General features: G+C 35.3%; 1 protein-coding gene across 8 annotated transcripts; it reads right to left on the reverse strand.

Annotated features, from left to right (window-relative positions):
* Positions 1–15,012: 15,012 nt before the first annotated feature.
* LOC145683963 (venom allergen 5-like) lies at positions 15,013–120,989 on the reverse strand. 8 transcript variants are annotated; one of them, XM_081755685.1, is made up of 10 exons: positions 120,799–120,989; positions 116,045–116,181; positions 86,337–86,540; positions 81,660–81,750; positions 75,750–75,909; positions 64,057–64,328; positions 57,428–57,502; positions 43,228–43,290; positions 31,455–31,517; positions 15,013–15,320 (listed from the first exon to the last, which is right to left on the reverse strand). In XM_081755685.1, the coding sequence occupies exons 2-10, from the start codon at positions 116,114–116,116 to the stop codon at positions 15,247–15,249; spliced, it is 1,074 nt and encodes a 357-aa protein (XP_081611811.1). In that variant the 5' UTR covers positions 116,117–116,181; positions 120,799–120,989; the 3' UTR covers positions 15,013–15,246. The 8 variants fall into 8 exon arrangements, with proteins under 8 accessions (XP_081611811.1, XP_081611814.1, XP_081611815.1 ...); XM_081755681.1 differs by having other exon boundaries at positions 15,014–15,320; positions 120,829–120,989; XM_081755688.1 differs by lacking the exon at positions 43,228–43,290 and having other exon boundaries at positions 57,415–57,502; positions 120,829–120,988.
* Positions 120,990–129,358: the final 8,369 nt, after the last annotated feature.

A 129,358-nucleotide genomic window follows, 5' to 3' on the forward strand; every position in this document is an offset into this window, starting at 1 on the left:
TATACTTTAGTTTCTTTTTATGTTATTAAAACAGACACCTCATTTTATTCTACATGCTTTACGACTATTCAAGACGTTTGCTTGCAATTTAGCAATATATGATTGAAAAGTTGTTTAAACCAATAAACATTTCAAATTCAATTATTTTTCTCATTATTACTTTTAAGTATGACCAACTGCAAGTGATACAATACTTTATCCTGTTATATTCTACATAATTTAGAGTTTGAACGATAAAGGTTTTGTTAGTAGTACAGGAGATGCTTTCATAACAAAGACTACGCTAAGTCTCTAACCGCCATATTGGATGACCGTCATTTAGGAAGGTCCCATTAGTAAGAACACGTTAAAAGTATTGTGAAGACCACAATGCGAGGTTGAGTGTTTTCGCTGCCGTACTGAAGAAATGGAAGTGACAGTGTTTCAATACTGCAACTACGGGGTTCAATCGGGTAAGTCTTTAGATAGCAGATCCTTATACACCTCTTTTGAGGTGATCCTTCAGAAAAACTACATTGGGTTCATATTGGGAGACCTTGAATCCAGCAACTGGAGACATCATCATTCAACAAGTCCTGTACAGAGTTACGGTCGTGAGAGGGTCCACCATCATGTTGCCAAATAAAGTTCTCTGGTTCATCTTGCATTTGGCAAAAGAGCAACATATCCAAGTAAACATCTTCTGTTGCTCTTGCTTTATCTAAAAAGAACGACCTGTTAGCCTACCGTCGGAATATTCCACAGATAAAATTAAAATTTGGGATCCTCGTTCGCATTGTACTAAGAACTCATGAGGGTTTTCCGACCACCAGATAGGGTTAATATGTGTGTTAACAATGAAATGTTAGCTATTGAAATTTAAATTATTTTATTGTTAGTGTGTGATTGTCGCTTAGTAGACAAGACGAGAGAGAAATGAGGATTTCTCGTTTCATTTCGATTCTCGAACAATTCTTTCTCGTCGACTCGATTCTTCAACAATTCTTTCTCGTCGACTCGATTCTCGAACAATTCTTTGTTGTCGACTCGATTCTCGAACAATTTTTTCTCGTTGAGTCAATTCTCGAACAATTCTTTCTCATCGACTCGATTCTTAAACAATTCTTTCTCTTCGGCTCAATTCTCGAACAATTTTCTCCATTCGACTCGATTCTCGAACAATTCTTTCTCGTCGACTCGATTCTTCAACAATTCTTTCTCGTCGATTCGATTCTTGAACAATTCTTTCTCGTCGACTCAATTCTCGAACAGTTCTTTCTCGTCGACTCGATTCTTGAACAATCCTGTCTCATTGACTTGATTCTTGAACAATTCTTTTGTCGTCTCGTTTTCTCAATAGATGTACAAAATTTGAAGTCATTTTCCTTAATTTCATTTAGAAATTATCCGTCTTTCCGCGTCACGAGAGATACATGGAGGGTGTTATAAGACAACATTGAAACCATATTTGAATCGATATTTGTTAAAACAACAACCAATCATTATTTTAACGCTTATCATTTTCACTGCTTTTAATAAATCTATATGGATAGGGTTATCAGTTACTGATAAAACAATGCTTTTCTTATTGATAAATGTTGTCTTTCAATGTTGTTTTAACTTTAAGTAATAGTCATATCCACACAAATTCCAGAAAGCAGAAAAGTTAAAGACTTTGAGGTATTGACTAATGTTGTTTTAACAAATACCAATTTATTTATGACTGGAGCACTTTTGGGTTCTCTCATCAAGAAATCGTACCCCAAAATCAGATGCACCAACACACACATGAGTTAGCCACTAGACCAGCTTGCAATGTGTGAAGAGCATGAGATAGGTGGGAGGTGCTTTCAATACCCATCTCACCCTCTCCCCACAGGAATGTACGACATATGCAAATGATATATAAATGTTGTAAATAATTAATAAAATTTAGATTAGCCAAATATAAAAAAATAAAAAAATTAATTTAGTGTCGGTAGAGCCAAATTACAAATAAAGTTAGAATTTACATTCCTGTAAACATGAGTTCTATATTAACGTCCCATTGCCCCGTTAGGGACAGTAATGCTGCTTGAAGCTCTGACTTAGGTCAGATATTATCTTAATATTAAGAAAATGTGAATTTATCATCAAATTGCATTAGTTAAATCTGGCAGACACAACATATCCTGAAATGCCTGAAAAGTAAAAAAAAAATAATAAATTACAAGTTATTTTGTACTCACCCTGCGGCTAAGTATTCAATTAAAAACTCCACACACTTTCTAGAAAATGCACACATATTTATTTTTAATTTCACTACTGAACACACAACACCACACGCAATATATAGATATATACACACGAGATATTCAATAGATATATTTTTTTTATCAACTTGATAACTGCTTAAATGAGTTTCTTTGTAAAAAAAATAATAGTAGAGATCTCTCTCTCAATTCAAATGTTCACTGTCACTATACCGTTTTAACAAGATATTTCCTTTCTCGTCACTGTAATCACACTTCACTACAGATGATTCTCCTGGAGAGGTCCTATTATCCTTCTTCTTAGGGAGTCACTGTCTTTAGATCTTGTCTTCTATTGAGAATAAAGTTTCAGTTTCAGAGAAACTGCTGATAAAACATACTGGCATCTTTAACACAGTCTTATTCCTTGTTTAATAAAATAACAATTCACTGATGTCAATTTGAAGTTCAGCTATGAACACATACTGTTTTCACTTTTGGTATGCTAAACTAATATTTGTTTACTGGTCAGACATTTTCAGATGTAATTTTACGTCAAAGATGATTCACTTTTGCATCAAATACAATGTAGTTCTTCAGAATAATTATCTTTATATAACAGATATCCAAATAACAATTAGCTATATTATTACTGCTGAAGTTAAGTATGTATGAAGATATGAGTTCAACTCTCAGTTTCTTACAAAAAAATAATTGTCTGACCTTGGTGACAGTCGATCTTCAACTAACTCTATGTTTTACTCTCATTTCCTTTTGTTATACCACAAACGCTATCTTTTACCAAAACTCGCCTCCTTCGCGGGGCTGCAAAAGTTTTTTTTTTCTTTCTTCATTGTCAGAGGATAGCGGGACTTTCTTTCACAAAGGGTTGCTTGCGAGAGGCCTAACAGGTGTATCCCTCTAGCGGTTACTGTTTCATTTTCGAATGTAAACAACCTCTCTCAGTGACCGATATCCTTTTCTGTTTACATTTATAATTAATGATATTACTGATTAACGAATTACAATTGACATGTAACAAAAGTTGAAAACCAATATTTAAATATCCTATTTTACATTTATACACTTGGGTGGAGTTGTCATTGTCAAAAAGCAGAAAAAATACCAAATAACTTGTTGGTGGTAGACAATTGTCTTCTGCTACCTTCCATCACACTCCAAGGCATGCCGGGAGTGCCAGAATCAACATACTGAGTTAAAAATTAAGCAAAGAATAGCAAACTGCCAAAATAGCTATTCTATAAAGAAAATACGGTAAGGATCGCGATTCTATATACTAATATAACTATATCGGATCTGTCCAAGAATTGTTAGAGGTTGGAATTTATATTCAAAAATATATTTCATATATCAGTACCTTCTGGTAACCCTGGAACAATATGAAAATTGAATTGATGAAGGTTCGCTGACTAGGCACCCAGAACTGTTGAACCACCCCCACCGGAGAGGTAGCGGTTCCATTAAAAGTGTGAAAATCGCGGTCAGTGAAACAATTTCTCACGTATTGTATTCGAAAATTCGTATCTAGGTGTGTACAGTTTAACAAAAGATTGCTCAGCGACTTTCTGTCGCCAATTTTGTTTTGTCCATCCTTAGAATTTCTTCCCTTTTTTTATAATATATTTCTATAATAGTTATAACACATTGAAAGAATCTTGTTTATAGTATTTCTTAGATACTATAGGTTGGCAATATTTGGTACTCTAAAGGTCACTAACCTCTATCTCCCTGAAGTTTCAAAATTCATACAGAACTTGCCACAAATATAAAAAAAGAAGTTTTCTGTTCTGCCACTAAACTTAATGAAATTTTAAATAAAATAAAATAATATCAGAATGATTGCTTGAAATATAATGTATAAAGAATAACGAAACTAATTAAATGTATATATTAAATCTGAATATAAATTATAGATTGCATATGCAAATTTTATGAATAATAAACATAAAATAAATAAAAATATTTTTGATAAGCTTGCTCATAACAAATCCCCCTTTTGAGAAGGTTGGGATATACTTGTGAAAAGATATCACAACGTTCTCACTTATGCTAATTAAACATAAATAGAGTTACCTAGAGTGAATACTATATATGACACTTTGATTAGAATTAATAAAAATACAACTATCCTAGCAAATTTATGCGTATTTGTCTACCTATTTATCAATAGACTTGTATGAAAACTATATTACTAACAATACTGTATATATAGAAATATGCTTTAACCTAATGTGATTATATGTGTGAATATAATAATATAAATACTAATTAATTAATATCTATCTATCCCATGATACGTTGGAGTTCCCATCTTGAGAATTTATGTTTCTGCATTCTCCTTTCCAGGTGTATTTTCTCGTATGTTATATTTTTTTAATAGAAAAGCATTTCTCTTAATTATCTCCTTGCCTGTTTTGAGGTCTGCAAGTGTATAGACATTGGTGTCTGTCTTGTGGACTACTTTCCAGGGGCCACTATATAAAACCATTAACTTTTTGGACACCCCTGCCAAGGCATCTGATTTTGGAAAGAGACGAACGAGTACAAGGTCTCCAATATTATACTCTACAAGCCGATGATGCTTGTCGAAGTATGCTTTTCTTGCTTCCGCCTTTTTCTTCAAGTTTTTCTGCGCAATTTCCACGTAATACTTGGTTTCAGCAGATCTGTCCACTTCTGGTACCTCAAACAGACGAGCTATATCACTTGTTTGTGAGATGTTTAGATGTAGCTCATAGGGAGAAAATCCCGTACTTAAATGTTTTGCTGTATTTAAGCACCTTTCCACTTTAGTAAGTAATCGTGGCCACTCTTTTTGGTTATGAGAGCAATATTTACGTAACATACGGACTGTAGACTTTACAGCTGTTTCCGCAATTTCTCCCTGAGGAAAGTAAGCACTACTCATAACATGCTTAATTCTTAATTCTTTCATTGCATTTTTCCACTGTGTGGACTGGAACTGGGTCCCTCTATCCGTGATTAGCATTTCTGCATTTGGGCATAGTTTGAGAAAATCTCTCAATTTTTGTAATGCAATGGATGTAGTTGCTCTCTCACAAGCATATAGACCTACTAATTTTGAAAACACATCTAAAAATACTAATATGTATTGATAACCACCATATCCCTTAGTGATTGGACCGCAGAAGTCAGCACTCAGAAAGACGCCTGGCTTCTCTGCTATAACTGAATGCATAGGACCTCTATAATAACAAGTAGGAGGGTTTGCCTTCTGGCATATGGAGCATGAGCCACAATATTTCCTAATTACAGTGCGCATCTTTGGCCAAAAGAAACTCTCTGTCAACTGAGGCACAAGTTTGCTAGCTGAAAGATGTCCACTTTGTTCGTGATAATAATTTAATAAAGGTTTGACTAAGACTTCCGGGATACATATGCGTATGCCCATGTTATCTCTCTTACATAGCCTACCATTCAATATTTCATACCGGTGGCTTTTCCCACAAACTGTACCATTCTTTTCTCCATTTTCTACTTGTCTTTTAATGGGACCTAGAAATGAATCTGAAGTTTGTAGTTCAGGTAACATGCTAATTAAACTTCTCATTTCACATGGAATCTCTTCTAAGATACCCATTAATGATTCTTTCAAAACTGGTTTGGCTTCAATGTCAAACTCAACATTACTATGTGGTGGATATCTTGAATGATAATCAGCCATATTATCTTGGGACCTTACATGCTGAAAACTGAAGTCTAAATTCGCTAATGAGAGTGCCCATCTTAAAATTCTCTGATTGGTGAGTCTACATAGTAAAATAAACCTTAAGGCCTCGTGGTCTGAACGTATTATGAATTTATTTCCTATCAAATAGTGTTTAAATTTTGCTACCCCATCAACCAGTGCCAAAAGTTCCTTCTCCGTCGTCGTATAGTGTTTCTGAGGGCCAGAAAATATTCTCGAGGACATTCCTATCACTCTTTTCTCTCCATCATCATCTATTTGATACAACAAATTGGAACTCGCTCGATCAGATGCATCTACTTCTAAAATAAATTCTTTGTTAGGTAGTGGCTTTTTAAGCACTACTTTCTCTTGAAATATTTCTTTTATTTTATTTAGGGCTTCCTGATGCTGTGAACTCCATTTAAACTTAACATTTTTCTTTAGCAACTCGTACAGAGGATACAAGACATCCGAATATTTCGCACTGAAACATCTGTAAAATCCTAAATAACCTAACAGCTTACGTAACTCTTTTACATTCTTAGGTGGTCTAAAATCAATTACTTTCTTAATTTTATTCTCATCCTTGCCAATTCCTTCTTGAGACAATTCAAAACCAAGTATCTTAATTTTTGGTTGCGCGAACTCACATTTTTTTTAGCCGGAGTGTAACTCCTCCTTCTTTCAATAAGGTCAACACCTGGTCCAAATGAGACAGGTGCTCTTCGAAGCTAGTAGATGCTATAATTGTATCATCAACATAAGTATTACAGAATGATTTGACATCATTTCCAAGAATTTGATCAAGTGCTCTGATGCACGATGACAGACTGGTTTTTGTTCCAAATGGTAGTTTCATGAAACAATACGATATACCTTCATATACGAAACCTAAAAATTGTTGGTCTTTTTCCCTGACTTTCACGTTTACAAAGAATTCAACTATATCGAGTTTACTGAAATAATTCTTATTACTAAGTGATTGTAAGATGTCAAGAGGGACCAATGGTTTGTCGGTCTGTCCTTTTATAACTTGCGAAAGCCTCCTCCCATCCACACATAGACGAATCTGCCCATTTGGTTTCTCTACAACAACAAGTGGATGACTATAGCTACTAGGTGATTTTTTAATTATCTTCCACGCGAGCCATCTGTGAATTTCATTCCGAATTTGATTCTGAAATTTCATGGGAAAATTGTACATTTTTGACCTAATGGGTGTGGGATCAATTATTTCAATACAATGTTCATACCCTTTGATTGTTTCAGGTCTCTCGTCAAATATATCACGATGTTTAATTAACAAAGAAGCTAACATGGCCTTTTGATCATTATTAAGTTCTACATAAGCGTTTACATGTTCGTGGATTTCTTCTACAGTGGTTTTCGTATCCACCTGTAACCATTCTGATACTACAATGGCATAACCGTGACAATACTCTTTCTTGCAGTTCCTTGATTGTTGGAAACTTTCTAAGCTTCAACTGTGGCTTGGGGTCAGTCTCATTTAGCTGCTCCCTTGAATTGCCATAAACCATTTGCTGCAATTCATCATGCCTCTCTAATTCACTAAAATTCTCTACCGTGATTGCATTATCAGCATCACAATTAATTGTCTCCTCTATATATCTCAATACTAAATCTTGGTTATCTACTTCCACGTCTCGAAAATTTATTTCTACAGTGTGTGGCTTATGTAATACTAATAATCCTCTAGAATAATCTAACACAGCATGTGCTTCTACAAAGAACTGAGATCCAAGGATTAAATCACGATTAAGGTTTTTCACTATGATGCCTACTGTGTGAAATAGTTTCCCATTAATGTACAATGCTAATAGAGTTTGCCCCAATATGACAGCTACCTTTCTACCAAACGCAGAAGTAACTTTCATATTGTTACTTTTCAAAAAAGGAGGTGCGGGATTACTGTCCTTAACTGTGTTCCAAAGATTTTCACTCAATGCTGAGATGGATGACCCACTGTCTAGCAATGCATTGATTGACTGCGCATAAATCATTACATTAATTTCCGGTAAATGTATAATATTGTTTCGAGTCACAGGCTCGTCTCGAATATTAAGCAATTCATCAAATATTCCGTTTGCTTGTTCAAATACGGGTTTACTAATTAACACACTTTTACCATCTTTTAATACTAACTTAACTGAGTTATTTTCTGTCACTACTTTGATCAAAATATTTCTTTTCTATTATCTTTGCACAAGTGACACAATTTTCTTTTTCTTCTAATGACCTATATTCTAAAATCTTCAATGAAGTTTCTTTTTCATTGTGTATCATACTACCATTATTACTGTTTTGACTGTCATCGAGCACGCACTGGGGTTGGACCACTAGTTGGATACTGGGTTCGTTATTTCGGATGTCAAGTATCAACTCTTCCTCAGTGCATGCTGGAAATTCTCATTGTTCATTGCGATTGTTTCCCCTTGCACTGGTTGTATTTCCTTGTGCTGTGTAAGTGTTGGAAGTTTGTCTGCTGTCATATGTTTCTAATACTTGAATTTGTTCTGTGTCATCATATGTGTTCCTGTTATTATTATTATTACTACTACGGCTGTAAAAATTCCTTGTATTTACACCCCGTGTACCTCTCTGTGGTCTCGTGTTTTGATGAGATGCGTTTTGGGAATTGTGTCTGTTATTTCTGGATGATTGATTTTCAGTATTTCGGCCACGCCCTCTTGAGGTCTCTTCATTTGCATTGGAATTTCTTTCAGTCCTTTCTACGCGACCTCTTGCATTTCTAGAGTAAGGACCACGGTTTTGTCTGTGAACACGATTGTTCCTTTGTGGCTGTGTGGTCTCGTGTTGTTCACGTGTGACCTCTAGCATATTAATGCTCCTCCTCTGAGGGACATTAATCCTATCCTGGTATGAATACTGAACTTCCGTCACAAGCGTGAGTAATTCTGAAATAGTTTCTGGTTTTGCGGCTATTATAATCCTGAAAAGAGAAGGCGAAAGTTGGCGCGGAAGAACCTTTAACAGGATTTTCTCTTCAAGGGGAGGGTCTAAGACCGCATTTAAGTGTAGCAAGTGGAGCAAGTACTCCGATGCGCTTTTGTGTACTTTTGGATTGAATTGACTTGTCAATATGTTTGCTCTTAAAGCAGCTAATCTTTCTTGGTTCAAATATGTGGCTTTAAATGCTGTTATAAAGTCTGAATATGTAACAATCTTGCTTCTCATGACTTTAAACCATTGCAAGGCACTACCTTTTAATGTGCGAGAGATGAAGGACAGACGTGCTTCAGTGTTGACACCAGTTAGTTCAAAATAATTATCTAGGTCAACAAGGAAGCTATAAGTCTGGGCCTCATCTTCTAATCCTTGAAAACACGGTAACTTTAAATCTCTATGTAAAAAGGAATTCATAGCCGTTGCCAAGGCAACCTGACTATCCATCTGAGTTACTGACTGTGCAGGTGGTGAGCTTATTGGTTGGAACGTATTATCACCTACTGCCCTTGAACATGATGGTAATTCCTGTTCTAATTGAAAGGTTACACTGTCTGACCTATTACCATTGCCTGTATTTTCATTATTGACATGCATTCCCCTACATTCTTCGCCTTGTGTCCTATCTTGTAGCCTACTTATTGAATTACATAATTCTTGAACTTTCTGGTTGGTAACATTATCTAATGCAATAAGCTTTCCTTCTAAATTTTGTACTTTTTCTATTACATCTTGTTTGAACTCAGTATTGGCCTCACTAATTTTTTTCTCTATGTCTTCTTGCAAACTGACCTGTCCTGCGATTACATTTTCTAACTTATCTTCAAATTCTGATCTAGTGTGAACTATTTCATTTTGAATAGTGTCATTTTTCTCTTCTAATGTGACTAGTTTTGAACCTATTTCTGTCCTAACACTTACAATTGAATTTTCAGTGGCCTCAATCCTATCGTTTACCTTTCCTAATGCACCATCTACTTGATTTACTGTTTTCTCAAGATCATTATGTAACTGTTGCTTTGTATTTTCGAGAGCTTTAGATAATCTTTCTTCTAAATCCTTGTGAGCATTTTCAAAATCCCTACGCGCATTTCTAATTTCTGTATTTGTATTCTCTAATTTTTCTTCAACCTGCAAAAGTTTACTTTCTATTTCTTTTTGGCAAGCGTTCGTTTGATCTAACTTACGATTTGTACAATCTATTTTCCTTTCAGTATTATCAATTTTCTGTTCTATTTCCTTCTGTGAAGCAACTATCGTTAATTTTATAAATTCCATTAGATTTCTCATTTCCTCACTATTTACTCCTAATGGTGGTACTACAGGATTACTTGGCCTAGCTTTCTCTTTATCTCCTGTCTCTTCTTGACTACGTTCCACTTTATCACCTTGTGATTGCCTAACTTCTAATATTTCTCTCCTATCACCTGTTGCTACTTCACTTATTTCTTGGACATTTATTATGTCTTCCTCTGAAGGACTCAACCTTTGTGCATAATCTAAGAATACCAGATTTTCATCCATCTTTCTCTTTTGTGACCGAGTCAATACCATTAACTTTCTCTTAAAAAATCTCAAAAATTATCTCTAAAACTCGATTTTTAAAATTCTAAAAATTATCTCCCCCTTTATTGTTTACATCTAAAACATAACTTTTGTATTAATGAGCTTCATACTTAATTATGTAACAATTCTTGGACCAGATATGGGAAAATATATTCGCGAACAGTTAATTTTGACTTGTGATGATAAATTCTCATTTGCAATGACAGATGCAGCATTTAGTCTAGCAACACGCTGGAGCGATTTTATGTAACACAATGACCAGCGTGATCAAGCTTACACGCATGGGCGCCAAATTATTGTGAAGAGCATGAGATAGGTGGGAGGTGCTTTCAATACCCATCTCACCCTCTCCCCACAGGAATGTACGACATATGCAAATGATATATAAATGTTGTAAATAATTAATAAAATTTAGATTAGCCAAATATAAAAAAATAAAAAAATTAATTTAGTGTCGGTAGAGCCAAATTACAAATAAAGTTAGAATTTACATTCCTGTAAACATGAGTTCTATATTAACGTCCCATTGCCCCGTTAGGGACAGTAATGCTGCTTGAAGCTCTGACTTAGGTCAGATATTATCTTAATATTAAGAAAATGTGAATTTATCATCAAATTGCATTAGTTAAATCTGGCAGACACAACATATCCTGAAATGCCTGAAAAGTAAAAAAAAAAAATAATAAATTACAAGTTATTTTGTACTCACCCTGCGGCTAAGTATTCAATTAAAAACTCCACACACTTTCTAGAAAATGCACACATATTTATTTTTAATTTCACTACTGAACACACAACACCACACGCAATATATAGATATATACACACGAGATATTCAATAGATATATTTTTTTTTATCAACTTGATAACTGCTTAAATGAGTTTCTTTGTAAAAAAAATAATAGTAGAGATCTCTCTCTCAATTCAAATGTTCACTGTCACTATACCGTTTTAACAAGATATTTCCTTTCTCGTCACTGTAATCACACTTCACTACAGATGATTCTCCTGGAGAGGTCCTATTATCCTTCTTCTTAGGGAGTCACTGTCTTTAGATCTTGTCTTCTATTGAGAATAAAGTTTCAGTTTCAGAGAAACTGCTGATAAAACATACTGGCATCTTTAACACAGTCTTATTCCTTGTTTAATAAAATAACAATTCACTGATGTCAATTTGAAGTTCAGCTATGAACACATACTGTTTTCACTTTTGGTATGCTAAACTAATATTTGTTTACTGGTCAGACATTTTCAGATGTAATTTTACGTCAAAGATGATTCACTTTTGCATCAAATACAATGTAGTTCTTCAGAATAATTATCTTTATATAACAGATATCCAAATAACAATTAGCTATATTATTACTGCTGAAGTTAGGTATGTATGAAGATATGAGTTCAACTCTCAGTTTCTTACAAAAAAATAATTGTCTGACCTTGGTGACAGTCGATCTTCAACTAACTCTATGTTTTACTCTCATTTCCTTTTGTTATACCACAAACGCTATCTTTTACCAAAACTCGCCTCCTTCGCGGGGCTGCAAAAGTTTTTTTTTCTTTCTTCATTGTCAGAGGATAGCGGGACTTTCTTTCACAAAGGGTTGCTTGCGAGAGGCCTAACAGGTGTATCCCTCTAGCGGTTACTGTTTCATTTTCGAATGTAAACAACCTCTCTCAGTGACCGATATCCTTTTCTGTTTACATTTATAATTAATGATATTACTGATTAACGAATTACAATTGACATGTAACAAAAGTTGAAAACCAAAGTTGAAAAGTTGAAAAGTTGAAAAGCAGAAAAAATACCAAATAACTTGTTGGTGGTAGACAATTGTCTTCTGCTACCTTCCATCACACTCCAAGGCATGCCGGGAGTGCCAGAATCAACATACTGAGTTAAAAATTAAGCAAAGAATAGCAAACTGCCAAAATAGCTATTCTATAAAGAAAATACGGTAAGGATCGCGATTCTATATACTAATATAACTATATCGGATCTGTCCAAGAATTGTTAGAGGTTGGAATTTATATTCAAAAATATATTTCATATATCAGTACCTTCTGGTAACCCTGGAACAATATGAAAATTGAATTGATGAAGGTTCGCTGACTAGGCACCCAGAACTGTTGAACCACCCCCACTGGAGAGGTAGCGGTTCCATTAAAAGTGTGAAAATCGCGGTCAGTGAAACAATTTCTCACGTATTGTATTCGAAAATTCGTATCTAGGTGTGTACAGTTTAACAAAAGATTGCTCAGCGACTTTCTGTCGCCAATTTTGTTTTGTCCATCCTTAGAATTTCTTCCCTTTTTTAATAATATATTTCTATAATAGTTATAACACATTGAAAGAATCTTGTTTATAGTATTTCTTAGATACTATAGGTTGGCAATATTTGGTACTCTAAAGGTCACTAACCTCTATCTCCCTGAAGTTTCAAAATTCATACAGAACTTGCCACAAATATAAAAAAAAGAAGTTTTCTGTTCTGCCACTAAACTTAATGAAATTTTAAATAAAATAAAATAATATCAGAATGATTGCTTGAAATATAATGTATAAAGAATAACGAAACTAATTAAATGTATATATTAAATCTGAATATAAATTATAGATTGCATATGCAAATTTTATGAATAATAAACATAAAATAAATAAAAATATTTTTGATAAGCTTGCTCATAACAAATGGTACAAGTTTCAGTTTCAATAATTTTACATAAAGAGTAAAAATGTTACGAGATAACAAGAAGCAGATTTTTGCAGTCGATTTACCGTTCTATGAGTGCGCAACATCTTTTCTAGCCTGCTATTCAAACTGAAAGTAGCATAAATCAATTACTTAATGTTGATAGTTATTGAATAAAATCTATAATAGATTGGGAGAAGCAAACTTCTGTAATTAATTAAGAGTCTCAAGAATATATTCAATGTTCACTCTAATCTATTTAAACTGGAAGTAGTAAAAATCTACTACCACTTATTACGAAGGAGGATAAGAAACTAAGGTTACAAAGCCGATATTTCTGGAGTTTCGTCTGTTATACAGTAATGAGTGGTGTTAGGTAGTTTTAATACATGCAGTTGGCAACTCTGCAGAGTTTCAGTCATCCACTACCTACGGCGCTAGTTGTAGCGCAACATAAATGGCGACTCATTTGGAAAACTAGTCTCGCGAAGTCCGCTCAGTTATTGGATTTCTGTGGGCGAAACATGTAGCCGCGGTTGAAATTCACCGGCGGCTGGTAGAGGTTTACGGAGAGACTGTAACGTCTCGTCAGCATGTGGCAGAAACATGTAGAAAATTTGGGGCTGGTAGAGAAAACGGCATGAGTGGCCGACCCAACACCGCATCATCATCATCGACCATTCTCCTTACAACCAGGACCTCACTCCTAGCGATTTTAATCTGTTCCCGCACTTGGAATCTGTCACTTCACTTCAGATGAGGAGGTGAAACACTTTCTGTCAATGTGACTGAACACGCAAGGACAGGATTTTTTACCAGGAGAGAATCTTCAAACTCATCACACGATTCGATAAGTGATTCAAACGATATGAAAACTATGTCGAAAAATAATCTAATGTATGTACTATCTGTTGGCTGTATTGGTTGTATGATATAATATATACACGTTTCATTGCAGGCTTTGTAACCTGACACCACTCGTATCATGCCCTAAAAACTAAGGACCTTATGCAGAGTCGTTTTGAGGCGCGATTAGGGCTATACTAAAAAGTTCGACTAACATAAGTCTCCTGCAGTAGTCAGTAGTTTAGCATGACGCTAATCATACGTCGAAACGACTCTGCATAAGGCGGTAAACTTCTTCATGTGCTGTTAGATTTAAGTGATTACCCTAACAACGTAAACGGTAGATACAACACCGACAAACGGTAGAGTGGCGGATTGGCAATGTTGGTCCTTCGTTTTAATTGGTCCCTTTGCTAAGCATTTGCGAACAATTCCAATTACCAACGGAACTACTACGAAAGAAGTAAAATTGAGACAGGGGCGGATCCAGGACCGACTTCTGGGAGGGGGACGTGAATTGTCATAGTGCTACTTTTAAGGGCTTCAAACTTTGGGATAAGTTTTATTTATACATATAAAATAAGAAAGTTTCCTTTCTGGGGTGGGGGGCGATCGCCTCCCTTGATCCGCCCCTGAATTGAGATTGAGAATGCGAGGTCGAAACTGTTGGATCAAATATTGCAAACTTTTAGTTTTCCATTATGCATTTTAAGCTAATGGTTGGGTCAATGTAGTTTTCAGCTCTATTTAAACTATTACCTATTTCAAACCATGCTGACGATTCTTGTACGTAGGTCGTATGAAGTCTGTTGGTGGAATTAAAAGTTAAGACACTTTTTTTTTGTTTGTTTGTTTGTAACTTGCATAACTTGACGTGTGACCTGAACGAAAAATATTTGCAGGATCTGGGACCACATTTCTTACTAACTAACATAAATGTGTATTTTCTCTAATCTTACAGAGAAAATAAACTATGCTACCACCGTAAATAAAATCTTTGTTGACAAAGTGTAAACCTTTAATTTATTGATTAGAGAAATACAAAAATTGACATAGCATTAAGAAGTAAATCATAACACTTGATGACTGACACTTTTAGAAAAAAAAAACTACGATTTTTTGCATTAAGATGAACACATTTATGAATAAAAATCTGCCAAGCACACTAAACAAATTTTGTTGAAAAGTTTTCTTTCACCTGTCTTTTTCAACTGTGATTCTCTCTTTACTTAATTTCCTAATATATTCGAGCCAGTGCATTGATGAAACAAATCAGTAACACATTTCCATTGACATGATGTTTGTCTTCTCCTGTTTTAAAACAAAACATTGAAGTAAATTTTCTTGAAGTTTACAGGTATCGGAAATAATACGTAATTTCAAGTAGTTATTTTTTTAGGTAACCTAATATTTTCAAACATCAACACTTAGTGAAATTAAAATCCAAATTACGTAGGGTATAAATAAGTAGTTGAAACATTGTTGAGAGAGATGTTTACGCATGTTTGTACGTGGAAGGAATCTGGAAAATGGTAATTTGAAATATTGTTCAGATGAACAGTATCAAAAGCTTTCGGGAAAGTGAATAGTTGTGGGGTTTTCATGGTTGAAGTGGTCAGTGTTGTGTGGAGAGCCTTAAAACATGTTAACGAAATTTAACGTTTTTGGATACAAATACGAGTAGTCTGTGGCCAAGCTGTACATCAATGTTGTTTGAGGATGCAAGGGGGTGGGGGAGTAATAAAACCTTGCTCTACCGTATCGAAAGGTTGCATGATGAATAAATGCATTTCGTTTAGGTCGGGACAAGACTGCAGATTTGACTTCTAGCAGTTGTCTTTTGTTTTGGGGAGCAGATGTAATTAGTTCGAGGTTTCCTTGAAATTGATCATCACTGGACTGTCAGAGAGGTAGGTATCTGTAGAAGATGAGCTTGGTCGTGAAACTGTATGGATTATCTCGAAGGAGAAACTGCAACAGTCGCTGTTCCCTGACAGGTACAGCGATCTAATTGTTGGCCAAATACCTCTGATCGGTCTTTAAACATCCGCCATACTCGTCAGACGGGAGTCCATTCGATTTTGACCTATTTCCACAATTGACACAAGCCTTCCAAGGGATCAGGTTTCCAGAAATTCTGTCTTTGCTACGTTCTCTGTAGTCCATCGCTGAAATCAACGTAAATAGTTTCACGAATGGCGCAGCATGACTACAAAGGGATTTGAAACTGTGCAAGGGAACACAAGAGATTATATCTAAGGGCTGTAATATGATTCTTAATGTCCATTCAACAGAGTAATGTGTGTACTAATTATGTTTCAGTATTTTATTTACAACACACGTAATACGAAGTTAAAATTATTTGAATACACACATTTTTTAACATGGTTCACTGAAAGATAAACTACATCATTAGTTTACAAATAGTTGCATTTATTTTCTTTACAAATGTTTAAGTTTTATCATCCACACCCCATTCATTCATTATATAAGTGACTACCGTCCCTAAGAAATCAATCAAATGTAAAATATAAATGTTAACTAAATAACAGAGATATATATACCATCCATAAGCATCAGTTGTGTGATATTTACATTTCCACTTAAGGACTCATAGAATGGAAATACTAAGAATTACATCCTACAGACAAACGCATCAAAAGTTTATGTATTTTCTGAATTCAAAGTTGTGTAGTTGTGAATATTCTCACTCTAGTAACAGCTCTGCACAAGGCTGCTTCTTCATATGAGGTTGTTAATTGAAGATTGATTGACCTTTGATTTATGATCTTTCGTAGACACGAAGGTTATGGAAGGAAGAACCATTGTGCGTGGGTTTCAACTAAGCTGCACTTTAATCTCTTTCATTTGGCAACTAAAGACGGAGGTACAGTGGTAGAATGCACAGCTCTAGTGCAACAGGTCCCTGGTTCAATGTCAGACCATGCGAGTTGGAAGAAAAACCAGTTTCCGCTGTAGTCAAATGGTATTTGTGGAATTCCGACAATGTTCTAGGGACCCTGTCCCTTCCAGTTACACCTGTGTATGTGCCCATATGGTAGTCTAAGAAAAAAGGTTACGTACAAAGACATTAGACATGCACTGCAAATCATGCAGTACAACGTGATTACATGTTGCGGGTGAGGTTATCGATATGTGGCTTTGCCATTTTTGAGTCAGTGCTTCCTTGAGCTTGGGAATGAATTTTGGGGCCATGTGATGGCATGCAATTCGCCTACCAAACATATCTGACGCATGTTCAATGGACTCAAGTCTGATTCGACAGGCCAATTGAATAATTTAACGTTTTGAGTCTCTAGGTACTCATTCACCATATTAGCTCGATAGGGTTGAGCATTACCTTTCATTAGAATGAATTAGGTCCACTGCACGCTTAATATTTAGGTCCAGGGTATTATCAGGGTGTCGTACACTTGTGATGGTGCCTCGTAGGAAAACATGCAAGAGTGTGCGAGATATCAGGATGGTGCCATCCCACCCCACATTTCCTCCATCCGTGCAACAATGCAGTTCAGTAATGTTAGGGCCTTACGTGTTACAAGTTCTCTTCAGATGAATATGCGTCAAGAACGACAAATGAGACTAAACCTGGATACCATGTGAACGGTTCTGGTCCTGGATGCATTATAACGCTCTTTACATCAATCCAAACTAGTTCTTCTTTGCAATAGGGCCACTGGAAACACCTTGATGGACGTCTAGAAGACAGGTGTTCCTCGGCTAAGCGTCTGTACACTGCAAACTTTGAAACAATAGTCCCTGTAGCAGCTGCAAGATCTGTACCGAGATTTGAGATGGTGTTGCGTTCATTTCGCCTGGCTGCTAGTAGTAATACACTGTCCACTTTGGAAGTGGCATCCCTGGGACAGCCTCCGCCAATTTTCATGAGACGATTTAACCTGTTTTAACCATTGTCAGTCCCTTCAGATGACACTCTGTGGGACATCAAGTTAACGTGACATTTCCAACTTGTTTTCACATGTCTCCTGTAGCCACAAGATTGTTCCACGTATGACATTATGAATTCGATTTCATTGTGTCATTCTCCTACACGTGCAAAAGCTATAGGATCAACAACGTGGCTGTGTATGATCTGTATATGACATATCGAACACAACCGCTGCTGTATTGAAACGGCACTCACCACATACTCAACGTTGATGAATGTATAGAGCGTCGCGAAGTGGTAAAATTGGAAATCGCGTGTAGGAGACAGTCAAGTACTCTCCTCGAATAAATTCAATGTATTTAGGATAGTCTCGATCAACAGTTTGTGAGAATAAAGCTATGTCGCGTTATTTTTATGGTCTTCATATTAGTGTACTTGGCGTTCACGCTTTTGGTGCTGGATACTCGAATTTGGATTCTACGTTAAAATGTAGATCCACGTTTCACATAGTCCTTGTGCTGAAAATAACCGTTTAACACCAAACCAAACAATCAAATGTAGGCTACTATTTAATTGTATATTTTCTAAAAGTAATTCTTATATTTTATACACATAAAACTCCAATAGCATTGTTAATTACTGAAAACACTGTCCGCATTTACTTTCCTGGTTTGTGGATTTTTATATCTTGGAATTAGCCGGTTTATGTCAATACAAATTTCAGATTCGTTACAGCAGCTGACTTTCAGTACAAGGAATACAAAAGGTAGCAATATAAAGATGTTGGTGGTCCACTTTAGGCATGATCGTGATGTGCTTTGACGAGGATATATTTTTTTCCCCAGAAGAATACCTACTTCAGCAAAAGAAAAATTGGGACACGCGGAAATACATAGGAACAAACCATGGTTCGACCAGGAATGCATTAAACTAGCAGAGAAGAGAAAACAAACAAAATTACGTTGGCTACAAAATCCAAATGAAATAACTACACAAAATTTCGTAGACATCAGGCGGGAAAATTGCAAAACTTTTAGAACAAAGAAGCGCGATTTTTTTAAAGCTAAAATCAAGGTACTTCAAGATAATAGTAAAAATAAAAACATTCGAGATATGTATATGAGGATCAGCGAATTTAAGAAAGGCTATCAACCTCGTGCTTATATATTAAAGAAAGCAGACGGAATAGTTCTCACTGATGCGGATAGCATCTTAAATAGATGGAAAGATTTCTTTGACGATTTGCTGAACAAGCAGCCAAAAACTAATGTGCGTGGTGGAAAGGAGATACACACCGCAGAACCGTATATTCCAGAACCTAACCGAATAGAAATAGAAACCGCTCTAAAGAAATTAAAGAAACACAAATCTCCGGGTGTAGACGAAATTCCGGCTGAGTTAATTTTAGCTGGAGGCGAAAAATTGTGGAACAAGATACACAAACTCATTCTCCTTATCTGGAAGAAGGAAGAATTGCCACAAGAGTGGAAAGAATTAATCATTGTTCCAATTCACAAGAAAGACGACAAAACTGACTGTAATAATTATCGAGGCATTTCTCTTCTGTCAACAACCTGTAAAATCCTTTCAAATATTCTATTAGCAAGATTGACCCCATACGCAAATGAAATTATTGGAGATTATCAGTGCGGATTTAGACGAAATCGATCAACTATCGACCAAATATTTACCATTCGCCAAATACTCGAAAAGAAGTGGGAATACAATCCCCCGGTACATTAACTATTTATTGATTTTAGAAAATGTTACGACTCGGTTAGGAGAGAAACATTATACAACGTTCTTACAGAACTTGGAATACCGAGAAAGCTAATTAGATTAATTAAGATATGTTTAAATGAATCAAAAAGTAAAGTCCGGGTAGGAATATTTTTGTCCACGAGCTTTCACGTCGAAAATGGTCTGAAATAAGGAGATGCGTTGTCGCCATTATTATTCAACTTTGTCCTGGAATACACTATAAGGAAAATCAAAGATAACAACCAGGATAAAATTTTCCACTATATTTTTCCGGAAAATTTCCCGTTCAAAAACATTTCAGTAATCAAGTAACAATTTCTCAGTAATCATACAATTGATTTAATTCATGTATAGAAATGTTAAAAAGTGAAAGATCGTTTAAAGAATCTGAAAATTTTCATGACTCAGACAATTTTCTGTACTGTGTAGGAACAAGTTAAACAATTTTTCATGAATCGAAATACTTTCTGTCTTCTAAGGAAAAATTGAAGAACTTTTTATGAGTCGAAAATTTTCATCATTTTGAAACAGAAAGTAAAACTACTTTTTGTGAATCGAAAAATTTCATTGCTCTGTAGAAACAAGTGAAAGGAATTTTCATAGATCAGAAAATTTTCATTACGATGTAGGAACAAGTGAAAAAAACTTTTCATAAGCCGGGCAATTTTGGATATTATATATAGTGATGTTAGGTGGAAAATTTTCCACTATATTTAACTGAACATTGCGCTACAAAATTTAATTTCTTTTGAGAAAAGTTAGTCAGCAACAAATTATAATTTTCCAATTAGCCTTCGGGAAACAGAAAATTTTCTAATATTTCAAGTTGGGAAGTAAAAATTTACATAGTGTTTCTCTCTCTCTCTCTCTCCCTCTACGAGCTCCTTCGTTACTAAACGGTCAGCATACTGCCCTTTGGCATGGGAGACCTGGTTTCCATTCCCTATGGGAAGCTTTTGTAGTTCGGATTCCATGTTAATCAGTTGGTCCCGTCTCATATAGCCTCTCTGCTGAAATGGACGTTAAACTCAAAATCAACTCAATTCAACTCTCTGTCTCTCTGTGAGTGTGTGTGTGTGTGTGTGTGTGTGTGTGTGTGTGTGTGTGTGTGTGTGTGTGTGTGTGTGTGTGTGTGTGTGTGTGTGTGTGTGTGTGTGTACGTGTGCATGTAACGTGCAGAGAACATATGTCGAGTTCGTAGAGTACAAATATCCCATTCTATTATTTAAAATTTAAGTTTATTAAAAGTGATGAATATTTTCCGATTCATAAAAACACACCACTTATTCCTACATCGTTGTTTAGTCGTAACATTTATTGGTAATAAATATTGTCTTGAAAAGTTTCATGAAGTGAAAATCTGACGATTCTTTTTTTTCTTCAAAAATGTTTCAAAAACTTCAATGCGTTCTTTCCTCAAGATCCACCTTTGATCTCACAAAATTATATTTCGTCAGTTTAATACACGTAAGACGGAGTTTTCACATAGGTTTACTACTTTTCTAGATTTACATGCTGAAACATTTATGAACAAGTAGAAATAATATTAAATGTCTACTGTAAACTATTGACTACCCAAAATTCGAGTTTAACTAACTCATGAAAGAAAATACTGACCATTTTCTGGAAATAAACATTTATTAATTCATATATTCATTCAGAAGAGAAAGTGAAATATACCTAATAAGGAAGTTGATTTGTTTACTTGTTCTTCCAATAAGATAATAAAAGAAACGTAAGAAACCGCACTATTAGCCCTGCGTTCTAAAAGCAACAAGTAATTTCATTTTAATTTACAAAACAAAGAACATATTTCTTTTTGTATATATATACAGTGGCGGATCCAAGGGAGACTATAGGGCCTATAGCCCCACCCCTTGACGCTCAGGTTTACACTGGATAAAACGGTAAAACTATGATTTAGCCCCTCCCTTGATCATATCCCGGATCCGCCACTATATATATATATATCGTCGCATGAGAACCAGAGGAAAATAACTCCAAAAATGGGGTTTTCGTTTTCTTCATCTTTGGACATAATTTTGAAAGCCCCACTTGGTGTGAATGGAACGTAACGCCATCTGTTCTATTTGTCGGTCATCTGTTGAAATGAAGCTCAATTACCATTTTATTAAAAACACATCTTTCTAAGAAAATAATATTTTTGTCCTCTCGCCTGTAAACCTACGAAAATGGAGTTACGTTCTTTTGGTTCTCATGCGACGATATGTAGAAGGAGTTGTCATTATTTCTAATACATTTTTATACATAATAATTGGGTGCGGCACGTAAAACCGGCCCGTCGTAATATTCTGGTATATTGTGTTTTAAATTATGAATTAAAGATGCAGATGGAGGAGATAATGACAAGAAGTCCTCGAAAGTCAACCAGGAGATTGAGTCAACAGGTTCATGCGAGTGAGATAAGTTGCAGACGTGTTTTAAGGGGACTGAAGTTAAAACCGTACCGGATAAGTGTTGTGCAAGAACTGAAGGAGCCTGACCTGCAGAAGAGGGTGCATTTCTGTTCATGGCTGTTGAGCAATGTTGCCAGTGGTTTCTTGGATCCACTAATGCTCATCATGAGTGACGAGGCGTGGTTCCACCTGTCTGGGTACGTAAATTCCCAAACCTACCGGTATTGGTCGACAGAAAATCCACACGCAATCCACCAGGTACCCTTGCATGATGAAAAGATTGGTGTCTGGTGTGCCATTTCCGCCACACGCGTTATTGGGCCCATATTCTTTGAGACGACAGTGAACAGTGATGTGTATATGGGAATTCTGGAAGAGTTTTATACACACTTGACCGAAGAGGAGCGTCAGTTATGTTACTTTCAGCAGGACGGTGCAACATGCCACACATCAGCTGCATCATTGTCCCTTGTGCATGAGATGTTTACACCAGAGAGGAAAATCAGCAAAGGCTTGTGGCCTCCTCGGTCACCAGACTTGTCCACGTGTGACTTTTACTTATGGGGACTGTTAAAGGGAAGAGTATACGAAACAAATCCACACACAATTGAAGAACTCAAGACCAGGATCCAGGATGTCACCAATAGCATTACAACACAAGAACTGACAATGGTATATATGAATCTCCTCAATCGTGCTCACATGTGTGTTGAAGTGGGCGGAGGACACTTTCAGCACCTGCTGTGAAGGCTGCTGTGAAGGTGAGTAGACATATTCAATACATTACCTTTCATTTATATGTTGTAGTTAATCATATTCAATACATTACATTTCATTTTATGTGTTCACTTTACGGGTCGGTTTTACGTGCCGCACCCTGTAGTTTTACAATACAAATATCTGCTCTAAGATGTTGATTATACAAAATTCCAATATTGAAATTATGATTTACGTGTGTTAACAAGAATTTTAGGAATGATCAAAAAATGGATCAAAAGATAGCGATCTTGGCCAATAACTAGTTTTGGATCAGGGGCCCCAAAAGTTTGGAACTTCCACTAAATCGAGTTTTCGTTTATTTTTTTCCGGAATAAGCACATCATACTGAGTTAAGTGATAGGGTTTGTCTTCACTATATGTAGTTCTCCAGATATAAGGCCTAAAGAAAATGTTTGATTAAATGAAATACATTGAATTGTTTGAGTCAGGAGCCACAAATGTTTGAACGGCCCCTAAATCGACTTTTCATTTTTTTTTTTTTTTTTTTTACGAAATAAGCACATTACTGAGTAAATTGTTAGTTTTGGTTCGGCTACACTATATGTAGTTCACACAATATGGGATGTACAAATAAATGTATGATTGAATAAAATATATTGAATTTGTAGATCAAGTGTCACAAAATTTTTGAACGGTCCTTAAATCGAGTTTTCGTTTTTTTTTACGGAATAAACACATCATACTGAGTAAATTGTTAGTTTCGGCTTGCCTATAGTATATATAGTTCTCAAAATATGGGGCGTACAAAAAATGTTTGAATGAAATATATTGAATTTTTTGAATCTCGGGAGACAACACTTTTGAACGGCACCTAAACCGAGTTTTCGCATTTATTTATTATTTATTTATTTATTTATTTATTTATTTTACGGAATAAGCACATCATACTGAGTTAATTAAGTGATAGTTCCAGTTTGTCTACGCTATATGTAGTTCTCGAGATATTATGCGTACAAGAAAATTTTTGATTGAATGAAATATATTGGATTTTTTTGATCAGTGGTCACAAAATTTTTAAACGGATCCTATATCGCCTTTTCATATTTTTTTACGAAATAAGCGCATCATACTGAGTAAATTGTTAGTTTTGGTTTGGCTACAGTATATGTAGCTCTCCAAATATGGGGCGTACAAGAAATTGTTTGATTGAATGAAGTATATTGATTTCTTTGGATCAGGAGCCACACATTTCTTAAACTTTTTCTAAATCGAGTTTTCATTTTTTTCTTTTTTACGGAATAAGCACATCACACTGAGTAAAATGTTAGTTTTGGTTTGGCTACCCTCAAAATATGGGGCGTACAAGAAAATGTTTGATTGAATGATATATATATATTTATTTCTTTGGATCAGGGGCCACAAATTTTTTGAACTGTTTCTAAATCGAGTTTTCATATTTTTTTTACGGAATAAGCACACCATATTGAGTAAAATGTTAGTTTTGGTTTGGCTGAACTATATGTAGTGCTCAAAATATGGGGCGTACAAGAAAATTTTTGATTGAATGAAATATATTGAATTTTGTGCATCAGAGATCACACAATTTTTGAACTGCCCCTAAATCGACTTTCATATTTTTTACGGAATATGCACATCATACTGAGTAAATTGTTAGTTTTGATGTGCCTACACTATATGTAGTTCTTGAGATATAAGGCCTACAAGAAAATTTTTGCCTGAAATATATTGGATCTTTTGATCCAAACACAAGAAAATCAAAGCTTTTCTTCTTATTTTCTGTTACACAATTAATCTTCTTAAGGAACTTTTATGTAGTTATTTCATTACATAGGCAGGCCTATATGTGAAAAAATAATCGAATTTTCTTTTTTTGAAATAATTGATAAATTGACAAAGGTTTCCTCTCGATTTCTTGATGCATTTTAAATATTGGAATGGGATATTTGTTCTCTACGAACTCGATGTATGTTCTCTGCACTTTACACACACACACACACACACACACACACACACAGATAGATAGAGAGAGAGAGAGAGCGAGAGAGAGAGAAACACTGTGTAAATTTTTACTTCCCAGCTTGAAATATTAGAAAATTTTCTGGTTCCCGAAACCTAATTGAAAAATTATAATTTGTTGCTGTCTACTTGAGTTTTACAGGAACTGAATTTTATAGCTCAATGTGTAGTTAAATATAGTGGAAAATTTTCCATCTAATATCACTATACATAATATCCAAAATTGTCCGGCTTATGAAAAGTTTTTTTTTTCACTTGTTTCTACATCGTAATGAAAATTTTCCGATCTATGAAAATTAATTTCAATTGTTTCTACAGAGCAACAAAACTTTCCGATTCACAAAAAGTTGTTTTATTTTCTGCTTCAAAATGATGAAAGTTTTCCGACTCATAAAAAGTTTTTCAGTTTTTCCATACAGGACAGAAAATATTTCGATTCATGAAAAATTGTTTCACTTGTTCCTACATAGTACAGAAAATTGTCTGTGTCATGAAAATTTTCAGATTCTTTAAACGATTTTTCACTTTTTAACGTTTCTTTACATGAATTCAATTAATTTTATGATTACTGAGGAATTGTTACTTGATCACTGATATTTGTTTAGAACGTGAAATTTTCCGGGAAAATATAGAAAAAAATTTTCCATCTCATATCACGGCTAAACAACGATGTAGGAATAAGTGGAGTATGTTTTTATGGATCGGAAAATTTTGCTTAAAATTTTCATCAGTGCCTAGCTGCAGTTGGACATTTAATTTTCATTGTGAAGAACAACTTATGATTTTTTGAGAACAATTTGTAAACAGTGGTTATTTCTGGTAATGGGTATTCTATTAACTAACTAACTAAATCTATGGCATATGGAACCCGGAGGTTCAATGCCGCGTTCACAAAAGCTCTCCACTGACTTCTATCCTTAGCTAACTGGACCCAGTTTCTACTTTGTATTCCTATTTATGCGAGATTCATCTTAATATTATCCTCCCATCTGCACCTAGGTCTTCCTAATGGTCACTTTCCGATTGGTCTTTCAGTCAAGACTTTGAAAGCGTTCCTACTTTCTTCCATCCTAGCTACATGACCTGCCCACCTAAGCCTCCTGGACTTGATGACTCTAACAATGGTTGGTAAACCGTATAAATTATGTAGTTCCTCGTTATGAAGTTTCCGCCATTCCCCATTCCCGTTCCTCTTGGGTACGAATATTCGTCTCAGGATCCTGTTCTCAAACACTTTCAGTCTATGTTCTTCTTTCAGAGAAAGCTACCATGTTTCGCAACCATATACAGAACAACAGGCATGATTATTGTTTTATATATTTTAAGCTTCAAATTCCTCGATAGAATTCGCGACGGCAAGAGATTTTGAACTGAATAATAACATGAATTCCCTGCTTTTAATCGACATTTAATTTCTTCGTGAAAATGATTTTCGTCTGTTAATATTGATCCTAGATATTTAAAAGCATCCACTTCATCAAAACTATTGTTTAATATTTTAACGCATCTATAATTTGCTGTATTACGGTCCCGACACATTTACATGTATTTAGTTTTCTCTGCATTTACTTCTAAAAGTATGTCCCTGCAAGAGTTTAATAAGATCTCTGCATTTCTTTCTGTTGTTCTCCTGTCATCCCCTATTAAATTTACATTATCAGCATATGCCATAACCTGGTGAATATCGTTCAACTCTAGGCCCTGGTTGTTATCTTCCACCTCGCATCACTACATATAGGAGATAATATTTGCTAATTTAATAACCAAGATGTTTTTATTTGAGTGACTTTTTATAATCATATTTAGTTGACCTGTTTGTAATAGCATTCTTGTCCACGGTTGTGCAGTATATACTGTATGCGTACTTTCTGTCCTAAAACAAATCGCTCGTACATCGTATGCATGTACTTTATTGAGGTTCTCTCGTTTCCTCCCATTTTCTTCATACCATCATTTCATTCATTACCGTCTTTTTAGCCAAGATGGCATCATCGAGAGACGGAAAACTGAAAAATATACAAACCAACGGACGTAATAATCTTTCACACGTTCATTCTAGCATTTCTTTCAGGCATAGTTTGGCCTCTTTCCGAAGTTGTAAAACCACTACAATCCCCCAGGCCTGAGTATGATCGATTACATATCACTCCTATGCACTGCATGTCATGTAATAAATAATGTCCCAGTGCAGGCTCATTACATTTTGATTCTGTTCCCATGCAATAATATTTGGTACACTCCGCACCAAAAAAAAATTGCGACACCTAATTCCTTGCAGCTAGGCTGCACAATAGACACCTTCTTATCCCATAATCGTGTCTGGTAAAGAGACCCCACTCTCTCCCCTCTTTTCTTCTCTCCCATACTAAAATTAGCAAACAACATGAACGCAATTGTAATTTCAAACTACACATGTATTAGTATCGATAAAATGAAATAACAAAACCGAGACGAAACCAGATTCATAATTTAATTTAAGGAGAAACTGAAACACAACAATGAAAAATTGAAACCAAAGGATGTCTATTACACAGAGGTTCAGAAATGAGGCAGAGAGAGAGAGGGAGAAGAAAAAGAAAAGGTAGAACAGATAAAAATGTGGAATTTTAAACCTAGTAAGAAAAGAACCTAGTAAGAAAGAACATTATAAAATTCCGTTACCAGAAATCCAACAGTAATATAGAAATAACGTTTGTTTTTATATATTTTTTCAGGACTATTCGAATATATAGAGGATGTTTGAAACATTTCAATTTCCAGTAGAACTGTAGATCTCACAGACACATCTAAGATAATGTCAACAGTTTAACACATGCTTTCTTTCCGCGTGGTTCGGTTGTAAATTCGGTAGTGTTCATTGGACGTACTGATGCAAACTACATTCTAATAAACCCATTAAGTAGCGTATGTCATATCTTCTATTCCACACTACCATGGGCGGCGATTAGGGGGGCAAAGGGGGGCAGTTGCCCCCCCACTTTTTTGAAATGACCAATTAATGTATATAGTTTCATTTGGAAATATTAAGTTTTTATATGTATTAGTTGTTCAAAGAATAACAATTGTGCCATAAAATGTTTGTCGTCTCGTGAGTACGTATTGGTTGTCTTCCGGTTCAGTTAAGAAAGCTAAAGGAATTGCGCTTTAATTACCACGAAAAATGGCCCCAAAATTAACCTATTGGAGCGCCATAATTCGAGTGTATTTTAATTCTTCTTACAAGGGCTCAATATGTTAGTCAGCCGTTTTGGTACAAATTGAGATAACATTTCGTACAAAAAAGAAGTCCTTCACAACTTGTGAATCACAAGTTATTCTTTAATTGCACAAAAGTCGAAAATTCCTAAAATGTCTTTTCATATTTCTAATACTAAGGAATATTTTGATTTGATTTGATTTTTTTTTTTTTTTGAGTTTAACATCCCGTTCAGCAGTGAGGCTATATGAGACGAGGACCTACTGATTAACGTGGAATACGAACCACATGAGCTCCCGCCAGGAATCGAACCCGGGTTTCCCACGTCAAAGGCAATGTTTGCAGTGTAATATACGAGTTTAGGGGTGTACATATATAATTTTGTATATACGATTAAATTTAGTGAATTCAACATAATTCTATGTTTTAGGATTATTTTGTATAACTGGAGTGATTCTAAGTATTGTTGAGTTTTGATGTACGTATTCCAAGAAAGTGAAAATTGTACAGGCAACAAACTTGCTTCGGGAAGCTGCAAAAGTACTTCTTTAAATGTCGCAGCATATGTTTGTAGTATTTACTATCTTTCTAAGAGTAATAACATACATTTAATAGCATGTGTGGAATTAAAAATATAAGTTGTTCATTAATACCCGGTTTCAATGTAACTTTTGCAAAACAAGCCTCATTTTTCATTACTATTCGATTAATATTATTTTTTCTGTTTATTTGTTTTGCAAATTTGTTATTAAATAGGTCCCTAATCTGATCACACAATTTTCCAGACAGTTCTTGAGCAAGGAATCAAATCTCTTCTTACACCTTCGTTATTTAAGAGTAAAAAGGGCTAGTATTTACTTGCGTTGCTCTTGCCAATTTACTTTAAAAAATATAAAACATGATATATGGTATTTTAACTGGAAAAGAGAGTATCCTAATAGTTATACAATCTTTCTTCAAACAAAATGTTAGAAGAAACCAGGAAAACTAACATTGATATACAAATATTGAGATCATGTCTTGCCCCCCCACTTTTAACGTCCAACCGCCGCCACTGCACACTACTAATGCAAAGTGAGCAAAAAAGAAAGAAAGATAAAATTAAATGAGTGCTATTTTACTGTTAAACTTTTATCAGAAATATCCTATATTAAAAGTCCAAACCGTATCATAATGAAAAGTTACAAATGTTCAAATGGAAAATTGGATGTTCCTTATAGATATAGCAGACCTTGCATGTTTGAAATTTCAACGTGAATAAATCACATTGTATTATAAGATGGAAAGAAATTTGTGTCGAACTAGTTTAAATAAAATTTTGTTTATTTAAACAAAATTTTGTTTATAATGTTGTAATTTGCACAGATAGAATGAACACGCTAGAGCTCAAACGGATCATAGAATCAGTCGGATGATATGGACCAGAATTGAGTCCATATGTAATGATACGTATGATGTACACTGTAATGATAAGTATGTTTCATATTTATATTCGTCCCTCCCTCTCCTTCTTTCTTGATGTTTCCCTATCCCGTCGTTGCATCTTTCCCTTCTCCCCCTCTCTCTCACACACACGCACTTCATGTGCGTGTGCATGTTCCAAAGTTGAAACGGAGCAAGAGACCGATTCGAGTTTTTCGTGCTCTGGGGATAGCATCTCCAGTCCTGGTCATCTCTGAAAGAAATACTGTTTAAACGCATGGGAATAAGCAAAATACCTTCTTTATCATCTGGGTTATCGAGTCTCAGTCGAATTACCGGGTCACTATGGGTTTGAATCCTCGACCCAATTGCGGTCCATAAGCTAACCAACATCATCCGACTGATACTATAACCTGTTTGAGCTCTAGCATGTTCATTCTATCTGTGCAAATTACAACATTATATTCGCAAGAGATGAAAGTGATGCTGGATGCTCGGAACAGATAAATCTTTGGAAAAACTAGAAAATGGAAACCTCTTTGGTTATTTGGAAACAAAATTTTATTTAAACTAGTTCGACACAAATTTCTTTCCATCTTATAATTCAATGTGATTTATTCACGTTGAAATTTCTAACATGCAAAGTCTGCTATATCTATAAGGAACATCCAATTTTCCATTTGAACATTTGTAACTTTTCATTATGATAAGGTTTAGACTTTTAATATAGGATATTTCTGATAAAAATTTAGCAGTAAAATAGCACTCATTCAATTTTATCTTTCCTTCTTTCTTTCTTTCCTTTTCTTTTCGTTTCTTTCTTCTTTTTTTTTTTGGTTCACTTTGCATTAGTATTGTGGAATGGAAGATATGATCTACGCTACCTACTGGGTTTATTAGAATGTAGTTTGCATCAGTACGTCCAATGAACACTACCGAATTTACAACCGAACCACGCGGAAAGAAAGCATGTGTTAAACTGTTGACATTATCTTAGATGTATCTGTGAGATCTACAGTTCTACTGGAAATTGAAATGTTTCAAGCATCCTCTATATATTTGAATAGTTCCGAAAAAATATATAAAAACAAACGTTATTTCTATATTACTGTTGGATTTCTGGTAACGGAACTTTATAATGTTAGGCTCTTTTCTTACTAAGTTTAAAATTCCACATTTTCATCTGTTCTTCCCTTTTCTCTCTCTCAGCCTCAGTTTTGGACCTCTGTGTAATAGACATCCATTTATTTCAATTTTTCATTGTGTGTGTTTCAGTTTCTCCTTAAATTAAATTATGAATCTGGTTTCGTTTCGGTTTTGTTATTTCATTTTATCGATACTAATTCATGTGTAGTTTGAAATTACAATTGCGTTCATGTTGTTAGCTAATTTTAGTATGGGAGAGAAGAAAGGAGGAGAGATATTTGGGTCTCTTTACCAGACACGATTATGGGATAAGAAGGTGTATATTGGGTGGCCAAGCTGCACGGCATCAGATGTCCCAATTTTTTGATGCGGAGTGTACATTCTATCAAGTTAGTTTATTCTGAACGATTTTGAAGATATAACACACTTGTTACAAAATAGCATTAAGATTGTTTTGGTAAGCTAAAAAGAAAATAAAATTTAGCGCTAACAGCGTAAATAAAACATTTGTTTACAAAGTCTGTACCTGTATCTTCTTTATTACAGAATTACGAGGGCTATTAAAACGTAAGCATCCTTGGAAAGTAAATAACAATAGGGCATAATATTGTTGGAAAGTATGTAACAATAGGGCATAGTTGATAACCACTACTTCTGAATGAGATAGGTAATTTTCAATATTGCAGTAAATATGTTTATACACAGATAAGTTGCAAACACTGTACATAGAAGTTGTACGTGTCATATGCTACGCTTTTCTGCCTACTTAACTTAATAATTAATTTGAGTAATTACGTTAACAAACCAAATCTGCAACGAATTCCACTGGTTTTTACCTGAAAATGATTTCTTCCGAGTGTCATGAAATTCGTTGCTCTCATTCATCGCGTCTTCTTTGGCTTTAAAAGAAAACATTGAAATGAATTAACTTGTTTGTATATAAAACAAAGTTGCAGACATCAAGAAATATACTCTTAATGAGTTTTATTACCCAATGTAATAAATTCCAGCAAACACATGGTTATTACTAGTGCTGAATAACATTTTTCTTTATTGATTTTTAAGCGAATTTTTATTAAAATTATTTTATAAAAAATTACAGCTCCAAATAAATAGAGAAACAAAAACATGCATACGAAACTAATTTACAAGCTTTTACTGCAGATACCATTCTAAAATTTCAAAATTTCAAAATTTTATAGCCGATAAATCGGGAAAGAAAAGCTTGCACTTGGTAATATACCACATGTTTCTAACGCAGGTCAAAGTGTACCGGAATCCTAAATTTCATGTAGATCGAGTGAATTTTAGTGACGATTCTTTGTTTATGAAGAACAAAAATAACAGAACAGCCGATCCAGGAAAACTGGGAATTTCACGAAAATTGTAGATATAAACTCTGAAAAATAATGCTATCTACACTGGAATTGATCATCCTTATATTGTGTAAAAACAACTTATTTGTGCATTTATTGTACCTCTTTGTTATATATTTGTATCACTAAATGAAACTGTTTGCGGATTGTGAAAGTTTCGTTTAAACATGGTGAATTTGAATAACTTGTATCAATTTAGTGAACGAAGTAAAGTAACATATTTTTAGGAGGAACGAAAGAAGCACATTTGTAGTTTTCAAGAAAGCAATAAGTATTGTCAAGGCAGGTACTATTTTAAACTTATGCAGGTTTCGATGAGTAACAACACGATATAACCTCCGTTACAAAAATATTAATAAATTCATATAAAATGGAACCTAGGTTTTTTATTTGCACCAAACCTGCGGAGAGTAATAATGAAGATATAACTAGTGTCTCATCTACAATAACTGAATTCTAAGTATTTCCATTTTAAATTTTGTAACGGAGGTTACATGTCTTGTATTGACATGATGTAACCTCCGTTACACAAAAGAATGATGTAAATTCATGTACAATGAAACAAATTTTTTAGTTACATAAAACCTTCAGAACGTAATAATAAAGCTACGCAAATTAATTCTGCACAATAATTTTATGAACATGCTGTCAATTTGTCTAAAACTTAATGTGCTTTTTGTATCTCAAGCTGATGTTGAAGAAACGGTTCGCCTCCTCCTGAACAAACGTTAGATGTTAGCTACTGATATCATTGGAATACGAAACTCCCATCACTTCGAAAAAATATGTGAAAATATTTGAGTTGGGCTTACCACAACGTCCAACTTAAAATACAAATTTCTTCGAGGTCAACGCAGCAATCAGATATACAAACATTATCTCAAAAGAGTTTAAAGTATAGTGAAGGTTACACGATGACGATGATGATTGTCTAGCATATTGCCTAGGACATTGTCTAGCCTACAAACGAGTTATTCTGACGTTCCTAGCCCATCAGGTGAAAAACCTCTATCGAAATTCGAATTCTGAGAACATATTATTAAGCCAGGAACTTATGTTCTGATTGATTTCAACTGGCGCTACAAGTAAAGTTGCCTATAAGTATGCAGACATCTGTCAGACTGGATATGAAGTTGAAAAGTTAGGGTGGTATTTCTAAAATTGGGTGGCAGTAACGGTACATTGTTTCAATATGATGTAACCTCCATTACAAACCATGTGTATCCTCTGTTACACAACAAACATATCAGAAATAAATTAAATGTTACTTTTTCTCCTCATAACTTTTCTTTCAGTTCATACTTTTATCTTTTAATAAACAGAAAAATCAGACAGCAATAGCTTCGGAGATACAATTAACCAGAGTTCTGATTGGAAAACTACGAAGCTCCCAAAAAATGTAACCTCCGCTACGCAACAAATAACGATTTTTCTCCACAACGATATGATATTTCCACATGTATCTTTATAGTATAAATGATGGTATGGGTATGTATTGTTTGATCTATAACAACACGAACAGCACACGTTTTATTAGCATAATATATCATTTTGCAATAGTAAAAGTGTAACCTTCCTTACAAATGGACTGGCTGAGAAAAACTTCAAGAAAATGAAACTTACTTGTTTAATAAGATGTAGAACACCAAGTTAATCGTCCAAAACAGTTCTGGTTTGTTGTACAATAGAAAATGGAATGACATTTTTTAATTTTACGTCCCACGCCTAGGCTAAAGAAGACGGTGATGATGAAAAATGAATGAAGTGGTAGAATTTAGAAAATGCGAGGAAACGGTAGAACCCCGAGAAATCCATGCATACGGTGTTTGTCCACCACAAAGTTCACTTGGCGCAAGCTGGGATCGAAGGAAGGATCCTCTCCATCAAAGGTGAACGCTCTATCACTGAACCACCGCGACCCCTCGTTGTAGAATAGAGACATATAAGTCATGAATGATTTCCAGACGCGTATTTTACATCGTTTCCCTCAGCGGCGATGGACGACATTGTTCTGCAGTTTGAATTTCATAAACTATCACAAATATTTATTCATTAATATTGAGATCTGGGGCTCAAGGGGACCAAAAGCGGTCTCGTTCTTTATGCCCACGTTATTGAAACCATGTCCAAAGAGCTTCAACAGTGAAAATTGGCACATTGTTATCTTCGAAAACTGCATCATTGCCCGGAAACATCTAAACGAGAGATTCCAAAATGTCCACACGAGTGATGGCAATAATGTCCTTTGAGCATACTCATAGAAGACATAGATTACCAGGAAATCACAATGCTGATGCTATGTTGCACAATAGTTCGTAGCACAAGATTCTTTAGTCGTATATGAAACACAGTCTGTTGTTGAAAATAAAGTGAAAGAGGACCGATCGACAACGTTATACGTCTCAAATCAGCTGGCCACTTTGCATGTTTTGGCATATTTTTCGCAAAAGAATTGTGGGTAATCAGCATTTTGGAAATTATAGACTTTGGTTGTTTAGGTTATGCAACTTACGTTTGACTTTGATTATCGCAATAGGTTGTTTCATGTGGTGATTAAGTTCAGCGGTTATATTCGCTACATTCTCTTCAAGGCCCTTGGTGACAATCTTCTTCAATGTTTGGTGATGCCTGTCCTTGATGCTTCTTCTTCGGGCAAGTTATTATTTGCAAAGGCTTTTCCGAATGAATTCTGTAGGGCATCATCATCTGGGAACACTGTTACTAGTGACATAAATAACTGTTACTAGCGACCCAACTTAAACACCATTTAGTCCCTAGAAATGTTGGTGTGGTCTTAGACGCCATACCAAAAATTCGATCTCTGAAATTCAGACGGGTCTTCCAGTTTACATCATCACAATTTGACTATTTCAACACATCTGTTCGCTCTACCTTCTGACTGTGAGAAACAATAGATAGGCACCTAACATAACATCAATAACGGCCAGAAACTTCACAGTTCGTCCACGTCTTCAATTACCAACTTTCCCCTTTTTAGGAATTGTAATTTCTTTTGTTAGAAAGTTAACAGTTCTCAGTAAACTAGCCTAAGTTTTCCAGATGGTTTTCATTGTGCACTATTCATTTTTCAATCACTGAAAGATAGACTACCTATTATAACAGTTGAGCATTATATAGGCTTAGGATGGTCGTAACAAAGATCCAATCATCAACACATTGAAACACGATTTCGAAAGCTTCCGGATGTATTTTTGTAACGTGATTCATAGTAGTTCAGTCAAATTCAAGAGATGAATGTTGAAGCTTAGTTAAAAAGAAATTAAGTTAATAACCAGAGTAATACGTGACTTTTTTTTAGTAAAACGAGTTAATTAATGTGAAAAATCTTTAATGTTAATTCGCAGTAAAATCTATGAATTATTAAATCCTATTAATTAGGAGCGCAAGAAAAACAAATAAAAATGAGTTTTAGTTCAAATTATGAAATTGTATTCACTTCCTAAATATAAGAATCCAATATTGAAACCGAAAGCATTAGTCGATACATAATTGTATAACTTTATGTGTGATCTGACTGAAACATTTGGAGGATCTGAGACCACATTTTTTACTAAATAATATAAATGTGTGTATTTTCTCTAATGTTCCAGAGGAAACACTTGGATAAGCCACTGTATAAATATACATAAAGAAATGTTTTTTTTTTTTTTTTTTTTTTTTGTAAATTAAAATGAAATTACTTTTTGCTTTTAGAACGCAGCGCTAATACTGCAGTTCCTTACGTTTTTTTATTATCTTATTGGAAGAACAAGTAAACAAATTAACTTCCTTATTAGGTATATTTCACTTTCTCTTCTGAATGAATATATGAATAAATAAATGTTTATTTCCAGAAAAACCTAATCGTGAAGAGTACAAAATTCCCACATCGCGACGTTCATAAATACACTTGGACATCACCAGACGGAAAAACACATAGTCAAATTGATCACGTTTTAGTTGATAGAAGAAGACAATCTAGCATAATTGACGTCCGGTCGTTTAGAGGGGCTGATTGTGACACTGATCACTACCTGGTAGCAGCGATAATACGGGAGAGATTATCGTTGAATAAAGGTAATACTCAATGTCCGAAAACGGAGAGATTTAATTTAAAGAAATTAGAAGAGAGCCAGGTAAGAGAGGAATACCAGATTGAAGTTTCGAATAGATTCTCGGTTTTAGAAGATTCGGAGTGCACTAGTGTTGAGGATACTTGGATTGAAATTAGAGATAGCATTAAAAGTTCAGCAATAGAAAAATTGGGACACGCGGAAATACGTAGGAACAAACCATGGTTCGACCAAGAATGCATTAAACTAGCAGAGAAGAGAAAACAGGCAAAATTACGCTGGCTACAAAATCCAAATGAAATAACTACACAAAATTTCGCAGATATCAGGCGGGAAACTTCCAAAACTTTTAGAACAAAGAAACGGGATTTTTTTGAAAGCTAAAATTAAGGAACTTGAAGATAATAGTAAAAATAAAAATATTCGGGACATGTATAAGGGGATCAGCGAATTTAAGAAAGGCTATCAACCTCGTGCTTATATTTTAAAGAAATCTGACGGAACAGTTCTCACTGATACGGATAGCCTCTTAAATAGATGGAAAGATTTCTTTGAAGATTTGCTGAACAAGCAGCCAAAAACTAATGTGCGTGGAGAAAAGGAGATACACACCGCAGAACCGTATATTCCAGAACCCAATCGAATAGAAGTGGAAGCCGCTATAAAGAAATTAAAGAAACACAAATCTCCGGGTGTAGACGAAATTCCGGCTGAGTTAATTTTAGCTGGAGGCGAAAAATTGTGGAACAAGATACACAAACTCATTCTCCTTATCTGGAACAAGGAAGAATTGCCACAAGAGTGGAAAGAGTCAATCATTGTTCCAATTCACAAGAAAGGCGACAAAACTGACTGTAATAATTATCGAGGCATTTCTCTTCTGTCAACATCCTATAAAATCCTTTCAAATATTTTGTTAGCAAGATTGACCCCATACGCAGATGAAATTATTGGAGATTATCAGTGCGGATTTAGACGGAATCGATCAACTATCGACCAAATATTTACCATTCGCCAAATACTCGAAAATAAGTGGGAATACAATACCCCGGTACATCAACTATTTATTGATTTTAGAAAGGCTTACGACTCGGTTAGGAGAGAAACATTATACAACGTTCTTACAGAACTTGGAATACCGAGAAAGCTAATTAGATTAATTAAGTTATGTTTAAGTGAATCCCAAAGTAAAGTCCGGGTAGGAAAATTTTTGTCCACGAGCTTCCACGTCGAAAATGGCCTGAAACAAGGAGATGCGTTGTCGCCATTATTATTTAACTTTGTGCTGGAATACGCCATAAGGAAAATCAAAGATAGCAAGCAGGGCCTAGAGTTGAATGGCATTCACCAGGTTATGGCATATGCTGCTGATGTAAATTTAATAGGGGATGATAGGAGAACAGTAGAAATAAATGCAGAGATCTTATTAAACGCTTGCAGGGACATGGGTTTAGAAGTAAATGCAGAGAAAACTAAATACATGGAAGTGTGTCGGGACCGTAATACGGCAATTTGTGGAGGCGTTAAAATATTAAATAATACTTTTGATAAAGTGGATACTTTCAAGTATTTAGGATCAATATTAACAGACGAAAATCATATTCACGAAGAAATTAAATGTCGACTAAAAGTAGGGAATTCGTGTTACTATTCGGTTCAAAATCTCTTGTCGTCGCGAATTCTGTCGAGGAATTTGAAGCTTAAAATATATAAAACGATAATCATGCCTGTTGTTCTGTATGGTTGCGAAACATGGTCGCTTACTCTGAGGGAAGAACATAGACTGAAAGTATTTGAGAACAGGATCCTGAGAAGAATATTCGGACCCAAGAGGAACGAGAATGGGGAATGGCGGAAGCTTCATAACGAGGAACTACATAGTTTATACGGTTTACCCAACATTGTTAGGGTTGTCAAGTCTAGGAGGCTTAGGTGGGCAGGTCATGTAGCTAGAATGGAAGAAAGTAGAAACGCTTTCAAAGTCTTGACTGGTAGACCCATAGGAAAACGACCATTAGGAAGACCTAGGCGCAGATGGGAGGATAATATTAAGATGGATCTCACAGAGATAGGAATACAAAGTAGAAACTGGATGGAATTAGCTAAGGATAGAAGTCAGTGGAGAGCTTTTGTGAACGCGGCACTGAACTTCCGGGTTCCATAGGCCATAGAGTTAGTTAGTTAGTTAGTTAATTTCCAGAAAATGGTCAGTATTTTCTTTCATGAGTTACTTGAACTCGAATTTGGGTAGTCAAAATTTTACAGTAAAGGTTTTATAAGGAGTGTATCGAAAAGTAGTTAGCAACATTGCATATGTCAGGAAAGTCAGAAGAAAAGATAAAAAGTGAAGCAAACCCACATTTTTATTAACAGAGAACCTCTATGTATCTACATGACAAAGAAAATACAACTTACATGTCCCGTCGTACTTATGAACGTAGTTTCTGTTTAATTCCAGCCATTAACCGTTGCACAGTCTCGACGGTGCATTTCCTCGATGCTGCAGCCCAGTTTCTCTTGAAGTCCGCCATGTTGCGCACTGGTTTATCATTCTTTCGGAAGTTGCGTTTGACAATTGCCCAATATCTTTCGATTGGACGGAGTTGTGGGCAGTTTGGTGGATTTATGTGTTTCCCTACAAACTCGATGTTCTGTTCATTGAGCCACCTTAATGTCGTCTTAGCATAGTGTGCTGTTGCTAAGTCAGGCCAAAACAAGGAAGGATTGCATGCCTTTTAAACAATGACAGCAGTCTTTTTTGTAGACATTCCTTTCGGTACACTTCTGCGTTTATGGTGGATTCTGCATAAAAAATACCGGAGCGCAAACCACAGGAGCAGATTGCCTGCCATACTAGTGCTTTTTTCCCAAAATTTTCCACGTCAACGTACCTCTGTGCAGCACATACATCCCCAGCATTGCGTGCAGTATAATATTGGGGTCCCAAAAGTGTTTTTGAGTCCTCTTTTACGTACGTTTCATCGTCCATCAACACACATCGCTCTGGTGACTTTACGATGTTGTCATACAGCTTGCGGGCTCTTGTTTGTGCCGTTTGTCTCTGCTTTGGTGTTTGTTTTGCACGTTTTTGCTTCTTATATGTCTTCAAATTATGTCTGGCCTTGATACGCTGAATCATTCCTATGGACGTTCTCGCTTTGGTAGCCAAATCCCGCACAGACATTGATGGATTTTGGTGTATCAACTGCACAACTTCAAGGTCGAATCCAGGGTTTCTGGGACCCTTTTTTCGCCCGGATATCGGCATATTTTCAAAGCTGTAATGTTCACCGAATTTCTCAATGACCGATTTCACAGTTGTATGATGAACCCCACACTTTTTTCCTATCTGTATGTTATGCCTTTGACGGTGCACCAATTGTGCAGGATTTCCCACTTCACTACCCGTTTCACACGCGACATTTCCCATTCAACTCGGAACAGAGCAACAAGCACGCAGCTATCCGTTTACAAGACTTCAACTGACCAGGTGCTTCCAGGTTTTGCCGTTTATGCAACCTCGCAAGTGCACACCGACACCCCTAATGTTGCTAAATACTTTTCGATACACTCCTTATTATTACTATTTATTCATAAATGTTTCAGCATGTAAATCTAGAAAAGTAGTAAACCTATGAGAAAATTTCGTCTTACATGTTTTAAACTGACGAAATATAATTTTGTGAGATCAAAGGTGGATTCTGAGGAAAGAACGCATTGAAGTTTTTGAAACATTTTTGAAGAAATGAAGAATCGTTAGATTTTCACTTCATGAAACTTTTCTAGACAATAATTATTACCGATAAATTTTCCGACCAAACAACGATGTAGGAATAAGTGGAGTATGTTTTTATGAATCGGAAAATATTCATCACTTTTAATAAACTTAAATTTTAAATAATAGAATGGGATATTTGTACTCTACGAACTCGACGTATGTTCTCTGCACATTACACACACACACACACACACACACATAAAGAGAGAGAGAGAGAGAAAGAGAGAGAGAGAGAGAGAGAGAGAGAGAGAGTTGAATTGAGTTGACTTTGAGTTTAACGTCCGTTTCAGCAGAGAGGCTATATGAGACGGGACCAACTCATTAACAAGGAATCCGAACTACAAGAGCTCCCGAAGGGAATCGAAGCCAGGTCTGCCATGCCAAAGGCGAGTATGCTAAGCGCTTAGCAACGAAGCAGCTCGCAGAGAGAGAGAGAGAGAGAGAGAGAGAGAGAGAGAGAGACACTATCTAAATTTTTACTTCCCAACTTGAAATATTAGAAAATTTTCTGGTTCCCGAAGGCTAATTGGAAAATTATAATTTGTTGCTGAATAACTTTTCTCAACAGAAATTAAATTTTGTAGCTCAATGATCAGTTAAATATAATAGAAAATTTTCCACCTAACATCACAATACATAATATCCAAAATTGTTTGGCTTATGAAAAGTTTATTTCACTTGTTTCTACATCGTAATGAAAATTTTCCGATCTATGAGAATTCCTTTCACTTGTTTCTACAGAGCAATAAAACTTTCCAATTCACAAAAATTGTTTTACTTTATGTTTCAAAATGTTGAAAATTTTCGACCCATAAAAAGTTTTTCAATTTTTCCATAGAAGACAGAAAATATTTCGATTCATGAAAAATTGTTTCAATTTTTCCTACATAGTACAGAAAATTGTCTGAGCCATGAAAAATTTCAGATTCTTTAAACGATCTTTCGCTTTTTAATATTTCTATGCAATATTGAATTCAATCAATTGTATGATTACTGAGGAATTGTTACTTGATTAGTGGAATTTATTTGAACGGAAAATCTTCCGGAAAAATATAGAAGAAAATTTTCCGAAATGGAAAATTTTTCGCGGAAAATTTTCCACCTCGCATCCCTACATATAGGAGATAATATTTGCTAATTTAATAACCAAGATATTTTTATTTCAGTGACTTTTTATAATCATGTTTAGTTGACCTGTTTGTAATAGCATTCTTGTCCACGGTTGTGCAGTATGTATTGTAAGCGTGCTTTCTGTCCTAAAACAAATCGCTCGTACATCGTATGGGTGTACGTTATCGGGGTTCTCTCGTATTTTCTTCATTCCATCATTTCATTCATTACCGTTTTTTTTAGCCGAGATGGCATAATCGTGAGACGGAAAACTGAAAAATATACAAACCAACGGATAATAAGTCTTTCCCACGTTCATTCTAGTATTTCTTTCACGCATACGGGGTTTGTCCGGGAAGTAATAGGACTGATTTTTTTCCGCCATGACTGTACTTCGTAGCGTGCGCGCATCGACTGGATCCGGTGGAGGCGTTCCTAGCTAACGAACGAGCGAGTGGTCAGTTGTCTCCGAGCACACGGAGTCAGGAGAGACTTTTTCGCGTGACGTGTTTCTGAGAGTGGTGCAAGCCGAAAATGCAGCGTTCGTTAGAGCAGAGGTACGCGATTAAATTCTGTGTTAAACTCGGTAAATCTGCAACAGAGACGTTTGATATGATCAAGCAGACTTACCCAAATGATGCTTTAGCAAGAAGTGGTGTGTTTCGTTGGCACAATGCCTTTTCAGAGGGCCGGGAAGGGGTTCGCCGATGAAGACCGTGCTGGAAGACCTTCAACTTCGACAAACACGACTCGTGTGCGCGAAGTTTTGAACTCAGACCGTCGACTAACTATTCGTTTAATTGCCCAGATGTTAAATTTACCAAAAACTGTGATTCAAGAAATTGTGACGGAGCATTTGGACATGCGCAAGTTGTGCGCGAAGATTGTCCCAAAAGTGCTCACTGACGACCAGAAATTGCGGCGAGTGGACTTGTGCCAAGAAAATTTGAACATGTGTGAAAGTGACCCCCAATTTTTGAATAACGTAATCACAGGTGACGAATCAGGGATCTTTGAGTATGATCCCGAGACAAAGAGGCAATCTTCCAGGTTGCACACGCCGGCGTCTCCTCGTCCAAAAAAGGGAAGAATGAGCAAATCCAAAGTGAAAACGATGCTCATTGTCTTTTTTGGCATCAAAGGCATCGACAATCACGAATTTGTTCCTCATGGACAAACCGTCAACGCCAAGTTTTACGTGGAAGTGCTCAGGAGACTCAAACGAAGGGTTAATCGGCTCCGACCAGACATCAGAGCCGACTGGAAGCTGCACCACGACAACGCCCCGGCTCACACCGCCTTTCTTGTGAACAGCTACCTGACCAAGGCCGGCATCCCAACGCTTCCGCAGCCGCCCTACAGCCCAGATGTGGCCCCAGACTTCTTTTTGTTTCCTCGCCTGAAACGCCCGATGAAAGGCAAGCATTTTGAGACGACAGAGGGGATCCACGCACCTTGAACCGCGGCTCTCAAAACTATTCCGGAGAATGACTTCCGTGACGCCTTCAATGCTTGGAAATCGCGCTGGCAGCGCTGCATCGACGCAGAAGGAATCTATTTTGAAAGTTTTTAAAGAATTGTAACGATTGGCTCAATAATTTTTTTTAAATCGACTCAGTCCTATTACTTTCCGGACAAACCCTGTACTTCGGCCTTTTCCCGAAGTTGTAAAACCACTACAATCCCCCAGGCCTGAGTATGATCGATTACATATGACTGCTATGCATTGCATGTCATATAATAAATAATGTCCCAGTGCAGGCTGAATATATTTTGTTTCTGTTCCCATGCACTAAATTTTCTAAAAGAAAGCCTGGTACATTCTGTCAAGTTAATTTATTCTGAACGATTTTGAAGATATAACACACTTGCTACAAAATATCATTAAGATTGTTTTGATAAGCTAAAAGGGAAATAAAATTTAGCGCTAACAGCGTAAATAAAACATTTGCTTACAAAGTCTGTACCTGTATCTTCTTTATTACAGAATTAGGAAGGCTATTAAAACGTAAGCATCCTTGGAAAGTAAATAACAATAGGGCATAGTATTGTTGGAAAGTATGTAACAATAGGGCATAGTTGATAACCACTACTTCTGAATGAGATAGGTAATTTTCAATATTGCAGTAAATATGTTTATACACAGATAAGTTGCAAACACTGTACATAGAAGTTGTACGTGTCATACGCTATGCTTTTCTGCCTACTTAATAATTAATTTGAGTAATTACGTCCACAAACCAAATGTGCAACGAATTCCACTGGTTTTTACCTGAAAATGATTTCTTCCAAGTGTCATGGAAGTCGTTGCTCTCATTCATCGCGTCTTCTTTGGCTTTAAAAGAAAACATTGAAATGAATTATCTTGTTTGTATATGAAATAAAGACGCAGACATAAAGAATTAGGCTCTTAATGAGTTTTTTACCCAATGTAATAAATTCCCTCAAACATATGGTTATCACTAGTGCTGAATAACATTTTTCTTTATTGATTTTTAAGAGAATTTTTATTAAAACTATTTTATGAAAAATTACAACTCCAAATAAATAGAGAAACAAAAACATGCATACGAAACTAATTTACAAGCTTTTACTGCAGATATCATGCTAAAATTTCAAAATTTCAAAATTTCATAGCCCATAAATCGGGAAACAAAAGCTTGCACTTGGTAATATATCACATGTTTCTAACGCAGGTCAAAGTGTACCGGAATCTTAAATTTCATCTAGATCGAGTGAATTTTGGTGACAATTCTTTGTTTATGAAGAACAAAAATAACAGAACAGCCGATCCACGAAAAGTGGGAATTTCACGAAAAATGTAGATATAAAATCTAAAGAATAATGCTATCTACACTGGAATTGATCATCTTTATATTGTGTAAAAACAACTTATTTGTGCATTTATTGTACCTCTTTGTTATATATTTGTATCACTAAATGAAACTGTTTGCGTATTGTGAAAGTTTCATTTAAACATGGTGAATTTGAATAACTTGTATCAATTTAGTGGACGAACTAAAGTAACATATTTTTAGGAGAAACGAAAGAAGCACACTTGTAGTTTTCAAGAAAGCAATAAGTATTGTCAAGGCAGGTACTGTTTTATACTTATGCAGGTTTCGATGAGTAACTTGCACGATTACTCATGAAAAATCTTTAATGTTAATTCGCAGTAAAATCTATGAATTATTAAACCCTATTAATTAGGAGCGCAAGAAAAAACCAACAAAAATGAGTTTTAGTTCAAATCATGAAATTGGGTTCACTTCCTAAATATAAGGTTCCAATATTGAAACCGAAAGCATTAGTCAATCCATAATTGTATAACTTTATGTGTGATCTGAATGAAGCATCTCAAGGATCTGGGACCACATTTTTTACTAAATAATATAAATGTGTGTATTTTGTCTAATGTTCCAGAGGAAACAAACTAAGCTACCCCCATAAATAAAACCCTTGTTTACAAAGTATAAACCTTTAATTTATTGTTTACGGAAGTATTTAGTGGAACACCATTAAAACGTAAATAATAACATTTGATAACTAAAACTTTTGGAAGAAAAATATGATATATTAAAATATGATTTTCCATATTAAAATGAATTGTGAATTTTAATGATTTCCATGGAAAACCTACCAAGCATACTACTTTTTTTTAGTTTTCTTTTTTGCGCTTTTCACCTATGCTTTTTCCTTTACTTAATTTTATAATATATTTGAGGCAGTGCATTGAGGAAACAAATAACTAAAACATTACCATTGATATGACGTTTGTCTTCTCCTGTTTTAAAACAGAAATTGAAGTAAATGTTTTGTTCGTAAGATAAGTTTACAGGTATCGAAAATAACAATTTTAAATGGTTATTTTGTTTAGCCTACTTAATACTTTCATATATCAAAACTTCGTGAAATAAAAAAAAAGTAGAGTCTAAACAAAGTAGTACTTGAAACTGGCAAGAGAGACGTTCACACATGTTCGTACCAGGGAAGTCCGGAAAATGGTAATTCGAAATATTGTTCGAACAGTATCACAAGCTATCTGGAAAGCAACTAGTTGTGCTTTATGCGTGGTTGAAGTGATCAGTGTTATTTGAAGCGCCCTAAAGCATGTTAACGAAACTTAAACAAAGATCTTGTATACAAATGCAAGTGGTCCATGACCAAAGTGTACGTCAAAGTTACAGGAAGAGTGCAGGGAGAGTGTACCAACGATGCGCTACCATATCGAAAGGCGAATGATGTGTCAATAAATTTCGTTTAGGTGGGGAGAAATCAGCAGATTCTACTCTAGCAGCCATTCTTTTGTCTTTGGGAGCAGGTGGAGTTAGTTCGAGGTTTCCTTGAATTTGATCATCACTCGACTGTCAGAGACGAAGATATCTGTGGAAGATGGGTTTAGTCATCAAACTCTGGATTATGCTGAAGAAGAAACTGCAACAGTTGCTGTCTAGTGGCAGGTATAGCGATCTAATTGTTGACCAGAAAGCCTTGGTCGTCTTGCAACATCCGTCATATTCGTCAGACGTGAATTCATACGATTTTGACCCATTTCCACGGTTGAAGTAACCTCTCCTGTAGATCAGATGTCCTTTCTACGTGCTCTATGGTTCATCGCCGGGATCATCGCAGAACATCCATTCAATTGGATATGTGTACTAACTATGGTTCCAGTATTTTATTTACAACCAACGTAATACGAAATTAAAAATATTTAAATAGGCCCATTTTTAATATGTTGATTCACTGAAAGATAAACTACTTCATGATTTTATTTGCTTTTCATTTCTTTACAAATGTTTACGATTTTGACATTCATACCCCATTTGTTATATAAGCGACAACCTTCCTTAGGAAACTTATCGAACATAAAATATCAATGTTAACAAGATAACGAAGATATATACCAAAAACATTATTTGCATGATATTCATGTTTCCACTTAGGGACTCACAGAATGGACATACCAAGAATCACCTCGCGGAGCGGCATATCTAAAGTTTGAATATTTGTTGAATTCAGAGTTGTGTGGTTGTGAGTATTCTCACCTTCGTAACAGCTTGAGCCACGGCTGCTTCTTTATATGAGGTTGTTAATTGTTGATTCTTTGACCTTTGTCTTATGCAGTGGTGCTGTTCAGCCTGATCACACCTGTTCGCTAGAACTGGTTGTTAAAATATTTTGAGTTCGCGGAACCGTTTGTTATACTCAGACATAACAGTAAATTTTTCCTAGTTATACCCAGGAACAAGAAAATTTTATTTTAAGCATATTTGTTTATAGAAATTCTTACAGCTACAGGATTAAACATATGACCTCTCAGAACAAAGTATAGATAAGCGTTTATTTCTTAATCTCAAACGCTTAGATATCAAGAATGAGAATGGGGATCATATGAGTGTAGTGGTGAGGTTGTTTATATTTGAAACGCATACATACCATTATCAACAATTGTCGACTCATTGCTGGATTAAGATCTTTCCTATACTTCTTGACAACCATCGATTTTGGAAAATTAGTTTCCAAGATATTCGCAGTGACACCACTTATTTCGTAACACCACCTTGCATTAGGAGGCTGTATAGATCGCTATACTTGTTCTTGTGGTATCCAGTAAAAATTTGCTTTTGTCTATCTTGTATGATTTGTTTTCTAGGAGAGTTATATCTATTTACTATCTCTCTCTCTCTCTCTCTCTCTCTCTCTCTCTATATATATATATATATATATATATATATATATATATATATATATATATATATATATATATATATATATATATATATATATATATATATATATATATATATATATATCGGGTGTTTCAAAAAACACCGACAAAACTATGGGACCTACACTGAGAAAAAAATTGTAGGTGGCGTACTTAAAAAGATAGGTTACATGCGTAATTCCTGCAGTTTATGGACTTAACGTACAGCAGACATATAGCTCACGAAGGTATGCCTGTGATATACGGAAAACTGTTAGATGTCAGACATCCTGCAACGGCATGATGTAACACCTAAGGGCAGTGCCTATGTAGCATCCTTCGTACCTTTGCATGTTCCGTACTGATTTCTATAGTAAGCAAGAGGATACCGTATATTTATACAATATACCGCTGTCCGGAGAACGGATTTTTCTCTGTGTACCATAGTCGGGTCAAGGCTTCACTTAGGAACTAGTATGTGCCCTATCCAAATATCCATGTTTCAGAATCGTGTGGTACTTCCGCAGCAAATTTTTATAGAAGCAGTTGGAGAGTACTTCAAATTATATGACCGTAGCCCAAAGTCCATCTATAAAAATTGCTTCGTGAGTACCTTAGGATTATAAACATGTATTTTTGGATAGGACACATATTAGTTCCTAAATGAAGTCGTGACCGGACTACAGTAGATCCTGTACTTTTGTAGTTATGGACCTTTAAAATTCATTTTTTCATGTTTTCGGCAGCCTATAACTCCGAAAGGAAGCATTTGTGCACCCAGGTTGGTGTATACTTTTCGTCTTATCTTGGTGTCACGAATCACCTCTCAAGCTTTGTCGGTGTTGGTTTGAAACTCTCTTTCTCTCTCTCTCTCTCTCTCTCTCTCTCTGTGTGTGTGTGTGTGTGTGTGTGTGTACAGAACCGGTTGTTAAAAAATTAGAATAACACCACTGGATTTATGTCTTACGTAACACGAAGGTTGTGAAGAAAAGTACCAAATTTCACATAAGTAAATCCCCACGCTAAGCGGGTTTGCATATCCAGGCTCCTAACTATGAAAATATTTACGATCACTCCAACCCCAATCATTTCACAGATTCAACCTGTTGTATATAAGTTATTAGGACATAAAATTGAATGTAATTTATACGAAAAACCCTTTTATGCATTGCAAGACCTGTAACGTCCAAATATTCACCACAAACTTATAGTTGTATCGACATAAACAAACAAACAAAATAAAAAAAAGTGTGGAGCAGGAAACCACTTTACACAAAAGTCAAAAGAGGTCATTGAAGGCATACGAACTGGTCGAGCGGTTTGGGTGACTAGTCTGTCAATCAGAAGTTTATGTGTTCAAACCCTGTAGAAAATATTCGTTTTGTTTTTTTCTTAAACGTGTGTTCCTATTTTCATCAGAGGACTGAGAACATTTCTTTGAATAAATCTTTGGAAACTACTTTTCTCTCAAATTCGATTAGAAGCGAACATTATATGAATTGCAAATCTAACATCCACAGCTGAGAACAAAATATTAAGTATGTTCAATATGTCATTATTATCCTTTGATTTGTAGTGAAAAACTAATTATAAGCATTGACAATTTCAGAAGATTCTCCCCCGGTAATGGTCAAGATATGAATGAGAAAAAACTGATAAAACATTATTAGTCCATTTGAGCATGATCGAAGATAACTTATGGCCACGAAGGGGAAATTTATGTCGACAGGATCTCAAATTCTCCGACAGGTCATGCCCTGAAATCTTCACTGTTTGAAAGGTATCCTTAACAAATAGAATATTATATTTATTTCTCCTTCTACGTTTTGAAATGGAAAAATCATAATTTTAAATAGAATTATAATACGATAAGCTAAAAGATTTATACAACTAATGAAGTAAATATCCTTGTGTAAGTTATCGATTTCTATTCGGATTAAAACTCGAATATTCGTTTGCATCACATTTTAAAGTAAATCCTCTCTATATATAGTTCCTACTGGAAAGCATGTTTAACTCCAATTACTTAATCAATATTTTTAATAATATATTTTTATTGTAATACTCTTACTATTCAATGTTGTATGCACTTAATTTCCCAAAGCAAAACCTCACAAATGTATAATTGACTAGTAAATATTATCAAATAAATTATCATTTAGTTTACGTAAACATTGCATCGCCTGATTTGAAACTTCGTATTTTAAATAATAATAATAATAATAATAATAATAATAATAATAATAATAATAATAATAATAATAATAATAGTAGTAGTAGTAGTATTAAAATCATAGCCATATCTTTATCAGAATTTCAGGCTTAGTCAATAAATGAATTCAACATAGTCTCTATTCGAAGCTCTATTTAATCGAATCAGATAGAAATACGAAGAGGAACTTCGAGAACAGGTAAAAGAAAAATGTTACTTTGGTGGGTTTGAAAGTAACTTTTAAGAGGTTTTTTTTTTTTTTTTTTTTTTACAATTACAGACAAATGCCTTGGACACTATTTTCTTTTCTTTAAGTTAACTGATTCACCGAACGTATCTGACATATGAGTAACTTGTCTCTATTTTCTACTCGGTTATACACGTTTTACAATCTTTTCCATTAACCTTGAATGACAAGAACTCGAACACCAAAACATCCACGTAGGTATGACAGTTAAAATTCCTAACTTCCCCCACGGGGAATCGAACCCGGAATCACATACACCTGAGGCACACGTGCTAGCCACTAGACCAGCGGGAAGAACAAATAAAATGTATTTTGTAGTGTCTGAAGTTTATAGCTATTTCACCCTGTTGTAGTATGTCGATTGATTTTTTAATGTTTACCGTATTCGTTACTTTGAGGAATGATATATATTATTGATATAGGTTTTATTACATATTCGGCCATAAATATTATATAAATTATCAGAATTATTCATGATCTTCCATGGAAATTCACTGGTGCATGCGCAGTAGAAACAGAAGAACACAATTTTCTGATGTTGGTCAGAACGCAAATTTCTAACAGGCTGTCTGAATTCCTTGGTGGAAAGCAGTAGTTCCCAACCTAGGGACCTGCAGCTTCCTCCTGTGTAAGCATGAAGAGCGAGTAAGGTGGCGAAAGCTACTGGCATAAAAGAATTGTGCAATAAGTAAATAAAGCACTACTTATTATGACTTTCAAATTCAGCTTGACAATTTTATAATTGCCGTTTTACAAAAACATCATATTGCACTAGGAGGGTATGCAAAAGTTTTGCTGGAAATAAATATAAATTCCTGGGATGATGATGATGATGATGATGATTATTATTATTATTATTATTATTATTATTATTATTATTATTATTATTATTATTATTATTATTATTATTATTATTATTATTATTATTGGTCTCCTACTTCTTGGCCAAGATGTGAAATATTCACTACCTTCTTCATACCGCTAAATCAATTTCTTCACTGTTTTCTCGTCACAGCTCATACCCCTAGCTATCTGAATGGCAATTTGTCTAATTGTTGCTCGACCTATGATTTTCCCTCGCATAGTAACAGATAGTTTTCTACAGCTTTTAGAGCGAGGTATTTTGACAACCTGTAGAAATTTGCATTGTGATTCGTATTAGCAATGACAGTAAAGTGGATATTTCTGTTCCTACTGTGCATCATCAGTATCATTATATCAGAAGTATTCCGCCATTACCAGCGGGTCACTTACCGCAGCTGAGAAGCTGCCATGCTCCACGATCTTCTGTTAACCTCTCCATCTTCACATACGATTTTTCTGTTTTGATATCGCCAATAGCCTAATTCTGTTTCTATATAGTCTAATTCGTCCTCTCCCTCTCTTCCCTGCCACCATACCCTCTAGCACATCCCTCATGATACAGTTCCTTCTTAAGAGTTTCTACAGTTTCGTCCATGTTTATGTCCTATAAATACAGTAAAATACAGTAAACGAAGCATTTTATGAGTATTTTTCTTTACAACTCTATTCGTGGTCCCCTCAAAATACTATTTCCTCCATCCTAAAGGCTCTTTTCGCCATTTCTATCCTTGCTTTTATTTCACGTTCGCATGTCAAATCATCACTAGTAATAGTACTCAGATATCGAAAACTAATCACTTGTTGTTTTTTCCCGCTCCTACTTCTATATTTCACACCGATCGCTTCGTTTCAATCACCATGGATTTTGTCTTTCTAACATTTATTTTCATCCCATATTCTTCACAAGCCTTTCTCAAGTTTTCTACATCTTATTAATTTTCTTTTTAGATTCTACAACAACAACCATATCAACCCCAAACCGTATACACCTCACCATTCTATCTTCTACGGAAATTCCATCATCATTATGTAGACTCGTTTTCGTTATCTCTTCTAAATAGTTATTAAATAAAATATAATCGGCGGAATATAGCCCTATAATCTCTGTTGAACTCACCTTCCAATTACACTGTCTGTCTACTGCGCATGCACCAGTGAATTTCCATGGAAGATCATGAATAATTCTGATAATTTATATAATATTTATGGCCGAATATGTAATAAAACCTATATCAATAATATATATCATTCCTCAAAGTAACGAATACGGTAAACATTAAAAAATCAATAAACATACTACAACAGGGTGAAATAGCTATAAACTTCAGACACTACAAAATACATTTTATTTGCTCTTCCCGCTGGTCTAGTGGCTAGCACGTGTGCCTCAGGTGTATGTGGTCCCGGGTTCGATTCCCCGTGGGGGAGGTTAGGAATTTGAACTGTCATACCTATGTGGATGTTTTTGTGTTCGTGTTCTTGTCGTTCAAGGTTAATGGAAAAGATTGTAAAACGTGTATAACCGAGTAGAATACAGAGACAAGTTACTCATATGTCAGATACGTTCGGTGAATCAGTTAACTTAAAGAAAAGAAAAAAGTGTCCAAGGCATTTGTCTGTAATTTGCAAAAAAAAAAAAAAAAAAAAAAACTAACTCTTAAAATTTACATCCAAACCCACCAAAGTAACATTTTTCTTTTATCTGTTCTCGAAGTTCCTCTTCGTATTTCTATCTGATTCGATTAAATAGAGCTTCGAATAGAGACTATGTTGAATTCATTTATTGACTAAGCCTGAAATTCTGATAAAGATATGGCTATGATTTTATTACTACTACTACTACTACTATTATTATTATTATTATTATTATTATTATTATTACTATTATTATTATTATTATTATTATTATTATTATTATTATTATTATTATTATTATTATTATTATTATTATTATTATTATTATTATTATTATTATTATTTAAAATACGAAGTTTCAAATCAGGCGATGCAATGTTTACGTAAACTAAATGATAATTTATTTGATAATATTTACTAGTCAATTATACATTTGTGAGGTTTTGCTTTGGGAAATTAAGTGCATACAACATTGAATAGTAAGAGTATTACAATAAAAATATATTATTAAAAATATTGATTAAGTAATTGGAGTTAAACATGCTTTCCAGTAGGAACTATATATAGAGAGGATTTACTTTAAAGTGTGATGCAAACGAATATTCGAGTTTTAATCCGAATAGAAATCGATAACTTACACAAGGATATTTACTTCATTAGTTGTATAAATCTTTTAGCTTATCGTATTATAATTCTATTTAAAATTATGATTTTTCCATTTCAAAACGTAGAAGGAGAAATAAATATAATATTCTATTTGTTAAGGAAACCTTTCAAACAATGATAATTTCAGGTCATGACCCGTCGGAGAATTTGAGACCCTGTCGACATAAATTTCCCCTTCGTGGCTATAAGTTATTTTCGATCATGCTCAAAGTAGACTAATAATGTTTTATCAGTTTTTTTCTCATTCATATCTTGACCATTACCGGGGAGAATCTTCTGAAATCGTCAATGCTTATAATTACTTTTTAATTACAAATCAAATGATAATAATGACATATTGAACATACTTAATATTTTGTTCTCAGCTGTGGATTTTAGATTAGCAATTCATATAATGTTCGCTTCTAATCGAATTTGAGAGAAAAGTAGTTTCCAAAGATTTATTCAAAGAAATGTTCTCAGTCCTCTGATGAAAATAGGAACACACGTTTAAGAAAAAAACAAAACGAATATTTTCTACAGGGTTTGAACACATAAACTTCTGATTGACAGACTAGTCACCCAAACCGCTCGACCAGTTCGCATGTCTTCAGTGACCTCTTTTGACTTTTGTGTTGTAAAGTGGTTTCCTGCTCCACACACTCTTGTTTTGTTTATGTCGATACAACTATAAGTTTGTGGTGAATATTTGGACGTTACAGATCTTGCAATGCATAAAAGGGTTTTTCGTATAAATTACATTCAATTTTATGTCCTAATAACTTTTATACAACAGGTTGAATCTGTGAAATGATTGGGGTTGGAGTGATCGTAAATATTTTCATAGTTAGGAGCCTGGATATGCAAACCCGCTCAGCGTGGGGATTTACTTCTGTGAAATTTGGTACCATTTGGCGTGTGCTTTCAACTAAGCTGGACTTGAATTTATTGGAATTGGCAGGTATAGAGGGAGATACGGTAGCACAGTGATAAAGTGCTCAGTTCGAGTGTGAGGGGTTCCTCGTTCCATCTCAGGCCAGGTAGGCGTTTGAAGTGAACAACATCCCTTTCATGGTTTTTTGAGGTTCTCCCGTTTTCTTCTGCATTCTCATTCCATCAATTCTTTCATAAGATTCATTTTCATTTACCATTCGTCTTATTTATGAAAAAAAAAAGTTACTCACGTGGGACTTCAAACAAGGTATTTCATTTAGTTTTATTTAGTAGGTCCATAGTCAGTTCTGTAAAATGAACTCATCTTGGAATAAACATCATAGTCTTTCTGATCTGAACAAAGATACATTAAAATGAGTTTTCACAATTGTGAAGCGCTGATGATGTTTCAGGCGTCACCGCCAAACACCAAACTAAAAAAAAAGTGCAACACTCAGCCATGCAAATCTGAAATCTAAGAAAGCTAAATACCTATATAGTGAAACCTCGTCAGTCGGATCCAGGTAAGTATGACATTGGTAAGTCTGGACAACAAAAAATAAAAAAAAAAGACAGAAGGCAAGGTTTTAAATATGGCTATAAGCCAACAATTGTATTCGTTACATTGCTCCGTGATGGGTAAGAATACTGTATTATATTTTTTCATTGTTTATTGGCAAATATAGTACGTGTATACAGTTGACAGCATACTGCAGTATAGTTGAGTTGATTTTGAGTTTAACGACCCGTTCTGCAGCGAGGCTATATGAGACGTGGACCTACTGATTAACGTGGAATCCAAACCACATGAGCTCCCGCCGGGAATCGAACCCGGGTCTCCCACGCCAAAGGCGCGTACGCTAACCGCTTAGCCACGAAGGAGCTCTACTACAGTATAGTAGCGCAGTAGGCCTAGTATATGTGTTTAGGTGCAACCATCTTCTTTAGATAGACTATAAAATAATTGTTATATTGCTCTAAACAAAGTTTTAATGCTCTTTCTGTTGTTCTTTCAGATTATTTCAGTTAATCTGGATTTCCGTTAGTCCAGTCAACATATTCCCTAATTAGTCCTGTTATCGTTTTCAAAAGTATAGGGATGCGGCAGAAAGGAACTCTCCTATTTAGGAAGCTAATACAGTAAACTCAGAACAAAAGGAGATACAACGATTATTATTATTATTATCTGGAAAGTACACAAAATACCATTTTAAATCAATGTGTTTTGAATAGAAGATTGTTCAAATGGTAGCCTCCATTATTGATACAATCAGTGGCGTATTTAGGGGGGTGGCTTCCGGGCTTAAGCCCCCCCCCCAGAAATCTTACATAGTATAGTAAAGTAAATGAAATATCTTGCAGAATTTTCACATTTCCAGGCAAAGCCCCCACCCCCCCGAAAGTTAGCAAAGCCCCCCGAAACAAAATCGTAAATACGCCACTGGATACAAGAGACGTTCAATAAGTTTTCCAGTTTTTATTTTTCTCCGGAAGAATATTCATTACCTGAAATAACCGCTGTTTACAAACTGTTCTCACGAAACATAAAACTTTCTCTTTTCTCACGCTGAAAATTAAATGTCCAACTAAAAGTTAACATATGGATTCAAATATTTGCTAATTTAATAACAAAGATGTTTTAATTTCAGAGATTTTTTAAAATCATGTTAAGTTTACCTGCTTTTAACAGCATTCTTCTCTACACTTGTGTAGCGTGTATTGTAAGCATGATTTCTGTCCTGAAACAAATCGTTTACACATCGTGTGCGTGAATTTTTTTTCGGGATTCTCCCGTTTCTTCCCACTTTCTTCATTTCATCATTTCATTTATTCTTATTATTACGGTCTTCTTTAACCAAGACTATAAATAAATGTATAACGTTTAACTGCCGTTTTCTGAGAAACTATTACCATAGAAATGATATAATTTTCCTCTAAATGCAAATTGAGTTGCACTTTAACCAGAAAACGATGGAATCTCTAAAGTAGAGATAAGTTTTACATCAGATTGTAACTACGCTTATAAAACACCATTTTTTAGCGTACTTAGAGTCTGTTTTGTCCAAAAGATGAAATTTATGTAATGATTTTGTATTAGTATACGCCCCCAGGCCCCCGCGTTTGCCCGGCCTACGGCCTCCATTTCTTAGGTATCAGCCTTTGCACGAAGAGTGAATTTTGTGCATTTGCTCTTGAATCACATTTCCTGAATTTGGCACAGCTGGGGACTTCGCCCCCTAGATTCTCACGTTTACTCGGCCTACGGCCTCGCGCCTCTTAAATCCAGAATTCTACCAAATTTCAAGTTTTTTTTTCCTATCTCAACTATCTAAAAAATAAGATTTTTTATCCTAAGAAAACGCCCATTTAAATAACATGGGAATTTCTTCATCCCCTTCTTTAGACCCCTTAAAAAACTAAAAATATTCACTTTTGGTAATTTTCCTGTACGTTAGTCCCGGAAGGCTACACTCTTACGAAATTTCATCATTCTAGTCCTGCCGGAAGTCTAAACATTTTGGGATGTAGAAGATGTTCCATATAAATAACATGGGGAAGATTTTTCAGTTTCCCATAAACCCACTCCACATTTGGAAATTTTTATTTTTAGCAAATTACTTAGTTAACGCTAACGAAAACGTATAAGCATACCGAATTTTAAGTTTTTATTTCAATTCCAAGTACCTAAAAGATGAGATTATAGGTCCAAAAAAAGGCCCATTTAAATAACATGGGGAATTCCTTCACCTCTCCTTTAGATCCACTAAAAATTAAAAATATTCAATTTGGCAATTTATCTGTCGGTTAGTCCCGAAAAGCTACAATCATGTCAAATTTGAGCATTGTAACCCTACAGGAAGTGCCCAATAATTTGGGGGTGTAAAAGGTGTTGCGGCCATTTTGAAAACGGTGCCCCAAATCGAAAATTGTTTCCTACAAAAGTTGTTTCGTATTTCAAGGACTATTGAATGAGGTATGATTCAATACATGTTCCCATTTGAAAATTTGAAGTTAGCCAATGGGCCCCCTTGAAGGAGGGCCCTGTGGGTCACCACGACAACACCATGTTATGCGCCCTATGACATTTTCCTATCTCAGTTTTTGTTTCATCTTTTTATTCTCAGCCATTTCGGATTTATAAGCACTGGACGTTTTATCTGATATAGGACCCACTTTTTGCGGCCATTTAAAAACGGTGGCCCAAATCGAAAATGGTTTCCTACAAAAGTTGTTTCATTTTTCAAGTGCTATTGAATGAAGTATGATTCAATACGTGTTCCCATTTGAAAATTTGAAGTTGGCCCCTGGGCCCCCTTGAAGGAGGGCCCTGGGGGTCTCCACAACAACACCATGTGATGTGTCCTATGACATTTTCCTATCTCAGTTTTTGTTTCATCTTTTTATTCTCAGCCATTTCGGATTTATAAGCACTGGACGTTTTATCTGATATAGAACCCACTTTTTGCGGCCATTGAAAAACGTGGCCCAACTCGAAAATTGTTTCCTACAAAAGTTGCTTCGTTTTTCAAGTACTATTGAATGAGGTATGAATCAATACATGTTCCTATTTGAAAATTTGAAGTTGGCCCCTGGGCCCCCTTGAAGGAGGGCCCTGGGGGTCACCACAACAACACCATGTGATGCGCCATATGACATTTTCCTATCTCAGTTTTTGTTTCATCTTTTTATTCTCAGCCGTTTCGGATTTATAAGCACTGGACGTTTTATCTGAAACACCCTGTATATATATATATATATATATATATATATATATATATATATATATATATATATATATATATATATATATATATATATATATATATATATAAAACAACAGACTAATAAATCTCTTGCATGTTCATTCTAGTACTTCTTTCAGATATACTTACGGAAAGCTTTGCCCCCTCCCAAAGTTGGGTAAGGGCCACAATTTTCCTGGGCATGAAACAAACTAAATTTCGATTACATGTCACTCTTATGCAGGGCATGTCGTTGTAACTCATAATGTCCCAGTGCATACCCATTACATTTTGTTTTTGCCCCCACGCACAAAATTTTCTGAAAGAAAGCCTGGTACAATCTGTTCAATAACAGATTTTGAAAATATCAAATCAGATTTGTTACAAAAACAGCAATAATCATTTTAAGTAAACTGGAAAGAAACTAAATTGAGTAATAACATTAACAAACCAAGTGTGCAACAAATTACCATTGACTTTTACCTGAAAACGATATCTCCCAGATGTCATCGGAGTCGATTGCGTCCTGAAATATCACATAGGCATCTTCTTCTTCGGCTTTAAAAGAAAATATTAAAAGAAATTAGGCCTATCATGTTCGAATATAAAATAACGAATTATCATCCACTCAATTATCATCCACTCATCCACATGTACATTATGATAATTGAAGATGCCTTCTCGTGTGCCACATCTGTAATACTATTGCGGATGGGAAAATGAGACTAACGGCACACTGTTGCAGGTATCACTGGCAAAAGAGTACTCACGGCAGATAGTCGGCTGCTGACAACGATTGGAGTTGCTGCAGGTAATATGGATACATGCTCGTAGTTTATCCTTCAGAAAGACATTCATAACAAAATTATTTTTCTACCTTAATTAGGAGCTGAGCTATTGAGGTTTAAATTGCGTCACATTGAGGGGCGTCCTGAATGTGAATATTTCACACCGTCAGGCGGCTCAGTGGCAGTAACTCTGTAACATAACGATGCATTAGTTCTAACTCAGTCTAAAGTCATTGGTGGAAAGTTATTCTCGATGTAATCTGCTAACTGATCACTTTAAAACTATTATCCAAATGTTCTCTAAATGTTTCTGTAAAGTTTTGTTCAATTTTTCAGTTTAAATTTTAGTTTCATCTAGTATTATAGGCAGGACTCTGAGTTTATGTCTAGGTCTAAGGTCATTGAAGTAAAGTTATTTTTGGTACAATTCTGAAGAGCTAATGATTTTCAAATCTTTGTTTAAGGTTTTTGAAAAGTTTTATGCAAAAAAAAAAAATGTTAGTTTGAAAATTTTTGAACCTTAAGTAAAGACTCATAGTCCAAGGTTATTGGTGGAAAAAATTAGAACCTGCAACCAATTGTGTAATTACTGAAACCGATTAATATATAACAATAATATCACACTTTGAACGTCAATGAAAATTCAGAGTCTAAGTCATTAGTTGAAAACTATTCTTGGTGTAATCTGATTGGCTGATCACTTTAAAATTTTAAATTTAAAATTTTCAAATGATAGAATACGTTTGCTGACAATTACTTTGATCAGAATTAAGCTTTAGTTTGAAAATTTGTTGAATCTCAGGATTGTAGTTATGACTCGTAGTCTACGGTCAGTGCTGGGGAAAATTATCACTTGAAACCTAACAGGTAAATAATACCACCTTTTCATATGTAACAACAAGAATGTCATATTTTTAACTTTAGTCGCAACTCACAGCTTAATGTCTTTAGTGGAAAGCCATTCTTGGTGAAATTTTATTAGTTGAGCATTTCAAGCGCATTTGAAATTTTGTTTAAAAATTTTTGATAACTGTTTCAATATCTTTATTTCAACATATTTTTGAACATATTTGAACATATTTGAAAATTAAGAGATCAAAAAATCCTTCATTAAAATTTTCTGAACATATTTGATTAAATTTTCTATTTGAAAATATTTTGCATTCATTTATAAGTTTTTAATTATAATTTTCAGATTTAAATTTTAGAAGTTTTAAGGTTTCTGAAAAAAATATTAAAAATATTTTGCACTATTTTTTAATTTTGTTTCAACATCTTTGTTTAAAGTTTTTAAGTCTGAAAATTTTAATTCAGTTTAAAAATTCATAAAATATTTTAATTTGAAAATTGTTTGCACTTGCTGAAACTGTTAAAAAGCTTAAGTTTATTTTTATTTTTTTTATTACCTGAAAATTTGTAACCGTGAAAAAAATTACATATCGAAATATAAAATCTCTTCTAAAGAGTCAGAGCTGCTTAGAACCGATACTTCTGGCAACACTTTGCACAAGAATTACATCGTCATGTGTGCATATCAGAACAAGTTTGCGGAAAGTCAGTAGAATTGCATCACATTCGTTTATAATTGCTTTGGTAGCTTTGTGTTATACTTGAAACAAAAAAAAATATCTAAAACTATAATTTTATTTTAACTTTTTTATAATCAAAGTATATATATTCCTGTTGAACATAATATTTGAATATCGTCAATAAAGTTAATTTTACACTTCTTGCACAAGATTTCTTTTCAGTAATTTTAATTTGATCTGAAATCTTTTCGAGTCTATGGAATTATCTATTGGTGGAAAATAAATGTCCATATTGTCCATTTCTACAAGTGTGTATCTATGGTCGGTGTCTACAGGCTTCACGTAGTCTATACAAATGTTGTACAGTATTTTTTACATTTACATTTTTTTTCCAACACAATGCGATGCATTTGTAAATTTGTTCCATTCATATTGTGACAAATCTACAATATTGCTAGTCACATGCAATGTGCTTTGTAGAAGCACCATTTCCTCACCTAGTATTGTACTTTATGCTGACGTTGTAAGATTTATCAAAGTACCAATCCACAGAAGCAGATCCACTAAGCAGTACTTTCAACTTTAGCATGTAGTGGTATTTCAGATTTTTGGATACTAAATCTGAATTGGCGGTATCTTCCAATAAGTCTTCTGTAATATAAGTACGGTACTGGTATTTAGAAAAACTTAATAATTCCTCTTGTTTTTTAACTTTCATAGGTAGGTATCTTGGAAATAAAAAAAACAATTATATCACCTAAAACCACAAGTATTCTGGATCCATACTTTGTAGAATAACTTGAGTAGATAAAATTTTATAAGCTTTATTCTAATGTAAAGTAGAAATCTTAGTAAATGATATCACCACATCATGAGTGTTTATAAATTATAAACAAGCAGCCATGATGACGTTATGCCGAATACTATTTTCTACGACAATTATATACGAGAAAAATGATGTACACGTCATAAACGCATGTGTTGCAAATCTAATGACTTCGGGTAAATTTGTTCTGACGTACCATTGCATCATATGAAATTTTTGTGTACTCTGATTAAACTTTTTGTTCTAAACAGTTCCGATTCTTTAGAAATGATTATATTTTTCGATAAGTAGAATGTTTTACCGAGCTACAAATTTTCAGATAGTGATTTTTTTTTAAATATATAAACTAGAGTTTTAAAAAATGTCAACAAGTTTAAGCAATTTCCAACTAAAACGTCATTAATTTTTGAAGAACGTTTCAATGAGTAAACATTTTCAACCTTGAAAAATTTTAAACAAAGTTGTTGACAAATTTTAAATAGTGCTCAAACATTTTTTAAAAAAACTTTCAAAACCTAAAAAATTAAAATTAACTTTGATAGCAACAATTAAAACATGTAAATAAGGACTAGAATATTTCAAATTATAAAATTCAACCATTTTTTCCAAACTGTTTAACGAGGGCATAAATTTTTGAACAAAAATGTTCAATAAGATTTGAAATAGTGATCAAAAATTTAAAATTTCGAATCTTCGATCACTCAAATTGCACCAAGGATAACTTTCTACTAATGACCTCAGACTATGGGTTGCGACTGAAGTTCAAAATGTGAAATTGTTGTTACATACCAAAAGGTATTAATACTTAACTATTCGGTATTAAGTGATAATGTTTCCCACCACTAACCCTAGGTTAAGAGTTGTAACTACAATCTTAAGATTCAACAAGAGTATTCAATCATTTGAAAAGTTTAAAATTAAAATTTTAAAGTGATCAGTTCCAACCAGATTGCACAAAGAATAGATTTCCAATAATGGCTTTGGCTATTAGTTGTGACTAAAGTTCAAAGTTTGAAATTATTATTGTGATATATTAATCAGTTTCAGCAATTACGTATTTGGATTTCAAGTGCTAAAATTTTTCCACCAATGATATTAGATTATGAATCGTAGGTACAATCTGAGATACAAAAATTTTCAAATTTTAAAAGAGTGATCGAACAAATTTAGCAAAAAAGTTTGAAACGTTCAAGAAATGTTGAAGAAAGATTTCGAAGTCATTAGCCAATTACAGTTCATCAAGAATAACTTGCCACAAATGACTTAGATTATAAGAAGTAACTACAATACTAAGGTTCAAAAATTTTTAAAATAAGAATTTTACACAAAATTAAAAAAAATAAATGAAAATTTGAAAAGCATTAGCCAATCAGAGTATACCAAAAATAATTTTAAATCAATGAACTTACACCACAAGTCGTAATTATAATACTAGATTTTAAAAATTCAAACTAAAATTCAAAAATCAACATTGCTTGAAAAGAAAATTCATATTACAAAAATTGAGCAAAACATAAAACATTTGGAAAATGTAAACAGTGTTTTGAAAGTGATTAGTTAAGCAGATTACATCAAGAATAATTTTTCACCAATGACTTTAGACTAAATTCCAACTAAAGTTTGAAGTATGAAAATGTTATTGTTTCATAACAATCGTTTTCAATAATTACCTATCAGCTTCCAAGTTTTAAATTTATACACCAATGACCTTAGACTATGAATTGTTTACGTTACAAATTGTGAAGATGATACGAGGTCAATAAACTCAAATTTGAATTTTGGCAACTTCTTACTCATGAAAAGAAATAAGTTGGATCATATAAATTTACACGAGTTCTAGAGGACAATTACGAATAAATTCTAGACAATTTCAAAATTTACGTCCAATGAAAGACAATATAATATTGTATTTATCCTTGTGATTGTATGTTACAATTTATCTTAGTGAACATTCAGCACAACATTCAAGATTCGGGCGTCATGCTAACTCAATTTGCCAACCAAAATTTGAAATTCCGTCACTGTTACTTTTGGCAATATATTACTCACAATTTTATACCCATTAAAATGGATAAGCAGTACCAACAAAATTTAGAATATATGCACACAATGCCTAAATTTAAGACCAATGTACCCCCTCCCAAATTTTAAAACGAGAGCATCAATGCACCAATATATAAAAGAAAATATTCCCTTGTACTTAACCATTCAAGAACCAACCACGTGGCGAACACATGGCCATACTAATATTCGACAACTTTCACACCCATGGAAGGGGATAAGCAGGAGATAACAGCAATTTTCTGTTGCCCAGAATTATTTCAAGATCCACATTCGTTATCCTTTACTTAAATCTCCAGCTATCGCGACACAATAAACAGAAATAAAAAAGGATTAGTAAAACGAAAGACAAACTGAGCAAAGCCAGAAAGAATGAAAACAAGATTTCCTGTAGTTACAAACATATGGTCAAAATATTCACTTTAGTGCACCTAATAAATCTACAGTATATTCACAAAGACTCTCCGCAACGGGTGTAACTCTTTTTCATAGTCCACTGTGGAGAGATTTTTCGATTGCACCTTATTATACAATTGTATACTTACTAATATCAATCCTTGTATATTTCAAAATTAATGAAATTAATTATATTTCACAATGTCTCACTTTCAAATATTATTTTTGGGAATTGTAGGGATGAATCAAACGTACGTCTAGTACTAACTTCCAGGGTCCTAACTTTTAATCTACCAAATGCTATAATACAGTTCTAAATTATGGGTGAATCCTAATGTACACCTAGAGCTGCAGTGGCTCAATGATAGAGCGTTCACCTCTGGTTGACCACTCTATCCCAGCTCGTGCCAAGTGAACTTTGTTGTGGACAAACACAATATGTATGTCTTTTCTCGAGATTCTCCCCTATCTTCATTTCACTGTTTAATTCATTCTACTTTAGCCTACACGGCATAGCCACAGGAAGTAAAACGAAAAATTTCATTCCATTTTTCATAATATACATATTCAATCATTTACCCATCCAAGGGGATAAAATGAACCATCCAACTTGACAATGGTATAATCATAGTCCTATACAACATTGAACAAATGTAATTCTTTGGCAATTCCCAAATTTAAGATGTAGGCTTATATCCTACTATTGAGATTGGAGAGTGGTATAAAAACATGTGCATGTCTTGTGAAATGCTTACCATAGGAGAAAAAAATTGGCAAGAACCTCCGAAATATGTTTTTTAACAATCAATTTTTTATTCATATTAGAAAACGAGATAGACTACATAAACTTTTAGACGTACATACATTGGTCCTGTTCTATACAACCATACCAAAATTTATTTTTGCCAATATTTCTAAAATTTAAGGGAAGTGGTACTATGAATCCCTCCCAAAAATTAAGAGAAGTACCAAAGTAATGTCAAAAATAACTTGGAAAGTATCAAGTCCTCTGGGTCATGATTCTTCCCTCCAGGAATGATGGGCCCTGAGCTAGCCATAGTCCCGTAAATACTAATTTGGAATAAATTGCTTATTTATTCTCTGTATATGTAAAAAAATAAAAATGTATAACCATACCATTAAAACTAATAATAAACTAACCATAGGGAATAAATAATAAAGATACACTATTAAATGGCATATTTTATCTAATGTTATTTAACTTCTTGTAATGGAACACACGTGCACCTAATAGTGGAGTGGAGTGGATTTTAGTTTAGCGTCCCTTTCAGCAGCAAGGCTATATGAGACGTGGACCTACCAATTAACGTGGAATCCGAACCACATGAGCTCCCGCCGGGAATCGAACCCGGGTCTCCCACACCAAAGGCGCGTATGCTAACCGCTTAGCCACGGAGGAGCTCGTGCACCTAATAGTGACGCATATATTCACAACATTGATACAAATATTAATTATAGTAATATTAAAAAAGAAATTACTTTGGTACTTACGACAAAGAAATTCATCTTGCTTGCAACGTGATCCTGGACAAAGTGAGCACTTTTCAGACTCGTTATATGTATATTCATAAATAACTTCACCTTCCACAACACCACCAGGAGCATAATTGCAAACTAAAGATGTATACCAGTTAGAAAACTTGACTGATTCGTTCACTGGAAATTGTTTCAAACCACATCCAACAAATTCTGTATTTCCCCAAATAATCTGAACAAATTGAGTTATATTCTGAGCTAACAGTGGATATTCTTCATCCAGTACACTGAAATGAATACTGAAGTTGGTTAAAACATTGTAGAGGTTTTATAACGGAATGAGCAATTCTATGGTTTCCCATTAATGTTTCCTTCTATTTAACCTTTTGTGTCCCAGTGATCATGCTGTGAAACCACGTTTTTGAAAGTGTTGTATCTGTTCCTCATGTGCCCCGCAAGTTATAGGGAGAAAACCCATTGCATCAATGATAACACTAGTTAACAAAGGTTTTGTTGCATAAAAGAAAATACCTGTTCTTAAAGGAACTTTTTGCGCTGAATTCGAATATGCACTCGGTTTTTCTCCATCACGTACGATTTTCCCGTAACAGAGGGATTTTCGGGAAAATCCCTCAAAAATTTCCCTTTTCGTTTATTTTACACCCCAAGATCTTGTCCCCTTGCATATACTAACATAGAAATTATACCTAAGTATACTTTGATTCATATTTAACAAACCCTCCAAGTTTCGTAATAATCGCTTTATTCTTTCTAGAGAAATAAATATGTTTGTATGTATACTGTGTGTACTGTTTATTGCACCTTATAGTAATGCTTTCAGATCTCTTAAGTTGAGGTAAAACGTTTTGCTTTATTACCACAAACACATATATAAAATATAATACAATATAATTTACAAGTGTGACAATTTACAATAAACTATAATACAAATGTACCAAAAGGTCATGAAAAGACAATCAAAACTATCACAATATATGAAAATTCCATTGGGTTACAAAAACGTACACTACTTCCTTCTTTTGTAAGAAATGTTGCATTCTCTAACAAGACCCCAACAATAGTCCCCCATCATTGAAGGATCCCAACGTCCCTGGTACCTTTTCTCCATTGCCATTATATCTTGGTGGAATCTTTCCCCCTGTTCGTCGCTGAGATCACCTAGGTTAGCAGGAAAGAAGCTGAGGTGGGAGTGCAAAAAGTGGATTTTTAAAGACATCCTACAACCCAACTCTTTGTATTTCTGTATCATGTCCTGCACGATTTCTGTGTAACTCTCAGCTTTGTTATTGCCCAGAAAGTTGCGCACAGCACACTTAAATGCTGTCCAGGCAGCTAGCCCAACACTGTTTAACTTGCTGTCAAAGCTATCATCAAGCATTAATTTCCTAATTTGGGGACCAATAAACACTCCCGCTGAAATCTTAGCATCACTCAGGTTAGGGAACTTATGTCGCAAATACTTGAAATCTTCACCAGATGTGTCCATGGCTTTGACAAAATTTTTCATAAGTCCTAACTTGATATGAAGTGCCGGTAGTAATATCTTATTAGGATCTACCAAAGGAGCGTATTTGACGTTGCATTCTCCAGGTACGTAATTCACTCTAGGTTCCCATTCCTTCACTTCATAATGTTTGTCATCAGCTCGGCTATCCCATAAACATAAAAACATTGGTACTTCGTGTAACCACACTGCAGTCCTAATAAAATACCAACTACCTTGAGATCACAACATATTTGCCAACAATGGTCCTTGTAATTTATAAGATTTAGCAAAGTTGACATGATGTCATAGGATTCCTTAATCTTCACTGAGTGCGCAAGTGGTATAGAAGGTTTTTTATTTCCATTATGTAAAAGGACAGCTTTAAGGCTGACCTTTGACGCGTCGATAAATAACCTCCATTCTTCTGGAACGTAAGGAATTCCTAGCTCCGCCACCAACCCATTTATATCCGTACATACGCACACATTATCTTGCATTGAGAAATAGCTTGAAAATTGAACATGCCTTTTTCTGTACACTGATATGTTCGTTTCTGCATCCAATAAGTTCTACTGCTGGAGCCTTGATCCCAGAAGTTCCGCCTCTTGTTTTGTCAGGTGCAAATCACGGACTAGGTCATTAAGTTCACATTGCCGGATGAAATGTGGCTCGCGAACACAGTCAGGGATGAACGTTGGATCCTTGGATGTACATGTTGATGTCGATGGTTCATCAAGGTCATGATCATCATCAGAGCCTTTTGGCCATATCTCTTCCCAGTTGGTAGGGGGCTCGGGAAGTGGAAGTTCATCCCCGTGCGGAATAGGTCTAATTGCGGATTTAACGTTGGGATAAATTATTGTGTATTTGCTTTTTTTAGAATGTCCCTTAACTACTGTGAGACAAAAATAACAATCATCCAGATGGTTGGTGGGTTCTCTCCACACCATTGGTACAGCAAATTTCATGAACCTCCGTTTCCCTTTGGCCCATGCAAGTAAAGTGACGTAGCACGACGCACAAATTATGTTGGGTGCCCAAGTTTTGTCCTGATCTCGCACACGACATCCGAAATATATATAATATGCTAGTTTCACCGATGGCGTAATGGATTTACACTGTCCTTTAACTACAAACTGGCCACACACATAACAAAAACTATTTGGTGAGTTAACACACGAACGCCGTCCTCTTGACGCCATTGTACTGATCACAAACTAAACTTCTGATCTTAGTTGGGTATAATGCCGTTAAGATCAAACATGAAAGCACTCTTAGCAGCAAAGACAGCTTTGAAAGTGAAGTAGTGTTAAACACACGTCAATATAAAAATGTACAAAACTCCCTCACCAGGTGTCAAGAACACAAGAAAGAAAGAAATGCGCGGGGGGAGGGGGGAAACGATACCGTAGTGGAAAATTCAGACTGCATTAGTTCATTGTTGTCAACAATGAGTCTGTATTCCATTCTTTCTTTCTTTTGCATTCTGTTACATTTGATAACAAATATTTATAACCATTTCATGAACAAAACGAAAAACCTTGGAGAATTGTATATGTATGTATTAAGATATACATATACTGTACGTTTAAAAAAATATACGTTGGAAGTACATTCTATTTTTATACACGTTTCTAATTTACAGAGAGCAATACAAGTGTGTTGTTGACTATTGTAAATATTCATTTTTATGTCTGTGTTTGTAGTAATAAAGCAAATCGTTTTTACCCCAACTCAGGGGATCTGAAAGCATTACTATCAGGTGCAATAAACAGTGCACACAGTATACATACAAATATATTTATTTCTCTAGAAAGAACAAAGCGATTTTTACGAAACTTTTAGGGTTTATTAAATATAAATCAAGGTATACTTAGGTATAATTTCTATGTTACTATATGTAAGGGGACAGGAGCTAGGGGAATAAAATATCTGAAAAAGGGAAATTTTTGAGGGAATTTCCCGAAAATCCCTCTGTTACGGGAAAACTGTACGTGATTGAGAGAAACCGAGTGCATATTCGAATTCAGCGCAAAAAGTTCCTTTAAGATCAGGTGATTTTTCTCATGTAACAAACAAAAAGTTTAAATTTGTTAACTAGTGTAATTAGTGCAATCAGCTGCATAGAAATACAACTAACTCTTATCTATACCATAAGAAAAATCACAAGCAAAAAGAATATTAAATAATATTCCCCTTGTTGGAACAGTCTGTAAGCATGATCTGAGCCGAGCCACTTAAATGCCGAATGGTGCAACTCCTAAATGGAAATTTTGCAGCAGAGAACTTTGACGTTCAATATCTCATGAAAAATTCCAATTTCTTTTATGGATGCAACCAAAAACGAAGATTATTTTCTACTGCTGATAATGAATAGCATTTTCTTTATGGGATTTACATGAAAAGTTCATGGTTGTCTCCTAGAAAATATCGGAGTTATACCATTTGGCATCCAAGAGACACAATTAGATATATGACCGAAATTGATTTTCCAGAATAACATTCCTTATATATGGTTCTCAAATTGTTAAATACTGTTATTTTAAACACGGCTTTTGTTATTTATCGTAATGGTCTTGCTTACCTGCGTCATATTTGTGATTTAGCCCATAGATTAAGTATGGGAAATGATTTGGGAGTCGAAGTGCAACTGTCGTTCCTTCATTGACATATATTTTTTTTTCATGATGATGAAAATTTTCAGTTTACTGGTCGCTGGGATGTTGATGGTTAACTGGCCTTCAGATGGTTAGCTGGGTGGAAAGCAAGGTAGTTGAGTAGGCATTCCAGGATTGATGAACGTTCAATGTGGAGAACATAATTGGTCCTGATATGAATTAGAATGATATAATAGGTTCTTGAAGTAGCCAATTGCTGTTGACTAAAGTGGTCCTCATAAGGATGTTGGTCCTGAATGTAATTATGAGATGTCCTTAAGGCGTAGTAGGAATAATCTCTTCGATTATGTCACAGAGAATCAACAATTTGATGAAAATGTCGGCTGCTTTATTAAGACATGAAAGTTTGCTTTGGAGTGCGTGGAGAAGTTTTGGTAGCTGTATATCTCGAAAGATGGTCAGAATATCGTGTAAACTTGAATCTGAGTCAGGCAGAGTGTCTTCTTTGCTAATAATGGGTGTTGACTTCTTAGAAAATGAGGTAGTCTTCTTTGCATATCAGCACGAGGAGCCGGAGAGGACTCTGGTGGCACTGGTGAAAATGAGTCAGATGATAAGGCTGGAAAATCATCATCAGATCGTATTTTCTGTTGAGAGGTGCATCGTGACAGAAGTTTATGGAGGACCGGATAGCCCTTGTAGTTTCCTGGATGACCACCTCCACAATTTGGGCATTTGGTAGGATCGTGGGACGATTGTTTAGGACATTCGTAGGTGACATGAAGTTTTGCACATTTTAAACGTCGAGAAGTAGCCCAACAATAAGATTGGGTGGGTCCGAAACGTTGACAATTGGAACACTAAACAAACGTCAGTAGTAAGGGCCTGACCTGATCGGGTTTTGGACTTTGACACCGACCTTTGTGATGTCATAGGTCAGAGGTCAGTGACCTTGGCCCGGGGTTATTGACCTAGGGGTATTTAGAACCAACCCATCTAAACTTTGGCAGGGGTACCATGCCCCACGCCCTACATTTTGGCAAAGGTACATAGGACCACCCCCTTAAATTTTGGAAATTGCCAAATCTAAAAATTTGGTGTGGTAGCCTAAGAACATAGTATGTACCTCTATTAGTACTGGGGGTCTATGTCATTCCCTTTCATGGCTAAAAAATTGCCAAAAATTCAAATTTCGAAGGTTTTGACCTAATTTATCGCCTTTGATGACGTGTTATTACCTTATATATTTACATGGGCATATACAGGAATCTATTCCCTTTCATAGGGTATGGGTATATTAATGCACCCCCTGAAAATTTTAGGAGGGGTACCTTGACCCACCCCTTAAATTTTGGAAATTGCCCAATTTAAACATTGGGTATTATAGTACTGGACCCTAATATGTATTATGATAAATTTGGGTGGTCCACCTCGTTCCCTTTTAGGGGTATAAAGTTGCCAAATTTTAGTACAACCACGTGTTTGGTTTTTTGGCCGAATTTATCCCCTTGGATGAGGTCCTATTACCTTATATGGTTATATAGTGGTCCATTCCTTATCATAAGACATAGGTACATTTTTGCACCTCCGGGAAGGGCACCTTGACCCACCCCCTTAAATTTTAGAAATTGCCCATTTTAAACATTTGGTATAATAGTATAGGACCTTAATATAAATTATAAATTTGAGTGGTCCACCTCGTTCCCTTTTAGGGGTACAAAATTGCCAAAATATAAACGTAAGCAATACGTGTACCACGTGTTTGGTTTTTAACCTAAGTTATCCCCTTTGATGAGGTTCTATTGCCTTACATGATTACAGGAATCAATTTCCTATCATAAGACATGGGTATATTGATGCACCCTTCTTAAAATTTGGGAGGGGTACATTGACCCACCCCTTCAATTTTTGGAAATTGTCCAATTTAAGCATAGTACAGGACCTCAATATGTATCATGATAAATTTCGGTGGCCCTTTCATGCGTACAAAATAGTACAACCACGTGTTCGGTTATTGACTCAATTTATCGTATTTGATAAGGTTATAAGGTATGGACGGGTATCCCCTTTTAATTTGGTAGGACCCTTAGGGTGTCAAATGCTAGTACGGTCAAGTGATCGATGATTCGTTTTGATGCGCAACGAGTCCCTGGTCAATGTTCTCTAGGAATTAGGTGGAAACTTTGAACAAGATTCATGGCATTTAAAACTTTTTTCAACTTTCAAACTAAAAAAATCAAACCAAGGTCTTCAAAACAAAAATTGAAACGAAAACTTTTAAACAAAAATCTTGAAATTAAAAAATTTTCAAAACAAAAATTTGAAACGAAAAATTTTGTAAAATTTTCAAAAATATTTTGAAACAAAAAATTTACAAACAAAAATTTCAAACGAAAAATATTTTAAAAATTTTTGAAACGAAAAATTTTCAAACAAAATTTTGAAACGAAAAAAGTTTCAAACTAAAGAATTTTCAAAACAAAAAGTTAGAAACAATATTTTGAAACGAAAAAAAATTTTAAACTATAAATTTGAAACAAAAAAATTGTAACCAAAATTTTGAAACAAAAAAATTTCAAACAAAATTATTAAACAAAAATTTCAGAACAAATAATTTCAAACGAAAAAATTTTCAAATAGAATTTAAAATCAGTGATCAACTTTCACGGTTAACCGTTAAACATTGTCCAGTCTTTAACTATTCGATTAACAAATAAACGGTTTTCAACTATTCGATTAACAAATAAACGATTTTCAACTATTCGATAAGCAGATAAACGGGTTTTTCCGTTTCTAACCAACATATACCAGTGAGTGCAAGAATTTACAAACTAAAACAAAAAAAAATTGAAGTCACTTTAAATACGCATCATATTTGAAACAAGGTATTAGTGTTCATCATGGATACACAGTGGAAACATCCATTTACCTGTATTCTCGCAGGACCTGGTGGGTGTGGAAAAACGTATTTTGTGAAGCGATTACTGTCACATCTCCCAAACATGATCAATGCGAAATTTCGTAAGATATACTGGTATTATGCAGAATGGCAAGACATGTATCCAACAATGCCGGTTCCAGTAGAATTTTACGAAGGACTTCCACGAATGAAAGATTTTCAGCCTCAAGATAGATCACATTTGATTATTATTGATGACCATATGCGAGGAAGTGAATAGTGATATTGTTGATAAGTTCACGAAAGGATCGCATCATCGAAACATTAGTGTGATTTTTATAACACAAAATGTATTTCATCGAAGTAAAACAAATAGAAATATGAGTTTAAATTGTTCGTATTTGGTGTTGTTTAAAAATCCACGTGACAAGTCACAAATCAAGCTTATGAGTTATCAAATCATGCCTGAGCATCCACTGTTTCTACAAGAAAGTTATGCAGACGCAACAAGAAATCCACATGGCTATTTACTGATGGATCTTAAACAAGATACACCCGATGAAATGCGATTTCGTACAAATATTTTTTCCGGCGATTTGCATCATTACGTTTACGTACCAACAAAACATGTTTAAATTATTGTGCATGTTAAAAGGGTGACTTAGTCTGTCACGATGTCTCCTACAGTGAAACACGCTGATCTGCTATGTGCTCTGCACAAAGCTAAACCGAGATTGCGTAAAGCTATTATTGCCAATGCAGACGCTTCATTAATTCATAATATTTGTGAATGTTGTTATAATGTCTTAAAAGGCAATGTGCCACTTACAAGTGCGTAGAAGTCAAGATTAAAGCGTTACAAGAACACGCTCCGCTATCTCGTGGACAATACAAAATCATTGGATAAAAAGAAGAAACATTTAGCCGTACAACAAGGAGGATTCTTATCTGCATTACTTGCACCTATTGTAGAAAGTGTGTTATCCAGTATTTTGTTTAAACAATAAAAATCATGGAACATAGCACATAGCAAGAAGATGGTTTTAGTGCCACCAGAAATGCTTCAACGAATGCATGCATCATCATCCCGTGTGAGTGAAAATCGAGAATCTAATCTCGATCGTGAAATGCAAGCTATATTGAATACATCGTATCCAAGTGATGGAGAAAAATGGAATCAGTACAATAGAATATTACAGATATATATTTATGTGATACGTAAACAAGAAGAACCAATACCACTTACAATTACATCAATGAAACCTGATGGTGACGTTCCGAATGTTGACGATAGCACGAAGAAAGAAATTTTAACCGCAATACCACAAATGTATCGTAAGAAAACCGAACTACTATTCCGTCGTTTAAAACAAGATGACGCAATTACGTGGGATCATAAAGGAACAGTGTACATCAACGATAATAAACTACATGGATCCAATATTGTAGATTTAATGTGCGATGTGACTCGACTGAGGAAACATTCTAATCCTCAAGGCTGGGAATTGTTTTGCAACTACCTTGCATCGTCAAACACACCTCAAGAATTGATTGGTAATCCACGAAGATTAAACTATATTGTCAAGCATAATAGTACAACTGTATCTCAAGAATCTGCAACAACTGTATCTTGAGGTCCTGTACTTTGCTTAAATTGGACAATTTCCAAAAATTGAAGGTGGGGTCAATGTACTCCTCCCAAATTATAAGAAGGGTGCCAATATACCCATGTCTTATGATAGGAAATTGACCCCTGTAACCATATAAGGTAATAGAACCTCATCAAAGGGGATAACTTAGGTTAAAAACCAAACACGTGGTATAACGTATTGCTTACGTTTATATTTTGGCAATTTTGTACCCCTAAAAGAGAACGAGCTGGACCACCCAAAGTTATAGTGATCTATATTAGGATCCTATACTATTATACCAAATGTTTAAAATGGGCAATTTCTAAAATTTAAGGGGGTGGGCCAAGGTGCCCTTCGCGGGGGTGTATCAATGTACCTATGTCTTATGATAGGGAATGGACCACTATATAACAATATAAGGTAATAGAACCTCATCCAAGGGGATAAATTGGGCCAAAAAAACCAAACACGTGGTTGTACTAAAATTTGGCAATTTTATACACCTAAAAGGAAACGAGGTGGACCACCCAAATTTATAGTGATATATACTAGGTTTCTATACTATAATACCAAATGTTTAAAATTGGCAATTTCCAAAATTAAAGGGGTGGACGAAGGTACCCCTTCCAAACATTTAAAGGGGGTGAATCAATATACCTATGTCTTATGATAGGGAATGAACCCCTATACATGACCATATAACTATATAAGGTAATAGGACCTCATCCAAGGAGATAAATTAGGTCGAAAACCAAACACGTATTACAACGTATTGCTTACGTTTATATTTTGGCAATTTTGTACCCCTAAAAGGGAACGAGCTGGACTACCCAAAGTTATAGTGATCTATATTAGGGTCCTACACTATTATACCAAATGTTTAAAATGGGCAATTTCTAAAATTTAAGGGGGTGGGCCAAGGTGCCCTTCGCGGGGGTGTATCAATGTACCTATGTCTTATGATAGGGAATGGACCACTATATAACAATATAAGGTAATAGAACCTCATCCAAGGGGGTAAATTGGGCCAAAAAAAACCAAACACGTGGTTGTACTAAAATTTGGCAATTTTATACACCTAATAGGAAACGAGGTGGACCACTCAAATTTATAGTGATATATACTAGGTTTCTATACTATAATACCAAATGTTTAAAATGGGCAATTTCCAAAATTAAAGGGGTGGACGAAGGTACCCCTTCCAAACATTTAAAGGGGGTGCATCAATATACCTATGTCTTATGATAGGGAATGAACCCCTATACATGACCATATAACTATATAAGGTAATAGGACCTCATCCAAGGAGATAAATTAGGTCGAAAACCAAACACCTGGTTGTACTAAAATTTGGAAATTTTGTACCCCTAAAAAGGAACGAGGTGGACCACCCAAATTTATCATGATACATATTAGGGTCGTATACTATAATACCAAATGTTTCAATTGAGCAATTTCCAAAATTTAAGGGGTAGGCCAAGGTACCCCTCCCAAAATTTTCAAGGGGTGCACTAATATTCCCATATCCTTTGAAATGGAATGGACTCCTGTATATACTCATATAACTATATAAGGTAATAACACGTCATCAAAGGCGATAAATTAGGTCAAAAACCCCGAAATTTGAATTTTTGGCAATTTTTTACCTATAAAAGGGAACGACAGACCCCCAATACTAATAGAGGTACATACTATGGTTCTAGGCTATCACACCAAATTTTTAGATTTGGCAATTTCCAAAATTTAAGGGTGGTGGTCCTATGTACTTCTGCCAAAATTTAGGGGGTGGGGCATGGTACCCCTGCTAAAATTTAGATGGGTTGGTTCTAAATACCCGTAGGTCATTGACCCCTTGCCAAGGTCATTGACCTTTGACCTATGACGTCACAAATGTCGGGGTCGAAGTCCAAAACGCGATTAGGTCAGGCCCTTACTACTACGTCTTTATTCTGTAGGGTTCCACTGTAATGCGGTAAAATTCAATGAAGTCAATTATAGATTGAATCAGCATCTAGTGTCTTTCGAAGAGTGAGTAAAAACAGGGAAGGGCGGATATTTTTCAGATCCATCTGAATGTTATCCACTTCAGTGTCGATTGGTAGCGTACAAATGACCACTTTTATTAGAGGTTCATTCTTGATCATTTCTAAAGCATATTGAAATTTGGAAGATTACAATATTTCATCAGCTTTTTGTAATCAGAATTGGAATGACATTTAAATTTGACGCGGTCACGAGAGACTGTGCAATATGGTATTTCCTTTCAAACTTGGATGGCGCCATGAGTAAGTTGATATGCTTTTCCTTCCGGATAAGCATAAAGAATGAGAGATTTCATATTGCGTTTAGTTTTGAGATGAAGACAACAATCAGCGTGTGAACAATCATCTTCATCATGTTCAGCATCAGCAGACATATCCATATGGCCGTCAGGAACTGATTAAGGAGTCCAAAATCAATGACATCAAAACTATTCTTCGTAGGTACTGGTTTAGGAGTTTCGGTCTTTGGTTTAAATGTGCACTTAGCCATCTTAAATGGACGCTCTTCAGGAGATGTAGTGCCGAGCTCCACTAGGAGAGCTCGGTATACCTCTATAAAATGCAAAATTTATTTTGAAACAGCAAGATACATTTAAAGAAGAGGAAGAAACATTTTTAAAGTTGAAAGTAATGCCTTGGAAACAAATAGTCGAGTAGTAAACTATTCCTCGTATATAATGGATGCATTCCAACAGAAGTTAACGTGTGCATTGAAAAATCAACTGAGTGAGGTATCCTTTAGCAACAGCCGTACCCTCTATCCCCCCGTAAATCTATTACTACCTACATGTGAACTATATATTTGTCGATCTATTCGCAATGTACATATTAAAATATGTTTTCCTGTAAACAGTTCTCTGGAAATCTAGAAAGGTCTATCATTTACTTGGACTTTTGAAACCTGAAAGTGTACATTATGATGAAAAAGTTATAGTTGCTTTGAACTGCTGTTGGAAATTACACTGACCAATCAACTTCAACATAAAACTAAGAACGTAAATAAATACTTACTGTTTTTCATATGTTCCAGATTTCGGGAAAGCAAAATATATGTTAGAATCTTGTAATTTTGTGAATATTGTTGTGATAACTTCCAAAGCAGTTGCAGGTGTACATTTTTGAAAGTAAGCTGTTGACTTCCCAAACATAACCTGAGACGTATCCTCCATGTCTAAATGCATGAAATGATCATACATAACAAAATTATAAAATTAAAAAGAAACTAAATTGATTGAACTTATCTTATTTTGGCAAGTATACTCATAGAAGAAAAAGGAAAGGGCTACTACGACATTTTTATATACATTATGTAATTACCAATCTATTGAAATCTCCGTTTTCATAATGGAAGAAGCACGAGTTCAAATTCCTAACATAGACTCTTCACAATTTTCTTAATTACATGTTTGTCTTAATCATAGCATATACAAACAGGCATATACAAAGTAAAAAAATAGCTCTGTTAATTCAACATAATGGCTCTGTGAATACCTGAATTGTGTTATGTTTTCAAACAATCCTTCGCTACTTTAACTCCATCGGAATGTAAATTGTTACAACAGGAATGCTTAAATGAACTACCTGACATGGTAAAGGATAGTATTAGTTATTTTAGTAACACAGTATTTGTTGTTTTGAGTACAGTTCCCAAACAACTGCATTTACAATAACATATTCTTTCTTATTAAACGATAATGACTACACCGAACATCACCAAGAACTTGTCACATTGTACTGATAAGGACTTATTACGTCATAGATCCGTCATTCACCGTGGTGGTAGTCTCGAACATTCTAGGGACACTATGTTTGTGGTAGACTTCGACAGGTATTGTTCTTCATTCTTTCTGAAGCATGACAAACAGTATGGTTGTGGTTATGGGGCTTTCTGATCGGTGCCTCTAAACTCATTCCAAAGACATTCAATAAGGTTATCAGAAGTATGGGGCGACTAGTCGAGCACTCGTAAATCGATTTCTTTAAAACACTGTGATAATCTGCGTTCTATAGCCGCTGCCATTGCCATATTGAAATCCAAGTGGCACACTACGAAACTGTTGCTAAAGAATGTCGCAGAATGTCTGGAATATAGGTGTTCCAGTCCAAATAAGCAAAAACACCATGACCACTTCAACAACAAATTTCATAATCGAAACAATATAAGTTGAGCTTAACTGTCATATCTGGTCCGCATACATCTGTCAGATTGCATAACGTGGTATAATTCTTCAATGCACCTGATGCTCTTGTTGTTCCATTCTTTGTTTGTGCTGTGTTTTGCGTCACAAAAATCGGTGGTGCGCCTGCACTTATGTAAACATAAGCTCATGGGCAGGACCAGCTCTATCATATGTGCAACAAGTGCATTTGCACGGGGCGACAAGTTTAGGTGAGTGGCAAAATCTATGGTAAGTATTTTTATTCTGTATTATTTAAAATAAATATTTCTTGTTGGAAACAAACTTCATGATGATGGTAGTTAAACTTGCTAAGCTGACCTTCTGTTTCTATAAGTTTTACTACATTCATAAGTCATATTTAGTACATGGACAGTGCTAAAGCAAATGGTCAAATAAATCCCAGCATGAATTGGTTGATTGTTGTTAAATACAAGAACTCAATTCTCGAACCTGTTCTATTTAGTTAGTTATCACAGTTTTGATACGAAAACTAGTCTCGTCTTTATCACAAACAATTTCCTTATCATTGAAGATGGAAACAAGTTTTTATTTTTTATTTATTTATTTATTTATTTATTTTTTAGTTTTCAACAGATGTAGAAGGAAAATCAAGAAATGAAGATAAAACAGCTAGTTACACTGGAATTGAAAACGTATATTGAGACTGAAGCTCCATATTAAATTCCATAAAAATGATTACCATCTTTCTTTTAGGTGAGTTTGCTTTATGTTTTACTAACATAATATATAATTATTTAAAGAAAAAAGCATTGGAATGAGTTTTATAACTAGATAGTGAAAATGTATTATCTTCTAAAAATATTCATATCCATATGGTTAATCCGAAAAGGATAAAACATGTTACTTTTATACCTAGGTAAGACATTCTGCAAATTAATATACCTAGTACTATACATATGATATCTCATTATTGTTAAGATTCTTAGTCTTAAGTAGTTGTGACAAACTTCTAACATGAATGATGTTAATTTTATACAGCAAACGCCAGGAACAAACCTAGTTAATAATTTATGTCGAACCTGTAACGTATAGATATAATAATGTTCCCAGCATCAAATATAAAACCTTAGGTAGGTACTAGATCAGCTAAGCCTAACTTCTGGATTATATGAAATAACTATAATCCATTAACAAATTCATTTATTCCTAGCCTCACACCAGGGGTGGATCCAGGACGGACTTCCTGGGGGGGGGGCGGTCGGTAGTAATACTGCTACTTAGGGCTACTTTTAAGAGCTCCAAACTTTTATGGATGGGTTTATTTATAAATAAAGTAAACTTTCCTCTTCTGGGGGAGGCGATCGCCCCAATCACCCCCCTGAATCCGCCCCTGCCTCACACTAGAACTATATTTAATTAAAACCTGTTGTATCGAACATAGCCTCTCCAGCTATTTCTTAAATTTATCCATTCTACATTCTGATACTTGATCTTTGAAGATTATAATTTATATATATATCTGAGTCACCTCAATCCTTTACGTCAACTATTCAGGAAACACTTCTAGCCAACTACCTTTTAATCTTCCAACCGTTAATAATATCATTTATTGAAGCTTCTTACAAATTATTAAAACTTCAATATTTAGGGCTACTCCCAAGCTTTTGGCTCGCTGAATGTTACATTGTTACAGATTAAAATTATGTGCCTAACTAAAATATGCATGCCAGCGCCATCTATTGGTGTCAGGCAGGCAGATCAGATAGTACAGGTAACGGTACCTATCTGGGCTGCTGTGTATAACATCGCACACAGATTGACTCAAGTCGATTTACGCAGTATTTTTATCCATATATGTGCAAACGTGCCTTTTACTTATTTTATTTGGTTAGTTTTAAAAATTTGAACTAATAAACTTATTGTCAATTTGTATTGCATTAGACCAAAACCCACGTTACGCAAGGCATGCGTGTATTTGATAGATTCGTGTCGATATAGTACTAGTAAATAATATCATAGATCAGTATTATCTGCATATTCATTATTACTACGTAAATGAAACGTTGTTAATTTGTTCTATTATGCCACAAAGATCCCGGAGAAATATAACGTCTATTTACACTATAGAATGTAAAATTGTAAAATGCTTTACAAGGTAGTTGAGTCTGTAACATAAACAGGTTCTATAACATAAAGGCCCTCTTTCGACATTTGAAACAGCAACTGCTTCTCTTACCTTGTTGGAAACGGCAAAAGAAGCCTCAAGAAAAAATAATTTTCGTTAATTAGTAGATCATATTTTAATGCCCCGTTTCAAACCTGAAACTATGTAACTCAGAACCACTACTTTAATTTTATTCTAAACAAGCACCCTAACTAGAAAAAATGAAATGAAACCTTTAACGTTCCATTATTATGACATTTAGGCTAAGGGAGACGGATTATTAAAGCAAGTGAATGATGATGGAATGAAAATGTGGGGGGGAAACGAGAGTACTCCAAGAAAACTGTGGAAATCGAACCTTTACTGAAAAACGAATCCATGACCACGCGTAAAAAAACGCGTTAATAACTTCTTTCATAGTTCGCCCGAACCAGAACTCATTCCATTTAATTGTCTCCTAATTCATTTTGGCTAAAAGTTTTACTCAATCCAATCTGACAGAGACATGAACAAAGAAACTGTCACTGTTTCGAAATGCACATGCCCTTTAGAGGAACTCGAACCAACGATTTTGAATCCAGGATCGTGACTGACAAGTAAACCTTACGTTTGGGTGAATCGAGTTGTTGACTGAGACACATATGAGAAAGCAGTACTAAATGTGGTCAGTATTTCAGTGAAGTTGTAGGTGCGAAGCTCCAGGGGTTTAGGAGATACAGCTACCAGAACATCACATGGAAGTACAGAATAGTCTTCATACAGTTGAAGGTAAAAGCTCTGTAAGACCTCTTGTAACGACAAAAAGTGAATAACAAATATATGGGTACATATTAGGACTAGGGAGAAGTCATATAGTAAGGGTATACCTGACGGCAGCCATCTTGAAATCCGCCATTTTGAATTAAGGTTAAGTTTTTAGAATAGGAATAGGGTCATGCGATACATGATTTAAGGCGCAAATTTAATCAGAAGAACAATGGTGACGTTAATTTTGATTTACGCGCAATTGGTAAAAAGTTACGGGGAAATTAAATATTGTTGCAGCATATGTATTAGTCCTTTACCCCACCTTGTAAATTTTGTGTTAATGATAATACAGTAATTAAATAAAAAACAGGTGGATAAATATTATGTCTATGGTAAGAGTTGCCTTGATGGCGGCCATGTTCAAATCCGCCATTTTGAATCAGACAAAAGTTTTAAACAAAACGCATAACAGTGACACCTTATTAATAGCAAATTTTACAATAAATCCAACGGTATAACCAGCACAACATTAAATGGGAATAGAGTAATGCAATAGATAACTTCGGGCTAGAAGTTAATCTGAAATACAATGGTGATGTTACAATGTTAGTTGTTTGATGCTGTACTTGCACGCCATTTCGTTGTTTTTCTTATATCCTGTTCACATCTATTTCTCGCTCGCTCTTGTCCTCACTGTACTATTGCTCACCTTGTCTGTGCTACGCACACACAACAAAATCTCTTGTTTGTTGCTATGCTGGTTTTGTGCAAGCCTTTGTGAGCAGAGCATTTGTGCAAGTCATGCACTCTTTTCTGAACTACATATTGATTGTACTAATTGAGGACTTTTCTGGAAGAAAGACCCAATTTCAATTATCACTCAATTCCACTTTGGTCATTTTTCCTTAAATAAGCAACTTGTTTATGCAATAACAAAGCTGTTTAATGATAAAGCAAAAATGGTTATACCATTGGATTTATGATAAAATTTGCTATTAATAAGGTGTCAAAGTTATGCGTTTTGTTTAAAACTTTTGTCTGATTCAAAATGGCGGATTTGAACATGGCTGCCATTAAGGCAGCTCTTACCATAGACATAATATTTATCCACCTGCTTTTTATTTAATTATTATCATTAACACAAAATTTACAAGGTCGGGTAAAGGACTAATACATATGCTGCAACAATATTTAATTTCCCTGTAACGTTTTACCAATTGCGCGTAAATCAAAATTAACGTCACCATTGTTCTTCTGATTAAATTTGCGCCTTAAATCATGTATCACATGACCCTATTCCTATTTTAAAAACTTAACCTTAATTCAAAATGGCGGATTTCAAGATGGCTGCCGTCAGGTATACCCTTGCTATATGACTTCTCCCTAGTCCTAATATGTACCCATATATTTGTTATTCACCTTTTGTCATTACAAGAGGTTTTACAGGGCTTTTACCTCCAACTGTATGAAGACTATTCTGTACTTCCATGTGATATTCTGGTAGCTGTATCTCCTAAACCCCTGGAGCTTCGCACCTACAACTTCACTGAAATAGTGACCACATTTAGTACTACTTTCTCATATGTGTCTTAGTCAGCAACTCAATTCACCCAAACGTAAGGTTACTTGTGAGATTGGTCCACTATTTTTCCTTGGTTTCAGGCAGGTGAATTCCCGTGTAGTGCCTGCAGTGTAGGCTTAAATTTTTGTCCAACAGTTTTTAATTAGTTAATAATTATTATGTAGATTAAAGTAGCACAGTGTATATGGGAGTTTGTTAAATAAATAAACAACATGAAATTTGTTTGAAAGTTTTCTTAATACTTTTAATGTTATTCTTATATTCCTGTTGTCATATTCAATAATTACCTAAAGATGGATGTCTACAGTGGTCGGTAGTATTAGGTTGACATTGATCAGCCCATCTTTGAGCTACCCTGGCAAGGCCGTCGTGCCATTTCTGAAATCAGAATGTAATCATTATTCATTTAAGCAATTTAATACGTTGCATTTTTGTCAAACAATAGTTTGGCTTAGTTTATTAGTAGTAGAAAAAAAGCATGAATAAAATGTGAAGGCCTTGAAGAAAACGCAACTTTCCTGTAGTTTGATACGTCCACGGTGAGACTTTGTCAAAGCTTCAATTGTTCTGATTAATTATTTTTCTTTTTTTCTGTGTAGCTCATTTTTTATTACATCGATGGCCAACCTTCCCAAATAAAAGTTCACGTTTATTATTACTATTATTTGAAAGGTCTCTGATGTTGAAAAATACACATAGCAAAGCTTCCATCCAGAATGGAAATTATGTGAGTGCGGACCAGGCTGTGAAAGGACCCGAGTCGAAACCAGTGAGAAATCAGAAGTGTAAGAACAAGAGCAATACTAAAAACTTTGCTGTGAAATGCTTCGACATAAGAACTTCACATATTTTCATAAACTAAACCATGTCGAAGAAGAGATACAGCTAATTGCATAGAAAATATATTATTGACCTAAAAATTACTGTAATTAATTTCCGAACTTCTGACAATATTGTCACTTTATTCAGTTCAGTATATAATTTACAAGTAAGGGGAATTACATTTCAAAAATATTAGAAAAATATTCTAAATTCAAATTGTCGAAGCCATTAAGATTTATCTTTAAATACAGAGCAACTTTTAGTTATAATTATATACATTTCCTAGCGAAAGGAGAGTAAACCCTTTTCACATTCATATTATGGAATAATGCATCAAAAAAGAGAACAAAATCTTCCAAGAGTTATTTTTGTACATTTTTCCTACACATCGAAAGGAACGAGATGAGCTAATCAAATCAAACTTACAAAAATATATACCCCAGTCCTGTACTAGCATATGATATCTTTAGGTTTGATAATTTCTGTAATTTAAGGGATCAATAGCGTAATTTTAGTATTTGTTATTTACACATACTTAGGCAATTTACCATACTGATCTTAAAAGAAATATCTCATAAGTAGCTTAGAAAATACGGTAGTGGGATCGAGGATCCCCTTCTTGTTACTACCTGGAACCATTTTATTTAAACATCATATAACGAATTTAGTCGATGTAGCAGACTATTATCTTGCCGGAATATCAAAGGTAATTTTATCTTCCATATCCCCGAATTAAATAAACTATGTATATGACAACACTGCTAACCAGGCAACAGTTTTGTACTAATATATTTGTCTTATACGCTTTCTTGTTAGCTCAATATCAACAAAGAATACTGTAGCTTACTGTGGAGAAAACAAAAAAAGTCTTAGGTTTTATATTCGAAAGTACATGAATACTTATGTACTTACAAAATTTAAAATAAGTACTTTACCTTTAATTATACAAAAATTACTGAGTGGGTTTCATAATGACATGTAACTTAAAATAACTTGTAATTCCTATTGTTAATGTCCAAAGCCATTCTAACATTTGGTAGCTTATAAATGGTGAACATTTGCTGAATGCTCCATATATATATATTACTCTTTCGCATTCGCTGAATTTTCCGTTAATATTCTTTGTCTCCAAACTGGCAAATTTCGAATACATTCTGAATATTTGATTTAATATTCAACGAACATTTGCACTATCTGGAACTTAAACAATTTCAAAACAATTTAGTGTAAGTGGTTTTCGATTTCGTGAATAAAATCGATGTGATAAATGTATTTTAGTTTGAAAACGGTTCTCTGTTCTCTAACATAGAAATATATTTCGGTTGTGTTCCCAAACCGTACCGAATTAATTTATTTGGGTTGCGGTATAGAAACCAAAACATTGTGGTTTTCGATGGTTCTATGAATAGAACGGATATGTAAAAATGTATTTCGGTTCGGTAACAGAACGCACCGAATTTGAACTTTTATTTAGGTTTTGGAACCGGAACCCAATACACCGTGGTTTACGGTTCCGGAAACAGAACCGATATGTCAAAATGAGTTTCGGTTCTGTTCCCAGAACAGAACTAAATTAAAACTTTTATTTAGGTTCTGGTACTAGAACTCAAAACATTTTTAGTTTTGTTACCATTCACAATCCTAGTTGGTACAGATTATCGCAGATTCTTTTCTGGATTCAAACCTGCAGGCTCCCATTGAAGAAATATTGCGAAACTAGTTCACGAATTGATCAGCGTCATCTATTACAAATAGAGAAATAAGTTTAAAATAAAACTATTTTTCCTCATAGAATCCGAATCTGCAAGCACAAGTGGAAGTTTCCATTTAAGTTCTCGAAGTTACTTCTAACGCACTCCTAGGGACTGAGGTGGGCTAAAATTATCAAAGATGAATTTCCCCTCCTTATTTCTTCAGATACTTTGCACTTGAAAGATATAGCTTACCCAGTATATATGTATGTAAGGAGGAGTCATAAGTGTTGTAATATTCTGGTACACAACATACCTGTATAGCAGGTTAGCATTCGAAGTAGTCCCTCGTATTGGACTCTCACATCGATATCAGATCTTGTCCTTAGAGGCAAAGAAACTAGTCACTGCTACGGTATTTCCACTTCCCAGTGGTTGGTGAAGCATTGTTATTTCTACGGAGCAACGGGATTACTACCATTGACCGAAACATTTAGTAATTCGAAGGGGCAACAGGACTATATACTGGATGTGGTATAAGTTCGATGCTATTAAATTACTGAATTTTGTTGCGAGTTGACTGTGGTTTGGTGGTATGATGTTGAGCAGGGCGCGCTTTCAATTCACCAATGCAGCATAAATTTAATGTAGTACAGCATACATCCTCCCAAACTATTCGAAATAAAAATCAGTATTAATAACACAACAGTTAAGAACGAACTTGAAGTGAGTTATACTATTACAATTCCATCATATACAGAGCAGGATTTTATGCTTCAAATGACCCTGTTTGACGACCAGCTCTCGAAGTTGACCCTTGCTTAACCACTGTACATTCGGATTTCGAAACAATACTCGCTTTTTCTGACACGTAACAATCAGTTTTAGGAAACACCTATCATGCGGATTTAGCAGCAGTAATTGTATACATCCACTCTTCTTTGGGCCTGAGCTAAGGTCAACTTATGTGGCACAATTAAGCATTTCTGATGGTTTTCCAGAATTCGTTAAGGTTACGCGATACAGTGGACTGGGACATGGCAAATTAGTATGACAATTGTCGTGCGCTGGTGAATGGAGTTTGAGGTCACTTTGAGTGTGTTACTTTGAGTGAACGGACATTGGTTGATTTTTGTAATCTGCACGAAATTGTTGCTGAGATATTGTTCACTGTACCTTCCGCTTTCGTGTAACAAACGCTTTGGTTGCTGCGGCAGGGTTATGTCTGAGTTCGAGCTCATACAGTAACTATTCACCTATCAGACATTGATGAGCACACATCGTTATTGCCACTAAAATTGACTGAAGATACTGACAGAATTGTAGCTTTCGTGTTAAATAGTCCGCTAACTGTAGTACCACTTGAGCCAGTTTGATGTTGTACTTATAGTCGATCACGGCGAATACAATCGCCTGCTGTTTTGGTTATGAAAATATTGTAAGACTTATTACTGACTCTTGTGGTGTACTGGGTCAAGGAGACCAGATTCGAACCATACCATTTAGTGCTAAAATACCTTTTGTGTTTTTGTCCATATATAATAACATATTATGAAGGACTGGACCATATATTAAGGAATTGAATCTTATACATGTGAAGGATGAACGAACCATCAAACAAGATGAACCACGGTATTGATCATTCCAAATCACATTACCTTACCTATGATTCGACCTATCGATCACTCGATTACAAGACCACACCACCAGTACCGCTTTCTTAACATTAGCAGAACATGATCAAGAAATCATACATATTATCCATTGAGCGCCATACCGATTGTGTCTAGCATAAGTGGTGTTTTACTTAGTCTCTGAGTTAATTATATTCCAGGTTAGTACGGTAGATAGCACAAATCCGAATTTGATGATCCTTCGTGGCTAAGCAGTTAGCATACGCGTCTTTGGCGTGGGAGATCCGGGTTACTTTGCCGGTGGGAGCTCATGTGGCTTGGATTCCACATTAAACTGTAGGTCCACGTCTCATATAGCCTCGTTGCTCAAAGGGACGCTAAACTAAAAAATTAAATCAAATCTTTAGTACGTCTCGTAGAAAGCTAACTATCTAATCACAAAATTAGTAAATACTTGAAACTTGACCAGTGAATAATTATAAAGTTCCAAGTTAAGGTGAGGTGAGGTGATTTTAGTTTAGCGTCCCGTTCAGCAGCGAGGCTATATGAGACGTGGACATACTGATTAACGTGGAATCCGAACCACATGAGCTCCCGCCGGGAAAAAGTTCCAAGTTAAGACTCTGAATGGTAGAGGTATATTATTTCCACTTATAGTATCGATTAATCGGGCCCGAGGCCTCCACAGATTTTGATAAATCATATTAATTCATTTAATCAATAATATATTCACTTATCCAACTGATTGCTTCAAACTCGCAAAGCTCAAACTTCAAATTCAGTTCTAATATTAAACAGACTGATTAACGTTAATTACCATTCGCATCATTCGTTTCGGGAAAGGGTACTTCTCAAATTTTTGTTTCATTGTCTTTACTGTGTAGTCATGCTTCATCTGTTCAGATGTACTGCGTTGGAAGATCGATTCTCTGATATTATTGTGGAAATCAATAATTAGTTTCTTCCATTCGTTTTTTATTCCTCCACAGCTACGTGAACAAGCTCTGGGTATGTTTCCTTCCTGAAAAAACGATAAGATAAACGAAAATTGATACCTTTTAAAATATTGGATTCTTATTGTAATTCATTTTGATATGTTTACTATAATGAAAATTATATATACAAGATAATAAACATTATGTGTTGGTGAATACCGCATCACAAATCTTTGAATCTGATTCTGGGCACCAATATATAAAAAAGGTGCATATAAACATGTGCCAAAACCGTGTGCTTTCAAAGAAAGAAGCTATCGGGTTTCCAATCAGACCTGGCAAAACTTCTATCAATATTTGAGACATCTACAGTACTTCTTGCCATCAGCATCGCAAAACCGATGCATTTGCAAAGAAACGAAGGACTACCAGATGTACTGCACATGCTACTCTCGAGCAATATTGCCTTCTGAATGAGGCATATGGAATGTTGGGAGTACGATTTAATCACATCCTTACACGGCTAACTGTGGCGTTAATAACACACGCAACAACAACGTGAATATCACCGTTGCTTCATATAAATTGAATTCCTATACCTAAAACCTTTGCGGGCATGAACCCCTAAGATGTTAGTTCTAATGCTAGCAAAGATCGGCGTCACTATTACATCACTCATAATATTCATGCAGAGCACTTGCATATTGGCCACCACAGAGCAACAACTACCACCTGAACAACAGAATCCAGTAAATATTGGAATAACTGCGCACACACAGCTCCGTCAATGGGCAAGGAGAAAACAGAAAACCACACGCCATCTAAGATACAAAACAGGAATTCCTTGACTTACCGGGCCAAAAACTGCCTTCAACGGTTACAGCTGCACAAGTGAAATAAAAGTTGGAAGAGTTGGATACGCTGTGGAGATACTTCTGGCAGCTTCTCCGTTCTAACATGCACTAGCGTCCTGCCCAAACGTAGCCTCTACCAGGGTTGTCAACCATACGATAATTTACCGTGATATACGATAATTTAAGTCTTAATACGATATACGATAATGCCTTTGCGATAATAGGTGAATATACGATAATTTTAAAACGTACCCTTTTTAGTAGTTTTTGAATGTGCAAATAAATTGTAGGTGTGCAATAAAGAATTATAAAACACATTTTTAACAGTCATTCTCGCCAAAAATAAATCAATAACGATTTGTGAATTGGTAACCCAGCATCTATCAATTTACGTGGAGATGGCAATATTGTTTGTTCATGATAGAAGGCTCTATTATTCGCTCACGTGAATGTTAGCGCCTTTGTTTGGATGTGAAAAACAAAGAAGTTAAGAATCGTTCTGTGGCAAGTGAAATTACGTATCGCGTAATTACTTTGCGTAATTAGGTATGATAAGGATAGTGACACCGATGCGGAGTTCGAAACTGAAGATTACTAGGTAAGTTTATTATATATTATTGCTATTATTAGTAGTATTATAGATACTTGTTTATAGATAGATAGATAGATAGATAGATAGATAGATAGATAGATAGATAGATAGATAGATAGATAGATAGATAGATAGATAGATAGATAGATAATGCTCGTGGTGAAGTTTCAACGAAACAAAATTTAGTACGTTCCCTCAATGCTGAAGGGCTCGGATTAGTTTTGTTTGTATCTTGGTATTCCATTTCAGCATCGCAGCGAAATAAATTGGAATCGAAAGTACGGTACGCGTTCAACAATACTCTTCTATTGTGATCAAACCTAAGATTATTTGCATCAACAAGCACGCGCGCTTGACTTGATCAGCAAGAAGGACAACCAACGTCAAACAATACAATTGAGAGGCAGTTCCTGCTTAGACGAGTAACCTGCTTTCGATATATTTGGTCACAGTCTTAACTTCCCGGCGGAAGCACATTTATCCGGGAGCTACTTTAATTAATAAGTATCGGCCTCTAGTCTATAAAGCTATGGTAATGATACCTAGAACCAGGCCCGTGCTGGCCCACCGGGACGTGTCCCGGTGCGCCCTCCGAAATATCACAGTATCAATTAAGGTACAAGTTTTTAGTAATAAATTCTTAGTTTTATTGGTAAAGAAACCGTGAAAGGTGCAGTGCGCCCTTTACATTAGGCGTCCTTGCGAAACCACATCAAATATGAACGATTTTATTCACTCTTCTGTATACCACAGTTCTGTACAATAAATACCTACAGTTAGGCCTACTGTTCGCGAAGAACCCGTGAAAGGTACAATGCGCCCTTTACATAAGGCGCCCTACGAAACATCACATTATAGATAAGTGGTTTTAGTTATCCTGTATACCAGCTTTGTATTATAAATACAAATACTGGCTGGTAGTACAGAACCTGTGAAGAATACAAGGCGCCCTTTACATAAGATGCCTTGCGAAATATCACATTATTTTTTTTATTCTTCTGTATTTCAGTTTTGTATTATGAATTCATACAGTTGCTATTGGCAGAGAACAGGTAAAGAGTATAATCTCTTACAAAAATATTATAAAGTTATATATCTATAAAACGAAACAATATGATACATCAAGAATAGTTCGGATAGTCAAACGTACGATGCATTTATGTAATACTACACTGACACTAGTCTCTAATTTACGATCTTTACGGCATCGAAGCTTTCACAGTCTTAATATGCATCCATATATCCGAGCATATTGATTGTTCCTGTGTGTTTTAAAGCAGTGTTCGGATAATCAGTACCTGTTGTATTTCTGAAATATAGCTGTATTCATTTCCGTAAAATGTGGTCTTCCTGTCACCACGGCACGGCACGTCCTCAGATTGTGGATCGAGGAGAAGGCCTCTGGGATATAGAGGTTAGCTGCGAACATACTGAGTAAGCAGTCGCGAACAGACAAGGGGTGATAATCCAGCTTGAGAATTTGGTGTGAGGCTAACAACCTCATCCTGTAAAAAAAGGATTGTTCAGATAAGTTCGTAGAATCCTCGGATCAGAACTGATAACTTGGCACGAACTCAGCATAGTAATATCGACATGAGATTTGGAACATGGAATATAAAAGTCTCTATAGGACAGGCGCGTTAAAATTTATAAAAAATGAGTTTAGAAATAGAGGTTGGACCTAGTTGGATAGCAGGAAGTTAAATGAGAAGGAAATGGAGGAGTCAAGTCGGGAAATTTTACGTTCTTCTACGGGGAACAAATTAAAAATTACCAACTAGAAACGGGGCTTTCCGTTCACAAACGAATACGTAATATCAGCAATTACATAGATTGAATTTGTTAATGACAGATTTTCTTTTACTTTTCTTAAGAGGGAGAAGGAGTCCGCCACAGCGGCCGGAATATTAATGTTCAATTTAACATGGGATCTCAACCATTTTTTAGGCAAATCATGGTTTCATTTCGTTCTTTCGCAAAAATGTCTCAATAGCTCACACAATATGATGCATCTCATTTTAAAGGTGCAATTTGAACGCTGTGTGTGATATTTTCTTCTTATAAATACAGATAATTAGAATCCAAATTCCCATAAGAAAATGATCAAAATTAGAGGGAAAAGTCTTCTGTTTTTTTACAGTAAGTAAAAGAGCTAAAAACTTCGGACTTTTTTGAGAATGGAGTACTATCTTTGTATTTGTGCACTACTGTACTATTTTTTCGATGTTTCCAAAGACATCCATTTCACAATCGATGAGAAATTATATCCTTCATCATTGAATCTACAGAAATCAGAAATCAGATTTTTTTGTGTTCACGCACTTGGCCGTCTAACTGCTAGATGGCACTATAGTCATTCCTCATCCCACTTTCTTTCTCAGCGGGAGCCAGTCCTTTTGAAAACCTACTTTGAACTTCTTAACAGGGGAGGGAGGAAGGAAATCATTCTAAAGAACGGGAACTTCAAACACGAGGAATGACAAAATTTATGACCTCTTTGGTTGATGGTTTCTGTTTCAGCAGTACAGTGCATTTGTAGATGGTTTCTATGAGAAGAAGTAATTTGTGTTTGTAGCGATAAAGTCAACCTTTCGACAAAGATTTGTGAAGGAGAAGCCGAACCAAAGTCTTCGTTTATCTATTCCAAGAAAGAAATGAAAACTTCCTGCAGGACTGAGAATATACATGCAAGAGAAAAATAAGATACATTATTATAATCGTTAGGATAGGTTAATCCCCGAAATATTCTTTGTTTACCTGTCAAAAAATCAAGAATAATATGGTGTAAAGCTCTTTCATCAGCTTCCATCGTACAACATACTAGACACACACATGGGCGGCGATTAGGGGGGCAAAGGGAGGCAGTTGCCCCCGCACTTTTTTGAAGTAACCCATTAATGTATATAGTTTCATTTGGAAATGTAAAGTTTTTGTATGTATTACTGGTTCATAGAAAAAATGGTACTATATAATTGCCGTTGCGTGAGTACGTATTGGTTGTCTTCCAGTGGAGTAAAGGAAACTACAGGAATTGCATTTTAATTACCACAGAAAATAACCCCAAAATCAATCTATTGGAGCACAACAATTCCAGCATACTTTCACTATTTACAAGGGCTCGATATATTAGGCGTTTGAAACTAATTGAAAGAACATTTCGCTAAAAAAAAAAAAAGAAAATCTTTAATTGCACAAACATTTAGATCCTAAAACATGTTTTCTTATTTCTAAATAACAAATATTGATTAAAAGGAGCGTAATAAGAAACAACTTCTACCTTTTCCATTGTTTTGTAGTGTAATATACGAGTGAAATGGTGTGTTTAGGGGTGTACGAGTGTATATACAATTAAATTTAGTGAATTCAACATAATTCTAGGTTTTAGGATTATTTTGTATAACTGGAGTATGAAGTGATTCTAAGTATTGTGTTTTGGTGTGTTCCAAGAAAGTGAAAACTGCACCTAATAGCAACGAACATGTATAGGGAAGTTGCAAAAGCAAATATTTATTTAAATGTCGTAGCATATGGTTGTAGTATTTACTGTCTTTCATTTTCTAAGAGTAATACATTTAATAGCATGTCTGGAATTAAAACTATAAGTTGTTTATTAATCCCCAGTTTCAACATACCTTCTACAAAACAAGCCTCATTATTCACTACTATGATTAATATTATCCTTTCTATTTATTTGTTTTGCAAATTTGTTATTAAGCAATCTGATCACACAATTTTCCAGACAGAATTTTAAGGTGTTCATGAGCAAGAAATCAAATCTTTTCTTACACTTTCGTTGTTGAAGAATAAAAAAGGCCAGTACCTACTTGCGTTGTTCTTGTCAATTTACTTAATAAAATATGAAATACGGTATACGATATTTTAACTCAAAAAGATGGTATCCTATTAGTTATAAAACCTTTCTTCAAAGTTTTAGAAACAACCAGGAAAACTAACAGTTATAAACAAATATTCAGATGATGTGTTGCCCCCCAATTTTAACGTCCAACCGCCGCCACTGCACACACATATTACATACACACACACACACACACATAATATAGTGGAGGATCCAGGATATGATCAAGGAAGGAGCTAAACCATAGTTTGCCTCTTTATCCAGAATAAACAGGATTGGAGCCCATTTTATCCAGTGTATACCTGAGCATCAAGGGGGAGCTATAGCCTCTATAGCCACCCTAGGATCCGCGCCTGATGTATACTATTTACAGTGCCGGATTTACGTATAAGCTAAACAAGCTATAGCTTAGGACCCCGCTCTCCTGGGGGCCCCAAAATCTAAAGAAAAACTGGATATACATTTCTAAAATATAGGAAAATTTAAAAAAATAAAATTTATATTAAATATATACGTAGCAACAGTGCTTCCTGCTGTGTAGCCTACGTTCATGTAATTAATGGGGCTCCTTCTACTAGTCTGCTTCCTAAATTATCTCTAGTTTCTTCATTGCTGTATGTAGGGTGCCTATATTCATCTGGACACATAAAGGACCCCATTACCTTCAACAGCTTGGGGCCCCACTAAACCTAAATCCGTCTCTTATCTATTTATGTATGTTCGCTCCCTGTCTTTTTGAAGCAGTGTTTCTTTGATATTGCTTCCTATTCCGGCAGGTTTTACCAAGGGGAGAAGAGTCCTTACTCATTCCAGGCATTCAAACTAGGGACTGGACTACTTGCTTCCAACATTCTGTCCCCCATGTATACCGGTCTGAATCAATTGTCTAAAGCCCATAAAACATTCAAATTCAAATGTAGATGTTGTTCATCAGTAATATAGGCTTACAGTTACTTTATAAATTCTTAAAATGACGCGCCCCGTTCTTTTTATTTGGTCTTGCATAAACAAAATTGTTTTTAACTTTTTAGTGGGAATTGATTAACAAAAGAATGTCTTTAAAAGGTTTTTTTAATCATTTTTTTATTCGTTGGACACATTTTCCAAATCCTAAAGTGATATGCAACCAGGGCTGGTTAAAGGCTAGTATTTATTTTAGGATAAGAAAGTTGAAAATAAAAACATATTAAAATTTGCTTTTAAAATAAATTGATATATTGCAAAGTATGAAAGTAACAATGGAATATTGTATTGTCACCGGACTTACGTCGTGACAGTTCTTAGTTCTATGACGTCAGGAAATAAGTTCAATTTATACGAACACTTATTTAATGTTTGAAACAAACACCTGTTACGTCCTTATACATTCATGTCCAAAATGATTGTCGCATATCTATAACTGTCTTGTAAGAATATAATGTAATAATGATTTTGCTGGGTACTTTTAAATACTGATACTATGTGTACAATCGGGAAATGTATATGTGGTAAATTTCATAGGAACATAATTATAAATACAAAAATTACAATGAGTAAAACAAAATGTTGCTAAATGGACACGAAAGTTTTATTTTCGTTTTATTGTTCTTATTTACTGTTCTTTTGACATGAAATTTGCCACACACATGTCTTTGCCGATTGTACACATACTAACATTATAAGAAATACCGGGTGAATTCGTTATCAAATTATATTCCTACTACAACATACTTATAGACATGCGACAATAGTTTCGGACATGAGTGACACATCTGAAGAAGGTGACAATTCTATTGTTAATGAAGTGGTCTATTTCCGCAAATAAAAACCAACATCAAGCAGGGCATATGCTCCCTCCTGTCCTTCTAAGCCGGTCCCGAAGGCTGAATGTAACATTGCGGCCCTTTCCTGTTGTAATAGAAAAAACTCAGGATGGTCAGCCACTGGTATCGAACCCAGGATCATTGGAACGTGAAGGCGAGAGAGAGGATAAATCTGTTGGTCATATTTTGAAAAGAAAATAAGGAAATGTATTCCACTAAAAAAGAGTCACATTGTCAATACATTTCAGATTTTTGTCTGCGTTTTCTCCTTTCAATTCCAAGTATTTTTTTTAACCATGAAGGCCCTAAATAAATTAGAATATCGACTCTCCCGTGTTTTGTTTTTTTTTTTAATATTGGCATGGTTCTTCATTTTATATCAGACTCTTCCCGCACTATTCTGTTATTTACCATAGGTAGAATCCTTTGAGAAAGAGACAGGCGACAAGTGCTTTAGTTCTCTATGGTATGTTTGTGACCGTTGTAGATATTTCAGTGGCTCTCTAGACACGGAGCTGACTGCTGATATCATGTTGGTCCCTCTTATTTCTTTTTTTTCTTCAGTTCTGTTTCTTCTTTTCTCTTAGCCAAAAGAAAAGAATTTCACTTTTCTGTCCCATTTACAGCCGTAACCATCCCCCTCCTGCGCTGTCCAACTTTGACCACATGCAGGGGAAAACGAAGGAAAAGGAGGGGTGCCATTTGCTTTGACGGCATTTCAGCAACAACCCCATCTGTTGCCAAAATAAGAAAATACTTTGCATTGCAGGAAGAAACTGAAGAAGGATGATATCTTCGATTTGTCAAGGTCACTTGAGTCCCGCCGGCTCTTAAGGGTCGGTGGTATAACATTATTGGTTAAATGCACATGCCCTAACAGAAAATAAGGATGGCGATTTAAAAAAATACAGTTTTTACGAACGGGTATTTGATCATCTCCTGCAATACCATATGAAAATTCTGTTAGGCGGTTTCAATGCGAAGGTAGGACGAGAGGGTATTTTCAAACCGATTATGGGAAATAAATGTTTGCATAAGGAAGGTTGTGACAACGGCGTTAGACTCGTGAACTGTGCAATATCCAGAAACCTTATCGTGAAGATTACAAAATTCCAACATTGCGAAATTCATAAATATACTTGTTTCATCAGATGGAAAAACACATATTCAAACTGATCATATTTTAGTAGACAGAAAAGTACAGTCTAGCACAACTGATGTTCGGTCGTTCAGAGGGGTAGATTGTGATAGTAAGAGAGAGACTATCGTTGAATAAAGGAAATATTCAATATCTGAAAACGGAGCGGTTTGTTTTTATTTTTTTAAATAGAGGAGAGTCAGGTGAGAGGGGAGCCAGATTGAAGTGTCGAACAGATTCTCGGTTTTAGAAGGTTCGGAGTGCACTAGTGTTCAAGATACTTGGTTGAAATTAGAGATAACATTAAAATTTCAGCAAAAGAAATATTGGGGCACGCAGAAATACGTAGGAACAAACCATGGTTCAACCAGCAATGTACTAAAGTAGCAAAGAAAAGAAAACAGAAGAAACAGTGGTGGCTAAAAATCCGAACGAAATAACTACATAAAATTTCATTGTCATCTGGCAGAAAACTTCTACAACTTTTAGAAGAAACGAGACTTTTGAAAGTTAAAATTAATTAACTTGAAGATAATAGTGAAAACAAAAACATTCGGAACATGTATAAATGCATCAACGAACTTAAGAAAGGCTATCAACTTCGTGCTTATATATTAAAGAAACCTAAAGGAACAGTTCTCACTGATACAGATAGTATCTTAAATAGATGGACAGATTTCTTTGACGATTTGCTTAACACATGGCCAAAAACTAATGCGCGTGGAGAAAGTGAAATGCATGTAGCGTAACCGTATATTGCAGAACCTAACCAGACAGAAATTGAAATAGCTATTAAAAAAATTAAACACATATCTCCGGGTGTAGACGAAATTCTGATTGACTTAATTTTAGCTGGAGGTGAAAAATTGTAGAGCAAGATACACAAACTCATTCTCCTTATCTGGAACAAGGAGGAATTACCACAAGAGTGAAGAGAATCAAAGTAGAAAAATGGCAGTTCTGCGCCACTGACCCTCTACCCACTTTCTCAGTCCCGCCTGAAGCAGACAACGAATTTCCCAGTGCCGCCTGACACACTATGCCGGGGGACATATGGGGGATACGAGAAATCGAGCATCGTGAACCGTCAACCCACGGTCTTTTACGACCTCCATTTTAGGGGTGAATTTGTTCCCTTTTATGAGCACTTTTTAGGGGGTGTATTCATTCCCTTTTATGAGCACATTTTAAGGGGTGGACTCGTTCTCTTTTATGAGCATATTTTTCAACCCCTATTTTAACACAGCAGATAACACATAGCAGAGACTACGTAACATAGCAAGGGTGTACTCGTTTCAACCCCTATTTGAACATAGCAGATAACACATAAGATTACGAACAGATATAAGAGCATAAGACTACGTTTCCAACCCCTATTTTAACATAACAGAAATAGCAAAAGACTATCAACATTAACACTTCGTTCCCTTTTATGAGCCCATTTTAGGGGTGTAATAGTTCTCTTTTATGATCACTTTTTTCCAACCCTTATTTGAACATAGCAAACGGTCTTTTACGACTTCCATTTTAGGGGTGTTCCAACCCCTATTTTAACATAGCACAGAACACATAGCAGAGCAGATAATACATAAGACTAGCAGGGTTGTTTATTACGAACACACAGCAGAGGAGAGATTACATAAGATTCATTCCACCCCTATTTGAACAGCAAGGGTGTACTCGTACCCTTTTATGAGCATATTTTCCAACCCCTATTTGAACATAGCAGATAACACATAAGATTACGAACACATAGCATAGCAGATAATACATAAGATTACGAACACATAGAAGAGCAGATAACACATAAGGGTACGTAACATAGCAAGGGTGTATTCGTTCTCTTTTATGACCACTTTTTCCACCCCTTATTTTACCATATCAGAAATTACGAACACACAGCAGAGCAGAGAATACATAAGATTCATTCCCTTTTATGAGCACTTTTTAAGGGGTGTACTCGTTCTCTTTCATGATCTTTTTTCCAACCCCTATTTTACCATAGCAGAAATTACATGTGATCCTTTTTTTCAACCCCTATTTTAGCAGACAATGAAAACCTATGTAACATAGCAAAGGGGGTGTACATAAGACTACGAACACACATAGTAGGGCTGTATTCATTCCACCCCTATTTAAACATAGCAGAACTAGTAAAAGAGTATGGCTTATTTTCCAACCCCTATTTTAACATAGCAGAAACTACGAACACAAAGCAGAAACATTTACAATTCCGATTCGATACGCCCCTTTGAACCGATTTGGATAAAACTAGGTATATGGAAGTTTTCGGACATGCTGATTACGAATACCATTTCTATTACCTGGTTCTTATAGTTCATGTGGGATACGCCCTTTCTATGACAATTTTGGATAAAACTCGGTATATGGGGGTTTTCGAACATGCTGATTACGAATATCAAACTTATTTTTACCTGGGTCTTATGGTTCATGTGGGATACGCCCTTTCTATGATAATTTTAACCGATTTGGATGAAACTCGGCATATGGGGGTTTTCGGACATGCTGATTACGAATATCATATTTATCTTTACCTGGGTCTTATAGTTTGTGGAATACGCCCTTTGTATGGCACTTAAAACCCAATCACTCGTAAACGAAGCAACATATTGAGGTGGTGTTTCCACATTTAGCAATTGGTCATCAACTACTACAAGTTCCAAAAATAATGACCATCGAGGTCAAAGGTCAAAATACTTAAAACCTAATAACTCGAAAACGGAGCCACATATTGAGGTGGTGTTTCCACATTTTGTAATTATTCATCAACTACTACAAGTTCCAAAAATAATGACCATCGAGGTCAAAGGTCAACATACTTAAAACCTAATAACTCGAAAACGGAGCCACATATTGAAGTGGTGTTTTCACATTTAGTAACTGGTAATCAGGTACCACATGTCCCAAAATAATGACCACCGAGGTCAAAGGTCAAAATACTTAAAACCTAATGACTCGAAAATGGATTCACATATTGAGGTGCGGTTTCCAAATCTAGTAATAGGTCATCAACTAGTACATGTTAAAAAAAAGTACTGACTTTCGAGGTCAAAGGTCAAATATTTAAGCCTTAGTAACTCGTAAACGGAGCCAGCAAGAGATTTCTGTGACCTATTCAATTTTTTGTTCCAAGCAGAAAAAGTGAAGAATGAATAAATTTTAGTGACTTATTTGCTATTGTACTAACGAGAAAAAATCAAAACAACGCCATTTTTAACTAGCTCAGAATCTCTATACAGTTTTGGGTTATTCAAAATAAACGAAAAAAATAATTTGGATGGACTAACGAAAAAGAAAGCAAAGATATGCCACTTTAGCTAGCTGAGAATTTAAAGAAACAAAGGGAACCTACTCAATTTTCTATCAACGAGAAATGCCATTTCAACTACCTCAGAATTTATGTGCCTTTTTGTGCTAAGGTCTGTTTTAACTCTTCTTGACTAATTAAATAAACGAAGGAATATTGTACCAATGAGAAATGCCATTTTTTCTAGACCATGTTCTAATATTTAAACAAACGAAGGGGTGAATTTGAGTGACCTATTCAATTTTGCACCAATGAGAAATAACGGCGTATTTTAAATCATTTTGTACTATTTAAATAAACAAACAATCGGATAAATTTAACCGGCTCAGAAGTGTACTATTTAAACAAACGAAGGTCTCGAGTGAGATTTCCAATTTTGTAGCAAGAAGGACTATTTTCTAACTAACTCAGAATTTCATTTCATTTTGTAATACTCGAATTTGGATGGAGTGTTTAGTTTTGTTCGAACCAGAAAAATTTGATTGGATTATTTCCTTATGTACCAACTGGAAAAAGTGAAGGGCCATTAATCAAATAAATGAAGGAATAAATTTGGGTAGAATATTTAGTTTTGTACCTAGCAAAATAAGAAAAAGAAGTGAAGAACGAATAAAATTTGGATGGACTATTTTCTTATGTACCAACAAAAAATGGAGCACCAGCGACAAAAAAGAAACCGAAGGAGGAATAAATTTGGGTGACCTATTCAGTTTGTACTAAGCAGAAAAAAATGAAGAAGGATCAGCATTCTATACTTTTTTCTGCTATTTATTGGGGGTGTCCTATTTCTTTTTGTGCCAACGAGACCATTTTTTACCGACTTAGAATTTGTACCAAACAGAAAAGAGCTACACAAATAAACAAAGCAATCAATTTTTAACTAGCTCAGAATTTCTAGACCATGTTGTACTATTTAAACAAACGAAGAGATAAATGTGTGTGACCTATTCACTTTTGTACCAAGCAAAATAAGAAAAAGAAGTGAAGAACGAATAAAATTTGGATGGACTATTTTCTCATGTACCAACAAAAAAATGGAGCACCAACGACAAAAGAAAACCGAAGGAGGAATAAATTTGGGTGACCTAATCAGTTTTTGTACTAAGCAGGAAAAAAAGCGAAGAAGGTAAAATTTAAATAGCTCAGTATTTATGTACATTTTTGTACTACTAAAATAAACGAAGGAATAAATTTGGGTGTTCTACAGAAGAAAACGGGGAAGGGCCATTTTATTTAATTTTGTAGTACTCAAAATATACAAAGATATAAATTTGTGTGACCCATTCAGTTTTGTACTAAGCAGAAAATTTGTTGGCTTTTTTTTAGAAAGACCATTTTACCTTTTGTATTTAAATAAACGGAGGAAAAGCAAAGAGAGACCATTTTTAACTAGCTTAGAATTTATGTGCCTTTTGTAACGAAGAAACAAATTTGAAGGAGGTTCATTTTAACTAATCCTGCTGCGAGTAGATCAATTAGTACATAGTAAAAAAAATAAAACAATATGGCGCTTCTGCTGGATAGAAATTCGATTCTCTCGATCTTCTGCTTTATCCGGCAACTCCAATAAGCATCTATAAATGTTCTTTGATGTGTGAAATTAGTTCTAAACGGTCTTGTATTGGATCCACTTATCAGTATAGTAGTTAAAGATAATTGCTTCCCATCTCGTAATATCCTGTAAACGCTTGTCTGAACAATGAAGAAAATCAATTAGATAGTTGTAAATTTTAATGGAAGAATTACCTGTTTTCTATCTAAGACAATCTACACCCACGGAATCATCGTTATTACAAATAGTGTTAATAGGCTTGTTTTTCCACCCCAAAATTAAAATAGAAGTTCTGAAATTTTTCTATTGGCACATCCTAGTACTTCTTAGTTATATCTCCCAAATACTGTACACCTCTTGCCCATTTAATTTAGCCTTAAATCTGAGAAATTGGATCGTATAAATGTGTTCGCAGAATGGCGGTGTAATTGGTTCGCCACTAGCAAATTGTTATCTTTACCTAATAACTCTCTTAGAGATCATTATTGCTGGCAAACTACAATACACCTTTAAAACCTACTCTCATTCGAAAAATAAACTGCACTATTACAGACTATTATAAGTACAGTGCAATACCGCTATTAATTGGAAATTACACAATGCATCGTTCTTGTTATCGAAGTCTACTCCAACTAAGCATAAGGAGAAAGTAGTATTTTTTGCCATAATGGATTATTCTGTATGTATAGCTTTATTGTGAGAAAAAACATTTGTTATTCTTTTTCACCAAGATTCCAAATACCGCGAGGTCCAACAGATAGGTATCAGGAGATACCGCAAAAAGGCCAGTTTTACCACATCGTGTAAAGCAACCAAGTAAATCTGCAATCTGGATACTTGGCCTGAACTCGCACACATGATTCCAAAACTTTAATAACTCATCCAAAGTGTCCTGCGTTCCCCCATAGCGAAAGAAAGCTGTCACAGTATAACTATTACCCTTAGTTTTCATGGCGAAAAAGGTAGCTGATTGGAAAAGAGAGCTGTGTGCGGTTAAACGAGTAACCAACGACAAAAAGTCTATCTTAATATCTACCTGCGATAAATGCTTAACAAATTCTACCACATACCATTTGTTATAGCGACTATTAAACAAATATCTATCCATCAAATAATTGTCTATCACATCGTTATAGTGGGCATTGTGCTCAACAAAACATGGCTGCATACCATTATCCAACCGAAAATATCTAACTGTAGACCTAGAATAAGTGGGGCGACCATTACGTTGTACCACAGGGAAATGAAAAACTTCGGTCATTGTAATGCACACAACCAAGTATGTATTAAAGGCTTTAGTCGTTAATACAAAATAAAGAAGCCAACAAATTTCTGCTTGGTACAAAACTAAATATTCTACACCTTCTCGGTGGTACTAAATAGTACAAAATACTTAAATTGATACAATGGTACAACACTAAATTCCCAGCTGGTACAAAATAAAATATTCCATTCAAATTTTCTTAACTCTTCACTTCTTTTTTTTTTTTTTTTTTTTTGCCCGGTACAAAACTAAATTCCGTACATATGCCACTCAAATTCATTTATTCTTCCTTTTGACCTCTAAAATAATTATAATAATGATTTAAAATTAAATTTTCCATTTTTTCACTCTCTCCTTATCTCTAGGTAATTAAAAACTATCGTTTCTACTAATACTGTATTTACCCATATGGAACTGTCTCAAAATTATCTATTCGTTTTCTTTTACTAGATGTAACCTGATAAATTCTAAGATGTGGATAATTCCCAAGTAAAGTTGCCGGATAAAGCAGAAGATCGAGAGAATCGAATTTCTATCCAGCAGAAGTGTTATTTAATATTAATCTTGCTGCCCTTGGTCTAAAATGCATGCCGAAGACCGTAGAAGAAAGAATTTGCTTTCTAATTTCTGGAGTGGGGCTAAGAAGCTTGTTTGTTGTATAAAAGGTATACTCCAATATGGATTTTGTTTTCTAAAGCATAACGAGTTTACTGAATCGACGCCCTACTAGCGGGTTTCTAATGCTTGGTCCTCTTAAGTCTGCTCCAAATAAGCATAAGGAGAGAGTAGTATTTTTTTGCCATAGTGGCTTAATCCGTATGTATTCGAAAATGAAAGTCGCAATAATGCCATATTGTTTTATTTTTTTTACTATGTACTAATTGATCTACTCGCAGCAGGATTAGTTAAAATGAACCTCCTTCAAATTTGTTTCTTCGTTACAAAAGGCACATAAATTCTAAGCTAGTTAAAAATGGTCTCTCTTTGCTTTTCCTCCGTTTATTTGAATACAAAAGATAAAATGGTCTTTCTAAAAAAAAAAACCCAACAAATTTTCTGCTTAGTACAAAACTGAATGGGTCACACAAATTTATATCTTTGTATATTTTGAGTACTACAAAATTAAATAAAATGGCCCTTCCCCGTTTTCTTCTGTAGAACACCCAAATTTATTCCTTCGTTTATTTTAGTAGTACAAAAATGTACATAAATACTGAGCTATTTAAATTTTACCTTCTTCGCTTTTTTTCCTGCTTAGTACAAAACTGATTAGGTCACCCAAATTTATTCCTCCTTCGGTTTTCTTTTGTCGTTGGTGCTCCATTTTTTGTTGGTACATGAGAAAATAGTCCATCCAAATTTTATTCGTTCTTCACTTCTTTTTCTTACTTTGCTTGGTACAAAAGTGAATAGGTCACACACATTTATCTCTTCGTTTGTTTAAATAGTACAACATGGTCTAGAAATTCTGAGCTAGTTAAAAATTGATTGCTTTGTTTATTTGTGTAGCTCTTTTCTGTTTGGTACAAATTCTAAGTCGGTTAAAAATGGTCTCGTTGGCACAAAAAGAAATAGGACACCCCCAATAAATAGCAGAAAAAAGTATAGAATGCTGATCCTTCTTCATTTTTTTCTGCTTAGTACAAACTGAATAGGTCACCCAAATTTATTCCTCCTTCGGTTTCTTCTTTGTCGCTGGTGCTCCATTTTTTGTTGGTACATAAGAAAATAGTCCATCCAAATTTTATTCGTTCTTCACTTCTTTTTCTTATTTTGCTAGGTACAAAACTAAATATTCTACCCAAATTTATTCCTTCATTTATTTGATTAATGGCCCTTCACTTTTTCCAGTTGGTACATAAGGAAATAATCCAATCAAATTTTTCTGGTTCGAACAAAACTAAACACTCCATCCAAATTCGAGTATTACAAAATGAAATGAAATTCTGAGTTAGTTAGAAAATAGTCCTTCTTGCTACAAAATTGGAAATCTCACTCGAGACCTTCGTTTGTTTAAATAGTACACTTCTGAGCCGGTTAAATTTATCCGATTGTTTGTTTATTTAAATAGTACAAAATGATTTAAAATACGCCGTTATTTCTCATTGGTGCAAAATTGAATAGGTCACTCAAATTCACCCCTTCGTTTGTTTAAATATTAGAACATGGTCTAGAAAAAATGGCATTTCTCATTGGTACAATATTCCTTCGTTTATTTAATTAGTCAAGAAGAGTTAAAACAGACCTTAGCACAAAAAGGCACATAAATTCTGAGGTAGTTGAAATGGCATTTCTCGTTGATAGAAAATTGAGTAGGTTCCCTTTGTTTCTTTAAATTCTCAGCTAGCTAAAGTGGCATATCTTTGCTTTCTTTTTCGTTAGTCCATCCAAATTATTTTTTTCGTTTATTTTGAATAACCCAAAACTGTACAGAGATTCTGAGCTAGTTAAAATTGGCGTTGTTTTGATTTTTTTCTCGTTAGTATAATACAATAGCAAATAAGTCACTAAAATTTATTCATTCTTCACTTTTTCTGCTTGGAACAAAAAATTGAATAGGTCACAGAAATCTCTTGCTGGCTCCGTTTACGAGTTATTAAGGCTTAAATATTTGACCTTTGACCTCGAAAGTCAGTACTTTTTAACATGTACTAGTTGATGACCTATTACTTGATCTGGAAACCGCACCTCAATATGTGAATCCATTTTCGAGTCATTAGGTTTTAAGTATTTTGACCTTTGACCACGATGGTCATTATTTTGGAACTTGTAGTAGTTGATGATCTATTACTAGATTTGGAAACAGCACCTCAATACGTTCCTCCGTTTTCGAGTTATTAGGTTTTAAGTATATTGACCTTTGACCTCGATGGTTATTATTTTCGAACTTGTAGTAGTTGATGATCAATTACTAAATGTGCAAACACCATATCAATATGTGTCTCCGTGTCCGAGTTATTAGGTTTCAAGTATATTGACGTTTGACCTCGATGGTCATTATTTTGGAACTTGACCAATTACTAAATGTGGAAAGACCATCTCAATATTTGGATCCGTTTGCGAACTATTAGGTTTTAAGTATTTTAACCTTTGACCTCGATGACCACTAATTTTGGGACATGTAGTACCTGATGACCTATTGATAAATGTGGAAACACCACCTCAATATGTTGCTTTGTTTACGAGTTTTGATCTTTGACCTCGATGGTCAGTAGTTGATGACCAATTGCTAAATGTGGAAACACCACCTCGATATGTTGTTTCGTTTTTGAGTTTGACCTTTGTTCACGATGGTCAGTAGTTTGGGGACATGCTTGTGTCATTTCTGCTATGTTAAATTAAGGGTTGGGGACGAAATCAGTGCTACGTTAAAATAGGGGTGGAGAATGTGTTCAGAAATTTGTGGTATGTTAAAATGTTCAAATAGGGGTTGAAAAAGTAATCATAAAAGGGAATGAATACACCCCTAAAAGTGCTCATAAAAGGAAACGAATCTTATGTATTATCTGCTCTGCTATGTAATTTCAATTAGGGGTGGAAAAAATGGTCATCAAAGAGAATGAATGAATACACTCTTGTGTTATCTGCTCTTCTATGTGTTCGTAGTTTCTGCTATGTTAAAATAAGGGTTGGAAAATATGCTTATAAAAGGAAACGAGTATACTCTTAAAATGGAGGTCGTAAAAGGAAACGAGTACACCCTTGAAATGTTACATAGTCTTATGTGTTTCTGCTATGTTACGTATTCTTATGTCATTTCTATTATGTTAAAATAGGGGTTGAAAAATATGCACATAAAAGAGAACGAGTATACCCTTGTTATGTTACGTACTCTTATGTGTTATCTGCTCTGCTGTGTGTTACGTAGCCTTATGTGTTATCTGCTCTTCTATGTGTTCGTAATCTTATGTGTTATCTCCTATGTTAAAATAGGGGTTGAAACGAGTACACCCTTGTTATGTTACGTACTCTTATGTGTTATCTGCTCTGTTGTGTGTTACGTAGTCTTATGTGTTATCTGCTCTTCTATGTGTTCGTAATCTTATGTGTTATCTGCTATGTTCAAATAGGGGTTGAAACGAGTACTCCCTTGTTATGTTACGTACTCTTATGTGTTATCTGCTCTGTTGTGTGTTACGTAGTCTTATGTGTTATCTGCTCTTCTATGTGTTCGTAATCTTATGTGTTATCTGCTATGTTCAAATAGGGCTTGAAACGAGTACTCCCTTGTTATGCTACGTACTCTTATGTGTTATCTGCTCTGCTGTGTGTTACGTAGTCTTATGTGTTATCTGCTCTTCTATGTGTTCGTAATTAACGTAGAGATTGAAAAATATGCTCATAAATAGAACGAGTCCACCCCTTAAAATGTGCTCATAAAAGGGAATGAATACACCCCCTAAAAAGTGCTCATAAAAAGGAACAAATTCACCCCTAAAATGGAGGTCGTAAAAGACCGTGGGTTGACGGTTCAAGGTGCTCGATTTCTCGTATCCCCCATATATCCCCCGGCATAGTGTGTCAGGCGGCACTGGGAAATTCGTTGTCTGCTTCAGGCGGGACTGAGAAAGTGGGTAGAGGGTCAGTGGCGCAGAACTGCCATTTTTCTACTACTAATCAATCATTCTTCCAGTTCAGAAGAAAAGCAACAAAACAGATTTAATAATTATCGAGGCATTTCTCTTGTCAACATCCAATAAATCCTCTTAAACTTTGTATTAGCAAGATTGACTCCATACGCAGATGAAATTATTGGAGATTATCAGAACGAATTTAGGCAAAATCGATCAACTATCGACCAGATATTTACCATTCGACTTATACTTGAAAAGAAATGAGAGAATACGACATCCTGGGCACATCAATTATTGACTTTAGACTCTGGTAGGAGGGAAACGTACAATATGCTTATAGAATTTGCAATACCGAAAAAGGTAGATTAATTAAGATATGTTTAAATGAATCCCAAAGTAAGGTTCGAATGGAGGAATTCTTGTTCGCGAGCTTTCACGTTGAGAATGACCTGAAACAAGGAGATGCGTTCTCGTCATTATTATTTAACTTTGTTCTGGAGAACACTATAAGGAAAATCAAAGACAGCAATCAGGTCCTAGAGCTGAATTGTATTTGCCAGGTTGTGGCGTATGCTGATGATGTAAATTTAATAGCAAATGATAGAATAATAGAAAGGAATGCAGAAATCTTAATTAACGCTTGCAGGGATATAGGCTTAAAAGTAAATGCAGAGAAAACTAAATAAATGGAAGTTTGTCGGGATCGTAATACTGCATTTTATGGATGCGTTAAAATACCAAATAATATTTTCTTTCGACAAAGTGGATACTTTCAAATATCTAGGATCATTATTAACAGACCAAAACCATAATTACTAAAAAATTTGATGTCAACTGAAAGCAGTGATTTCGTGCTATTATTCAGTTAAAAAACTTTTGTTGTCGCTAATTCTGTTGAGGTATTTGTAGCTCAAAATATAAAACGATAATCATGACTGTTGTGCTGTATGGTTGCGAAACATGGTCACTGACTCTGAGGGAATATCGCAGACTGAAAACAAGATTCTTAAACCAATATTCGAACTCCAAAAGGAACGGGAATGGGGAAAGGCGGAAACTCCATAAGGACGAACTGCATAATTTTATACCGTTTACCAAACATTGTTAGGGTCATCAAGTCTAGGAGGCTCAAATGGTCAGGTTATGTAGCCAGAATGGAAGAAATTAGAAACGATTTCGAAGTTGTAACTGGAAATCCAAATAGGAAAGTGACCGTTAGGAAGACCGAGGAGCAGATGGGAGGACAATATTAAAATGGTTCTCACAGAGATTGAAATATAAAATAGAAACTGGGTTCAGTTGGCTAAGGACAGAAATCAATGGAGAGCTTTTGTAAACGCGGCAATGAACCTCCTGCGTCCATAGGCGTGCTACATTAAGTTGTTGATACATTTAGCTTCTTTTTATTTGACAGAAATGTTATTACAGGGATTAAAAAGTTTATCTGTAGTAAAGAGGATTTCGATTGGAGGTTAGCTATTTACGTTAATACTAAAACAAATTTAGTGGTGATTTTGATATAAAATGGCACCCATACTTTCTTTCAAAGTCTCTCTCTCTCTCTCTCTCTCTCTCTCTGTATATATATATATATATATATATATATATATATATATATATATATATATATTCCCGTTTGTATGGGCGCCCTTTTAGTAGACTTGTCCACCGCCCTCATTAGTATCCCAGCACGACCCTGCCTAGAACCTGGCCACACATCATGTAATTGAATCAAACTTATCTTTAGCGCAAGGGAGTTAGACTTAGTTTTTCTTCGTTTCGAGAGACAGAATAATGATAAATACATGTATTATCAAGACAGGCTTCAAAGCATTTATCTTACGAAATTAACAGTAACCGCGGATAAAAGTCGTTAAAAATGATCAAATACGAGTGTGGACCTAGAACCTTCAAATTTCGGGACAGTTGTTTATCACTGATCTATCGTGCTCTTGTGCGAAACATATATAATTATTCAGGGCTCACTATATATTCTTACAAATATAAAGTACGAGACAAGAATAAACGACCAAACACGCTATTAGTTTTAATGATATTTTGTCCTGTAATATATTCTATGCCTGCAATTAGAGAGCTGTGAAAATATTGTGCATGTAGCTTTGTTTACTAGACGTGGCGACAACCCATCCCTTTCAAGGACATGAACTCAAGTACTCAAGGAGGATGAAGTTATGAGCAATCAACGAGAGGCGCGCTGCCTGGCACTCTTTTCTGTTTTATATAATAGTGCTATGAGATTGGAGTACGGTTCTTATAGTGGCGCAACTATAGAAATTTCATTTCATTTAATGAAGCCGACTTCTTACAATACAAGATGCAATTTCTTAGCAATTTTATCACCCACTGAGCCTTCGAGTCACGTCACGTCACGGAATCACGGAACATTCGAGCAGGATTACCATGTGGATACTGTCTACCACCGACCCTGAACGCAATATACACAATTAGTCGTTCACCACACGGAAAACAGTGACTAATAAGTTATGAATGACACTGCAACATTTGCAAGTTATCCAAATTATCGGTAACTTCGACGTTGAGTAGCTCTTTTGTAGACATGGAAAAAAGCATGGATGATTTAGATAAATACTTTAAAGAGAACCCACATTGACTTTGCCAAGAACATCACATAACAAAAATACAACTTGATACACTACCAGATAGACCCGCAGCCGCAACTACAAGCGAAGTATCACAAAGTATCCTTGACCATCATCTTACGAATACAGAAAAGGAGATCACACGTTTCTGAACACAAATCGACATATTAGTCAGTCTGAAATTAATCTACGAAACTAACGATAATTTTACCAAAAGTGCGTCGTACTCTGCAATATATGATCACCTGGCATGGTAAAACATCAGTTCCATCACCTTGAGGTATTACTCCAAAACAAAGTGGCAAGAGCCATCACCGGTCACAGCGTGGATACTAGAATAAAACAAATTCAAAAAGACGTAGATATCCCACTATTCCGAGAACTTCGCCAACGTAATTAACAATTTGCAGTCTAACTTTGCTACTGCCATCGTATCAAACTCTACAGTGTAACTTTTTTAAAGGTTGAATATAACACTAACTAACTAACTAACTAACTAACTCTATGGCCTTTGGAACCCGGAGGTTCAATGCCGCGTTCACAAAAGCTCTCCACTGACTTCTATCCTTAGCTAACTGCATCCAGTTTCTACTTTGTATTCCAATCTCTGCGAGATCCATCTTAATATTGTCCTCCCATCTGCGCCTAGGTCTTCCTAATGGTCGTTTTCCGATTGGTCTTTCTGTCAAGACTTTGAAAGCGTTTCTACTTTCTACCATTCTAGCTACATGACCCGCCCACCTAAGCCTCCTAGACTTCACGACCCTAACAATGTTGGGTAAACCATATAAATTATGTAGTTCCTCGTTATGAAGTTCCCGCCATTCCCCATTCCCGTTCCTCTTGGGTCCGAATATTCGTCTCAGGATCTTGTTCTCAAATACTTTCAGTCTATGTTCTTCCCTCAGTGTAAGTGACCATGTTTCGCAGCCATACAGAACAACAGGCATGATTACCGTTTTGTATATTTTAAGCTTCAAATTTCTCGACAGAATTCGCGACAAGAGATTTTGAACCGAATAGTAACACGAATTCCCTGCTTTTAGTCGACATTTAATTTCTCCGTGAATATGATTTTCCTTTGTTAATATTGATCCTAGGTATTTGAAACTATCCACTTTATCAAAAGTATTATTTAATATTTTAACGCATCCATAGTTTGCTGTATTCCGGTCCCGACGCACATCCATGTATTTAGTTTTATCTGCATTTACTTCTAAACCCATGTCCCTGCAAGCGTTTAATAAGATCTCTGCATTTCTTTCTATTGTTCTCCTATCATCCCCTATTAAATTTACGTCATCAGCATATGCCATAACCTGGTGAATACCGTTCAATTCTAGGCCCTGGTTGCTATCTTTGATTTTCCTTATAGCGTATTCCAGAACGAAGTTAAATAATAATGGCGACAACGCATCTCCTTGTTTCAGGCCATTTTCGACGTGAAACTCGTGGACAAAAATTTTCCTCCCCGGACTTTACTTTGGGATTCATTTAAACATATCTTAATTAATCTAATTAGCTTTCTCGGTATTCCAAGTTCTGTAAGGACGTTGAATAATGTTTCTCTCCTAACCGAGTCGTACGCTTCTCTAAAATCAATAAATAGTTGATGTACCGGGATATTGTATTCCCACTTTTTTTCGAGTATTTGGCGAATGGTAAATATTTGGTCGATAGTTGATCGATTCCGTCTAAATCCGCATTGATAATCTCCAATAATTTCATCTGCGTATGGGGTCAGTCTTGCTAATAGAATATTTGAAAGAATTTTATAGGATGTTGACAGAAGAGAGATGCCTCGATAATTATTACGGTCAGTTTTGTCGTCTTTCTTGTGAATTGGAACAATGATTGATTCTTTCCACTCTTGTGGCAATTCTTCCTTGTTCCAGATAAGGAGAATGAGTTTGTGTATCTTGTTCCACAATTTTTCGCCTCCAGCTAAAATTAACTCAGCCGGAATTTCATCTGCACCCAGAGATTTGTGTTTCTTTAATTTCTTTATAGCAGTTTCTACTTCTATTCGGTTGGGTTCTGGAATATGCGGTTCTGCGGTGTGTATCTCCTTTTCTCCACGCACACTGGTTTTCGGTTGCGTGTTAAGCAAATCGTCACAGAAATATTTCCATCTATTTAAGATGCTATCCGTGTCAGTGAGAACTGTACCGTCAGATTTCTTTAATATATAAGCACGAGGTTGATAGCCTTTCTTAAATACGTTGATTCCCTTATACATGTCCCGGATGTTTTTATTTTTACTATTATCTTGAAGTTCCTTAATTTTAGCTTTCAGAAAATCGCGTTTCTTTGTTCTAAAAGTTTTGGAAGTTTCCCGCCTGATATCTGCGAAATTTTGTGTAGTTACTTCATTCGGATTTTGTAGTCAGCGTAATTTTGCCTGTTTTCTCTTCTCTGCTAGTTTTATGCATCCGTGTCCCAATTTTTCTTTTGCTGAAATTTTAATGCTATCTCTAATTTCAATCCAGGTATCCTCAACACTAGTGCACTCCGAATCTTCTAAAGCCGAGAATCTATTCGAAACTTCAATCTGGTATTTCTCTCTTACCTGGCTCTCTTCTAATTTCTTTAAATTAAGTCTCTCCGTTTTCGGACAATGAATATTACCTTTATTCAACGATAACCTCTCTCGTATTATCGCTGCTACCAGGTAGTGGTCGGTGTCGCAATCAGCCCCTCTAAACGACCGGACGTCAATTATGCTAGATTGCCTTCTTCTATCTACTAAAACGTGATCAATTTGATTATGTGTTTTCCCGTCTGGTGATGTCCAAGTGTATTTATGAATGTCGCGATGTGTGAATTTAGTACTCTTCACGATTAGGTTTTTGGATGTTGCAAAATTTACGAGTCTAACACCGTTGTCATTACTTTCCTTATGCAGGCTTTCGTTCCCTATAATCGGTTTGAAAATATCCTCTCTTCCTACCTTCGCATTGAAATCCCCTAATAGAATTTTCATATGGTATAGCGGGAATTGGTCAAATATTCGTTCCACTTCTTCGTAAAAACTGTCTTTTATATCGTCATCCTTATCTTCAGTTGGGGCATGTACATTTAAAACAATAATATCACACCACCGTCCCTTAAGAGAATAAAAGAAAGTCTGTCAGTGACAAATTCAACCCGTTTAATTGCTGGTAATATACGTTTATGAACGAAAAACCCTGTTCCTAACTGGTGATTTTTGTTTCCTTCCCCGTAAAAGAACGTAAAATTTCCGGAATTCTCAGATCCATTTCCTTCCCACCTAACTTCCTGAACACCTACTACGTCCATCCTGTATTTCTCTAACTCACTCGTTACGGATTTTAACGCGCCTGCCCTATAAAGACTCCTAATATTCCATGTTCCAAATCTCATGTCCATTTTCTTTTGCTGAGGTCGTGCCAAGTTATCAGTCCTTGTCCGAGGCTTTTGTGAATATTTCTGAACAAGTGCTTTTTTTTTACAGGATGAGGTTGTTAGCCCTATCCAAACCCCCAAGCTGGAGGACCACTCCTAGTCGGCTGTCCGCGACTGCTTATTCAGTATATTCGCAGCTAACCTCTATATCTAGAGGCCTTCTCCTCGATCCGCAACCTGAGGACGCGCCATGCAGTGGTGACAGGAACCCACGTTACACGGGTTGAATATAACACATTTCTCATAATCAACTACTACTAATATATCATAGTATTTAAAAGCAAAATTTTCTGTTATTAAAATCTATACTATCGACTTAAATTATTAACTCTATGTACAAGGTTAAGTCATAAGCTTTGTAATATTCTGGTACACCACATCTCTGTATTCAAAACAACACAGTGAAAGCAGATTAGCATTCAAAGTATAGTTCCTCCCGTTGGACTGTCTACCAGTTCTTTGATATTCCACGTCGATACCAGGCCTTGTTCTTAGAGGCAAAGAAGTTAGTCGCTACTGTTTTCACCTTCTGCTGGTTGGTGAAGCATTGTGATTTCAGGAAGTCCACCATTAACCGAAACAAGTAATAATAAGAAGGGGTAACATGACTATATGTCAGCTGTGTCAGTTAGGAGCTATCAAATTACTGGATTTTAGTAACGTTTTTGAGCCAACTGTTGTTTTGTGTTATCATATTGCAGCTGGGCACGCTTTCGATTCACCAATACAGAATATTTTTGGTGTAATGAAGCGTGCATCCACTCAACTGTTCGGAATAAAGATCAGCATTGATAATACGACCGTTAGGAACGAGCTTGAAGTGAAATACCCTCTCGTAGTTCCACCACACAGAGAGCAGGACTTTATGCTCGAAGTGGCCCTATTACACGGACCGGTTCTAGAAGTTGGCTCTTGCTTAACCATTGATTTTGTACATTTGGATTTCGGAACTACACCCATTTTTCATGGCATGTGACAATCCGCTTCAGGAAACATACATCACGTGCATTTTCCAGCAATTATCAATTCACTCTTCATAAGCCTGATCTGTGATAACCCATATGGTACAATGCGGCAGTTCCTCGTGGTTTCCTCGAGTTTCCACAGTGGACTGGGGAATCTTGACTTGGCTTAACAATCGTCAAGTGCTGGCGAATGGATTTTCCTCAATGGTGTACCATACGACCTCAGAATTTGTTACCCTGCGGTGGCCGGTAGGAGTCACATTGACTTAGTGCTAGAGCGCTTCCCTCTGATGCGTGAGGTCCGTGGGTCGATTCCCGTCCAAATATACTTGTGGTCTATAACATCATGTCTGTAGGTCGGAATACTCCCGTTTCCTTCCGCATTCACATTCCGTCAATTCTTCCATCATCATTCACTTGCATTAATGATCGTCCCCCTTAGTTTAAAGAGTATAATCGTTAAACTGAAATATTTCATTTTTTGGGGTGGCCATTCTTTGGTTAATCTTTGACGTTGTTACAACCTCCACGAAATTTCTAGAACCGTTATATTGCTGAGCTGTGGTTCACTGCAGCTTTCTCTTTTACATGACATTTTTTTTGTTGCTACCACAATGTTATGATCGAATTTGATATCATATTGTAACAATTTACATGTTGGATGTTGTTGAGCATTCATTCTCAATACCACTAGAGGCCGAGGATACTCGCGGAGTGATGACATTTATGTTAAGTAATCCGCTTGCCACTCTACCTCTTGGTTTAGTTTGATCTTGTACTTATAGCCGATCACGCAAATATTCGCGCCTGTGGATTGGGTTCTGGATATACTACAAGACTTATGACTCGTGTTTCTATTAAATGATTCATTTGAACATACAATAAAATATATTGACAATTAGAGATCTACAGTATATTAGCCAATTGTGGTGCGATCAATGGAAATTCGTTAGCAGATAATATCTTCAAAGTACTATTGCATTTTGCTACCATTTATATACAGTGTAAAGTCAATAATTCATGATGAGTGTATCATAGGATTTGAGGTTCAAAAATTCAGCATAAATGTTCAAACATTTGTACTTGTGTGACCAATCTATGAATTTTGTCCTTGTAAAATTTGGAAGTTTGACATTCGAATCATTAGCGCTCAGTGGCCTTCATCTCTTTACCTGAGTGAAACCTTTTCATCTTTGAACTTCTTTAGAGGATTAAAGATGTGAACGGCCAGGTTTGTAGGGACATTTATACAATTGCAACACGGTAACGGACATTATTGTGAAATACAGTTACCTCCAGTAGATAAACCAGGTATTTTGCGTTTAATTTATATACGAATACGGGCCAAAGTCAAAGAGTAGCGTTCGTCATTAAAGGTTTATCCTATTTCCTTCAAGTCAAGTATGATTGGTCAATGGCAATGAAAGAAGATACTAACATTACTTTCCTTGCAAATGCTTGTGACTTCATATGTTGGGACATGGGAATGAATGTACACATTTCATTCTCTAAGACGTTTCAACTTAGTTCAAAATGATGACACCAGGATTCATCTAAAGTTACAATATTCTACGATCCCTGTTCAACTGGTGACGTGACAAATGTTTAAGGAAACATCCAAATTTGTCTCACCGCTAACATTGCTGAAAAGTCATTGGGCGCATATTTATCCCAAATGTTTCGCAACCTTATGTACAGTACCAGAACTCACGTTGAATTGATGCATTTGGTTTCTCACAGAAAGCTTCAGATAAATTTGCATAATTGTCCTTAGCGCCAACAACAATTGGCTTTGGTCAAAACGGGAATAATCACATTTTCCTGCATGTCCTTCTCAAAACATACTTGACAATTAAATGTTATTGATGCTGATGCATCACTATAAATGTCCCTCATCCCTAAAAACACTTAAGCTGGTTGATATCCTTCAGCAATAAGATATAACAGTACATTGTACTTGTTTGCACGTGTTCTAGAGCACTATCTGTCAACGGCTATTCTTATAACGACAAACATAAAAGCATTATATCTACCGTAAATGAAAAAGAAGATATGCTATAATATACCACTGCATTTACACATTCCTTTCATGACATATAAGGTCAGCGAACGGTTGATCAACAATGATACAGCAACTTTTTACTATTTATATAAATTTACATGGAGAATTTCTAACAAGTAGACCTTTATTTAAGTATGTACAGTCCGCAGCAAAAAATCTGCAACATGATCATGTTAAGTTGATTGTAAAACGACGAAATCTTTTGCTCAAAAATAAGTGTTGAGACATTTCTATCATAAGTTCATGAGAAAAAAAAGAACTTGAACTCTCTCGATCAGCTGATTAGTTAAATAAACTTGTATATGGAAACATTGGCTCTGTAGGTCAATGTCAGGGTTCTGATATTCGTTTGTTCGAAGTGATTAAAACGCCATCTATCTTTTGTAATTTACTCCTACCTACTGCGTTTCCATTTTTAGAATGAAACGTGAGGTAAGCAGAGATAGGAGCTTAGAAATTGTGTCCGTTAAATTGATAAATAGTTAAATGTGATTTCGGTATAGTGTTTGGATATTACGTGCTCCTACCGGAAGGTAGCCGGAATAATGTTATAAATTTATGTAAAGTGCCAACGATATATGACTCGTCAGGAAATTGCAAGTATTAAATTTTAATCTATTTTTTTCTTTCCATTTCGGCCCAACTGTTACAACTTTTTGGTGAGTAGTATGTCTTTGGTCACTAGATTAATATCTATATTGTTATATTTGGAGATTAAATTCAATTTGCGTAAATATTTGATATATGAAACCTTTCAAAAGTATAACCAGTAAAACTAATTTGGAATATAAAATTAGTAGAATGCGAATGTGTGAAAACTTCCGGACTACCAATCAATATGGGAAATTGTTCAAGTTAATGTTGAATAATGTTGTTTGTGTCAGCACAGTTATATTGTTATTGTTGAATTTACACATATGTTGAAGAAATTATATAATAAATTGTTCGAGTTGAAGCAGATTTATAATTTCCATAACAGAAAGGATTACTTGCCCAAACTATTCCGCATTAAGGGGAAGCCTACAATACCCTTTCATAGGTAGTGGTTTACTTGGTAACAAGACTGCCGCTACAGTGTGCAGTTGAGGACGCCGAGGTTTCTCCTGGCGTGATTCGTGCGTTGATTCCCTGCGCTGTTACGCGTAGTTTCATAATAAACTTACAGAGTTTTTTTTTTTTTTTGCTGCGGACTGTACCAGACATAAGAGGAAGGTTTTAAGAATGGTGAGAGAGACACGCATTTTTTATTTGGGTATATTTGTTATTATAATGTGCCAATAGGTACGAATAGTTTATTTATGTATCAAAATTCTAAACAAATTATCAAACGTATAGCTTGTTTATGACACATATTGTATTTCGGCGCGAAAATGAACTTGTGTGCAGATTTGTGTCTGAGCTAACAAATTTTCAGAGATAAATTTTAAAAAATCCTAAGAACAAAACATATAATAAAAGATATACTAAGGATACTCCTGAAAGTAAGCCATCAAGTCAAATGGATCACAGTCAAAATATAGTCAAATACATTACAGAAGAAGCTGCTATAAACTTACCTTATAACTACACATCGTATGTGGAACCGATTTATTGTTTAGTTTACATGACATCTTACAGTAGTCTCTCATTATTTCTTGACTAAACACACTGAGGCATTGCAACAGAATTAACAAGAGAAAGTTCACATTTACACCTGTAAAATAGTCAACGTGATAACCAAAATTTTAATCTCTAGCTCAAGGAAATACGAACATGTTATAATAGATTTAAACAACACAAAACAGAAGTACTACTGAAATTGTTATCTGAAAGTTCGTACAATGTTGCTACTGAAGCGCTGAATTCTTTACCATTACGTACCACGCGTTTAAACATTCCGGCACGAAATCACTCTCTGATTGACAATCGCTAGTTTGCAGTTTGCTTCTCATTTACTGTTTCCATTAATAAACTGCTATTCCGCACTTTTTTTAAATATATTTAACCTGTCCGGCGGCGTATAGAGGTTGTTCAGCCTACGTTTGGCCGATTTCGTTCCTTCCCCCTCCCGGACAGAATGGACTCACCCGACCTGGCTCGTGGCGTCCTGCAGTGTTGTGCAGTGGCTTCTTGGGAACGGAGTTGTTTTTCCGCGCGGACGACAACAATGCACAAAACAGGACCATTGTTGTGAGTGTTGTGTTAAATTTTGTTTGCAAGTGTGTGGATTTCCGCAATGTGACCAAAATGCCACCCAAACTAAGCCGGTTTTGGGAAGGCTATGTTCCGGCTCCTTATGACGCCCACTTTAGTGTTTCTGTCATTAGAAAACAGTGCAACAAGAATGGTTGCAACATCAGTATAAGTGAAATAAAAATGTTATTAAAAAGTACAAGTTCAACGAAGTTCCACCATTTGGATCACCAACAAAGTTGCCTAGGAAGGCACTGCACCAAGGCCACTTCTACCATGCAGAGGAAACTTCGCAAAATGGTAATGCAAGAAAATTCGCCAACACAAAGGTGTATGGCTAATCGTCTTGACGTGTCTTTGGGGACTGTGAACCTGACGTTACACCATCAACTCAAGGTGGAAAAAGTCATGAAAACTCGCGGCCATCTTCTCACGGATGCCCACCAAAAGGTAGGAAAATGTAACGCCCGGAAGCTGTACGAATGGCATCTGGCAAAACAAAGGTGGATGTACGTCGTAACGCTCGATGAAGCATCGATTTACCTTTCCGACTGTGGCAAACAGAGAGCCATCATGTACCGAGAGAAAGGCTCCAAGAACTTCAGAAGGTGGGTCCGTGTCTGTAAAGAATCCTTCCCGAAAGGGTTCATGGTACTGGCTACTGTTATCGAGGTAAACTGTAGATTCGTAGGGTGGCGAAGAACTGCAAAATAAATTCGCAGTATTTTCAGGAGCAGATCATGCGGCCGATCTACGAGCATGAAATTCCAACAATGTACGGAAATGACGCCAATCTGGTGCGCATTCACATGGACAAGGTTTCATCATATACCTCACGATCGTCCCTCGCATTCTACAGGGAGATGGAGGAGGCAAGTGGTATACAGGTGATACCTTTCAATGAAGTACCTGTTAAATCTCCAGATGGAAGTCCTATGGATTATTGTGGATTTGGATTGCTCAAGCGGACTTTGAGAAAATGGCGTGTAACAACTGTGGAAGGACTTTGGAAAGCTGTGCAAAGGGAATGGGACAAGATTTCCCTCCCAGTTCTTCAGAGAAGCGTATTGCAGTGGAAATTACGCTATTGCCTATTGTTAGAAACCAAGGGAAACACATCGAGCACTTACGGACCTGGCGCCATGGATTCTTCTAAATTTTTAGGTAAGTTGAAATTGGCCAAATGTAGACTGATCAACCTCTGTAAGTAATAACTTTCTTAACTTTCTTAGTAGAAAAACGCTTAATACCTTTCAGACGGGCAGCTTTTTCATTGGCATTAGCCACATCTTTATCTTTTATTACAAGACATCGGACTACAGCAATCGCGATACTTGCTTTTCCACATTCTATATTTGGGAAATGTTTATCTGACTCAATTGGACTTACGAGAGGATGAGCTCTGACTCATATACACTAGCGCATGTCCCGGGGGGATAGGTCCCCTCTAATCTTGGAACTGGGGTGGTTTGCTCCCTCCAATAATCCGATTTAAAATGTGATGACTTGTGTCTGATTGCCACAAAGGAAAGTGAGATGAAATTGATGTCTACCCAGAATAAGCCTGAAATCTGCCCGCCACCAAATGCTGAAGGCAACTTTGCTCTCCTGATCAATCCTCCACAGCATTGTTTCTCAACTTAAAAAATATTGAGCATCACTTAAAAATAAAAGATTATTGGAATGTCTTACCCGTCCCTCCCAATGTAAAAGACAAATTTACGCTGCTGCTCATATATAATAATTGGTCACCATAAAATGTGGGTCATAATAAACGTTTATAAATGAAAGAAATAAGTGAATTCCGCAACTTCATACTGAGATGCTTACGCCGATCCCCTAGCAATTCCTTAGGCACGCCCTTACAAGAAGATGAGCGTAAAGACAACGTGGCCAAGGAGAATGAGAAATGCACACGTTGACAAACCGTATGACTCCACAATAATAATAATAATAATACAAGGGAAAGTTAGAAGTCTTGCAATATCCTGGTACTCAATATAACTATTTATTACAGTACAATGAAAGCAGTTGAACGTTCAAAGTATAGCCTCTCGTGCTGAAGTCTTTCCATCTACTTTTCTGCCAGTTTCTCGACTCCACATTCGTGCTAGATCTTTTCCTTAAAGGGAAAGAAGACAGTCACTGCTGTTTTGACCTCCTACCGATTGATAAAGCATTGCTATTTCAGTAAGTGCGTCATAAACCGAAATAGGTAGTAATTCGAAGGGGCAAGGTCGGACTATATGACAGGTGTGGCAATAGTTCATTGCCACCAAGCTCTGCTTTCTGTTGACCAGTTCCGGCCGTTTATTTTCAATTACTAGGTGCAGTCGTGCTGATTCAAGACAATACAGGTCTAAGTTTATGTTTATGCCGGATAGCAGTAGCTCGTGATCCCCAATGCCCTTCAAATCTCACCAAAAGTATAATACAACCTTCCTGTGCTCACTACGAATTTTTCTACAATCAATGGAGCTTCCCGTCGCTTCGAGCACAACCTTTTTCGCACATTGCTGTCACACGTCATCCAATTTTCATCATTTGTGAAAACTGCGTCAGTAGTGGTTGGAATTCGTTACGTTTCAGTAGATGTTCGCAGACGGAAAATCGATCATATAAATGCTTTTGAGTCAGATCATGTGGGACCAAACGACGAGCTTATTTTTGTAGCCATCTTTCTCCAAATGATTTAATACTGTTTCCTGATTCTGATCAAGCCATTGGCAATGACATGACTCCTTATATGCCGGTCTTGCTCACCTTTTCCCAAAATATCATCCGTTGTTTCTGTGATTGGATGCCCACTGCAAGGAATATCTTGGACATAGAAATATCCAGAATGAAAGCCAATGAACCATCTCTTGGCTGTTGCTCTTGATAACGTATCTTCTACATAAAGAACACAAATTTGTTCACAGTAGTGCGCAGTATTTGCGCCTTTATTCAAATAAAATTGTAAAATGTAGCGCTGTCTTGCGGAAATTTCATAGCATATTCACGGCGCAATACTTTATGTGATTCTAAACATTTCATTAGGCCTACTGTTTGCGCACCTATTAGCTAAGACAGTCAGCTGTTAAATTACGTTAGGTTTGAACAGCTGCGTCTCATATTTCATGTGATGTGGAATATCAACACCTGTGTGCAAAAGCTCAACATATTTTAGGTGGTTGATAGATGAAAGATAATACATCAATTTATCTGAAAATAAGTTATGATATAACGGAGGTCCTATCATAAAGATAAGAGCACATTTATGCATGAAATAATCCAAATCATGAACTTTTGTAATGTTGTCAACAAGCTTTCGGTTGCATTTCTAGTTCCACGCTGGTATTAACGAACACAATCAGGGCATATCTTAAATGTAAGGTAAATTTGAATTTTTATTTAAGATATATTGTTTAATTTGCATTCTTATATAACAAAAGTTATTATAGCTTTGTTCTTGTTGGAACAAGTTGTTTTATTTTTATTTTAAAGGTTAATTAGATTGTTTATATAGGCCTATCGTATGGCTGTCAGAATGGTTCTTGGAGAATTAGATTCCAAAGCTAAAGTTATGGTTATATTAAAGTTAGTTTATTCTCTTTTTCATATAATGTTTTCAAAAGACAAAAGTACACACTGCAGGATATGTATAGTATGTAAATTTATCAGTCAATACAATATAGAATTGTCTATTAAGTAATGTTGTCCATATTATTGTTACTTGGTTCCGTGATTTTTCACGTGTTAAAATCATTGTAGTCGGAGCAGTGAATCAGCATTGAATTGTGTATACCATAAATTATATTTGATCCCAACCTACTCTGAACATGGTACATAATCACACTAGTAAACTAGTTTATATTGGATTAAAATAGAATAATATCAGGTTAAGAATCCTACTTATAAGTAGCACGTACAGAAATAGATAACACAGTACGTTTACGTTGTTCCTGTAACTGCGATATGTTTTCGTGACCGTTCACGCATTCAAATCATTTCTAATTGGAACATTGTATCACTTGTAGTCACAACATTAAGTCATGTTTGTCATAAACTGTAATTTTCCTATATAACTACACAACTGTCGTTTAAAGGCTGCTTAATGAAGACTTACATGCAATTACTTCGAAACTTTGATACTTACCGTTAAAACAACTTGTTTCGTGCTACTTACCCATTTTCCTATACTCCCACTTTCTCCTATGTTGTACAAACTTCAACCAATAAAAATAATTCCTTATATGTAATATAAAGCTATAATTCTCAGGAGAGGAAGAACGACTTATATCTTAAGACACAGATAAGTGTGCGATCTGAAAATATTCTTCTTTAAATTTGAACCTTTTGATATCTTGTTCGTAACAGGTTATAATTATATTAAGGCATCCAACATCGGCCAAGTCCTCTATGTTACAGAGCTCTTTATGATATAAAATCACGTTAAGTACAAAGAATGTATACTCAACATTTATGATGCAATAATAGTGGTACAGACATTATAAATCTGCATATCAAAAAATTTGAAAACTAAATTAACTTAATTGTGAAAATTAAATCTTAACCCGGCAGCAGTGGCGCCTGTTAATGTAACTTGACCACTGGCGTCTAGTCTCACAGACCCATTTGTTAAATTTTAGATCTTTACCTAATTATTTTTGTATAAATTTTTTGTTGGTAATTTTATTCCGTATTATGCATATTAAACAGGCATATTGCGAATTTCAATACAAATGTTACATTTGGTGCATGTTCGAAAAATTGAAGGGTTATGAAAATATGGTAGAATTACAATTATTATGTAGTAAAAAGTTCAAAAGTTTCAACATGTTATCACAAGGTAATGAATCATGTTCAGAAGTTTCAATTGAAAAATAAAATTTTCAATTTGAACCCCAATCAGAACCAACGGCCAAATACCAACGTCCAACCAACAGGCTACAAAAACAAGTGGCACGGGTCTGTGAGACTTGGCACCAGTGCCGTCGGGTTAATCGCAGCACTAGACACATTGAGACTTATGCAGAGTCGTTCTGACGCATACTGAAGAGTTCGATTAACATGTTTCCTGCAGTAGTCAAGCTGTTAGTATAATGCTAATCATACGACAAAACGACTCTGCATAAGGCCTATTATGATTGCTCAATATATAAAAGAACACTAGTTATAAAAATTGTGCAAATAAGAAATTGTAAATAGTAGAAAAGAGGACTTACTCAGACGCCAGTAAGAGGACTTATCCGCATCTCATACCAGATCTAAGAGTTGAATGTGCTTCTATGATGAACGAAAAGCCTTTCTACTGATACCAAAACTCTTCTGTATTACAAGATCTAAGAGTTGAATATGTTTCTGTGATGAACGAAGAGCTTTTCCATTGATACCAAAACTCTGTCTTACATCTCTTTTCTAGTTTATTATGGTATGATTTTACATATTGAAGGTTGATACCCTCTTTTGCCAATCACAAGTTAGTTTTATAAAAAAAATAAATGTTTTTTATTGAGAAACTGGTCAACTATTAGGATGAAAAATACGCTAATACACATTGTATTAGCACCAAAATTTCGTCTGACATCGTCACTTTCGTTTACTTGGATAAGGAATTACGTATTCACGATTACTGCTCTGTTTTGCGAGTGAAAAGTCTACTTAAGAAATGATAGTATTACATTGAGAAATTTCAGTTTTTTAATTTATTTAATGGAAAGTAGTTTATGGGATACTTTCTTCAAAATTTAACAACGGGTGACTTGGTACGAGCCAGAAGTACCTAACTGCCAAAATATATTTCGGAAGGGAGTAGTAGAAAATGGATCGATCTGGGCCAGTATTGGCCAACATTGGCCAACATAGGACAACTCACAAGCCCCTGGGAAATTGAGCACCGTACACCGTGAGCCCACGGTCTTTTACGACCTCCATTTTAGGGGTGAATTTATTCCCTTTTATGAGCACTTTTTAGGGGGTGTATTCGTTCTCTTTTACGAGCACTTTTTAAGGGGTGAACTCGTTCCCTTTTATGAGCACTTTTCCAACCCCTATGTTAATTACGAACACATAGAAGAGAAGAAAACACATAACACTACGTAACACATAGCAGAACAGATAACACATAAGAGTACGTAACATAACAACGGTGTACTCGTTCTTTTTTATGAGCATATTTTTCAACCCCTATTTTAACATAGGAGATAACACATAAGATTACGAACACATAGAAGAGAAGATAACACATAACACTACGTAACACACAGCAGAGCAGATAACACATAAGAGTACCTAACATAACAAGGGTGTACTCGTTCTCTTTTATGAGCATATTTTTCAACCCCTATTTTAACATAGGAGATAACACATAAGATTACGAACACATAGAAGAGAAGATAACACATAACACTACGTAACACACAGCAGAACAGATAACACATATGAGTACGTAACATAACAAGGGTGTACTCGTTCTTTTTTATGAGCATATTTTTCAACCCCTATTTTAACATAGGAGATAACACATAAGATTACGAACACATAGAAGAGAAGATAACACATAACACTACGTAACACACAGCAGAACAGATAACACATAAGAGTACCTAACATAACAAGGGTGTACTCGTTCTCTTTTATGAGCATATTTTTCAACCCCTATTTTAACATAGGAGATAACACATAAGATTACGAACACATAGAAGAGAAGATAACACATAACACTACGTAACACACAGCAGAACAGATAACACATAAGAGTACCTAACATAACAAGGGTGTATTCATTTCCTTTTATGAGCATATTTTTCAACCCTTATTTTAACATAGCAGAAATTACACTGAGACTATGAACACTCAGCAGAGCATAAGACTATATAACATAGAAGAGCTAATACAAGAGTATGGCTTATTTTCCAACCCCTATTTTAACATAGCAGAAATTACACTGAGACTACGAACACATAGAAGAGACTACGTAACATAACAAGGGTGAACTCGTTCTCTTTTATGAGCACATTATGAACACACAGCAGATACATAAGACTCGTTCCACCCCTATTTGAACATAGCACAGCTAATAAAAGAGTATGGCACATTTTTCAACCCTTATTTTAACATAACGAAACATAGCGAAGATTAAACATAGTCTATTTTAAGGGGTGAACTCGTTCCCTTTTATGAGCATATTTTTCAACCCCTATTTTAACATAGCAGATAATACATAAGACTACGTAACATAGCAGGGGTGTACTCGTTCCAACCCCTATTTTAACATAGAAAATGAGCACATTATAGCAAAGATTACTGAACCGTTCACCCACGTTCTACAGATAGTCATTTTAAGGGGTGTATTCATTCTCTTTGATGATCACTTTTTCCACCCTTATTTGAACATAGCAAATTCATTCCACCCCTAATTGAACATAGTCCATTTTTAAGGATGTATTTATTCTCTTTTATGAGTATCGTTCCAACCCCTATTCGAACACAGCAACAAACTAGAGAATAATGGGGATGTACTTGTTCCCTTTTTTAACCCCTATTTCTCACAGAGGCTACGGACATAGCAGATTACATAGCAAAGAATTCTTTCTACCTGGGCCCTATAGTTTATGTGGCATACGCCCTTTCTATGACAATTTTAACCGATTTGGATGAAACTCGGTATATGGGGGTTTTCGGACATGCTGATTACGAATATCATATTTTTTTTACCTGGGTCTTATAGTCTGTATACAAAAATATACAAAATGTAACACCACAAAGGTATAAAATTTTGAGCTTTTTTTCTGATTGTTACAAAAGATGAAATAGACCACCCAAATTTATTAGAGTAATACAAAATGCTATAAAAATACCGAGCTTGTTATAATGGACCTTCGTGGTTGGTACAAAACTAAAAAGGGGCTTTTTCTGCTTGCTATAAAAGTGAATAGGTCACACAAATTTATTCCTTTGTTTGTTTAAATAGTACAACTTAGTCAAGAAATTGGGTAGACCAAAAACACAAAAATCTATAAAATGCTGAGCTATTTAAAATGGTATTTCCTTGCTTTTTTCGATTTGATACAAATTTTTCAAAAAGGTATAAAATTCTAAGCCAGTTAAAAATGGTTCTCGTTTTAAAAGAGGAAATAGGACACCTCAATAAACGTCTTCTCCGTTTCTGGTCAGTACAAATTTATACCTTCGTTTACTTGATTAGTACAAAGTGTTAATTCTTTCCTTTTTTCTGCTTGGCTATTTAAAATGACCCTTCTTTGTTTTACTTCTGATTGGTACAAAATTGTACAGAAATATTGAACTAGTTAAAATGGTCCTTCTTCACCTTTTTCTGGTTCATACAAAGCTAAATACTCCATTCAAATTTGAGTAAAATGGTTCATGTTCGCTTTCTCAAATTTAGCCCTTCGTTTTGTTTAAATAATACAACATGCACTAGAAATTCTAAGCTAGATAAAAATGGCATTTCTCCTTGGTACAAAATGGAATAGATCACTTAAATTTATCCCCTCGTTTATTTAAATATTTAATATGACATATCTTTGCTTTCTTTCTTGTTACTCCATCCAAATTAATTTTTGCGTTACAGAAATTCTGCGCTAGTTAAAATTGTGTTTGAGCTAGTTAAAATGGTTCTTCTTTGTTTGGTATAAAAAAGTAGAACACCCAAATTTGTTCTTTCGTTCATTGGGCTAGTACAAAGGTACATAAATTCTGAGTTAGCTAAATTGGACCTTCTTCGCTTTTTCTGGTTAGTACAAAAAACAGGCCACTCAAATTTATTCCATCGTTTGTTTAAATAGTACAAAAAGGTACAGAAATTCTCAGTTAGTTAAAATGGGCCTTCTTCGCTTTTTCTGGTTACTACAATTTTATTCTTTCGTTCATTTGAGTAGTACAAAATTTTATAAAATAATCCTCTGGTTGCTACAAAATTAAATAGCTCACTCATATTTATGCCTTCGTTTATTAGACTCGTTAAAATGATCCTTTTTTGCTTTTTCCTTTTGCTTGTTGAAATAATACGAAATGATATAAAATACTCAGCTAGTTAAAATGATCCTTTTTAGAGTTGACACAAATTATAAGTCCTTTGTTTATTTGAAAACTCCAAAATGGTACAAATTCTTTGTTTTTTCTCGGTGGTACAAAACTAAATATTCCATTGTTTATTTGAGTAGTAAAATTCTGAACCAGTTAAAAATGACATTTCAGCATTGGTACAAAATTGAATAAGTCACTTAAATTTATTCTTTCGTATATTCAGCTAGTTCATTTTCTTCTCGTCGGTATAAAAAGTAGAACATCGAAATTATGAACTTCTTAAAATGATTCTTCTTCGGGTTTTTCTGATTGATACAAAAATAGAACATTTCAGTAGTTCAAAAGTTGCATAATGGTCAATTTTCGTTTGTGTAAACAGTACATAATGAGCTAGTTAAAGTTGCTCTTCTTCTCTTTTCTAGTTGGTACAAAAGAAAATAATCCACCTAATCTTCACTTCTTTTTTTCTGGTTGGTATTCCTTTGTTTATTGGAGTAGTGCAAAATGGTATAAAAGTCTGAGTTAGTTAAAATGAACCTTCTTCGTTTTTTGTTTATTTGAGTAGTACAAAATGGCATTTCACGTTGGTACAAAATTGAATAGGTCATTCAAATCTATCTTTTCGTTTGTTTAAATAGTTAAAATGGTATATCTTTGCTTTTCTTCTGATTGGTACAAAAATAAAATAGACCACTGAAATTTGTTCCCTCTATTATTTGAATAGCACAAAAAGGTATAAAATGACCCTTCTTTGATTTTCTTGTGATTGGTACAAAAATAAAATTTCGTTTATTTGGGTAGTACAAAATTATACAGAAATATTGAACTAGTTAAAACGGATCTTCTTCATTTTTTTCTGGTTCATACAAAGATAAATACTCCATCCAAATTTGAGTAAAATGGCTCATGTTCGCTTTCTCAAATTTAGCCCTTCGTTTTGCTTAAATAATACATAGCTAGTTAATACGGCATATCTTTGCTTTCTTTCGTGTTAATCCATTTGAATAACCAAAAAAGGTACAGAAATTCTGGAGCTAGTTAAAATTGTGCTTCTTTGATTTCTTTCTCATTAATACAAAAATAAATAAGCCACTCAAATTTATTCCTTCTTCACTTTTTTTTCTGCTTTGTACAAAATTGAATAGATCACACAAATTTACTAAATGAGGAAACGTTATCTCAATATGTGGTTTCATTTACGAGATTGACCTTTGACCTCGATGGTCATTATTTTTGGAACTTGTAGTGGTTGATGACCAATTACTAGATTTGGAAACAGCACCTCAATATGTGGATCCATTTTCGAGTTATTAGGTTTTAAGTATTTTGACCTTTAACCTCGATGGTCAGTACTTTTTAACATGTACTAGTTAATGACCTATTACTAGATTTGGAAACAGCACCTCAATATGTGGATCCATTTTCGAGTTATTAGGTTTTAAGTACTTTGACCTTTGACCTCGATGATCATTATTTTGGAACTTGTAATATTTGATGACCAATTACTAAATGTGGTAACACCATCTCAATATGTGGATCCGTTTTCGAGTTATTAGGTTTTAAGTATTTTGACCTTTGACCTCGATGGCCACTATTTTTGGAACTTGTAGTAGTTGATGACCTCTTGCTAAATGTGGAAACACCACTTCGATATTTGGCTCCGTTTTCGAGTTATTAGGTTATAAGTATTTTGACCTTTGACCTCGATGGTCATTATTTTGGAACTTGTAGCACCTGATGACCAATTACTAAATGTGGAAACACCACCTCAATACGTTGCTTCGTTTTCGAGTTATTGGGTTTTAAATATTTTGACCTTTGACCTCGATGACCACTAACTTTGGATCTTGCACTAGTTGATGACCTATTACTAGATTTGGAAACACCATTTCAATATGTGGATCCGTTTTCGAGTTATTGGGTTTTAAGTATTTTGACCTTTGACCTCGATGACCACTAATTTTGGGACATGTAGTACCTGATGACCTATTGCTAAATGTGGAAACACGGTCTCAATATGTTGCTTCGTTTACGAGTGATTGGGTTTTAAGTATCATACAAAGGGCGTATCCCACATAAACTATAAGACCCAGGTAAAAATAAATATGATATTCGTAATCAGCATGTCCGAAAACCCCCATATACCGAGTTTCATCCAAATCGGTTAAAATTGTCATAGAAAGGGCGTATGCCACATAAACTATAGGGCCCAGGTAGAAAGAATTCTTTGCTATGTAATCTGCTATGTCCGTAGCCTCTGTGGGAAATAGGGGTTAAAAAAGGGAACAAGTACATCCCCATTATTCTCTAGTTTGTTGCTGTGTTCGAATAGGGGTTGGAAACGATACTCATAAAAGAGAATAAATACATCCTTAAAAATGGACTATGTTCAATTAGGGGTGGAATGAATTTGCTATGTTCAAATAAGGGTGGAAAAAGTGATCATCAAAGAGAATGAATACACCCCTTAAAATGACTATCTGTAGAACGTGGGTGAACGATTCAGTAATCTTTGCTATAATGTGCTCATTTTCTATGTTAAAATAGGGGTTGGGAAAAACGAGTACACCCCTGCTATGTTACGTAGTCTTATGTATTATCTGCTATGTTAAAATAGGGGTTGAAAAATATGCTCATAAAAGGGAACGAGTTCACCCCTTAAAATAGACTATGTTTAATCTTCGCTATGTTTCGTTATGTTAAAATAAGGGTTGAAAAATGTGCCATACTCTTTTATTAGCTGTGCTATGTTCAAATAGGGGTGGAACGAGTCTTATGTATCTGCTGTGTGTTCATAATGTGCTCATAAAAAGAGAACGAGTTCACCCTTGTTATGTTACGTAGTCTCTTCTATGTGTTCGTAGTCTCAGTGTAATTTCTGCTATGTTAAAATAGGGGTTGGAAAATAAGCCATACTCTTGTATTAGCTCTTCTATGTTATATAGTCTTATGCTCTGCTGAGTGTTCATAGTCTCAGTGTAATTTCTGCTATGTTAAAATAAAGGTTGAAAAATATGCTCATAAAAGGGAATGAATACACCCTTGTTATGTTAGGTACTCTTATGTGTTATCTGCTCTGCTGTGTGTTACGTAGTGTTATGTGTTATCTTCTCTTCTATGTGTTCGTAATCTTATGTGTTATCTCCTATGTTAAAATAGGGGTTGAAAAATATGCTCATAAAAGAGAACGAGTACACCCTTGTTATGTTAGGTACTCTTATGTGTTATCTGTTCTGCTGTGTGTTACGTAGTGTTATGTGTTATCTTCTCTTCTATGTGTTCGTAATCTTATGTGTTATCTCCTATGTTAAAATAGGGGAAATATGCTCATAAAAGAGAACGAGTACACCCTTGTTATGTTACGTACTCTTATGTGTTATCTGTTCTGCTATGTGTTACGTAGTGTTATGTGTTATCTTCTCTTCTATGTGTTCGTAATTAACATAGGGGTTGGAAAAGTGCTCATAAAAGGGAACGAGTTCACCCCTTAAAAGGTGCTCGTAAAAGAGAACGAATACCCTCCCTAAAAAGTGCTCATAAAAGGGAATAAAACCACCCCTAAAATGGAGGTCGTAAAAGACCGTGGGCTCACGGTGTACGGTGCTCAATTTCCCAGGGGCTTGTGAGTTGTCCTATGTTGGCCAATGTTGGCCAATACTGGCCCAGAT

The sequence above is a fragment of the Thermobia domestica genome, chromosome 4 (assembly GCF_964235325.1).
Source record: "Thermobia domestica chromosome 4, izTheDome1.hap1.1, whole genome shotgun sequence".
NCBI classification, from domain to species: Eukaryota; Metazoa; Arthropoda; class Insecta; order Zygentoma; family Lepismatidae; genus Thermobia; species Thermobia domestica.

What these genes read in the sequence shown, in the direction of transcription:
- LOC145683963 (XM_081755681.1), bottom strand. An exon ending in ATACGATGTGTAGTTATAAG is followed by an intron (nt 86,541 to 116,044) that starts GTAAGTTTATAG and finishes TCGTTTTTTCAG; the next exon opens with GAAGGAAACATACCCAGAGC. An exon ending in CTGGGAGATATCGTTTTCAG is followed by an intron (nt 43,291 to 57,427) that starts GTAAAAGTCAAT and finishes TTTCTTTTAAAG; the next exon opens with CCAAAGAAGACGCGATGAAT.